This window comes from Urtica dioica, chromosome 7, assembly GCF_054948205.1.
Source record: "Urtica dioica subsp. dioica isolate 48M chromosome 7, U.dioica_male_clone48M_v1_H2, whole genome shotgun sequence".
Lineage (NCBI taxonomy): Eukaryota > Viridiplantae > Streptophyta > Magnoliopsida > Rosales > Urticaceae > Urtica > Urtica dioica.
In genome coordinates, this window is record NC_142762.1 from 31000401 (window position 1) to 31143240 (window position 142840).

At 37.0% G+C, this 142840-nt stretch overlaps 11 protein-coding genes and 1 pseudogene across 15 annotated transcripts; 5 read left to right on the forward strand and 7 right to left on the reverse strand.

Annotated features, from left to right (window-relative positions):
- Window positions 1–22775: 22775 nt before the first annotated feature.
- Window positions 22776–28160, reverse strand: LOC149390783 (uncharacterized). Of its 2 annotated transcripts, none has more exons than XM_089618814.1 (13): window positions 27683–28160; window positions 27540–27605; window positions 27370–27438; window positions 27209–27284; window positions 26995–27072; window positions 26641–26738; window positions 26329–26402; window positions 25690–25777; window positions 25393–25550; window positions 24867–24909; window positions 23971–24036; window positions 23450–23527; window positions 22776–23022 (listed from the first exon to the last, which is right to left on the reverse strand). In XM_089618814.1, the coding sequence occupies exons 1-13, from the start codon at window positions 27779–27781 to the stop codon at window positions 22918–22920; spliced, it is 1098 nt and encodes a 365-aa protein (XP_089474940.1). In that variant the 5' UTR covers window positions 27782–28160; the 3' UTR covers window positions 22776–22917. The 2 variants fall into 2 exon arrangements, with proteins under 2 accessions (XP_089474940.1, XP_089474941.1); XM_089618815.1 differs by having other exon boundaries at window positions 27001–27072; window positions 27683–28159.
- Window positions 28161–28278: 118 nt separating this feature from the next.
- LOC149390784 (Peptidyl-tRNA hydrolase II (PTH2) family protein) lies at window positions 28279–30273 on the reverse strand. 2 transcript variants are annotated; one of them, XM_089618816.1, is made up of 8 exons: window positions 30156–30273; window positions 29799–29984; window positions 29608–29668; window positions 29453–29489; window positions 29166–29243; window positions 28979–29051; window positions 28745–28784; window positions 28279–28611 (listed from the first exon to the last, which is right to left on the reverse strand). In XM_089618816.1, exons 1-8 carry the CDS (start codon window positions 30189–30191, stop codon window positions 28562–28564), a joined length of 561 nt encoding a protein of 186 aa, XP_089474942.1. In that variant the 5' UTR covers window positions 30192–30273; the 3' UTR covers window positions 28279–28561. The 2 variants fall into 2 exon arrangements, with proteins under 2 accessions (XP_089474942.1, XP_089474943.1); XM_089618817.1 differs by lacking the exon at window positions 28979–29051.
- A 1232-nt stretch (window positions 30274–31505) lies between these two features.
- On the reverse strand, window positions 31506–40505 carry LOC149390785 (uncharacterized). 2 transcript variants are annotated; one of them, XM_089618812.1, is made up of 15 exons: window positions 40368–40505; window positions 40131–40252; window positions 39983–40036; window positions 39763–39882; window positions 39531–39650; window positions 39006–39147; window positions 38403–38573; window positions 37005–37160; window positions 36797–36903; window positions 36162–36252; window positions 35920–36061; window positions 33156–33312; window positions 32931–33047; window positions 32544–32670; window positions 31506–31835 (listed from the first exon to the last, which is right to left on the reverse strand). In XM_089618812.1, the coding sequence occupies exons 1-15, from the start codon at window positions 40407–40409 to the stop codon at window positions 31584–31586; spliced, it is 1920 nt and encodes a 639-aa protein (XP_089474938.1). In that variant the 5' UTR covers window positions 40410–40505; the 3' UTR covers window positions 31506–31583. The 2 variants fall into 2 exon arrangements, with proteins under 2 accessions (XP_089474938.1, XP_089474939.1); XM_089618813.1 differs by lacking the exons at window positions 31506–31835; window positions 32544–32670 and having other exon boundaries at window positions 32927–33047.
- A 577-nt stretch (window positions 40506–41082) lies between these two features.
- On the forward strand, window positions 41083–41932 carry LOC149390786 (SWIM zinc finger family protein / mitogen-activated protein kinase kinase kinase (MAPKKK)-like protein). The gene has a single exon (XM_089620951.1). It carries the CDS (start codon window positions 41083–41085, stop codon window positions 41794–41796), a length of 714 nt encoding a protein of 237 aa, XP_089477077.1. The 3' UTR covers window positions 41797–41932.
- A 16041-nt stretch (window positions 41933–57973) lies between these two features.
- Window positions 57974–60417, forward strand: LOC149390787 (Regulator of chromosome condensation (RCC1) family protein). 2 transcript variants are annotated; one of them, XM_089621177.1, is made up of 6 exons: window positions 57974–57992; window positions 58038–58143; window positions 58245–58403; window positions 58664–58699; window positions 58798–58898; window positions 58991–60417. In XM_089621177.1, exons 2-6 carry the CDS (start codon window positions 58059–58061, stop codon window positions 60221–60223), a joined length of 1614 nt encoding a protein of 537 aa, XP_089477303.1. In that variant the 5' UTR covers window positions 57974–57992; window positions 58038–58058; the 3' UTR covers window positions 60224–60417. The 2 variants fall into 2 exon arrangements, with proteins under 2 accessions (XP_089477303.1, XP_089477302.1); XM_089621176.1 differs by lacking the exon at window positions 57974–57992 and having other exon boundaries at window positions 57999–58143.
- Window positions 60418–64131: 3714 nt separating this feature from the next.
- On the reverse strand, window positions 64132–70105 carry LOC149390788 (nuclear pore complex Nup85-like protein). Its single transcript, XM_089620943.1, has 18 exons — window positions 69669–70105; window positions 69303–69405; window positions 69106–69216; window positions 68905–68988; window positions 68419–68490; window positions 68230–68286; window positions 67884–68003; window positions 67597–67797; window positions 67386–67496; window positions 67254–67291; window positions 66943–67099; window positions 66201–66302; window positions 66020–66076; window positions 65438–65584; window positions 65227–65297; window positions 65063–65150; window positions 64890–64946; window positions 64132–64645 (listed from the first exon to the last, which is right to left on the reverse strand). The coding sequence occupies exons 1-18, from the start codon at window positions 70031–70033 to the stop codon at window positions 64451–64453; spliced, it is 2136 nt and encodes a 711-aa protein (XP_089477069.1). The 5' UTR covers window positions 70034–70105; the 3' UTR covers window positions 64132–64450.
- Window positions 70106–77547: 7442 nt separating this feature from the next.
- Window positions 77548–82153, reverse strand: LOC149390789 (elongation factor Ts (DUF810)). The gene is made up of 5 exons (XM_089619155.1): window positions 81563–82153; window positions 80275–81144; window positions 79669–80115; window positions 79067–79256; window positions 77548–78953 (listed from the first exon to the last, which is right to left on the reverse strand). Exons 1-5 carry the CDS (start codon window positions 82049–82051, stop codon window positions 78019–78021), a joined length of 2931 nt encoding a protein of 976 aa, XP_089475281.1. The 5' UTR covers window positions 82052–82153; the 3' UTR covers window positions 77548–78018.
- A 3068-nt stretch (window positions 82154–85221) lies between these two features.
- LOC149390790 (two-pore potassium channel 3 pseudogene) lies at window positions 85222–86028 on the forward strand (annotated as a pseudogene).
- A 5402-nt stretch (window positions 86029–91430) lies between these two features.
- On the forward strand, window positions 91431–94147 carry LOC149390791 (YebC-like protein). Its single transcript, XM_089620640.1, has 7 exons — window positions 91431–91614; window positions 91714–91877; window positions 92256–92317; window positions 92510–92666; window positions 93308–93585; window positions 93662–93782; window positions 93886–94147. Exons 1-7 carry the CDS (start codon window positions 91530–91532, stop codon window positions 93976–93978), a joined length of 960 nt encoding a protein of 319 aa, XP_089476766.1. The 5' UTR covers window positions 91431–91529; the 3' UTR covers window positions 93979–94147.
- A 2525-nt stretch (window positions 94148–96672) lies between these two features.
- LOC149390792 (Ribosomal protein S5 domain 2-like superfamily protein) lies at window positions 96673–99609 on the forward strand. Its single transcript, XM_089619370.1, has 10 exons — window positions 96673–96700; window positions 96767–96841; window positions 97341–97465; window positions 97715–97828; window positions 98108–98208; window positions 98544–98564; window positions 98756–98828; window positions 98918–98985; window positions 99066–99198; window positions 99303–99609. Exons 3-10 carry the CDS (start codon window positions 97360–97362, stop codon window positions 99401–99403), a joined length of 717 nt encoding a protein of 238 aa, XP_089475496.1. The 5' UTR covers window positions 96673–96700; window positions 96767–96841; window positions 97341–97359; the 3' UTR covers window positions 99404–99609.
- A 368-nt stretch (window positions 99610–99977) lies between these two features.
- LOC149390793 (AAA-ATPase At3g28510-like) lies at window positions 99978–101864 on the reverse strand. Its single transcript, XM_089619369.1, has 2 exons — window positions 101202–101864; window positions 99978–101131 (listed from the first exon to the last, which is right to left on the reverse strand). Exons 1-2 carry the CDS (start codon window positions 101697–101699, stop codon window positions 100124–100126), a joined length of 1506 nt encoding a protein of 501 aa, XP_089475495.1. The 5' UTR covers window positions 101700–101864; the 3' UTR covers window positions 99978–100123.
- A 12497-nt stretch (window positions 101865–114361) lies between these two features.
- Window positions 114362–117558, reverse strand: LOC149390794 (carotenoid cleavage dioxygenase 8 homolog B, chloroplastic-like). The gene is made up of 6 exons (XM_089620393.1): window positions 117169–117558; window positions 115811–116560; window positions 115328–115521; window positions 114961–115150; window positions 114780–114882; window positions 114362–114633 (listed from the first exon to the last, which is right to left on the reverse strand). Exons 1-6 carry the CDS (start codon window positions 117475–117477, stop codon window positions 114488–114490), a joined length of 1692 nt encoding a protein of 563 aa, XP_089476519.1. The 5' UTR covers window positions 117478–117558; the 3' UTR covers window positions 114362–114487.
- Between the last annotated feature and the right edge of the window lie 25282 nt (window positions 117559–142840).

The following is a 142840-nucleotide window of genomic DNA, read 5'->3' on the forward strand; positions in this document are numbered from 1 at the left end:
TGATCGGTGATGGTATGAATTGTGTAGGCTGATCGTATGGGTGTGCAACAAAATTAGAAAAAAAAAATGGACTCATGCTCGTAAAATATAAAGGGGAAAAGTTTATGCAATCAACTAAATAAACAATAACCCACAATTTCCGTCTTCAATTCAATTGAATTGCATCATCAATCAATCAAAACCGTATCAGATACGAACTCCCCAAATGCCATTTTAAAATTTGGACAAAATCGCGAAATTAGGGAGGGAAATCAACCAAATTATGAAATTCAACAACAAATAACAAGAACCAACACAAGCAAGCTATGGTTTCTAACTACAAATAAATAAACAAAAATTAGATAAACTAGGCTAATTGAAATTTAAGAATTGCAATAAAGTCAATGTTTGGAGAATTTAACTATATAGTCAATTTAGCAATTTAACCAAAATATCAATCATCATTATAACCTTGAATGTGTATTTAATTTAATTTAATTTAAATATAGATGTTAACCAATTTTCTAGAACGGGTTGGTTAATGGGTATACATAGTATGTAGCGGGTGAGAAAAAAAAAATGCTTTACCCGTTAATCCATTCCCATAATTATATTGTAGTCCACCATTATTTAGTTCAATAAGGTAAGATTAACGATACAGTCATTGGTTAGCATTGATATCTTTATACCAACCTAAAGACTCGTAACGATCACCAAAAGGTGGAACGGTGACAAACATATAAGTAAAGACTTGTCTATTTCTTTGTTATTCCTCAGCTTTCCTGGATGCAGAGAATGAATGCGTTGTTCCAAAATCTATTACCACAAAAGCTAAGAAAGAGTCCACAATAGCGAAGTGCCCGCTCGAACCTCATCTTCATAGATTGCAAATTCTCGTGCATTCGCCTTGGGTTGCTCTCTTGGAGCAGATCATTGTCTTGTTATCTCCTTATCTTCCTCATCCTAAGCATTGGTACCATAATTGAGTTATGTTCGCAAAATTTTGGTGGAACCGATTAGTAATCCTTGTTGGAACTTTTCTCCACTATTTTCTGAGAATCTATTTCTATAGCTAGATTGAATTCGGTTTCCAAAACCGATTTGCATACTCTCACTGAAACTATCTTTCCTTAATTGGCTAAAGTGCAAAATAGCAAGGTCTCTGTGTCATCCTTCAATTCAGAAGGTTCGTTACACGATATTTACGTAAATATGTAATTATGAATCACCACTAGAAATACTTGAAGGCAATTAAAATAATTAACATATGGTCATCTTCCTCGACATCCTCCATAACTCCAAGCTTCATGGTCTTCCGTAATAATTAGAACAGAAAAATTAAAAATATGAAAAATAAGTAGAAACTATACCTAAGGTGAGATAGAAAGAATTATATACCATCACACTGCAATGGCATGCAGTGGCAAAGTCTGTTCATTTATCGATAGCAATATATTTGTATGATCTCTATCCAAATAACACAAACTAAAAGTCGGGTCAAAACTCAAAAGCCGGTTTCTGTACATATTGCTACTTTTTAAGGGAAATGGTCGGATCTAGTAGCCATTTTATTTTTTTGACCAAAATATAGAGTTCCTTATTTTGGACACTTTTAATAGTTGCTCATATGAGCAAGTACAATATTGTCCTTGACTTTAATTTTTTATGTTGAAAATACCCATTTTAAAAAAATGTTGCCGGTTCAAATTTCAAAAAACAAAGGGAAACCCATTTTCATCTTCTTCTACATTCGCTTTCTCTCCCCTTCGACGGTTTCTCTCTAAGACCACACCCACGTAGCCGAAATCGCCAGGAAATCAACAACAAAAAAGTCGCAGAAATCTCTCAGGTTCGTTGCTAATCTCCATTATTTTTTTCCTAACGAAGCCCATTTTTTTCAAATCAACAAAAAGGAAAACCTAAATCGCAAAAAATGACGACGGCCAAAAAACGTGCTCCGATTCGGAAGAGTCCAAGGACGAAGAAAGCACCGACGCCGGCGAAAAAAAGTGTTGCTCCCGCCAAGAAGCCAACACCGACTCGGCGATTGAAGAAGCTAGTGATTGAATCGCCGGTGTCAGATGAAGAAGAGACATCGACATTCGTGTTGAAGGTTCGAAAGAAAAAAGCAAGTATAAATAAGGTGCATTTATTCACTTTGAGCGTTCGAGTAACTTTTTGATTGCATGCCGAGTGAGTTTGTGTTATTATTTATGTAAACAATATTGGATGATTATGTATGTGATTGTAGAACTCTTTGATTTATATTTTTTGTGTTTGGAAGACTTCATAGGCCATAAGGATGTAATTGTAGACATATAAAGCTATAGTCACTAGAATTGTAGATGTTTATGTCTACAATTTCATACCACTTGTGCAATTGTAGACTTTTATTTTCGACATCTACAATTTCTGAAATTGTAGCCTTTTTGTCTAAATTTGTTGTGAATGTAGTCATTTATATCTACAGTTCCTATAATTGTAACTCAACAATTATAGGAATTGTAGATATAAATGACTACCGTCACACGAATTGTAGACTTTTAGGAATCGTATACTTTTTTTATACACTACATAAAATCTTATATTAATTCTGGTGAATGTAGCCATTTATATGAACTGTAGCCATATATATGAACTGTAGATATAAATGGCTAAAGTCACGAGAATTCAAAAATTGTAGACTTTAGACTAGTGGTTATTGTAGATATATAGCAAGGTAATGTACTGATCCATGAATCATCATTGCTAGACCTCGAGTGGAGGTGGACGCGAGGATAATGACCTGCTTCTGCTTCAACTTCTGCTTCTTCTTCTGAGGGAGTATATCCTCAACCTCAGGGCCAAGTGGTCTGAAATCTATATCCTAGAAAGTAATTTCCTTCAGTCTTGAATCCAAGACATGAACATTTGTTTTCCACCGCCGCATAAGTGGTATGGCGTTTTCTGACACTTGTTGGCAAAGCTTCAGAGTAGTCAGCACAGGCAGGCACTCGTACACCCATACTTGAATCGGGTAGACAAAACTCGGGAAGTTGATTTTTTGCTTCGATTTTTTTAATCGGCCTTGGAGGTCATCTTCATAACATACTTCCGCGCATGTCCGTGGAAGAACTTCCACGCCACGCTCTCCCATGGATGTTTGTTGAATTCATCTAAGTCCTCGACAAGCATTGTCTTGTATCGAGGTGTGAGCCAGAGCTGCGAGGAGAATGTTCGTCAGGAAGTGAAGCAGTAACAACTTCACTCGCTTTTGAGTGTTCTCCCAAGCTTGCTTTTACTGAGCATCGACGGCAACACTCCCCGATTCTTCACGACGCCTCCAAGGAAGATTTCCTTGTACAAGCTACCTTCCACATCGGTTATCTCCATGTCACAGGGGTTATAGTCATCCACGTAGCGAAGACCAGTTATCTCCGCGAACTGATTTGTTGTAAAAGCTATCGGTTCCCCGTCAATATCTATGTAGAGCGCGTCATCTGACTCGACCCCGTCAAAATCACCAACCCTCATCAACATGTGATTAACAATCTTAGATGATTTCGCGATTTTTGGATGATCCAGGAATTGACCGAAACATGACGCGCTAAAAGCACATTCTCCTCAGGATACATGGTTATGGTCTCCTCAAACTTGTCCAATGCGCCGAAGAAGCTCAAGTTATGGTCGACAATCTCTTCTTCGGGTACAAATCTCACAAATCCTTGCATATGTAAAAAAAAACATGAAAATCTGCACAAACAGTCTTCATATCACCAGAATTATAATAGTTCTCATACAAAAAACAGTCTACAATTTCTGAAATTGTAGACTTTTATGTCTATAATTCTCGTGACTGTAGCCATTTATATCTACAGTTCATATAAATGGCTACATTCACCAAAATTAGTCTAAGATTTTATGTAGTGCATAAAAAAAAGTATACGATTTCTAAAATTGTAAACTTTTATGTCTACAATTCGTGTGACTGTAGCCATTTATATCTACAGTTCCTATAATTGTTGAGTTACAATTATATGAGCTGTAAATATAAATGACTACATTCACAAAAAATTTAGACAAAAAAGACTACAATTTCAAAAATTGTAGATGTCGAAAATAAAAATAAAAATAAAAATAAAAATAACAATAAAAATAAAAATAAAAATAAAAATAAAAATAAAAATTTACAACTGCACAAGTTGTATGAAATTGTAGACATAAACATCTACAATTCTAGTAACTATAGTTTTATGTCTACAATTACATCCTTATGGCCTATGAAGTCTTCTAAACAAAGAAAATATAAATCAAAGAATTCTACAATCACATTCATAATCACTCAATATTGTTTACATAAATAATAACTCACTCACTCGGCATGCAATCAAAAAGTTACTCGAACGCTCAAAGTGAAGAAATGTACCTCATTTATACTTTTTTTTTTCTTTCGAACCTTCAACTCTAATGGCGATGTCTCTTCTTCAATCGCCGAACCGGTGTTGGCTTCTTGGCGGGAGACTTCTTCGCGGAAGCAACACTTTTCTTCGCCGGCGTCGGTGCTTTCTTCGTCCTCGGACTCTTCCGAACCGGCGCACGTTTTTTGGCCGTCGTCATTTTCTGCGATTTAGGTTTTCCTTTTTGTTGATTTGAAAAAAATGGGCTTCGTTAGGAAAAAAATAATGGAGATTAGCAACGAACCTGAGAGATTTCTGCGACTTTTTTGTTGTTGATTTCCTGACGATTTCGGCGACGTGGGTGTGGTCTTAGAGAGAAACCATCGAAGAAGAGAGAACGCGAATGTAGAAGAAGATGAAAATGGGTTTCCCTTTGTTTTTTGAAATATGAACCGGCAACATTTTTTTTAAATATGTATTTTCAACATAAAAAACTAAAGTCAATGACAACATTATACTGGCTCACATGAGCAACTACTAATAGTGTGCAAAACAAAGAACTCTATATTTTGATCCAAAACAAAAAAAATGACTACTAGATCCGACTATTCCCCACTTTTTAAATCGCATACAATTGGTTTTACAAAAGCCTTCAGATCTCATGGCTGAAACACATCATAAACTATATACCAAAGAGACACTCCAACGGCCATATACACCTTTAACCAGCATATATATATATATATATATATATATATATATATATATATATATATATATATAGAGAGAGAGAGAGAGAGAGAGCAAATAAAGAAAACGAAAAAGAAAAGAGTGATGCCACGGATGGGTCAAAAGATGTTTTATACAGCCTTGAGGAGAAGAACCAAGGAAAATGTTTCATTCGGTAGTATTTACATCATAGGGCACAAGAGAAAATAATATGTATTCCATTTAAACAATAATTCACGAACAGCAAGGCTAACTGAACATTTAATCGACAAATACAGAGCTTTCATCGAAACTGGAAGTACTCGGCCAATATCGAAAGTGAGAAAGAAGCAAAATCAGAGCTACCAACTAAGAAAACCATACCTGAAACCCTCTTCTCTGAGTAGCTAACGTGAAAAGAATGTATATATTTGATGCATTAACACCTGTACAACGACTTCCATGCTTGAAAAATTGTTTTGGAAAGATAGAAACAATAGTATTTGAACTAAACTTAAATCATATAGGTCGTCAAACTGCATTGGTAACACAAAATATTACACAAGGTTGAGTGCATGCACATACAAACTTACATAAGGGAGCCAAAAGACACAATTTGATATGGCAAGTAACTCGAAAGAAGAACTAATCATCGAGCTACCATTATGATCTCATAGCTATAATATAATTTCTACCTCCATATAAAAAAGAAACAGATGCATAATATATGGTCACATGATGTGTCATTTAGAAAGCCCTCAGATCTCATAGCTATATCTGGTCATTAGCAGATAGGAGAATTATCAATTAAAGCCTTCTTCAGAGAGAGAGAGAGAGAGTAATGGTGATAATGGTGATGATCAAGAAGAAGAAGAAGATGAAGAAAGGGAGTGAACTCCTGTGTGGAGGTCGTGGGTTCAATCCCCACTAAAACAAGGCTCGTCATGAAAAATCCCAAACTGCTTCCAACAGAAATATTTTCCATCACAGGGCAAAAAAGAAAACAAACTCCGAATCAAGATATTTAAATACTCCACTAAAAACAAAACCAATTAAAACTCAAATACTTGAACGTTATAAGTTACCAACAAAAGAGAACAAATTAAGCAATGTTCCATCAGACATGCTTTTAGCAAACTTTCATGTACACTGAAGAGCTTCATGGAGATCCAGTCACACTCTTTGAAGGTCCATTAAGACCGCCTCTACAACCACCTCCACATGCCTCACCATTACCAACACAACAAGAACATAAGCATCATCATCGCCATCATCATCATCATCATAATAATAATAATAATATAATAAGGGTGTGTATATCATGATCATAATAATAATAAGGGTGTGTATGGTAAGTAGGAAGAGCCAGTGTTGGTGAGAGAGGCCAAAGATGGAGGCTCGGCCATGAAACTCTGTGTACTGATCAATGCTTTACATATTTTCATCATCAGCACGCACACAAACAAAGCATTTATTAATGAAATTGAATTTGTAAACTACAGGCTCAATTGGTTGATAATTTCAGCTGAACACTAGTTAAAGACCTAAAGTTGAGCCCAAAAACAACACAACATTTTATTGTAAATAATATTTATAGAACTGCAGACTAAAAGATCCCAATACCCAACAAAAAGAACTACGAGAACAAAGGCAGTCTATCAGACTTACTAAATTAAATGAAGTAAATACATTTTGTCAAGGTCATCTGCTAATAGCATAATTACAGACAAGGCAGCATCAAAAAGCAACACCGACAAGTATTTTAGCACAAAACTAAAGATCTTAATTGTACATTTATCGGAAACAGTTAGCAAACAGAACTCAACTATGACTTTTTCAAGTATGGGTGAATGAAACCTGGGAAACGAACTCTGAATACACATCATGACAGATCAATATAAATCAGGGCACTCAGATCTCATAGCTAAAATTAGGTCATTTGCAGTCAAACCAATGCATTCAGACAGAGCCACGTTACCTTCAATACAGCCTTGAAAATATCTATATATACATATATATGTGTGTGTGCGTGTGTGCATTAGAGAGAGAGAGAGAGAGAGAGAGAGAGAGACTCTGGGCATTCAGATATCTTGGCTAGTATTTCATGTCATTGAAGCTTCCTTGAAAACCAATCACACCCTTGCAAGGTCCGAGTAAAGCAGCAACAACAACAACAACAGGGACTGAAAGATGGAGGCTCGACAATGAAGCTCACTGACAAGTCATTATTTGCCAGAACATTTCATCACTATGCACGACACAAGTAAACCGTGTTGGATCGATTAACTAAAACGTGTTCAAACGCAAGAATAAGATTTCAATGGATGTGAAACCTTAAATAAGTCCCATCACAAACTGCTCATGTGGTATTGCAATCTTGAGTTTCATAAGATGCAATGCAATACACACACATTTGTCACCGATAGATCTCAAGAGCAACAAACATAACAGAGAGATGGTGTAATTTAGAGAGCCCTCAGATCTCATTGTTAAAGAACCTCGACCAATCTGAGCCTCACACCCTCAACTAACGACTCATTTACCGAAAGACTCTTCTCATCAAGACATACATACATACATGCATATATATCAATGCATTTTTTGTTTATAAAAACTACAAAAACAAGACCTCACGTAAACATGATTAGTGAAGCTAGTTACAAACTACAGCCCGATATTGAAGAATAACAGCACTGCTACAAATAATGTTAGAAAAGAACTGCTTGCAAACGAAGATTTTATAGTTCCGGTCAGCCTATACTAACTAACAACTTCAACCAATTTCTCCAAGAAATAAAATAAATAAAAAAAGATAAAAAGAAATAGAGCACCGATGTAGCCAAAATACTCAACAGTGTTATAATCAGAAAAAGTAAACAGATACAAAATTAAGCCCTCAGATCTCTACGATATGTGGCGGACAATCACAGTATACACCCATGGGGGGTTTGCCTATTTCACACCTTCAAAACCTTGTCACAGAGAGAGAGAGAGAGATACATATATATATACACACACACAGAGCCTGACGTGGTCGTGGCTGATGATGACAAGGAGCGAAAGGTGTAAAACAAGACTTGACCTAACAACCACATGGACGTAACTCATTTCCCCAGACTTTTTTCTCATCACAGGGCAACAACTAAAAAGGAAACCCACGATAACTCGAACAAACTCTATTTTGAAACTCATTTTCTCATGGAAGTAACTCATTTTCCCCGAAGACTCTCTCATTACAGGGCAACACAACAACCTCACAATACCGGCAATTATAATTTTATAATAAATTATTCCTAACAGACTTTCTAATCTGAGCCTACTTCTCTTACATAGATTAAAACTTTATTATTTTTTAGAGAAACTAAAAGGGAGCAGGCTTTGGATACGCCAAAGCAGCATTAAAACTATATAATACTCGACCAATCTAGAAAGTGAGAAGGAAGCGAAAACCATAAAGCTGAAAATAATACCTGCGCTTCAAAACAGAAAATTTCACTTCCAAAGCCCTGTGCTCTCACAATCTAAGTGAAAAGAATGGACGGACATAATCAACAATACAAGAATATAGCAAAATTTCCATCATCATGATGTAACTGCATTAACACAAGTATATGCCCTACCATACTTGAAAAATCTTGTGATGAAATCTTACATTGTTAACAGTTTAGAACTTTTAAGTAAATTATAGAGGTCGTAAAATTGCATCAATTGGAAATACAACAAATAACACAAGGTTGATTGGCTGCACATACAAATTTCCATAAGGGTGTCAAAAGACTAATGACCCATAAGAACTAATCATGATAAACTATAATTTTGATCTCATAGCTATAATATAACTTCTATCACCAAAAAAAAAAAAGTAAAAGAGGCATAACATCATGTAGAAAGCCCTCAGATCTCATTGCTATATTTGGTCATTGGCAGTTAACAGAAATATCAATCGAAGCCTTGTTCAGGAGATATATATATATATATATATATATATATATAGAGAGAGAGAGAGAGAGAGAGACGATGGCGATGAAGAAGAAGACGAAGATGACAGAGGAAAGGAGTGAACAAGGCTCACCATGAAAAATTCCACACTGCTTCCAACAAAGGTGTTTTCCATCTCAGGGCATAAATGAAAACCGGCTCAGAATCAAGATATTGGAATGAAAGGGAATCCCGTTATAACTCAAAACTCAAAATGTTTAACAGGTTAGGTACTCAATTAGATAATAACTCATAAGAACAAATGAAAAAATCTGTTATCCACAAACTTTCATGTACACTAAAGAGCTTTATAGACCGCCTCTTCAACCATCGTTCTCATGTACTCAAGTCTCAGCCCTTTTAAGGTCCAAAAAGATCGCCTCTTCAACCACCTCCAGATCGCCATTATCACATGGTAAGTAGGAAGAGCCAATGTCTGAGAGAAAGGCCAAAGACGGAGGCTCAGTTATGAAAGATACTAACCAATGTTTTACATATTTCCATCATCAGGCACAGAAACAAACAAACAAACAAGCAACCCAATTTTTATACTAATTGAAGACCAAAAGTTAAGCACAATATTATACTAGTATCAATTAGATATTTTCGTCAAGCAAATTACTACTAGACATCGTTGCAAGCTTTTTAAGTCACAAACAAATGGTTTTACAAAAGCCCTCAGATCCCATGGCTGAAACTAATCATGAGCTAAATACCAAAACAATACTCCACCGGCCATATACATCTTTAACCAGCATACCAGAGAGAGAGAGAGAGAGAGAGAGAGAGAGAGAGAAGTAATAAATAAATAAATAAAAGGAAAAGAAAAGAGTGATTCCAATGGTGGGTCAAAGATGTTTTAAACGACCTCGAGGAGAAGAATCATGGCAAGTGTGTCATTCAGTAGTATTTGCATCATAGGGCATATATATCTAAACTAAAATTTCATGAATAGCAATGCATTCTTTTGATCCCAAAACATAGCAAAAAGAATAACATAACCAATAGGCAATGCTCACAACGAAGCTAGTGGCTATAATTTCTTTTGCAACAGAAACATAAAACGAATCACCAAATAAAACTGACACAACTAAAGATCTTATGCAGGACGACAAAGGGTAATATGGGTCCAATAAATGGAATTGGATCTTAATGAAAACAATAAGATAAATAGAGATCTATGACATTTTCAAGTGATAAAAGAATCATGGGAAATGAAATCTGAATCATGTACACAAAACATACCAATAGAAATCCGAGCCCTCAGATCTCATAGCTATACCAGGTCATTTGCAGTAAAACCAGCGTATTCAGTCAGAGCCACATTACATTCAACACGACCCTGAGAGAGTGAGTGAGTGTTTGTGTGTGTGTGTGTATATATATATGAGAGAGAGAGAGAGTGAGTTGTAGACAAGGCATAGGGAATGCAAGCTAGGCTCATCCTAAATTACCACGGAACTGCTTCTAAAGGTATTTTTTCCATCATAGGGCATAGTTGGAGAAAATTAACAATACTTGCACAAAATCATCATGTAGAAAATCTCACTCAAACAAACCGACACCCTTTCTGACACACTAGTTTATAAAACCACTGGAAACCGCCACTCCATAGTAGCACATAAATTTTAATACCGTACAACATCTCACTAAAAACACTTCGAATAAAATCAATCGCAATAATCTATAACCATGAATATGAAAGAATACAAATTACAATATATACATTATCATGTATGTATCCATAATTAAAGACAGTAATATGATTCAGGACGTGAACGCTAAATTGAGCGCTCTTCATGTAGCACATTCTATATATGAATTGACATGCGACTAAAATTAGGCTGCAAGAAGTGCCTTGAAGTTGCTATTAAGTATAAACAAAAAACGCATAGAAAAGCCCTCAGCTATCATAGCTAAATAAGATCATTCACAGCAAACCCATTATGTTTCATTCACTAGCCAATTTACACTTCCGATCAACCTTACACAAGAAAGAAAGAAAGAAAGAGAAATATACAGAGAGAGAGAGAGAGAGTTGCTATTGTGATTGTTGTTATTGATGTTGATAAGGGGTCAGAAATGTAAAGGCCTGTAACGAAAAACCATGGAGCTGATTTCACGAGGAATTCTTTCAATCACAGGGCAAAAGCCGAGCAACAAACATAACCAGAAAAATTCAAAAAACAGATCCATTTGCATTTTGAACATTGCTACTGTCTAACTAAAAAAATAAATAAAATCACATGAACTCATATACCAACTTTTGTTGGCAAAACAAACATTGAATCTATAATAAGTGTGTGTCACGAAAGGTTGGAATATCATCAGCGAGAGAATATATGATGAATCTATGCATATATAATAAATACCTGTTCACTAATGTAGGTATGCAGGCAAAAGTATTTTCTAAATGAAGAGTCCGGATGAAATTATAATGATTTGTACATACATCCTGCACACCGACACCATAGATTTATATGTGGAATCGCCCTCAGATCTCATAGCTATATCCGTTCATTAGCAGCTAACAGAATTATCAATCAAAGCCTAATTCAGGAGAGAGAGAGAGAGAGAGAGAGAGAGAGAGAGAGAGAGAGAGAGAGGTCATGGTTACTCCTCTCATAGCCAATTGGTTTTGAGATGGAACCCCACAATACTTCACAGAGAGAGAGAGAGAGAGATAAAGACGACGACGGCGACGAAGAGAACGAATGGAATGAACAAGGCTTGTCATGAAAAATTCCAAACTGCTTCCAACAAAAGTATTTTCCATCATAGGGCAAAACAAAAAACCAACTTTGAGTCGAGACATTTGAATACTTAACAAGGTTATAACAGGATAGGGACTCAAATTATATGACAACTCAAATGAAGAAATAAATACAACAAGAATATGGTAACAAGGGAGAGCCAATGTCGGTGAGAGAGGCCAAAGATAGAGGCTCAGCCATGAAACTCAGCGCACTGTTGAATGCTTAACATATTTTCATCACGTGACCATAAAAAAATAAAGCATGTTTTAATAAAAATGAATTTTCAAACTACTGGCTGACTGACTCATAATCTCAGCTACACACTAATTGAAAACCTAACAATGATCCCAATCAACACTACTGCAGATGTAGGTCAATACAAATATCTGAGAAGTCCTTGAAGTTGAGCTAACCCATTTTGCCAGGCTGCTTTTATTTCACGACAGGGCAATCACAGCACAATGTCACAGTATCAATGTCTTACACATCCAAGTTCAAAAGAAAGCACTGGCCTCGGATATGACGTGATAGACCTTTACGAGATGACATCAGTAATTCAGATCCCAAAAAAGACACGTCAAAATCTTGGACCGGTATTTCATGACATTGAGCTGAAGGTCCAAGACTCCAAGTATAGCTTAAAGCACAAAAACAGCAAGACTATGAAAGAAGATGGAGGCTCAACAATGAAGCTGCTAACCAAATATTTCCACACCAGGCACGAGTAAACCAAGTTAAATACTAAAACAGTTATCTGATACCAAATTAAAACCGTATTAAGCTATTATTCAATACCAAATTAATACCGTATTAAGCTATTATTCAAACCGTATTAAGCTACCAAATTTCCTCGTCAGTAACATGAGATGAGCAAAACAGGAAATTCAATACATGTTAAACCTAAAGTAAGAGAATCACAAACTGATCACGAGATAGAGCTTAACAGCAACAAACACAGCAGATAGAACTCACAGACCTCCATAAGGGAGCCAAAAGACAAGACCATTCAAATATTGACCCATTAGATATATTAACCAACGAGCTATCGTTTTGATCTTATTTTGGCACCACACAAAAAAAATGTCACACACATAATATCTTTAACAAAGCCCTCAGATCTCATAGCTATATAACTAGTCATTAGCAGCTAACAGAATGATCAATCAAAGCCTTGTTGAGAGAGAATGGTGGCGGTGGTGGTGGCGAAGAAGAAGAAGAAGAAGAAAAAAAAAACTAATTAGTCAACAAAGCTCGTCATGATAAATTCCAAACTGCTTCCAAACAAAAGTATTTTCCATCACAGGGCTAAAAGAGAAAACCAAGAGTAGTTTTCTTAATCAAGATGATTGGAAACTACAACTAAAAAGGAAACCCGAAATAACTCAAATGAACTCTATTTTGATTCAAAGTAACATGGGGTCGGAGACTCAATTACAAACAGCAAACAAATAATGATAGTTATAAGGGAAAGAAAACAATTTGCCATCAGACATGTATACTGAAGAGTTTCATGGAGAACCAGTCCCACCATTCAAAGGGGATATAAAGACCACCTCTTTAATCACCTCCGCATGGCTTTCACCATTACCATAACAACAATAACATCCAACTCTCACTGTACCAAGCCATGCATTGGTGAGAGAGGCCAAAGACGGAGACTCGGCCATGAAACTCAGTGTTTAAGCAGCATATTTCCATTTTCAGGTGCAAAAAATAGAAACATGAGCTACTGAGAGCCTATTTTATATATTACGCAATAGCAATGACATCAATAAATAAGACTACAAGCATCTTCTTGATCATATAAACGAAAAACAAGAGCTCGTGTAAACATGAATAGTAAAGCTAATTTCAGAACTGAAAACCCAATATTGAAGAATAACACTTCAACCTACTTACCCAAGAAATAAAATAAATTAATATAGAATAAGAGAAAGAGAGTGAATGCAGGACAAAACTCTCCTCCGAAACACTCACACCAGTGTAGAAACCAGGAAAATTGAACAGAGCACAATATTTTAGCCCTCAAATCTCTAACATGTCTGGTGGTCATTCACAGTATACGGCCATGGGGGGTCCGCCTATTTCACACCTTCGAAACCTTGTACAAGAGAGAGAGAGAGAGAGAGAGAGAGAGAGAGAGATATACATATATATATATATATACACATACACACACACACACACAAACACAGCATATTCTGTGGTTGTGGCCGATGACGACAAGGAGTGAAAGATGTAAAAAGGTATAACCTAAAAACCCCATGGACGTAACTCATTTCCCCCAAAGACCCTTTTGTTCTCATCACAGGGCAACGCATCACAATGTTATAGTTCATGATTTCATCATAAATTATTCCTAAATTAACTATGTACTCAATAAATTTCATTTCCATGGAAGAATTATTATTCCGAGCCTGCTTCAAAGCATCAAGTTTTGAATATTTGCAAACTGCTTATAACAAATTGATAGACAAAGTAACTAATAAAGGCACATTAAGTTATAACAAAATAACCAAGGCAACAAACATTACAAAGGCAAATTCTCGAGTATATTTAAGCCATCATATCTCACGAGCAATAAACATTACAGAAAAATCATAACATTTAAACCACCCTCAGTTCTCAATATAGCTGAATCATGGTCAATAGCAGTCATGGAATTCTTAACTACAGCCTTATTATATTTGGAACCTGGAAAGAGGTTAAAAGCGTTAAATGAGGTCATCCATGAGCCTACCATGGGGAGACCGACTCCATTAGAAATTTTCCATCAACCTTGAACCCCCCGAGTAATTTTAGCAGTTTCGTTTTGTTTCAAGACTTTTGGATCAAATTCATTCCGAAGTCAAAATCTAAAATCAGCTGATCAGGGTCAGTCTAAATGCCTTACTGACGTTAAACAATTCCCTTTTAAGAGAAACTAATATTATAAAGCAAAGAAAATTTGGATAAATCAAAGCAACATACAAGCTGAAAACTATACATCCCTTTGAAACAGAAAAATCACTTATAAAGCCCTCTGCTCTCAGAAGCTAAGTGAAAGAATGTTACAACATGTTCAACGATAAAAGAATATAGCCAAATTTCCATGAACATGAAGTAAACACATTAACACTGAGTGTATACATTTTTAACTGTTTAGACAAGAATAATATTATCATGTTTTTAGATGGTACTAAAAGGAAATTATAGATGTCGTAAATTAGTAACAGTTGGAAATACAACAAATAACAGAAGGTTGTTTGTGATCACATACAAACTTCCCATCAGGGTGCTAAAATACACAGCTTAATATGATTAGTGACCTGTAAGAGCAACTAGTTATAGAGCTATCGTAATGATCACATAGCAAAATAGCCAAGAAAATAATACTTTTACCACCAAAAATTAAAAGGTAAGAGAGGTGTAATGTCATTAAGAAAGCCCTCAGATCTCATAGCTATATCTGGTCATTAGCAGTTAACAGAATCATCAATCAAAGCCTTATTCCGGAGAGGGAGAGAGAGAGAGAGAGAGAGAGAGAGAGAGAGAGAGAGAGGATGGTGATGATGATGATGAGGATGAAGAGGAAGAAGAAGAATGAAAGGAGGGAACAAGGCTCATCGTGAAAAATTCCAAACTGCTTCCAAACAAAATTATTTTCCATCACAGGGCAAAACACAACCTACTCCGAATCAAGATATTTGAATGCTAAATTATCAAAAAGATAATCCCATTAGAACTAAAATACTATAGAACTTTATAACAGGATAGGGTCTCAATTATTTAACAGCTCACAAGAGCAAATATACCCATATGCCATCAGACATGTTTTCAGCAAAATTTCATGTACACGAAAAGAGCTTCATGGAGAACCTGTCACACCCTTTATAAGTCCATAAAGACCGCCTCTTCAACCACCTACACATCTCACCATTACCAACACAACAAGAACATCATCGTCGTCATCATCACCACCACCACCACCATCATAACAATAACAATAATAATAATAATAATAATAATAAGAGTGTGTTTGGTAAGTAGGAATAGTGTCGGTGAGAGAGGCCAAAGATGGAGGCTCAGCCATGAAACTCAGTGTACTGATCAATGCTCTACATATTTACATCATCAGCGGCACAAACAAACAAAGCATTTATCAAGGTAAATTGAATTTGTAAACTACTGGCTGATGATTTCAGCTGCACATTAATTGAAGACTTAAGGTTGAGCATTAATCAATCAACACTACATTTGGTCGTGAATAATATATATAGAACTGCAGATGTAGGACTAAGAGATCCCAATACCCAACAGAAAGAACAAAGTACATAAACAACTATGACAACAAAGGCAGTCTTTCAGACTTATTAACTGGTGTAAATGCATTTAGTCAAGGTATTCTTATTATAGCAAAATTAAAGAGAAGGCAACATCAAAAACCAACGCCGATGAATAATTTTCCACCATGTAGCACAAAACAAAAGATTTTATGCATGGGTAAAAAAAATTACATCTTAATGGAAACAAATAGCAAAACAGAAATCAAATTACTTTTTCAAGTATGGGTACATGAGACCTGGGAAACGAACTCTGAATACACAACAGATCAGTACAAATGAGGGCCCTCAGATCTCATAGCTAAATTAGGTCATTTGCAGTCAAACCAATGTGTTCAGTCAGAGCCACCTTACATACAATACAGCCTCGCCAATATGTATATATATATATGTATGTATGTGTGTGTGCGTGTGTGTGCGCGCGGGTGGAGAGAGAGAGAGAGAGAGAGAGAGAGAGAGAGAGAGAGAGAGAGAGAGAAGGCGTATTGTATGCAAGTTAGGCTCATCCTAAATTACCATGGAACTGCTTCTATAGGTGATTTTTTCCATCATAGGGCAAGGAGTTGAAGACGATCAACAATTATCTATAACCATGAATATGAAAGAGTACAAATTGCAATTGAATTGATAGAAAAAAGAGCTCAGAAATTAGCCCAACGATACATTGACATGCGTTTATAATTTATGGGAAAAAGGTTATTTTAATGGGTTTCACATTCAAAACCTCAACACCGTAAACCTATCATATAAAAAATTCGTAAAATAGTTTTCCAGGGCTCTTTTTCAAGCTTAATACTACTTGATAAACTGCTAAAAAGAACATGAAAACCCTAATAAGTTCATAACAATACAAATGATGCAAAAAAAATACCCATTTTAACACATAGATTAAAAAGAACATAACATTTAAGATATCTCTCGAAACTCATCAACACATTACAGACAGAAAAAGAAAATGATAACTACGCAAAAACCGAAAGGTTAAATTCATGAGAAATAAGAGCGCTAAGATCAGAATACATTTTTCTCGCTCGTCGCCACCAAGCCACAGTGGATTGGAAAGTATATATGTATGCGTATATGTAAGAACAACATGAAGACATGATGATGAAGAAGAAGAGTGTAGTTGCGATGGAGAGCAGAGAAACGGAGTGAAAGAAGGCATTTCATAGAGCAGTGTCACCACATCGTATGTGAACGAAAAGAAATTAGGGCAAAAGCAAGTATTCCCTCTCGTATCGTATTGGGCTGCAGATTTATTGGGCCCGGCCAATGTCCTGAACATCATTCTATATACACTAAAGTAGCGTTTGCAAACTTGAATTACTATTTTGCCTTTATTATTTCCATTTATTCCCATTTTGTATTGTTAAACAATAAAGAAAACAAGTATGTATTTTTTAAAACATGGTTTCTATATTCATTTCCCTATTAATTGGGCGTTTGTAAACTTGAATTACTATTTTGCCTATATTATTTTCATTTATTCCCATTTTGTATTGTTAAACAATAAAGAAAACAAGTATGTATTTTTTAAAACATGGTTTCTATAGTCATTTCCCTATTAATTGGGCGTTTGCAAACTTGAATTACTATTTTGCCTATATTATTTCCATTTATTCCCATTTTGTATTGTTAAACAATAAAGAAAATAAGTATGTATTTTTTAAAACATGGTTTCTTTTGTCATTTCCCTATTAATTGGGATGATGGTTTGATGCTTCCAATATTTATCTTTTATCATTCTGATTTTTCGTTCCTTATCTATTATATATCTTTGTCTTTATAGTCAAAGTAAGTCGGCTAAAAATACTGATTTTGATGTTATACAACAGCAAAAACGCAAGTCTTTAAAGAAAAAAAAAATATAAAGGTAGTCGGTTAACTTAAAGAGCAAGTAATTTTAAGTGTTTCTTGATGTCCAAATACTCTTCCGGTTTCTAAGACCTGGAAATTGATATTATCAGGTCATGAATGCCACGTTCTTTTTAGTAATCTTATTCTTTATTTGGCTGATTGTGATCACCGTCTTAGTATTTATTTTTTATGAAGCCATACAATTTCTACTGTATATCGAGAGTGTGGAGGAGAAAGTTGCCACGTGGCCTAAATATACACTTAAAAGCCATTTAGATATTAATGAACATATAAATCATGCATGACTAAGAGTTGTCATTATTTATGCTATCACATATGAATTGTTTGACAAAACACATCAAGTTTGAACAAAGAAAAAATAAGATACAATATCACTGTAGAAACTTTATGAACCAATTAAATTATATCAATAAAATAAATAAAGTTTTTTTTAATCTGAATAAAAATGGATAAGTTTTTCCCGCAAGCTGAATACACAACAACAAAAAGAGTTTTTCTCTTTGACAATTCACGTAATTAACTCTTATAAAATATGACAATAAAAATAAAATAAAAAAGGATAAAGATCATCCATGAGGTCCAATAAAAAAATATTTTGACATCCAAACTTATCACTTTAGCATGATAATTTTATTTGAATTGTAACCCACAATAAATAACCCATCAAACACCACTATATGAACTTCTGTTAAATTTATTTTTCACAACATGTCTTTACTTCTTAAATTTCTTATTTGCGACACGTGTGGGTCACATGCAAAAACACAACATTGTTGTCATTGAAATTTAGAATACATTGCTACATTAATTGTGTTATAAAATCTCATGCATGGTTGAAGTTAATGGGTATTTGTGTATCACTAATCTCCTCAGACCCACATATTTTTTTTTGTTTAATTTTCATGGTTGAAGTTAATGGGTATTTGTGTATCACTAATCTCCTCAGACCCACATATTTTTTTTTGTTTAATTTTCATGAATCATCGATCTTCTTTTTCTAAGTGTTTATTTATTTGACACATCTATCATGCATGCAAAAATAATTTATTTGTGCATAAGAAGAACTTGAAGAAGAGCCAAGCCCATGTCACCGAGAGCCCAAGAAACCAAGCTCGATGGATGATTATATTTGCTAATGTGTTATCAGAGAATTCTTTATCCATTGCTATCTTAAAATGCTTCATCTATTTTTCATGTATTTATTGATTCCACAAGATTTGTTCGATTAAAATTTATGTAATCACACACAGTTTTAAGTTTTCCTCTGTATAGAAAAATGAGTTATAATTATGTAGGATTACAAGTTACAATTATATGCAACAATCTAAATAAAATTAATTGTTTTCTGACTGGTAGCATATATACATTCCAGCAAACAATATTTAATCAGCTTTTACAGAATTCAGATTTCAAAATCATTTCTATAGAGTACTTTGGTGTGAAAGCATTGTCTGTATTCTTTTACCCTATATAAGGGAATTTTTTTTTCTTACCCCAAAGCACTACATTTTTGTTAGCTTTCAGTTTTTTTGTTTAAAGTATGAACACAGTTTCTTTAACTACTATTTTGATACGTAATTACACAATGAAGCTCATGACAACGTTATACTATGTACTAGATATTAAGAGCTCTATATAAATAATGAAATATATAATTTTGTTTGTACATTTGTCATTTATCTTGAAGAAAAGCAATTTGTTGTCTGATAATTTAAATGCACATTAAAAAAATTGAGTAATTACACTGAAGTAATGTTTCATGCATGGACATAGCACACGCGAGTGTGTAGCTGTGTATGTGTATATATACTTGATATTTTTGGTGTAGCAAAATCAAGTAATTACATGGGCAATGTTTTATATACCAACGTTTTATTTTTTAGAGACTCGACGAATGTAACCATCTGATTTTTTAATTTAATAATTTATTGAATATCTGCCTTAAATTATTAGACAGAAAAGGAACGAACGAAATGCTTCTCCAATGAAACAAGTCTAAAAGAATATATGCTCCATATCGTTTGAATAAGATATCTATTTGTAATTCACGAGGAAATATATCAACCTCAAGATCTCAACTACAATCAACTTATTAAATCTATTATACTTGGACTTCAAGGATTGTAAATACCAATTTTATTTTTGGTTTAAAAACTAATATAACTGCTGAGATGCCCCATCAAATTTAATTTTTACATAGGAAGAATTCATTTTCATGTGTTAACAGAAAGACCAGTAAAATATAAGCACTATAACATCACGTTGGTTGTTAGTCGATACATTGTTCGATTTTCATAGGATTTTCGTTTGATGAAATGTATTAAAACTACGGAACTTAGCAAATGTATTAAAAATATGAAGATATATATAAATATATTTTGCTTATCCAAATTTAACATATGAAATTATTAACACATTTATTAGATAATCGTAATATTATGATTTAATATAATGTTGAAGGAATTAAAGTCCCGCAGCGAAGCGCGGGCATCACAACTCGTTCCTTCGAAAAAAATAAAAAATGAATAGTGTTTCAAAATTGTAGTATTTTTAAAATAGTGCGTGTCGTAAATTTTTGTAAGAAAAGTGTTTTTATTTTTAGTTCAAACTTTTAACAATTATTTTCTTAGTAAATAAAATTTTAAATAATAATGAAAGTTTAATCAATTTCAAAATAATAACCCCATTTTAAAAAATATATATAAATAAAAAATGATTATTTTACAATAAGAAAAAATTATTTTTGTGATATAAAAACAATATTTTTGCAATTAGAAAAAAAAAAGGTGCAATTTCTACTCATTTGGTGCAATTTTTATTTGATTTTGCTCTTATTTTAATACTAGGAATTGCTCAAAAGTGATACCCAAAACGTGATGAGATAATTTACATTTTTTTTTATCTGAAAGTAACCACCTCTTGAAGACCCGGGTATCGAGAGCTCGTCAGCCAGATCAATCCGCAATTGCCTCTCGCACGAATAGGTCTTTTACGACAAGTGTCCCGATATGCAGTAGTAAGTTGCAACTGACACATGACGTGTCCCGAACGATTCGGAGCTCACAATCTCGTCTTCTCATACTATAAATATATGACAATTAGGTCCATTTTGGGCACGTTACTTTCCAGCTATTATCATTGTTATCAAAATCTCATCTTTATACTACTTATAACAAGTGATCTTAATACAAAAGCCCTGAGCTATTTTTACATTATGTTTTTTTTCTTTATTTTAATTATGCATTTAATTTATAGTTCTTCAAGAAATTGAATTTATTCTGGTTACGGAGAATTGAGGCTCATCTATAAATCTAAATCGATCCATTTTAACCACAAATTTATCGTGACTGTTTTGGTGTGATTTATCGTATCAACAATTTTCATTAAGCATAAACGAAGGAGAGTTCATGTGTTCAATTTATTTATGTTATATTCGTTTTGTGTCTAGCATAAATACGAACATCTTCATTTGAGCGTCTCTTTTGCCATGTGCTGGTTTTTCAAACACGAGACAAAATTCCTATACTATGTGGTGATAAAAAATAAAATAAAAAAATAAAAAAATCTCACACTAGCCTTGTTTAGTACGACGGGTCATAGGAGGCGTGGAGAATAATATAGGTATTATGGTTTGTGGATTTTTAATATCATTGTTTGGTAAAGACGAGGTCAATAAGAAAAGAGAGAAAAAGATGAATTCGTAAGTAGAACTCTCTCTCAATATAGACGGATTGTCGAAATGACAAAGTCACCTTTTTTAGAAATGATAATAACGACCCCTTAATTGGTGACAATTTCGTAACATAATTGGTGGCAAACTAATTTGGTATGAACTAAAAAAACATTAGTTTAGTCTCGAGATACTTAAGTAATCCCACTATAACTGTATTATTGTTCCACTAAAGAAATGCCCTTTCATTGATAGTATGCTCATGGTCATGACTCCCATTTATTTAAAGATATCAACTCCAATCTTTGACTTGATTACATGAATGATTTTTCCTATCGGATGTATCTACATCCATCCCACACTTCCCCCAATAAATAAGGTTTTTTTTATACCAAACAACAAATGGTTAGATTATTTCCTTCTAGTATACCAATCAAATTTTTAAAAAAATTGTAATCCATTATTTTCATTTCTTTTCTTTTCCATCACACTTATACTCATATTTCCATACTACCAAATGAAGCCTAGAATAAAGACAACTATTAAGGACTTCCAATTGCTCTTGACAAGAACTTTGATAATAGTATGACTACCAACGAAAATGATGTTTATCAGTGGCCGCTGACGTTGATGCGTAAGAGAGGGAGTGAGACTCGCATGTTAGATGAGACCCATTTTTGTTAGACAATCAGCGATCAACTGCCGTTGTTGTCTATCACTCCTCTAACTACCAATGACAATAATCCCAACGTCCTTATCCTCAGGATTCAAGAATTTATGCTTTCACACAACATGTTCATTCTAATTTAACTATTTCCCCTCGTTCAATATAATCTCATCTCCAACTAAAAAAACACGACCGATTTCATCCACTTGAAAATGAGTATGATATGCTCAACGAGTACAACATGCATGACTGAAGCGGTGTGTAGCAGGTCGAAGGCGAAACATAATAAATGTCTCATTCTTAGAGTATTTGCATTTTTCCAATGTTTTTAGAAACATGATAAATGTCTCAACCTTAGAGTATTTGTATTCTTCCAATGTTTTTGCCTTTTCTATATTTGTAGACAAGCTCTCTCTCTTAGAATAGACCACAATAGACAAGTTCTCTACCCATGAATTATAGGAATTTGATCAATAGGATTACGTGAATAAAGTTGAGAAGGAAGAAAAAAAAAATCCCACAAAAAAATGGTCTCTGATAATTCAATCAAGAAAACTTCAACAGAATGTTAAACATCAAGAAATCAATTGGGAAGACCGGACTTTAATTCACTCGGATTAGCTGACACATCAGCCACAAAGACGCTGCCCGAATCGCACCATCCGCCCAAAACATCTCTGTTGTAGCACTGAAAAGATGATCATAAGCTGTGAGATAACTGTGTACCACCTTTGATCTAACCCTTATAAATTCATCACAGTCTAGCTAGTGTATAATGACGCACTGAATTTTTGTATTAATTGGAATATAAACGGAACGAAATACAATAAGTGGTATCGGACTTTGGAGAGGTCCGTTCTCTCCAATTTCTTCCTCACTCAGATTCTTCATAACTTTTCCATCCTATCCTGCACTAATCATTGTTATTTATAGACTAACTTAAGTTCTCGTTATTTTATATATAACCCACTATATAATATGATAACTTCGATAGCAATCTACATGCTTATCCTGGTGCATAATGAAATGTGTTTAGTCCTCCAATATGTAATTAGTCATGCTTAAGCAGATGATAGTTTTCCTTTGTCCTGTAAATTGACCAATGTATTATTTACCTTGCTAAACCCAAGCCAGTTTGAGTCTCCCCTAAATGAGAATATCTTATTTCTGGCTTTCCAATCCCCACAAAATGCCTGCAAGATTATACCCGAGTCACAATCTTATCAACCAACAGAAACAAAGAGTTATGACATGAATTTCAATATCGGACTTCCAAATCAATGCGTAAATGAAGCACACATTTCAAGGAAAAGACTTTTTGATGCAAAATAAGATGGCCAAGTACTCAATGTTACTGCACATTATGAATTGTTACATTTATAGAAGAAAATAATAAAAATATCCATTACACGGAAGAGCTCTACTCATTGGTGTTATTTAAATTTTCTACGAGATTCTTGTATCATTTTGACTGATAACATTCAAATTGTAGTAAACAACTGTTCTGTAGTGAAGCAAGGTGTCATAGTAGAGAGCAAATCATAGGATTCTCAAAATAATCCGATTACAAGTTAACTTCACGGAAAATACAAGAAGTTGCGTGAAAAAGGATCTCATGTAACGATCTAAAAATTACCTCGTAATCAACTCCTTGTATATATATGTAGTCAGGATCAATTGAAGAGAAAGCAAGTCCCGTTATCTACAACAATGGAAGAATTATGTCTAGTCATAATATACCCAAGAAAATACAAGATTACAAACTTTGTTATTTATAAAATCAGGAAAGCTTATGTGCGGAAATGATACGCTTAGTCTTACACCTGAACTGAACTATGAATGTGAACTAAGTAATAATTACTAAACCCGAGACAACCATCTCTCGTGTGACAAAAGTCTGCATTTTACCAAGTTTACCCCATTACCAAAGAATGAACCAAAGGCGCTTTTCAAATCAACAATAATTTATATATCACTTATTTTACCGGATGATCCTTGATTCCAACTGATGCAGGAAAGGAATCAAAGTATCCTAATCAATTGATGATATGTGATGCTATTTTGAAAATTTTGTTTTGAACATAAATAAGTCATCTGCCCGGGTGAGTTTGTATTTTAAAGGCAGCAAATAATTATTCTATTGATCATTTCCGATTGAGATGCAAGGATTCATGGGTCTGCATGGATTGAAAAACTATGACTATCTTCCTTTATTCCTATGGCATTGCCTTTCCCATTTGTAAAGAATCGAAAACTATAATTCAACCAGGACATTTACTGAATGCTCCTAAGAAATAAATAAAACGCTTTTAAGTATCTACCTTTGAATGATGGTTCGTGAGCAAACCTCAGGTAAGATCAAATAAAAGTACTAGAAGATGAATTCAGAAATCTTTGTTCTTTCAGTTATCAAAGCAGTTAAATTCCTTTTGCAGAAGTCATCTACTAATACTTGATATACGAATAACAGAACTTGTGCATTGACAAAGAAAAACAAAATAACATGGGATAGCTGCCCGGAGAAGCACATACCTCATATTTTGAGCAGTGGGTCCATCTTGAGAGCGCCGACCATCTAAACAAGGGAAAAAGAGGCAAAAATGCACATGATCACGGGGCTCATGCGGGCAATGAATCTAAGAAATCAATCCTCAATTAGATTTGGAGGTTTTAGAGTTTGTATCTATACCCAACTTCTGTCTGAAATACAAACCCTAAAATTGCAATATAACAATACAAACAGCTTGAAGCAAAAATTCTCAGCCTTGCTAGTCCATAATCATAGATGCTACAGTTAAAAGAAGATACAGAATGCAGAAATAAAATTCTCTGTGGCAATTAGTTTTGGGTTATAGAGCCTAAAGCAAAGGCACTCTCTTATCTCACGGTTCAGTGAATACAAGTCTTAAGCATGGTTTTTGTGTTTTAGAGCTTCAACATGCAAAGCTTGACAACGAGTCTTGAAGATATTCCGAGAAGCTACGATTCAATACAAGAAATTATCACTGTTCACTTCCAGGGAAAGCGACCAAATTTAGTATGGGTTAATGGTATTAACCTGCGTGGATCATAGACGGTGACTGTACGATCGGTTCCACCGACGGCAATATTACCGGTTGTAGAGCTACAGACAGAATAGTAAATATCACCAACAGAACCACAGATCCGTTGTAGACAACCGCCATTTTCTTTTATTCTCAAGTCCCAAATGGTCAGCTAAACATACGCAAAAGCATGATGCAGAGAAACAGAAATACAGTTATTAGACATAGAATACAGCTGCGGCTGATTTCTACAATTAAAAAAAAAAAAACACAAAAAAAACACAAAAAAACATTCGAGGACAAGTTGTTACCTGGCAACCTTCAGTGACAGCTAAAATATTACTTCCGTTCTCAGTAGGAAAATTTTGTATAAAACTCAACGATGATGGATACAAGAGTCTGCAAAAGCCGCATACACGCAACTCAAATTAGAAATAGAAAAAATGATAGACAGCCGATAAGTCTATTTTTTTTATAAAAAAAAAAAACACAACTGATGTGTAAACTTATGTTCTTAGTCATTGCATGAAGTCTCCTGTTAAGTGTACCATATGATAGAACTCCCTACTTAAGCATCACCTTCAAATAAAAAAAATAAAAAATAAAAAAGTAATTGTACTTGATAGAATTAGAGAGAATCTGAAAGAGGCAAAGAGATTTGAATTTGAGGAATTATTTTCAATGATTCTCAATGTTGACATTACACAGTAGCGAGTATTTATACTCAGCCAATCAAGTGCTAGATTACTCAGCCTACTTTACTAATCCTAACAACCAATCAAAGGCAGCGTAAAATGCCATGCACGCACTTAACAGTACTAACAAATGAACATTTAGCTGTAAAATAAAGAAACCAGAAGTAATATAGTACTGTTCAGTTTTCGCTAGCAAACAGGAGTAATATTATAGCGCAAAATATATTGAAGTGAAAATATAAAGCAAGCACTTACGTACGTAATGTTTGGACATGGATATCTTGATCGTAAACATCAATGGTTTTATGAAAGCCATGGGCCACAGCTGCCTGGGATAAAAACATGATTAGTTGCCTTATGTTTTGGTTCTGTCGATTCAATACTATAGTTAAGTAATATTCTTACTAAATGAATTAAAATCATGGAAAAAAAGAAACTTGAAATGGATCTTTTATATCACTCAAGGTGAATATTCACTTCCGATGGATCACATTCATCATGTGTCTTATAAAGCTAGAATGCAACAACAACAACAACAAAATAAAAAATAAAAAATAAAAACCGTACCATTGACAATTGGGACGGACTGAAGCAGAGCCCAGCCCAACTACTTTCCCCCGTTCTGCGATCACGAGGCGACACAGTGTATGTGAGCCTGTCAACATCTGAGAAGTCGAGTCCATACAGATTTACAAGGTTAGATTTTCAGCTCTATGATTCATTCTCCGATGCAAATCTAAGCTAGAAATGAAGCTCACAATGATAGAAAATCTACAAAAACTTCGCTTGGAAACCAATCTTTATGATGAAATACAGCAAAAAAAAAAAAAAAAAAAAAAGGGCAGGCTGTATCAGTTATAAACAATGTTCCCCAAGAATAGTAAAAACACGTATAAATTCATGTGGAAAATGAGGGATTACCATTACCATTGGTGTCTATTTTAGATACGATAACATCACCGTAAGAATCAACACTGCCCAACATCAAATACTCGGAACCTGCAAAAAATAGCAACATCATTTATTTTATGTATAATTTTTCAAAGTTTTTTTTTTTTTTTTTCTTTTTAACCCGTGGATGATCAGCGTAACAACAGTGAATTAGTTTGTATGAAGTGGATGCAATGTGGCTTACTCTGGCTTTGAGCGAGAACGATGTTCTGAACCTCGGAGCGATGAGGGCAGCGATCGAGCAAGGACGAGCTCAAAACCTTGAACAGTTGATATACATGAATGATAAACAACAATGAAAAAAACAAAATTTGGATGACAGTGTTGTAACATAAACATACCAACCTGGGTTTGCGTGGGGATTATGAGGCCGTGTTTTCCTTGCCTCGCCACCACACTCTCTCCCAGCGGTATCTTGCAAAACAGAAAAATCAATTTCAACCTAAAATCACGAAGAGAGAGAGAGAGAGAGAGAGAGAGAGAGAGAGAGAGAGAGAGAGAGAGAGAGAGAATACCTGAAGCTTGTAGAGATGGCGACCAGACGCGACGTAGACCCAAGAGGAGGAACCGTCATCGGCGACCTGAGAAGCAGACACACAGTTATCATAGATGATTATATATATAGATATATGGGATAAGAATCGCGAAATATACATACGTGAAGAGCGAGACGAGAGGAGTGAAGATTGGCGGGAGAGGGAGTGGGTATGAGACTCCATGGAACCTCTGTTTTAACCACACTCCTAGCCTCCAACATTTCCCTCTTCCCCAGAGAGAGAGAGAGAGAGAGCAGAGCTTCTCGTGGCTCGCAGTGCCTTTGCACGGTGGAACGATTCGCGCAGCTACGACGAGAAAGTGATAGCGCGAAAAGTGGAAAAAATATAATTCCCAAGTTTATTTTTATTACGAATACACTATATTGTGCCAACTTTATGCTGCAATATAATTTAATCAGGTTCTTTTACAAAATCAATAAGTTATTATAACTTGTTTTTGACACAATTAATAAGTTATTAAGTTTGTAATTGTTTACACCCCATTTCGGCTCCTACTGAACCTGGTCGCGCTGGAACTCAACCAAGTCCACAACGGCTCTTGCCTAGTTTTGCTTCTGGACGAATAAAGTTCAGTCCTTTTGTTTCAAAAAAAAAAAAAAAATATATATATATATATATATATATATATGTTTGTAATGATTTAGGTGTTGAATTTCATATTTCTCAAAACAATTGTTACTAAAAGACAAGACTAACATTTAGTATCAGGTTCACTCATATTCTTGCAAATTTTGATTTCATCAAGAGTAAGAATAAAAGGTCGAGATACAATATATAAAATACATGCGAATCTAAAGCTACGAAACAAAACTTCCTCGTCTTCCAAGTTCCAACAAGCTAGCCTATGTGATATGGCCTATCTTACAAATGAAAGCAAGAGTTAGAATGAATCAGAAAGCCCAACACGCAGATTTCTTCTGGCTTTGATTTCCCCATAAAGCAGAAGCAGGGTTACATTATAGGGAATATACTACAGTCCTTCAAAGCAGGCATTGTTTCCCAGTCACAGAGTCTATAATCACTTTAGGTCCTGCTCAATCAAAGCCCAGGAATAAAGGTCACATTTGGAATAGAAACTCATAACCATAATATTTATCTTTGGCTCTTCTTATAAGAAATAGTATTTGTATCTGCTCAGGGAAAGAAAAGAAAAAAAAGTGTACCGGGTCCGATAGCCAAAACAGTCCTTGATCCAGCCGAAACCTGGGAAATATTTAGCATTGCATTGTCAAAACACCAGAAATAATAATTTACTAGAGACATAGAATCACCACGGACCAGGTCATCAACAAACCCATGACACACATTAAATGTTAAAACCCAGATTTTTTTTCCTTTCTTTCTTTCTTTCTTGTAATTTCAGATGCCATGTCCTCAAAAGGAACAGATATAAACACCTGAGTTCGACCAGCATCGGCCACAACAAAAGTGGGAAGGCCAATGCTATCTGCCTCGTCCTTCAGTTTATTCCTTCGACCAAATCAAAATAAATTTTTTATCAACTTCTTGACACTGAGTAACAGATGGGTCAAAAAGTAAGAAGCGCAATTTATTTCCCCGGTATATATGAGATGTTGAACTAACATTTCTTGTTGATTCTTGCAAGTGACGACTATTTTTGCCTGCCCACATTGCTCCCATTGTTTCAACAGCGATCTGTGGCTGCAAAAGATCAAAAGACGATGAAGAGATTTTTTTTATGCATAACAAATAAATAATCTGACATTGGTCTTTATTCTGATAAATTTTTTTACCAACTTAGCTTTCAAGTCTAGAAATGCACTTGATTAAAAATAAAAATTAGCGAGTTGATTATATTCCTAAAAAGCAAATTTTGAAGCTGAAAGAAGGAAAAATCAGTATCAATTTACCTATTCATAAGTTCTGCATACAGTCCAGTTGCAGCATCTAAAAGTTCATTCCAGCCAAGATTATTGACAAAAAAAATGAATATCAGAAACACAAAGTAAACAAACCCAAAAAGGCCAAATTTAGAAATGAAATATCAATTCAAGAAATCGCTTACGAGCACATTGAGAAGCAATCTTCCCCGGTTTCATCTTCAGGTCTAGCCTTACAACCAAAACCTGGAAATGAGGAAATTAATAAACCAGCAAAACGAGGGTTCAAATCCCAAATACAAGTAAGGTATAATATATTTCAAAGCTTCAATTTTGTCCAATTAAACCTTGATCAATGACATAAAGTAAGACCAACCATTTTGAGCTCTTGATCACCACTCTTCAACACCAAGCCTGGGGTCTGTAGCTTCTTTGAGTTCACTCGACTCTCGTTGGGCTTCGACAGGTCGAAGAACATTCCCAGAATGAAACCAATGACAACCCCGGGAATGAAGTTCTCTACCCTGAAACCTGAGGCTAGCCATTCCTTGTCTTGATTTTGCTGCACACAGTGAAATTCACATCGAAATTAGTTGTGTTATGGGCTTCAATGTTCTCGGCACCAAAGCGAAATTCTAATCCAGTATGGTCACTGTTTAAAAAAAATTGATTATAACAAAATGAGAAGATGACATTGATAGAAAAGAGTGAAAGTGTGACTGATTTCGAATACCTTTTTGGGAAGCAGAGAAGAGTTTCCAAATGACATTTTCGGTTGAACTATCGGTTGGGGAGCAGATAATCAGCAGGTTCTTCTCCTTTTTTTTGTTTTTAAATTTTTTTATTTACTAATAAATAATGCGGTTATATAAGATATTCGCAATGATTTATTAAACTTGGTTTGATAAGCAGATTATATGGGTGTATACAATATGGTACCGAATGTTATAAAAAATAAAAAATAAAAAATACTTGAAATAGCTAGAAAACATGTCCATTAGATATTTGAATTCAAATTTCCTAAAAACAGAATTATATAAATTAAATGTTTTTGGAACAATATTTCTAAACATTCCAAGTCCCGATTACAAGTTCATAATTTTGTAGTCTATTAGGATAATATGTCGTCCTCTTTCCTGGCTTAAGTTTTCTGTTTCATTTTGGTCTATACGGACAAAAAAAATTATCTTTTTCATGATCATCGAACTTTGGTTGAGTGAATCTTTCCACCAATTATTATGAGCATTTTGAAAGAGTCTTAAAATTGACTAAATTAAGCTTGAAAGAATGGAAGTTTGATGTGCTATGTTCTATTGTACCCAACACATAAACAACCAAATCAGCCCCCCACAGGACCTATATCAGAGTCATCCTGGGCGCGCTAAATATGGAGCACGCTCGAGAGTGGCAATAGTAGTAGACTGGATGGCACCTCAAGCTCTGTCGTCGTGACTCGTAAACTATGAGGAACACATAGAAGGAGAAATCATATCCCAACCAAACTCTCTAGATCCGAGCATCAAAAGACAAGCCCGCAAGTAGCGATGGTGGATAGGCTCTCCTACCCCCAACAAATTTCATCTTCATATAAAATGAAGTAGAGTAGAACCGGTGAACCGCGATGAAGACCTATGGAGACGAGGAGGAAGAGAGATAGTAGAGACCATGAGGGAATTGTTCAAAACTCCCTTGCCCGGGGCTTGATCTGACCAGCGCTGACGTCCGTACCCCACTAAAAAATCCAGCTCATTATCTTACTTTTCTAATCTTATTAACCTATGATTCATAACTTATTTGCATTACGATCTCAAACTCGAACTTTTCGTGCTATGGCATATTTGGCCATGTCATATGCTTTTTATTTCTATCTAGAAGCCACAAAACTCTTAGTTTTTTTGGTTTTTTTTTTTTTTACGGAATTCCTCTTTCATTGAATCTGAATGCTTGTTAAATCTAATTAGATCCAAAATAATTAGCGGAAAATAAGATTGACCAATATTATTGATTCAAGAGGGAAAGAAATCAAAGTGTATATAAGAATATAAAAAGAGGTCATCAAAGAGGGTGACTACTTATCCATCAAATTATCATGCTTACGAAAACAAGAGATCGTATATTATTATAGCGATCATTCACATAAATACGGGATTTTCTCTAAAATTTAGTTGAAATGAATAACATCTATTGGAGGACCTTCTAAGCGAACATAGTCATACATAATTCCTTGAAAAGGCCCACTATTTCTTGGTTGAGTAAGAAATATTGTATTATCTCCTTCAACGAGATGATTTCCCGTGATATTCACATTGTATAGCCAGTAAAGTCCATGGCTTCCATGTCTTGCTATTGAATTGTCTCTCCCTATCAACCCAGTAGTGAATATAGGGTTTGCCTTTGAGTTGTTGGCTCTAACCTGTGATAACATACATACAAATAAATAAAGATTGGTTAGAGAACTTTATTACAGAATAAGGTTATATAAGCATGCAAATACATCTCAATGTTTGGGAATTTTTTTTTTCATATTCAGTTTCATGCATATGCATATGGAGTATGAAATAGAGAGTTGAGTTGATGTTGTATTCCTCAATCAGTTAACATTTTGATTTTTTTTCCCTATATGCTCTATTTTAATTAATCTATATCATAGAAAATTGAGTTTAAAAAAAAAAAAAATTATGTTGAATTAAGATGGCGTCAATGTGCTATATATTAAGGTTATTGAGCGGCGAAATATATGATAAAGTAATAAACTATATATCAATATGTTTTAAGATAAGGAAGCAATTAACAAATTAATCATGGAAATTCGATGCTCAAGAAAATCTTATAAAGAATGATATAAAGACTGACGTCGGAGACATTTTTAGCGCTTAATTATATACGATTTGTAATTGTATGGCAGCAGATTATAGCAAATATCCATGTTTCATACACGAAAAATAATAACTATATTTTTTTATTTAAATATTACAAATAACTAATGTTGTAAATATATATCTAGCTTATTTATAAGCATTTAAGACATAAAACTATAATCTATATTGTTAATCAACAATAAACAAATTAAATGGCTATTTACATTTTATTTTACTACATAAAAAAGTAATTAATATTTTACCTGCAGTTCAGCAAGAGTGGCAGAGGCCAGTGCTAGTCTGAGCTTATAAATACCATTTTTGTCAACTTTTTCAAGCTTAAACTGGATTTTCCAAGTACTTCCTTGATATGAATTATTATCTTTCTTCCTGTAATTAGACATCAAAATGATTTGAAATTTTAATAAATTTGTATTGCTAGTCATCCTTCCAGTCTGAGCCTATACAATGTTAAGAAATTGATTTATATACAAGTGATACTTTAACTTTTTTCATGATTATATCCCCAAAACTGTAACTAGCTAGTTTTAGTGTTTTTTTTTTTTTAGGTTTGAAGTTTGTAGAGAGTGTACAATAAAGTACACAATGATCCAATACGTTTATTGGTAGTTTATAACATCACTGCTTACCTTGTAACCTGAGCAAAAAACCAATCTTTGGTGTAGTCACTAACACCAACAGTGTAAACCAAGTCGTTATCAGGATATAAATCTGTATATCGCTCCCAAAGTCCATACTGTCTAAATCTGGCTCCAACATTATAATTATTAACAAAGAAATCCTTTTTTTTTTAATCAAGGCTATAAAAAACAATAAGTTAACATTGTATTTTATAGACATATAAACATGCTTACTTATCTGGATGATTGGTATATAACTTGTTTACGTATCTAGGATTCGGATCAGGAATAAAGAATTCAGCTGAAGACCGATTAGGAATGCCAATTTCCCATAGTGTTGGCCCATTTCTCGGAGGCTCATAAACAATATCTCCAATACTAATGTCACACCCTGCAACATTTCAACGACCAAATTTTATATAAAATATAGATGATCATATAATCTTACACTACACATAAAAACCACATTTATAATGTGGCGTCGATTGTGTTTAAATAATTTACCACATAATATTACACGTCAATATAGTAAAGACGATTTAGTTAACACTCTTGAAATATAAAACTTATTTAGATTATTGTGTTTGGGCCTAGTTATTTTTATTTCTAGTTTGGAATTTTAGTATATTAGGCCTTCTCATAAGTAGTCATATTATCTAATATTCTTGATGTATGTAGAATCTTTAGCGTGTAAAAAAAAATTAAAATAATTTTGTGCTTAGAGATTTTCTTAGAGTACTATAAATAGACATTTTATCAAGCCAAATAAAAAGTTCTCATTTTTACAAAGAAATTCTCCGACCTCTCTTGTTTAAATCAAGCCTCTAATATTTCTCAAACATTTTTTTCTAAACACCAAAACTATTTTTCAAACAAATTGGTAGAAGAGCTTGACGATCCTCCTAAGGCGAATAGCGGTGTTCTCATTCAAGTCCCTATGCTCACAAAGAGAAACTATTACAATTGGAGTCTTAGAATGGTAGCTCTCTTTGGAGCACATGACACGTGGGAAATAATCGAGAAAGGCCACGACGACCCATAAAATGTAAGTAGTCTATCTCAACTTCAAAATGATAGTTTGAGAGACTCAATGAAAAGAGACAAAAAGGCTCTCCGCCTAATTTATCAAGGGTTAGGTGAAGACAGTTTTGAGAAGGTCTCAAGAACAAAGTCAACCAAAGAAGCTTGAGACAAGCTTCAACCTCTTACAAGAGAGCGCATCAAGTCAAGCGAATACGTCTTCAAACTTTAAGAGGAGAGTTTGAATCCTTGCACATGAGACAATATGTGAACTCGTCTCTGATTACTTCTCAAGAGTTTTCAAAGGTTACTAATAATCTAAAAAAAAAACAGCGAGAAGTTAAATGATGTGAGAATCGTGCACAAGGTCCTTAGATCTGTGGATTCAAAATTGTAGCATATTGTCATGGTCATCAAAGAAATGAAGGATTCGGAGATCATGACAATGGACAAACTTCTCGGGTCGCTCCAAGCTTATGAAGAAAATAAAAATAAGAAGGAAGACATCGTGGAGCACACACTAAAGACGCGAGTCAACTAAATAGAAGATCACGATCGAAGCCAGCAAAGGAGACGTGGTGGATGTGGACATAGACGAGGAGGAGAATGAAGAGGCCACAAAAACAACTACTCTAACAACTATTCCACCAAGTTCAACAATGGAAAAAAAAAAGTAAAATACTACAAGAAACAAGAGATCATGGAAGAAGAAATTCATGGGCAAGGTCGAAAAATCTCATATCAAGTGTTACAACTACAATAAGATTGGTCATTTCGCATTCAAGTGTAGATTCCCAAAGAGGCGAAGAACAAAATTTTTATTTACAGTGGTGAAAACGACCATACATATGGACATCAAAGCATGTTCATGGAGTTCATTCATGCAAATGCAAAGTTGATGAGGTAGAAAATAAATGGTACCTTGACACTTGTGAAAACGACTATACATGTGGACATCAAGAATGTCATGGAGTTCAATGAAGCGTCAACTAACTGTATCGGATTTGGAGATGACACAAAGTTACCATTGAAATACAAAGAGAAATACTACGAAATCTACATACAAAATTTCTAGAATTGGAACATTCTAGAAGAAAAGTACGATTTTCTTCCTCACTTTGTAGAAGAAGATAAAATGGAACAACCAAATATAGAAGAGCTTCAAGAGCATACTACTCTACCTACATCGTCGACATCAAAGTTGGACAAAGAAAGTTCGAGTGAGAGGAGGCCACGACTAAGGAGCATTAAAGAGTTTCATGAGATTAACGAAAAACAAAATAACTAATCTTTTTGGGGACTCTAAACCTCTAAGCTATCAAAAAGTGTCGAAAAATATGAAGTGGAGAGATACCATTGACGAAGAAATCAAGCCCATCATGAAGATTGACATGTAGAAACTTACTACACTTCTACGAGGACAGAAGAGAATTGGAGTGAAATGGGAGTACAAAGCTAAGAAGAATGTCATATGGGACTTTGAGAGATACAAAGATGAACTAGTGACGAAAGGATATAGTCATAGACAAAACATTTACTAAAATGAGGTATTTGTTCCCGTTGCTCGATATGATATTATTAGATTAATTCTTTTTATGGAAGAACAAAATAGATGGAGTATCTACAATATGGATGAAAAGTCAACGATTCTTAATGACTTTCTCAACAAAAAAAAAAGAGTCAAGATGAAGTATAAAGACCGAGGCACATATATATTCACAAAACGACTCAAATTAGAGATTTTCGTGAAACTATAAGTCTCTAGAATAATTGTATTTAGAGTTTTCCTTGGACTAGTATAAATAGAGATGTATTCCTACATTTTTGTATTAAGCCAAATAAAACTTTCTCATTTATATATATATATAAAAAAAAATCTCATATCTCATTAGTTTATAACCAAGCCTCTGATATTTCTCAAACACTTTTCCTAAACACCAAAATAATTTTTCCAGAAGAACAGTTGAAGAGTTATTACCGGAGGTTAGGGCAAAGACAACGTCATAACGATAATCACCAATAAAACCCGGAACCCATGCGTAAAGCTGGTAATTGCCGCTACGTACATAGTCAATTGAGAAAAACCCATTCTCATCAGCTCTGCTCCAGAATTGATAATCCTATTTGTTATAGCACGTGTGCAATTATAATAATTATTATTACGCGCACAAAAAAGAATTTATTAATAGCTGTTTAATAAAGAATTTAACAATTTATCACCTTACACTCTCGTTGCCATGACCCAACATCGCCCGGCGGGGCCAAGCCGACGTATGCACCGTCCCCAAATATGTAGTCACTGCTTATATACCTGATCGTATTAAAAATAACAATATTATATTTCAACAAATTAATAATCACCACAGATTAAACGTGTAATATATGTGACATCTACATTTTTTTTTAATAATAATTGTAATTCTTTGGCGTAATCTAAGGAAGAAACAAATTGAATAATCAGAAAATTAGGAAAATAGTCAACTTAAACGTTTGATATTGCTAAATAGTCAACGTTTGGTAAATCTTAGGTATTTAACCGTAAATAATGACGTTGCTTAATATATGAAGGTGGTTATTTATCTAAGATTTACGTCTGTAAATACATAAAAATGACTATCTATCTAAGATTTAACAAACGTTGACTATTTAATAATGTCAAATATTTAAGCCGATTATTTTCCTAATGACCCTTGAATAATATCTTAAATATTCAGCATATGAATTCAGTAACCTGAAACTAATGTGCAAATAGGATGTTGTTATTAGAAAACATGCATGCTTTGGTTATAATAATAAAAAAAAATAGAAAATAACGTGATTTAGTTTGTTTGGATAATTTTGCTTATGCATAGTACATGTCTTTAACAAGAAGTCTTCCACTAAGACAACCACGTTCTTCGGGCTTTTGAAAATCTTCTGAAGCTGGGAAGCTATATGGCCAGCTTTGCACTTCGGTTTTCATCTGTGTAAATATAACTTAAGAAGCTTTATTAGACAAATATTAGTGCAACTTTGTAGCCATTACAAGTGTCTAAAATATGGCCAGCAACTAAATTAACAAACCTGCGTTTTAGCATCATCCCATAATTGAAGAGGGTCATTCCCGTCAAATAAAGAGTTGAGGTAGATAAACACTGGACCAAAAACTTTCTTCCATTGCTCGCCCGCACCAAATTTTGGAACCAAATCATCTCCAGAATAGTGAGCGCTTAGAAACACCTAACACTCATAGAGTAAAAAAAAAAAAAAAAAAAAAAACAAATACACCCATTCTATCTTTTACGTGTAAAACATAATTCTTTTAAAATTAATTTGATTCAATCATATTTATATGTTCTTCAAATTAAATTTTTTTTTTTTAACAAAATAAGTAATAAAGGTTAAATTTTAAATATATGATAAATAAAATTTGGCACGGGGTAAATCAAGGTTGGGTTATTTTAAACTAATTCGGTTGGCGGTAATTAATCTCCGATATCTTTTCTTTTTTTTAAATTTACATATCGTTTGCTAAATAACTAATGTTTAGCTAATTAAATACTAATTTAACTAATATTAATTAATCAACAATTTTGGCCTAGTAACTAGGAATGACAGTTTAATCCGAAACTCGTTAACCCATCGGGTGTCTGAGCTAAACGGTTCGGGTGATACCCGCTCAAATGGGTTAGCGGGTTAACGGGTAATACCCGTTATCATTTTTAGCGGATACGGGTCGGGTGGCGGAAATAACATACCCGACCCGTCAACCCGTTAACCCGACCCGTAAACATTAAAAAAAATCCTAGAATTTTGATATAACTTATGCGTACTCTCACACATATAATTTCAGCTTTTATACTACTATATAACCTATGTAGTAGTGACAATTTTTTTTCATAATATGAGTCGATTTTTTTTATTAAAAAAAGCGGGTTAACGGGTGCATATTTTTGGCACCCGTCACCCGACGGGTATACCCGTTACCCGCCCCGTTTAAATAGACGGGTTAACGGGTATTTTTTTGGCGGGTACATGTATAATAATGGTGTACCCGCTAAAACCCGTACCTGTTGCCATTCCTACTAGTAACTCCCGCCTATCAAAATGTCAATAGGCAGAAATGATTTGGAAAACTGTCAACTCATAATTGTTATAATCTAACATTGGCTATTATGCAAACTTAAAATTTGTATATGACTATATAACTATAGAACACTATTTTTTTTTTTTTTGCTCGTTTCAAGAATACCAATTATAAAAATTTTCCTAAATTTCAGTTATAAAATTGAAACTATAAACAACATATATTCTAAATAAAATTGTAAATAACAATAAATAAGCTAATAAACTATCAAATAATTTAAATGAGTATTTACTGCAAGACAAACTAAAGACACTGCTTAGTTATTTTACAAAAAAAAAAAAAAAAAGTTTTTTTGATCGAATTATGTCAGGTAATTATGGGTAATTATTGCATACCGAAAGAGAAGTTGGGCCAACATGGGAAGTGAGATTCTGTTTATGGGGCCCACCGGATCGGAACTCAAATGAGGGAGTGATTTGCCAAAAGCCCACAAGAGGGTCCATGGAAATCCAACCATGCACCCTTATGTCTTTGTTCTCGCATGAATATTGGTATTTGTCGTCCACCTACAAAAATGATGAGTTTGTCCAAAACATGTCACGAGTTGAAAAATAAATCGGTAATATACTTGAGAAGTAGTTTACACTTTACACCCCAAAACGAAAATGATTAAAAATTAAATAAATAAATTAAGGTAACAAAAAAATGTCCCTTTTTTTTGGAGTGAAGTAACTTGGTTTAATTGTTTCTTTTAATTTAATCGACTTTCTACGTCGGTCACTTGGTTAGCAGGATAACCAAAAATATTACACTCTAACCCTTTGTGCAAGCTTGACAATATTTAGAGATATACACAACTATAATAACCTCGTGTTTCATATTAACTAGTTAAGTACAAATATTTCTTATTGTTTTTTTTTTCATTATTATTCACTAGACAACTATTGCTACTTGTTATATCTCAAATTTAAAATTTACAAAGTAGTGTCTGTGTATACCTCGCCTTTGAGATCTGGCTCGACGGGGTTGACGAGCAAGACAGCCTCGGGATAGGCCAAGGCTTGGCCTCTTGGTGGCACCCGATCCTCCGGAAGTGGCATAGCTCTTTGTCTGTTGTCTCCCACGGCCATGTAGTGAAACCTGTTTGTACACATTTATTGTCAAGAATTATGGCATGGAAAAAGCAAACTTCATATTTCACTTTTGTCAAAAAAAAAATATATACTTTTTTTTTTTTTTTTTTTTTTCATTTTCGAAATAGTGAACTTTATCAATTCTGTCCTTTTTTATGTCTCTTCCTTAATACCCCTCCAATCAAATTAGACCATATCATCAATTTATTTATTTTTAATCTGTTTAAAACTGAGTATAAAATAATGACATGCATGATATATTTTAATCGGAGGGGCATAGAGGTACACCAAAAAGTACAAACATTTTGATTGGATGTGATCATCAAAATTGGAGCTATCCCACTTAACCCATATAGTTATTCATATAGTTTTGTTGAATATAGATAGTACTTGTCTTTTCTGAGTTTGAAAGCAATTCTGGTTTCCCCAAGGTTGAAAGCAGGATAGTTCTCCAAGTGTTCATAAATGGCATATGAGTAGAAACCTGATGAGCCCCTCAGCAATATGAACCTATCTCTCCCGCGCAAGAACAAAAGTGAGTAAAAATCACAAGCTATATTTCTCATCAAACTCAGCATTATTATTAGTCCTTATTTTGTGATATGTTGAAGAAATAAAGGACCTTTTATCAATGTTTAAAGGCACAAGCTTATTCTCCATTGAGGAGTCCCACAGTCTTGTGAAGGAGATCTCAACTTGTTCCTCATTTTCCACTATCACTTGGAAACTGCTTCCCTTTATCCTGCAAGTATATATATGCATAAGTGAGATCAATTAAAAACAAATTATGGCCACCAGAAAAAAAAGAAAAGAAAAGAGGGAACAATTGAATTTGAGCATACACATCGAATATTCCAGCGCTCATGGTTGGAGAGTTCCAAACTAGGTCCCAATACCTACACACATGTCACAAATTATGCTATTTCAATTTTTTTTTTTTTTCATGTTATAAGTTTGTTAAGATAGATATAGTTATTTTTGCACATATACCCTCTATTGGATTCGTCGTTAAGTACTTCAAGCAAATTGTCAATGCCATTGTATCGGATCCCGGTGACGATCCCCTCTGGGTTTGATAGTGTTACTTGAACTATGCCGTTGTCCATTACCACCTGTATGTACCCAAACAAACAAATGTCAGTGTAAAAGCAATTTTGGTTCTCATTATATATACATTTATTTTTTCTTCCTAGAGTTCGAAAATGTAAGTATGGTTTCTAAGTTTACATGCTGGTCTTGAACTTGCAGTTTCACTCCTATCGGTGGCATTGCAGCTAGGTCGTCGATTGATTAAGATCAATACTTTGACGTACAGTGGAATAATTGATCTATCTAGTACTTGTTTGTTACCATTGGTTCTTTCTTATGAGCATCGGTTAAATGTATAGAAAATAATGTATAAGGGCATATGATACCAAGTGTGGATATTACTTGTGGTCACTTTTCAGCTTTATTATCTCTTCGCTTAGTCGCCACCATCATTGTTTCTTGTGTATCTTGAAAGACTCGCCAAGTAAATTACCATAACCAAAACCCGCACTCTATATATTATGTTCCCATGAAATTAGTTAGTTTGTACATTGTTTTGAAAAGCAATGATATATATGATTAATTAAATGTAACATATCTTTGAAACGCAAGCCATGCATAGCTCATAACAAATTTATAACATAACATATATACTCGTCAAAAGCATAGACAAAACCCACTGAGCCGCCCCAATTTTCACATATAGCGTGCCTTGAGGTAAACTACAAAATATAAACCTCTCTCGTACTCAACAACAACAACAACAACAAAATCATGTATATACAAGAAAAGAACCTTTGCCAAGTCTCCAACAATCCATGCATGCTTATATACCTCGCGTACACCTCAATCTAACTCTAACCGCGACCATTATATCTCCACACAACCCAACCCAACCCACAATCATTAGCATATGGAGTCCGTCGGTTCAAACTCTCCCACCTCGACGGCGCCGCCGACCCGCCGGCGTCCCCGCCGGAATAACGCCGGAGGCCAGCAAGGGTTCGCGGACCGCGTGGCACGGGCCCTCGAGCACCGCCTCCTCCTCCTCCACCGCGCGGGCCCCGCCACGTTCTTCGTCCTGGGCGCCACGGCCAACGTGTACGCCGTCAGCCTCGCGGGGGCCACGCGGGGGCCCACGTGCACGTGCCCCGACAGGGCCCCGGCGTGCAAGCACATCCTATTCGTCCTCATCCGCGTCCTCGGCCTGGGCCCCGCCGACCCCTGCCACCTGTCCCGCCTCCTCGCCGCCCCGACCCTCCCGGACTCCCTGGCCCCGCCCGCCCTCCGCCGCCGCTTCCGCCGCTTCCTCATCTTCGGCCCCGAGGCTCCGCCGCCGGCGGTGGGCGGCGGCGGCGGCGGGGGATGCTGCCCGGTGTGCCTGGAGGAGATGGGGGAGGGGAAGGCGGTGGTGGCGTGCGGGACGTGCAGGAATGTGGTTCACGAGGAGTGCCATCTAAGGTGGAAGCGCAGCCGGGGGCGGCGGCCTGCGACGTGCGTGCTCTGCCGTGCGCGGTGGCGGAGTAGCCCTGACGCCGGCAAGTACTTGAACTTGGCTGCATATATGGACGAGGATGGGGATGTTGTTGATAATAATAGTAATATTGACGACCTCTGTGGTGTTTAATGTAATTATGTATATATAGCTAGTTTTATGCGTGTGTAATTGATTGACGTTAAATGTGTGTGTGTAATGCGTAAATATTAATTAAGTGACTGTGCATGTGGATTAAGGAATTAATGCTTAATTAGATTGAAATATTTGTCCGTTTATCGTTATCCGCTGCTTTTTTGACGACACGATGACAACTTTTTTCGTTTCTTTAACCTTTAACTAGGACATCATGAAAAATTTTATAAGCCAAAAAATTGTTTGTGCTAATTGGGGCAAAATATTGTAATCTGGTCAACACATACAATGGGTCTAAAGGTGGGCTTATGAAATGAAGTGAAAATCAACTTTCATAGGACGCGGCGTTCCATGTTTGAGTGGAAATAATTATTTTTTGGAAAAATGGTATGAACTAGCCGATCCCAAACTATTGCTTTTGCAAAATAGCCATAGTTTCATTTGTTTGGTAAAATAGCCATCTCTCAAAAATTTAATCAGATCGTTTAAAAAAAAAAACTTTAATCAGATTGAATCATTGACAATTTGTACTCCTGAGGTCCCTCGGCGCTCACGAGTTTCGCTCCGTAGTCGACGATCAGGTCGTCCGACGCCGAGAAAACCTTGACGGCCTTCACGAACGCGAAGCCTGAATCGCCGATCGGCCTGAAGGTTATCTCGATCGAGTCCTTCTCGAGCTTCAAGATGAACTCTTTCACCTCTGTAGTCGCACTCTTCGTCGAGATTAGGGTTTCGTCTACAGAGACGGTGAACTCGGCGAAGCTGAGATCGTAGCTCGGGGAAGCGAAATGGGAGAAGTGGAGACGTACTATGTGAGTCCCGTTTCGTTTGATTCGAAACGCGTAGCTCGAAATGGCGGTAAAGACCCTGGCGGTGCCGTAGAGAGCGTTGGATCTGATGAATTTCCAGATTGTCATTAAATTTAATCCTGCATTCATTAATTTTAATCTTGTCTTCATTAGATATAGCAAAATAGCCAATTGAGAGTATTACGATTTTTAATCCTGCCTCGATTAATTTTAATCCAGCCGTCATAAACCTTACATTCTGTCTTTATAGTTCGTTGAGATTAAATTTAATCCAACCTAGATTAATTTGGCTAGTTTGCTTATAGTTGACAAACTATGGCTATTTTGCAAAAGCTTAAGTTTTATTTGGCTATATAGCCGCTTGACCCTTATTTAATCGGAATTTCACTCACTATGAAAGGAAAATTTCCATTCTATTGGTGGAAATTTTCATTTCTACACATAAAAATAATAATTAAAATAAATAGATTTTTAAAAGATTAAATGTAGTGTTTTTTAAAATAAAGACTAAAATGTAAAGTGAAAAACTTGAGAGGAATTTAGTTTTTTACCCTTATAAAATCTTACCACTATATACTAACTTTATATATGAAAATTACATATTAAAACTATATTACAAACTATACATGAAGAAGAACAAAAAAAAAAAAGTGGAGAAAATGATAATTTTTACTAAATTTATATATTAAAACTATATACTAAAATTATATATGAAAATTAAATTAGAAAGTTTATAATAAAAAAAATATATATATGGATAAATTACAAGAATACCCCCTGAATTCAAGGGTCGGTAACGAACTGCCCCTTAAACTCGAAAAAGTCACAAAAAATCACCTGAACTCTCGTTCTATTAAAGTATTGCCCCTTCTGTAAAAAATATTCCGTTAAAATTTATATTTTGAGCACATGACTCTCACGTGATTATTATCTGTTGGGAAAATTAATAATATTGCTTAAATAATTAAATAAACCATTTATTTATACAAATCACAACCCTTTTTTTTTCCCATTCTTCTTCCTTCTTCGATTTCTTCTTCTCCATTTCTCCTTCTTGCGCGCGCCAACCTACAACGTAAAAGAAGAAAAAAAAAATCAACAACAATCAATAAGAACACTCTCCGGCCGGCCGACCGACCACCATCACCAACCTTCTTCTTCGCTCTTCATCTTCTCCTTCCTCGTTCACCTTTCTCGCGTGCCACCAACCCGATTGAACCCCGAGCTCCACTGCACGCGCTACCGGCCGACAGAGGGAGTCTCTGCGAGCTCGCTGAGGCTGCCGATCGAGAAAGGACACCGAAAAAAGGGAGAGAACGTGCCGAGGAGACTAGTTTCATAGCAATCAAGGTGAGAAATCCTTTCCTCTGAATTGGATTTTAAAGTTAGGGTTTGGAGTTGATTTTGGGGATTTTGGATATCCATGAAGATTTTTATGAAATTGATGAGTTATTAGGGTTGATTGAACTCGGTTTGTATTGGATATTACTTGAATTTGTTGATTGGAAGTTGTTTTCTTTTAAATTTCTTGAATTTGGCGGAAAATCCGAAATTATGGTTCATAAATTGGGGCTTTTGATTTCTGGACTTGATTCGTGGAATTGAAGTGAGATTAGACTCGTTTTGATGCTCATTTATGTTGTGAATTGCTTATTTAATTATTTAAGCAATATTGTTAATTTTTTCTTCAAATAATTATCAAGTGAGAGTCATGTGCTCAAAATATAAATTTTAACGGAATATTTTTGACAGAATGGGCAATACTTTAAAAGAACGAGAGTTCAGGTGATTTTTTGTGACTCTTTCGAGTTTAGGGGGCAGTTCGTTACCGACCCCTGAATTCAGGGGTATTCTTGTAATTTATCCTATATATATATATATATATATATATATATTAATATAGTATGAGAGTTAGAGTAGTTGAAGAGAGTAAGAGAAGAAATTATATGAGAAAATTGTAAAGAAATAATGGTGATATTTATAGGAGAAGAAAAATGAGGAGTGAAAAAAAAAAAAAAAAATAAAACAAAGGTTGAAATCACCGGAACCAAATGAACATTTCCATACCATTTTCACTGGTCAATGGAAGAAATGATTCCTTCCATGCATTGTCAGTGGAAGGAAATTTCCGTTTCTTTAAATTGGTCGAAAATAATGGAATTCTACCCCACTTTCATTCCAAATGCGCAGATATGAATGGGTCCGATGGATTGATTTGTGATTATGATTAATTAGTCATTTTAAAAGTCTAATAAAAATATCAGCTCTAAGCAAAAGAGATAGAAAAATTACACGGACTAAACCATTTGAAATGTTGGTATTGCAATCTAGCCAATGTTCATTCAAGTTTCAATGTAGTCACAAATGATGATGCGACTTTATTAATTTTATTAAAATCGGCTGAACATAAATATGTAGCCAATTTTTTTATTGAAGCTAAATAATGCAGCTTTAATACACATTAACTTGATTTATTCTATAATATTTTCTTTCATTTTTTGTAGTCCAATTAGTTGTGATATCAAGTTTTTTTTGGGTTAGTTTCAGTTAATATCCATTTATCCTACACGCAATATCAGATATTAGAAGATAAACTTTCGGTAACTAAGAAGAAAGAGAAAATAGGGTAGTTATTTTTGCATGGTTACTCATTATATTTTTGCATTGGTTACCTATTATATTTTGTATTATTTTTATTTATGAATTTCTTTTTAAATTTTTGTTTTGATCGCAACCAAATAATGCAGTTTTAATACACGTTAACTTGATTCCTTTTATTCCATATTTTTTTTTGGTAGTCCTGTTAGTTGCAATATCAAGTTTTTTTGGGTTAATTTCAGTTAGTATCCGTTTATTTTACACACGATAAGTTTTGGCTGGCTGAAACATTGGCTAGTAGTTGGTTTCTATGATTTATGCTACATAAGGGTATTTTCGATATTTTCTAACTATTTATTTATGTAAATAGCTAGATTACAAAATTTACCAAACGTTGTCTACATCTTTAAAATTATGTTTGAAATTGGATACGTTGCTAGATTATCCAAAAAGATAATAGTACCGTTGTTATCTATTTAAAAATCCAACCAAATGAAAAATCTCATTATTATATCTGCTTATGTTGTTACGTTGTTTTGTTGGCTTTATTTTTTAGTGCAAGTGGTATGGAAAGATGTCGGGTGTTATGTTTCATCTTCTGGATTGACATCTTTCCTCATGTGTGCAGACAATATTTCAGGCAAGTTTCCAGTTTCGTCTGTTTGCTTCGCTGGCGACTTACTGCTGAGTTATTGCCTCGCTGCTGTCTTCATTACAAGATATCTGCCTCGCTGGAGCCTTCATTGCAAGATATCCTCCGCTGCTATCTTCATTGCACGAATATTCACTTTGATGGAGTCTTTACTTTGTGATATTCGCATGAGGCCGGGTAAGGAAACCCGAGATATCTTCCAGGATTGTCCAGCTGCTATAAAAGCCGTTTGCTCTCCCTTAGCAGCCTTGACACTTTTGATAAAACACTCAGAGCTCTTAGACGTGCAAGACCGGCGGACTGGGAGGCTGTGTGTTTTGGTTTTAAGTGGTGTATTCTCTCTAACACTATTCTACAGATTGAGTGTATGTGAGATTTGGGTTCTTGTGCTTTTCGTGATTGAAGGTTCACGTACTACTGAAGACTGAAGGTCATCCGAGCCAGGAGGTTGCTCGAAGGGTGGAATTGAGACGGAGCTCAAATTCAGGGGGAGTCCCTGTCTAGGTGATCACTGGTAGTAATAGTCTCTAGGTTTTATTGATTTGTTGATTGTAATCAGATATAACCTTGTGTGTACTATTGACTACAAGATAGTGAAAATCCTTTCCACTGGCAGCGTGCCCCCAGATGTAGGTGTGTTTCACCGAACTGGGTAACCATATCCTGTGTACTTTGTTTACTGCACTTTTTGTTGTTTATCCATATCTGTGTTCAAGCAAGTTGTCGGACACATTGTCAACACATTGTGTGCGAAATCTTGCCATTGCAACTAATCAGAATTTCATTTGGTATCAGAGCAGGCACCTTGATCTCTTAGGTGGTTTCCTGTATTTTCTTTCTGATTGCCTATTATGGATAGTTCCCGAGAAGGAGGTTCTGTCAATCGCCCTCCAGTACTCGACGGAACCAACTATGGATATTGGAAGGCACGCATGACCGCCTTCTTGAGGTCCCTGGATAGTCGAACATGGAAAGCTGTGATACATGGGTGGGAAGCTCCTGTGACTACTGATGACAAAGGAGCCCGTACTGGAACCAAGCCGGAAAAAGACTGGACCCCCACTGAGGATGAGGCGGCCCTTGGTAACTCCCGTGCTCTCAATGCTATATTTAATGGTGTTGATAAAGATGTTTTCAGGTTGATAAATACTTGCACTACTGCCAAAGAGGCCTGGGAAATTCTCGCTGTTGCCTATGAGGGAACTACAAAGGTCCGGGAACAAAAACTTCAGTACCTCACAACCAATTTTGAAGCTCTCACGATGCTCGAGGACGAAACTGTCGCTGAGTTCAACGTTCGCATTCGTGATCTCGCCAATGAATCATATTCTCTCGGAAAACCCATGACAGATGAAGATCTTGTTCGAAAAACCCTGAGAGCTTTGAGCTCCAGATTCAAGATGAAAATCACGGCCATTGAGGAAGTTCATGACCTAAAGACGTTGAAATTCGACGAACTAATGGGATCTCTCATGACATTTGAACTCTCTCTTCCTAAGGTGGAAAAGAAACAAAGAGGGATGGCCCTCAAAAGTTCTGTTCATGAACCAATGGATCAGGTATATTCAGACTCTGACAATGATATTGATGATACTATTGCTATGCTTGCAAAAAACTATGGCAGGGTCATGAAAAGACTCAATCAGATGAATGGGAAAAATGTCTCACAAGATGTCAATGACAACTTCCAACAACGTTTCCAGAAAAATACTTATCCTCACAGGAATAGTAAAAGTGGTGAACGATCTGGGAAAGGCAAAGGCATTCAGTGCCACGAGTGTGAAGGATTTGGACATATTCAGAATGAGTGTCCCAACTTCCTCAAGAAACAGAAAAAGGGATACAACGCTACTCTTTCGGATGAAGAAAAAGGAGAGAGCATAGGAAAAGTGATCAGAATTCGGAGTGATCATGGGAGGGAATTTGAGAACATGAGCTTTGCTAAGTTTTGTACTGAAGAAAGGGATAGCACATGAGTTCTCAGCTCCTATCACACCTCAACAAAATGGAATTGTTGAAAGGAAAAATCGAACCCTTCAGGAGATGGCTAGAGTAATGATGTTGGCCAAGAATATTCCACCACATTTCTGGGCTAAGCTCTCAATACTGCCTGCCATATTCACAATAGAGTTACTATTCGTCCAGGTACTTCCAGCACTCATTATGAAATATGGAGGGGGAGAAAGCCAAATGTGAAATACTTCCATGTCTTTGGTTCGGTGTGTTATATTCTTGCTGACAGGGATCCACGACGTAAATTTGACCCAAAAAGTGATGAAGGTATATTCCTTGGATACTCTAGAAATAGTCGTGCATACCGTGTTTTTAACAAACGCACTAAGACTATAATGGAATCAATAAATGTGGTGATAAATGATGATGATCATGATGCTACTAACAGTCCTAATGATGAGGATGAAGTTTTTCCCAGTAACCCAGATGTCAGGACAGATGCTGATAACCCCTTGGACGACATCTCCACTGGAAATCCAAATGTCAGGACTGATGCTGATGACAAAGTTAGCGACATTCTTCCAGATGAAGGCTCCCCTCCTGAGACTGAACAGAGAGTCCCCTCTCGAAGAATTCAGAAAAATCATCCTGCTCATGAGGTGATTGGCGAAATCAATGAAGGAATAAAGACTCGTCCAAAACCTCCTGTTAACTACCGGGAAATGATTGGTAATCTCTGCTTCGTCTCTAAGATTGAACCAAAAAATGTTAACGAGGCTATTGATGATGAATACTGGGTTAATGCTATGAAAGAAGAACTGGTTCAGTTTGAAAGAAACCAAGTCTGGGAGCTGGTCCCCAAGCCTGACAATGTAAATGTCATTGAGACTAAATGGATTTTTAAGAATAAATCTGATGAACATGGTAATATAACTCGGAACAAAGCTAGACTTGTGGCGCAGGGCTATTCACAGGTGGAAGGCGTTGATTTTGATGAAACCTTTTCCCCTGTTGCGAGACTAGAAGCTATCAGACTCTTGTTTGGCATCTCGTGTCACCTGCAATTCAAGCTCTATCAGATGGATGTTAAGAGTGCTTTCCTCAATGGGTACCTGAATGAGGAAGTTTATGTAGCTCAACCAAAAGGGTTTACAGATCCCAGCTCTCCACAACATGTCTACAAACTCAGAAAAGCTCTCTACGGCCTTAAGCAGGCCCCTCGTGCATGGTATGAAAGACTGACCCAATTTCTTGTGCAGAATGGGTATACTCGAGGTGGCGTTGACAAGACGTTGTTCGTGAAAAAGGAGAATGGCAATCTCATGATAGCTCAGATTTATGTTGACGACATCGTCTTTGGAGGAATGTCAAGCAAGATGGTGGATCTTTTTGTTCGACAAATGCAGTCAGAATTTGAGATGAGTATGGTCGGCGAATTAAACTACTTTCTGGGCTTTCAGATCAAACAAATGAATGATGGTATCTTCATTTCCCAAAGTAAGTATGCCAAAAACTTGGTGAAAAAGTTTGGCCTGGAGAAATCCTCTCACAAGCGGACCCCGGCCGCTACTCACATCAAACTCACTAAGGATGAGCATGGAGAATCTGTTGATCAAAGTCTCTACAGGAGCATCATCGGCAGTCTTCTTTATCTCACTGCCAGCCGACCAGACATAGCCTACTCAGTAGGTGTTTGTGCGCGCTATCAAGCCAATCCCAAAGCTAGCCATCTGGCTCAAGCCAAGCGAATCATAAGGTACATCTCAGGTACTGCTGATTTCGGTTTACTATATACCTATGATACTTCTTCTACGCTTGTGGGATACTGTGATGCTGACTGGGCAGGTAGCACGGTTGATAGAAAGAGTACTTCTGGTGGATGTTTCTACCTTGGAAACAATCTCATCTCTTGGTTCAGCAAGAAGCAAAACTGTGTTTCCTTGTCCACAGCTGAGGCTGAATACATCGCTGCTGGGAGTAGTTGCACTCAGCTTCTCTGGATGAAGCAGATGCTCGCCGAGTATGATGTTGGACAAGATGTCATGACATTATTCTGCGACAACATTAGCGCCATCAACATCTCAAAGAATCCTGTTCAACACAGTAAGACCAAGCATATTGAGATCAGACATCATTTTATTCGAGATCTTGTGGAAGAAAAGAAGATCAAACTCGAATACATTCACACCGAGAAACAGCTTGCAGACATTTTCACCAAGGCTTTGGATGCTAACCGGTTTGAAAATCTCAGATCTTCTCTTGGGTTATGTGTTATTGATCAATAGCAATTATTGTTTATCGAAGGATTGTTTGGTCTTAACTTTTGCGCTAATCCTTCGCTGACTCTTGTTCGTGTTACTGGTGTGTTATTTCTCTCATGGGCCCATGTTTCTGGTTGGCCCATTCAACTGATTTGCCGGGCTATATTGCCAAGTGTTGTCTCTCAGGGCCTAGGAACGTTCAAGGCCCACTTGAAGTTGCGACGTCGTTTTTCTTGCCATGCTATCACTCATGCAGACGGTTACTCTTCCGAAAAAGAAGGGGAAGTTATTTCCTGTTTGAATTTCGAAATTTCTTATACTTCTTCGCTCTTAAGATTTGTTTCCCAAATCTGCTTTCTTACCCATTTTGACAGTTTTCCTTGTGGCAGTTTCCTTATTTCTTTTTCCAAAATGGTGGGTACAAGAAGCGGGATCAGTACCTCTACTCCCTCTGGAAAAGTCAAAGCCACAATGAGGAAGAAAAATGTCGGGACAAGAAAGCCCAGTGCTGAGAGCAACATGCATGGAGTTAGGGTTCGTGGTCTGAAACCCAGCATACGCGCCGATGGTCAGGCCGGAGGTGCGATCGCTGGGTCATCAGTCCCACCTGAGAATCCATCTCTATCTGCCGCCAGACGCACAATTCTGAAGAAAGCTGATCTCTCCATCACAGACATCACAGGAGAAGCTAGTTCCAGCAGCTCTTCTGAGGAAGAAAGAAGAAGTGTTGATGATCCTGAAGAAGAAACCCCATCCGGTGTTTCCCCCGTCGAAAGCCCTCACAAGGTTGTGATAGGTAATCCTACTGTCTCTGCCTCTTCTATTGATAGGGTTTCGCTGCCTCAAGAGCCTACTCCTGAAGATGCCATTGGGGGCATGTTAGGCTTAAGTAAAGATGTTTCGCAAGATGTGCCTACATCTTCTCGGAGGCAAGAAAGAACGTCCAACCTTATCCAGGATGTTGGAGAAGATATCCTTGCTTCTCTGAAAAAGAAAATTCAGAAAAATGATGATGTGTGTCTAGCCACTCTTCTCTCAGAGAAGAAAAAGAAGAAAAGAAAGCTGGTGGAAGAAGCTGCTCCCACTACCATCCCGGCTAAAAAGAAGATGAAGAAACCGGTGAAGATGGGTTTGAACAAGAAAAGGCTGAAGGGAAAGTCTGTTGAAGAGACAATTCCAGATGTCCTGAAAGACTTGGAAGAGGAAGAAGATGTTGCCCGTCCTGAAGGGGTGTCTCTCATCTCCAGGAAAACTGTCGGAGGCCAAAAGCTTCCCAAGGATGTCCCCGCCGCTCCTCTAGACAATGTCTCCTTCCATGAGGAAGATCGTGTCAGAAAATGGAGGTATGTCTATCACAGATCCATTTTTCCGGAAAAAGAATTGTCTAAAGAGGCCCTGAAGATTGATGTGATCAAGGAACTCTTGTCCGACGCTCAACTTGGGAAAACTGTCACTGGGATCGGTCCTTATTATCCCAGACTGGTGAAAGAGTGCATTGTGAATCTGTCCTCTGAGATTGATCAGCCCCATCACCCTGAGTTTGGGAAAGTCTATGTTCGTGGCCATTGCTTTGATATATCATCCACTGCCATCAACGAGTTTCTGGGAAGAGGAAAAATTGTCACTGCTGATCGGCTTCCTTCCTTGGATGAGGTTGCCAAAGAGCTCACTAACGATGATAAGAAGACTTGGCCCACCAAGGGTTCCCTGCCTTCATCAGATCTCTCGGCGAAGTATTATGTTCTGTACAGAATTGGGATTGCAAATTGGGCCCCTTCCTCTCACGGCTCCAGTATCAACTCCGACCTGGCATGCCTCATTTTCCAGATTGGTACTCGGGCGTCCTTCGACTTTGGGGAGTTTGTTTTCAGTCACCTGGCGAAGCATGCTAAGTCCTATGCAGTAAAGCTTCCTATTGGCTTCCCTTCGCTCTTGTCTGGCTTGCTGGTTGCTCAGAAGAAGGATCTGCTCAGGGCTGATGATGTTGCAGGTAAACCTCCCAGTGAACTCTCTTTCAATCCTAAGTTGTTTGAAGGGAAACATGCCAGGGACCTTGTCATGCCTTCTGTCGCAACATCTGTCCCGGCTGGTGGTACCATCAAAGTGGCTCCCCTGTCAGAAAATGCCAAGAGCGATATCCTCAAGGGTTTGTTGGAAGAAGTTGCTGCTCTTAAGGAAGTCATTGCAATCTCTTCTCGTAGAAAGACTGCGTGTGAGCGTCTTATCTCTGTCATGACTCTTCCTTCTGCCATGGATGGTGCTTCCACTTCTCAACCAAGTCCCTCTACGTGTCCTGATGAACAAGACTCAGAAGATGCTGTCAGCAGCGACTCTCAAAGTTCTCTTGCCAACGATGTCTCTAATCCCTCTGGTTAATGTTTTTTTTGATCTGTAACATCTAACCTCTTTTTAGACACCTTTATGTTGGTTTCTTGGCATGCTTCTGTGCTTCAGACTGATTTGGTTTGTTTTTGGATGGTTTGTAAGACAGCTCTATCGTACTTTTTCTGCTGAATGATATGCTGTTTTCCTAGTTCTCATTCCCTTTTCAGGCTTTTGTTCCTCCCTCTGTGTTGGTCGATCCTTGCCTTTGGTATCTTTTTTGAGGCAATCAGGGGGAGAGGCGTCATGAGGTCATTTATTTTGACTCTCTTTCTGGTTTTGACGCTTGTATGAGAACTGGTCCTGGAAATGCTTGCCTAAAAAATAGCCAAAGGGGGAGATTGTTGTTACGTTGTTTTGTTGGCTTTATTTTTTAGTGCAAGTGGTATGGAAAGATGTCGGGTGTTATGTTTCATCTTCTGGATTGACATCTTTCCTCATGTGTGCAGACAGTATTTCAGGCAAGTTTCCAGTTTCGTCTGTTTGCTTCGCTGGCGACTTACTGCTGAGTTATTGCCTCGCTGCTGTCTTCATTACAAGATATCTGCCTCGCTGGAGCCTTCATTGCAAGATATCCTCCGCTGCTATCTTCATTGCACGAATATTCACTTTGATGGAGTCTTTACTTTGTGATATTCGCATGAGGCCGGGTAAGGAAACCCGAGATATCTTCCAGGATTGTCCAGCTGCTATAAAAGCCGTTTGCTCTCCCTTAGCAGCCTTGACACTTTTGATAAAACACTCAGAGCTCTTAGACGTGCAAGACCGGCGGACTGGGAGGCTGTGTGTTTTGGTTTTAAGTGGTGTATTCTCTCAAACACTATTCTACAGATTGAGTGTATGTGAGATTTGGGTTCTTGTGCTTTTCGTGATTGAAGGTTCACGTACTACTGAAGACTGAAGGTCATCCGAGCCAGGAGGTTGCTCGAAGGGTGGAATTGAGACGGAGCTCAAATTCAGGGGGAGTCCCTGTCTAGGTGATCACTGGTAGTAATAGTCTCTAGGTTTTATTGATTTGTTGATTGTAATCAGATATAACCTTGTGTGTACTATTGACTACAAGATAGTGAAAATCCTTTCCACTGGCAGCGTGCCCCCAGATGTAGGTGTGTTTCACCGAACTGGGTAACCATATCCTGTGTACTTTGTTTACTGCACTTTTTGTTGTTTATCCATATCTGTGTTCAAGCAAGTTGTCGGACACATTGTCAACACATTGTGTGCGACATCTTGCCATTGCAACTAATCAGAATTTCAGCTTAATTATCCTTGCACCATCTCCTATACTTCTATGATCGATTCCAAGCCGTATATTTATCCATGTTTTGCAAACGAGACACTAGCTAAACTCCATAATAGCGAGCCAAACCACAAACCGTTAGAATTCGGACAAAGAACAAGATCATGAATCAGAATGGGCCAAGTGCTTGACACCACGCCTCTGCTCATCGTCAAGATGCCAAGTATCCTAGCATCAAGACCTCAAGGCCTCGCACCAAGACTCCCGACATACCGAGTGATCGCTGTTGTCAATGGTTCCCACAAGAAGAGTTGTAGTCTTTATTTTGTACATTTGATTTAATAAAGTCTCACGAAGACTCTTGCTTGTAATTGCTTATTCATTAATAAAAAGTTGAAACGTTCATTCATTCTTCCTTGCATGTTTGAAGCTTTATGATAAAACCTTAGTCTCTATTCCATAAACAAACTTAAAAACTTACGAAGAGACAAATATAGATTTGCATGCTTCGTAGTTTGCTTAAAACGATATATTCGCAATCTAAGGGTCAAAGGACTATTGACCTCAGTACGATTGTTAGAAGAATCTATGATGTCTGGTTATGGAGCATTGAAAGTTGGAGACTCTATAGTTCTTCTAGATATCTTTCGAAGCTACTGAACTGACCAGTGCACTTCTAGAGACAAAATAAGAACAAATCATTTAAACTCTTATGTCTCGAAGTCACACGTATGAATTGCATCGTGCTTACATTAATCCTGAAATGAGACATGTCATTTCACAGCTCATGTATTCTCATTTGAGAAAGTCAGAGTTCGGACTCACTATGTGATTCTGAACAGGGCCTATTGGTGAAGTACTAAGTTGTGAGAATATCATGAGTAACTTTGTGAAGTTCTCATAGATATGGAATTCATGTACAAGATTGCTGAAATGCAATGTATATCACCTCATGCTTTGTTCTTTGGAATGTGAATAAATGAACTGGCCAGTGTCCAAATTGAGTCTTGACTCTTTTGGATGAAATTATGTGACTTGTTAGCTCCTCGTCAATACGTTGTTTCTAACTTATTCACAAGCGACAAAGGAGTTGAGGAAATAACAGCTAGAAGGGTAAAATGGTAATTTTGTAAATCCCGACTAGCTAATGATATTCATGAAGGGTAAACATCGATAATATTCTGTGGATTCACTCATTACAATTAGGTTGAATTCTTGAGTAGAAAATAAATTCATTTGAACCGAGAGATTATCAGTGTCAACTCTTTAGTGGAGTCAGTTGACATTAAGCTAAACTTGGAAAAGGTTTGTGAACTTTTGAGTCCAAGTATTTAGCTCAAGCTTTGTTCATTTGGATCCATGAGGTCACTGTCACAAATCACATCGAGTAGGAATAGTTAAAATAGAAGCTAAGTCAAAACAAGAACGAGACAAATTTTACGAAAATTGTCTAAAGGGTATTTTTGTCTTTTTGTAAATATGATGAAATGAATGTCAATAAATTTTTTTGACAAGGTCATTTGATGACTTAAGACCACTCGGCCAAAATTGATTTAATTGGGCCTTGTGGATTATTTCATAAGAATTTTATTGAAAATTCTTAATAGGTTTTTCTTATGTTGTCATGAACAAGAGAAGAAAATCTAGAAACACCTTCTAGAAGGCCTTCTTGGCCGCCCAACCCAATGAGAAAAGGGAGAGATTTTTGTGCATGAATGTATCAAGATACTTGCCAAAATAAAAAGATGAAACAAATTTCCTCAAAGAGGAAAGTGCAATTTCGGCCAAGACAAGTCAAGGGAGAAGAAAAATAAAAGTGGAAACAAATCCAGGTGTCATGAAGGCATAGTTTGGCCGTGTGACTTGGATAGAGAAAAGGGAAATATTTGCTCATGAATATGTGATATTCTATAGAAGAGGAAACTAATTTATTGAAGGTAAAACCTCTCCTATAAATAGAGCCTTCATTCCTCTCATTTTATTCATTCCACATAAGTTAGAGATTGAGAGCTTCTCTCTCTAGACCTTGTGGCCGTTTTCTCCTTTCTCTCTCTCGAGTTATTTTTCGTTTTTGTTTTGGCACCTAGGTCCTCATTTGACCTAGTGTTTTTAGCTCTTCGACTTTGAGACTTGTTCTCGAGTCGTCGTGTTTAAAAGTGCCCACACACTAATTCTTTTCTTTCTCGAGTTCCCGAGGAAAGAAGAGAGATGTGCTGCGAGGGGAGACGAACGTTTTCAACCTTCCGAAGGCTCATCAACGTTCAAGCTTCTAAAAAGGTTAGTAAATTTTTAATGCTCATAATAGTTTTTATTTACGTGTACTTGCTCTTTGTCTAGGTTAGTAAAATCGTTTTACTCGTCAAAAGAAAATTTTTAAAATTCCGCCGCTTACCCGAAGCGTTAAACTTTTTCTTAACCTCTAGATCAATTTCAACAATCGCTGCGCCACGCGCCCAAGCCCTCATGTCGCGCATCATGGGACGCCATAGAGTCACTCCCATGGGCCAAGGCCTAGTGTGAAGTTCACACTGCCGCTGCCCACGCTATGCTTGCACCACGCTCTCATGCCAAGGAACACTCGCGATGTCTTTGCTTGCACCTAGGGACGGAGCCATAAGTGAATTTTAAGGGTAAATAAATGTAAATTTTTAAAAATATGGTTCAAAAGTGTTAAAAAAAATTTGAAGAGGAGCTTGAACCCCTCATGGACCTACATTGACTTTGTCGTTTTGCACCATGCTCTCAGGCCAAGAATGATCACACACCTTGATGCGTGCCAAGTTTGTGCCAAATACTAGACACCGCACCTCCTGTCGCTTAGCGAGGGAGCCGCATGACTCACTCCTCGCATGCTTGCTAAGGCGCCATTCCGTGGGGTATTCTCCTCCCCCAGGCATCAGAGCGGCCCGCCGCGTGGATATCTCTTCGCCCGCGCACCAAGGCGTCCCACAGTGGGACTTTCTCCTCGCTCGAGCGAGCCTTTCTCTCTGCATGGCCAAGATGCCCTGCGACTATGATGCTATGGGCTAGGTCCTCTCCCACTCAACGAAGATATTCCTTGGCCATGATTCTCCGCCCGACCTCCTTGCTCTGTGCTTAGGGCGATCTCCGTGCCAAGGATATGATGCTCTATTTGGGAGGTCCTCTCCCCATTCGATCAAGATTCCCTATGGGACCTCTTCGTCCCTGCCTCGCGCCCGATGAGATCCCTACCGCTTTCGACGCTCTTCTCGTGCCTGGGCGAGATCTCAAATTTGTCTGCCTCACCTTGAGCGAGGCCTGGCCTCCAAGCTCACCTTAAGGCTTCAAAGGCCATATAAATACCACATCAAACATCACTTTTGAGGTAACTATTTTCTCACTAAGTCAAAACTTTGTCAAAATATAATCCCACTTTATCTCTAATTCTAGAGACGAAGTTTAGAACCGCATTTTCGCTTAATTCCTCATACTAATATTAAGCGTCGAACAAAATCCCTTCACGCTCTAGTAGTACATTTTCTTGTCTATTTCTGGTGACGGAGACCAAAACATCATTTTTCTTTAGTGAAAAGTGATCGAGAGCGACGACCTCCACCGCCACCCCCAACCGTCCCTCCTAAGAACCCTTGATTACAGCATTTTGGGCATCACCTTTCGTAGTCACGGTCTTTTCGGAGTCACAAAAACGCTATGATGTTTTTGTCGTGGTTTTGAGGATCTTCTAAAAGAAATTAGATTGGTTGCTTCATGATCACGATCCTTCAAGACCACCGAAAAACGATATTAACAATCTTAACTTTACATTTAGCACATCGAGTCCATCTCTTGAATCACCACATGCCCGAGTTCTCCGCGGCCACTAATTGTTAATTTACAGCGTGTTTTTTTTTTTTTTTAAATATATATAAATTTAACAAGTACAATATTGGTGTTGTATTTGGTTTGTGTACAAGTCTTATAACTAAAAAAAATTTGGGTCAAGAGGCTATATAGCCAAATAGAACTTAAACTTTTGCAAAATAGCCATAGTTTGCCAACTATAAGCAAATTAACCCAAGTAAGATTAATCTAAGCTGGATTAAATTTAATCCTAACGAACTATAAAGACATAATATAAGTTTTATGAAGGCTGGATTAAAATTAATCGAGACAGGATTAAAAGTCATAGTACTCTCAATTGGCTATTTTTCTATACCTAATGAAATTATGGCTATTTTACAATATTCATAGTTTGAATTGGCTATTTCATATCATTTTTCCAAAATTATATATAAAATCCGGGATCTTTATCATAAAATAATCGGGATATTAAGTGAAGTGACTTTGTATACAAATAAAAAAAAAAAAAAAAAAAAAAGGGGAGTGACTGGTCGCCATAAACAATGGAAGCAACCGCAGAAAATCTTTCCTACGCCGGCAAGGTCGTCTCAGTCGCCGCCGGAGAAGCACACACTCTAGTTCTCACGGGTCACTTCACGCGCGCAAACTTAAATCCTCAATGGGGCTTCTATTTCCAGTCTCTTTAACTCAAACGATCTTATTAATTTTTTTGCTGTTGCTGGTTTCAGAAAACAAACGAGTGTATTCATGGGGAAGAGGGATGTTTGGACGACTTGGGACAGGCTCGGAGGCTGACCAGCTCTCTCCGGTCGAGGTTAATTTCGGGAATTCCCAGATTAACCTTGTTGGGATCGCTGCTGGTGCTTATCACAGTCTTGCTCTACAAGGTCTGGCTTTTATGTTTCTCTCGACAGAATTGATTTTACGCTCACAATTCAATCAAAGAGTTCATGTGAAATCTCGATGCTTTGATTAATTGACCTTACTTATATGTCAATCTTATCTAAATTAAGAAATAACCTCATTCCTCTGGTCCCTCGTGTATGCTTTTCACTGTAATTTATACTCATATGATGAAGAACCGAGCTCTTGATAAATCAGGGTCTTTAGTGTATTTTAATACTTCATATCTCGTGTGTAATGGCAGATGATGGATCGGTGTGGTCGTGGGGCTACAATGTCTGTATCCTTTTTTTTTTTTTTTCAGGAAATGTGAAAGATTTCATCTTTGAATTTATCCTTAGAGGCCTAGTGCTTTGAATCTCCTTTACATGGATTCAGTCGGCCAACTCGGCAACGACGGAGACAACTCTGCGACGCCCTGCTTGGTCAAGGAGTTTGTCGATGAGTCATCCACAACAGAGATCGAATCACCTCTCAAGGTCTGGAAAAAGAGAGAGAGAGAGAGAGAGAGAGAGAGAGAGAGTACTCATTATCTTATTTATTGATTGAGAGATTTTTTTTTTGGTTTCAGATATCTCGTGTGGAAGCGGGCGGAATGATGTCAGCGGCGATCGATGACCGTGGCTCGCTCTGGGTGTGGGGATATTGCCCGCAGCAGAGCGGCGGTGAGTTCGGTTTCACGAGCACATTTGCTCCGGCGATCTTCCGGCCACTCAGCGGCCGCACGGTCGCCAGGGTGGCGTGCGGGAACGAGCACGCCGTGGCGCTGGTCCAGAGCGTCCCCAACGGAGGCGCTCTGGCCGTTTTCTCTTGGGGTGGCAACAAGCACGGGCAATTAGGGCTCGGCGACACCGAGAGCCGAGCTTCCCCGGAGACCGTGGGCCTCGAGTCCCCGTGGGAGGCTCACGAGGTGGCGTGCGGGGGATTTCACACGGCCGTTCTCGCTCGGGAAAACGGGGAGAGCGGGATTTCTAGTTGTTGGACGTTCGGGCTCGGTGAGAACGGGCAGTTGGGGCTCGGGACGACCCAGAGCTCGGCGGCTCCGAGGCGGGTTTTGAGTCTCCCGAGCTCGGCCGGGCTGGTCTCGGTCGGGTGCGGGCTTTTCCACACGAGCGTGGCCTCGGCCTCGGGCGAGGTGTGGTCGTGGGGGATGGAGAGAGGGCTCGGGCTCTGCCCCGACGCCCGGGTCGGGTCCGAATCCGGGGACGCGATTTCTCCGCTCCCGATCGTCCCTTCTGATGCAGCGAAGTTCGATCGGGCGGTTCAGGTCGCTTGCGGGGCCGCCCACACCGTCCTCGTTGCTTGCGGCGGAAGAAAGCTCTGGTCTTGGGGGCGGGGGCGGAGCGGGGTCCTCGGGACGGGCAAGCTCAACGACTTTCTGACGCCGGCGCGGGTCCAATGGCCCGAAGAAGCGGCCGAGGAAGTCGAGGGAAAGATCGATGACGATGATGTTGTCGTCGTCGCGGAAAAGGGTTTGGAAGCGTCCGATGATGGAGGTGAAACCGGGTCGGAAGATCTTCGGGCGAAGCTGGAAGCGATGGAGCGGTACGCGGGCGTGCTTCACCGGGCGATTTTCGGGCGGGCTTTGGAGGAGAGAGATTTTTCGGGATCGGGAGATTTCGACGTGGCAAAGGAGTGGGATAAGATGTTGGAGAGGGCGGGTCGGGCCGAGCTCGTGGGGTTGGAGATGTTCTACAGAAGCATGCTCTCAGGGGTTAAAGACCAGCTCATGAAGAGAAGGATCAGAGAGACCATAAAGGAGTGTCTCGGTTCCTTGGCCAAAGGAACTTTGAGGGACGACTAGTGTTAGCTTAAAGTGACCTGTAATTTTGTATGCGAGTCCAGAATAAAGTTTTAGGGTGGCTTTAGCGTTTTTCCGAAGCCAAGACTTCACTTCCTGTGTAATTGGTCCTCACGCATAGGGCTTGTTTTCTGTATTTGTGTTCGATTATGTCTTGTAAGAAGTGGAACGTATCATATCAGCTATTATTTTCTATACCTGCCGTGTTAAAATAACTCAAATGGCTCTTCAGCGCCTCCAATTCCGACGACGATGATAAACTCACCAACACATCTTTCTTGGTGCATAGAATCCTAGTCACGGATGGTGCAAGTGAATCCGAAAACCTCGAGAGTTCGTCAATATAAAATCAGCCCATGGCTCTAAATAATCCATAAGTTGAATTGTTGAAAGCGAAAGTAAAGTATACCTGGTAATATCATAGACAAGCAAAGCCCCAACAACGCCTCTGTAATAGGACCTGGTCACGGATCAAAATGACTCTTGACCAGCTTAGGATTGCGCATACATGTATCCATAGGAGTCGGTTTAAATTTAAACTCATTAACCTTTTTCTTTTTTTACTATACTATTTTTTATTCAAGCAATTGAAAACTACACAGCAAGCAACAGACTATAGAGTAAACCTGAGCGTGTGTGTGGAAGGAAGTGGAAATCTACTTTAATTGGACACGGAATTCCGAGTTTGACTCAAAGAAATTATTCTTTCCAGTGTTGATCGGAATTCTACTCATTATGGAAGAGAAATTTCTATTCCGTTGGTGAAAATTTTCACTTCCATACATTTAGAAAAATAATTAAAATAAATACTTTTTAAATGATTAAAATGTAGTATTTTTTTAAATGACTAAAATATAAAAGTGAAAAAATGAAGAATAATTTATTGAAAATGGCCTCGGTTGAGGAAAGACTACCTTTATTCATATATTCCAAAGTTGCAAATACAAATCTATTTCATATATATTGACGAGAAGAGCTTCGATGAGTAGAATATGTATATTTTTTTAAATTAAAACTATATATTAAAAATTATATTTGATAAAACTACATATGAAAACTTTATAATAAAAATTATACATGAAGATTTTATAATAAAAATATATTTAGCCAACAAAGCTACATTCATCCAGGTTTATTTATGGCTGTTGGATTTACAAAAGTCACAAATCCAACGGCCGAGTTTTTCTTTTAATAAAAAAATATTAAAATGATGAAAAGTCAAATAATCAGTGGAACACATAGAAGGAAGGACTTCCACGTGCTTCTGTGTTCTACCATGTGTCCAGCGAAAGGGAATCCTTCCATTCACGCGTCCCCATGAAAAGAATCATTCCACTCGATTTTCAAGGCCGGAAGGATGAGATTTCCAACTCTCTTCCATACCATAATCCCAGGTTTACTGGTGAGCTTGAATGGTAATATTGATATGATAGAAGCGAACAAACACCGTACCAAATTTGGAGATTTTACTTTTTTTTTTACTATGAAATCTGAATTATTATTTATAAAATTATAACATTATTAATGTTTAGTTTTATTTGAAGAAAAATAATTAAATATTTGTTAAACCTGAGGTCGACACACGTATACTTCCGTCCAAAGATACCATATTAATAGTTACGGTGCACCTAAACAAGAAATTAGATATTTATGTCGTAAAAAAAATTAAGTATTTAAGTGTATCGAAATGAAAACATTAGGTATTTATGTCGCTATTATATCATATATAAAATATAAGATGTATAATGTGTTTTAATCATCACCGCACAATAATAACATCACTACTCAATGTACCACTGGTGAGTAAGTTGCTTATAAAAAAACTTATGAAAAACTCTATGCTATTGTGAATTTTCAATACTTGGTTGGTTTATTTTGAATTTTGTATGGCATTAGAAATTATGTTGTATTTTAGATATTGTATGACGTTATAATTTATGCTATAGTTTGAATGCCGAATGATTTGGCTTGAAGTTTGGAATCTCTTGAACATATATATAAACTAGTTTTAGCATCGCGCTACGCGCGAATGTTTTAGCATATTATAAATGATAATAGCAAGTAAAACTTGTAGATGTTAATTTGTGTTATCAAGATTCGTAAACAATGGGCACCAAAGAATCGACAATTAAGAAAAAAACCCTTAAAAATCATGAACGAATAATAAAATGTAAAAAATTTATTGTGTACATTGATTAGACTTTCATGGGTAAATAAGACTTACGTTCCCTTTCCAATGAAATATGGAGACATATATAAGGTGAATGGAAATAAATATCAAAGAGAATTTGATAAAGGAAATATAAAACTAACATACACTCAAAATAATGTATGTTATTGATATAGTATAATATAGTATCAGTAATCATGATTATAAAATACATAAAAAAAAAATTATAAAAAAATATATTGATGAGAGAGAGAGAAAAAAAACAATATACATAAAAAAAAATTTACAAAATAGATTGAAAAAAACCTAAAAAAAAAACGATATAGTATAATTAAGAAAAAACCCTTAAAAATCATGAACAAATAATAAAATGTAAAAAATTTATTTTGTACATTGATTAGACTTTCATGGGTAAATAAGACTTGTGTTCGCTTTTCAATGAAATATGGAGACACATATAAGGTGAAGGGAAATAAATATCAAAGAGAAAAATAAATATAATTTAATAAAGAAAATATAAAACTAACATATAGTCAAAATAATGTATGTTATTGATATAGTATAATATAGTATCAGTAATTATGATTATAAAATACATAAAAAAATTATACAAAATATATTGATGAGAGAGGGAGAAAAAAAACAATATAAATAAAAAAAATTACAAAATAGAAAAAAAACTTAAAAAAAAAAAAAACGAAAGGGCAAAGAAAAAAAAAACAAACCGGAAAGGCAATGGCAAAGGAAAAAAAAACGTAAAGGCAAAGGCAAAAAAAAAAAGAAAAAAAAAAAAAAGGCCGCCACGTGTCGCCGTCTGGCGACGTCACGTGGCGGCCCCAGGATGAAAGGGGGAGTGAAGTTCCTCTTTATTATCTATGTTATAGATAAGGCCGCCACGTGTCGCCGTCTGGCGACGTCACGTGGCGGCTCCAGGATGAAAGAGAGAGTGAAGTTCCTCTTTATTATTTATGTTATAGATATATTGATTTACTATTTTATATAAAATTTGCTAGTATAATTGTTGTTATACGGTATACTAATAAATGTGAATCCGGAGCGATATTAAAATCATTATGGGATTTTGATCATTGGTGATGTTACAATTGATCTATGCTGTATTGCATAACAAATTTGGAACCAATATTTCTGAAAAATGGAACGCGGGTACAAGAACATTATTTTTTTTATATCTTACTCCTTGTCCATCCAATTATCTCTGGGGTGAAGAAAAACTACATGTTGATTAAGTAGATAGTAATAGTATAACAATCTCAAAGATCTTCAGTGTATATAATATATTTGTTTGTGTTCGTTAGTCTCTAGTTTAGATAGAGTCATATTTTTTAACAGGAGTTAGATAAACAAAAATAAACATCACTATTGTTCGTCATTACACTAGTCACCACCATTACGCTAGTCATTAGGTATTGAACACGCGCTTTGCTGGCGTAAGCTAATTGTATGCTATATTTTTAAGCCAACATGTACCAAGCATGTATGAAATGGAGAAATAAAAGTATTCGTGATTCTTCGGTTTAGACTTGGTCATATTTTTTTACAAGAGTTAGATAAAAAAAACATAAAAAAAAAAAAACAAAACGCAACTGTTGCTCGTCATTACACCGGGTATTCAACACGTGCTTTGCTCGTGTTAGCTAATTCCATGCTATTTTGGAAGCCAACATGTATGCAACAGAGAAATAAAAGTTGTGTAAAAACTATAAAGATAAATAACTTGTAATAAGATAAAACTAAAATATAAATATATGAAACTTCTTAAATCAAAACAAAAAGTGGTGTATCGTACTTTGTATTCGTCTACACTAGAGATTACATAAAACCAAATATACAGAAATGGTACATCAACGAAAAATTGTCACTTATGGAAATGCTGAATTATTAGCTTCCCCAAACTCTGGTTGCCAGAAAATCTGCAGGTCCGGCCCACATCTTTCATATCAGCCGTTACTCTTTAAGTATTAATTAAAATACCATAATCACAGCCGGGATTTATCTTGGGTATCCAAACACGTTTTAGTTAGTCAGGAATTGGAAACTGGTTATTCTTCCAAGATAGCACGTCCCAGGTTTGTGGCCAGAGCTAGCCTGACTGAACCCAATGCTTGCTGTGGCAAATCCACTTCAGTGAAGCCTGGCCTTAACCTTGCCATAGACAACTCTTGCAGTTTATTCAACAAGAGATTTGTCTCCGAGACGCTCAGTAATGAATGTCCTTGCCAGTTAAGCAGCTTCAACTGCACAAAGGCATAGTCAGCCAAGAAAAAAATTGGCAGCACTGAAAAATACAGGCTCGCTTTTTATTGCATGAACAAACTTCAAAAACGAAATTAGCTATTGATAAAACAGATTACAAGAATGACATGGCAATACCTCAAAATTGCTAATCCGTTAATAAATAAATAAAAACGGTAAGATTTTACTTGCATCATTTGACTATGTGCAAATTGGATTTGAAAAGAAAAATAGTGAAGAGCTAACCGAGTCATGAAGGAGAGGCAGCCAAAACTGCTGGGGAGTAGAAGGGTTTTTCATAAGCTGCAGAGTTGGAACACGAGAAATTATTAGAGTCTAGCCTGGAAGCCATCGGACAAAGGTTTGCCACAATAAATCTACAACACCAAGATTTACAGCATTTGAGCATAAAAGCATACCGATATGAGATATTCTACAGCTTGCCTAGCAGTATCCTTGTTTTTTCCAACATGAACTTGCTTGAGGGACTTCTTGAAATCTCTATACCTGTGATAATATTATGGTCATAACCAAGGAAAGAGTAGAAGAAAATTGAAAATAAAATTGTTGTTTGACCTCATACTTGTGTAAAAAGTCAAGGCCACCAGTGGTTTTAGACTCGGAACCCAACAATTCGATTAGACCCTCCCATTGCTGTTAAACAAAAACGAGAGAAGATGTGAGAAACCCATTATAATACAGTTCCAGCCCTTGCAGCTTTGCTAATATCAACACAAGAGTGAAGATGTATCTGGAAACCTATAGGATTATGGTGAGAAATAGTGGTTAATTACCTTAAAACTTTCATCGGATATTGACTTCCCAACAGAATCAAACAAATGCATAGCAATCCTGTTTAGACGCACTTCATCCCGTGCTTGCTGAAGCCAGAAAACTCCGGCACCTTTTCTACCATGCTTCCAGTGGTATACTCCAGCAATCTAGACGAGAAAATATATTTGTAAAGAAGAGCCAAATACAGAGTAAAAATTAAAGTAACATTCCGAATTTGACTTCCATTTCTAGTAGACTTGGTTCAAGTTCAAATGTCAAACTGTTGTTAGTCAAACTTTTTTTATAACATTTCCAAGAGGAGGCACTAGTCACCCAAACTTTTTCCCTGATGTGATGAATGATTCATTACATAGATAATTAATTTATCAGAACTATCTTAAGGAAGCACCTTGTCGGATTAGTGTTGAGCTTTACACCTTCAAATTTGTAGTCAGATATACATTTTGGTAGCTCCAAGTATCAAATTGCATTTAATACTAGCTCAAATCATTCAAGTTTCAATTATTTTTCTGATATCCATATTTATACAAGACATATGCATTGTAGTTGAGTTTGAGATGTAAGGAACCGACATAAAATACCTTCATAATGTTTGAACTAACGTTATCAAGGTCATAGAGACGACAAATCTCTATATTCTGCAGGAAAGCCAGAAATTATTGGAGATTAGAAACAGTAAAACATACAATAATGAGAATCTAGGATATAATTTTGCATTATAGCAAGGAAACAAAACCCAGCTCCAAAGTTGAGATTAAGCACCTTGAGAAGTATTTCTTTATGTTGAACAGGTTGCTTGTATAATAAGAGCTCTAACAAGCCCATTCCTTGCTTCATACATGATATCAGATATATGGGAGCAATCTGTCAACACAAAACCATCGAACTTTGTAAGCACCACAAATTCAAAAGCAGATTTCACATAAACATGTGCTAGAAGTTTCAAATATCAGCTGAACACAAGGCTACCACTTATTTGCATTTTATTTTTGTTCAGAAAAACTGATCTACTGTGATAAAGCAGGCTAGAAAATATTTGCAAGTCATGAACTGCAGTGCACAAGGAAAAGCCTACTTGTCAAGATATTCCTTAGCAAGTGTTATAAATAAATTAGTACATCAAAGAGAGAAAATGTTTCATTTTTACAATAAAGGTTGCAATTTTTCGAGAAACGACATATCACAGTTAAAAAAAAAAATTAAAAAAAATAAAGGGACTTTATTCATTCAACATAACTGGAAAAAGCCAAGAATATGGCATATCTTTGTTTTTGTTTTTAGATCAAACTCAAACGAAGAAAAATGAGAGAGAAAGCTTTTGATAAGCCAAAGAAAGATACCAGCTTTGGATAGGAAAACATCCTCAATTGATAATCACAGGTTAGATGAGACGAGGTTTGGAGAAGAATAAGGCTCAGAAATACCACTCTTTACTAACTAGTTTCTCCTAAAACTACAGCCAAATCGACCAGGCAACGAAATCATGTAACCTACTCATACTTACCTGCCAAGTAAATGCGTGTGAAGCCAAAACTTGAGCATAGACAAGCCGGTGCAGTTCAGCTATACTAATGCCCCCCAAGCTATAACGTTCTTCATGTAAAAGAATTTCGGCTTGATCACTCCCAGCAGTCAACAATTCGATAGCGTGGGCAACCATCCTATTGACACTCAATCAAGATTAATTACAAGTACTATAAGGATATTATATGAGCTATGACAGAAGACATGCCTTCACATTCATCAAATGCTATAAAAGAAGAAACTAACATAAGTTAAAGGGGGAAAGAAGAAGACATAAATTAGGCGGCTCACCAAGGACCAAAAGCTCTCAAGCATTCTGCTAAAACAACCTATATCATTTACAAATACACGAATAAGTCCCGAGTAAAGAGAAGCTGCAGAAGTAGGACACAATAAATAGTTATAGTCTCTGAATATGCATACCTCAATATTTTCTCCGAGAATTTCGATCATAAGTTGCATTAACGTATGGGCACTGGACACAGGTTTCAGCTGAATGCATTTCTGGGCTAAGTTATGCATGCTCTCTAAACCCTGAATCAAGAGAACAAGAGAGTTGCCTACATTAAATCTAATACCAGACACAAACAGTTCCGTAAACCTACACTAATATTAATTATTAAAGCACAATTACCATGGTGAACGGTCTGATATAGAGGAGGTGGGAAATAAACAGTTCTACCCAGTTGAATGTTGCCACAGAGAGAGGGTTAGGATTTCCAACCATAATTTGTAGCATAGTTTTCAACCCTTCCCGAGTCGGAAGGTGATCACATTGAACCCAGAATGCACTAGAGTCCAGCTTAGTGATTTGCCCCCGCCACTTTTCTAATGCCTGAGGAAAATCAAGAGGTTACATAACTTTGAAAGAAGTAAAGTTCGATCTAAGTAGACTAAACCCTAAACAAGGAAAATATTTACCTTCATAAAATCAGGCTTTCCTTTATAGCATTCCCCCAATTTTCCTTCTGCTATTTCAGGGCGCATGCGTGGCGTTTTCATAATAAGAACAACAACCGTCTCCACCAAACCGTTCTCAGTCTGTTCGATTTGACAAAAATAGGTATCACACAAAACATATTTCCAGAATTTTAGTTATTAGTATCATCTATGATTATAGAATTCTAACACGTGACAGTTGGAAGCAACATAATAACGGATAATAACTTCCATGAAACCACAAAGCCGTCGCTTTTTAAAAAAAAAAAAAAAAAAAAAAAAAAATCATTGCTTTCAGTTCAACTAAAAAAGAAAAATACAAGCGTACCTCGCGTTTTCCAAGCTGATCTAGTTGATAAGATCCATGTAACCGCAACATTTTCACCTGCAAGCCGGAAACCAGCAGTTATGCAATAGTTCTTCTGTCACAATAACAAATCTTCTAAAAGGAATAAAGGTTGATTGAGACCCAAGAAAAAAATGAGATGTGCATGCAAGAAATCTGAAAAACACTGACCACAAGTTCCAGCCAGCCAATTGCTAGTGCTGATGAAATCACCTCCCAGTATTTTGGATTATCTTCAATCACCTGAATTAATTCTCATAAGATATTCTCCATTCTTGATAACAAACAGCCGAACTAAACAATCTTCACTGAGGTGCATAAAAAAAAGTTTGCTAACAAGAAACATGATCCAGATAATTACTGAGACTACTACAACAGCATAATTGCAAAATGGGATGTAATATGGACTCACTTCCATTGCACAGATATCATACTTGAAATAATAGAAAAGAAAACCCCAGAATGCTTAATGGCAAAAAGAACTTGACATTCTACCTGGCTTATATATACAAATATAGCCAAAGTACCAGGTTGCACCAAATCCAGCTAATATAAACCCACTAAACTAACAGTAAAATAACTGATGCCCAGAATCTCATCACTTTAGAAAGAAAGAAAGAAAAAAGTTGACAGATATGAGCATAGAAATAGCCTAACCTGCAAGCTGACAAGTTCTCTCTGAAAGCTTAAAAGTTTTGAATGAACCGTTGTCTGTGCACTAGAAAGGAGGCAGTCATAATCCTAACAACAGATATGTGTACTTGTTTAGAAAAGATATCACACACAAAAACAATGAAAATCGACAAAATTCAAGATATGTATCTTTAAAAATATTAACAGGACTGAGAGACAGCATACAGATAACCAGTCAACAAGTCGCTCGGGCAACCATGGCTGAGATAACTTGTCCGCATAAAATATCTCCATCAGTTCCCACGCTGCTTTCAAGCTGTTAGGTTCTTCAGCTGTCTACACAAACATCACAACATCAGAAACAATTGCAATAATCCCCTTCTACATACTCACATCACAAATCAAGAAGTTCATAGAGTCACCTTTAAAACCGTCCCCAGCTCTTCAATCAGAGTATCAGCTGGTGACTTCGTACTCCCAAGAAGTGAACCAATTTCCTTGCTATACTCCATTACATACTCCCACCTACATTGTATCAGCAATGATCACAACTCCATTGCATGAAAATTAAAAATTAATAATAATAAAATTGATCGACATCATTGCATGATCAAATCATCTAATTATATCTAATTTCATTTGACTCACTTCGCAAAACGCATTTCAAATTAATACAACAGTTGAATTTCCACATGTAAAGAAACAGTTGGCATGTCAGTGATTGTTCAAATGTGGCACTAGATGAATGGAAAGCCAATATTAATTGAGAAATGCAGTGAAGTGCTTACCAATCAACGGAATAGGACGACGGACTCATCTCCATCTTCGACAAATTCGATACTGCGCTCCTCCGGCTCTGGAGGAGCGCAAAAGGAGACACAGAACCGTAAGCGATCCTCCGCCACTGCGCGTCGCTGATCTCTCCGGCACCGCCGAGGCTGACCTCCAAGACTCTCCCGCCAGGCTCTCTCTCGTCGGAGTCGCGACGGAGAACAGCGACGCGAAGCGTGTTACCCCGCGACCAGGAGATAGCGATGCGAGCAATCGGCGACCTGAGGCCGTGGCGGAGAGGGATCTTCGCCGGCTCCCGTGAGTATGGGACAAGTGAATCGTCGGCGAAGGATTCACCGGAGAGAGAAGCAATGCCAGGCATTTCTGGGGGCAAGAGTGTGGTTTTAGGGTTCTAGGAGGGTTTCTGATGTGAAAATAGAGCAAAGATTAATTCAGAGGGAAATATAAGATGAGTGGAATGAGCGGGTTATCATTTATTTTGTTTTTAAATTTTTTAATTTATGTGCTATGCTAACCAAAATTAAGCCAATTTTATAATCAAAGAGGAAGTCTTAAAATGTTACTTCTCGTATTAAAGGATAAATTATGTAGTTTGTATACAGTTTTTTAGAGCATTATCTATTTTATTAAAACTAAAAAATCTCTTTATTAATAAATACTTCTATAAATAATTATAATGTTTATATTTTTTAATTAAGTGATTAAAATTATGCTTCAATAAAAATTAATATTATGTACTTCTTATTCGTTATATATATATATATACATATATATATATATATATTTCCTCTACAGATTTTGCATGGATTATATATATATATATATACATTAATCCACGAAGTATGCACAAAATTACGCGATTATCTGAACTTAGTGTTAGATTCACTCCGACTTAGGTTTGTTGTGTTCCTTGTACTAAGATGTAATTCTCATGTATTTCTGGGTATTTTACCCATTTCTTAATGGAAATCCATTTCTATTCAAAAAAAAAAAATGAGCACATCCTTCAAAGAGAATTGACATGGATTATTGAGTAAATTCTTGTCAAAGTTGATAGTTATATGCTTGAATTGATAAACGCCTCTAGTCTAAACCCCAATTTTTGCAGGTTACCTTCGACCTTCCCTTTTAAGATATGCCAACTGATCATGCTAAATCTAAAGAAAAAGAAACTATGTAAATATAGGTAACAAAATATAAATACATAAATTATTCTAATATGAAATATACAAATATAATGAATAATCAATAATGAGGATAAATTATTCGTAAATGAGAGTTGCTCTAAGGTAAATACATTCAGTACCGGAAGAACCTAGAGTGACGGGATGACATAATCTAAGTACTCATCGCGAAGATATACGCATCACAATATGACTTGAGAATACTTAAATACACTAGAGGTACATTTGTAAATTATAGTTACTTTAAGTTAATAGCATGTATAATGTTGTATAGTAAGCTGTATCTTTTGTCATATTACACATTAAAATGTATCGCAACCAGATGATATACTAATTATTTCAGCTTACAAAGCTATCAAGATAGAGAAAAGGAATACCATGTATTTCAAATGCATGATTGAAATCAGAGACTACCACTTTTCTAAGCATTTAAATGGTTGAAATAATATCATTTGACCTAAATTACATCATCACTTTTGACTATTCTTGGACCAATGGCTAAATCCACAGAAACCTGCCAACCAACATATGTGTTTCTTAGGCCCAAAATAAATTAAAAATAAATAAAATTGGTATTAATTTCAAATGACATTCACTAGCAGAAAAGCATTAATAATAATACTAATAACAATAAACCAAATTATACATTTATGTAACACTCTTTTTTACTCACCTTAGAAAAAGACCAAATAAGTGAAATAGAACATCTTTATTTTTTAATTTTTAATTTAAAATGGCTAGCATTCGTTCGTGGGTTTGTAAGTGAGAGATCTTTTTTCATTCTCGTCCTACTTTTATGGGGAAGCTGTTTTTATTTTTATTTTATGGTGAAATCATCACACAAAAATGCATTTATGGTACAAATATGATGGGAAAGAAAACATTTCTCTTTGGTGTCCCGGGAAAATCTCAGGCCAACTTCAATCAAGCGATATATCACCAAATATAGTGCCGATTTCTCTCCAACGCAACTGCAAAAGAAACACTATATTTAGCGTGTGATACAGTGTCACGGTATATTTGTTGTCACACTGTATCTCACGGTATCTTTTTTTTTTAACTTTCTTTTATTAACATTATTTTTTTATGAATCTTATATTAACATATTAAACACAAACTCTTTATACATATATATGTATATTTTAACCCTATAAATATTTATAAAACACTAAAACTCATAAACTATCCACAAAAACACATTAAAACAAAATTTAAATATAAATTTTACTCATTATTATAATTATCTTGGCAGAACTGAAAATAGTTTTCCCGGTTATATTTTAAGTTTTTACTATGTTTTTTAAAATGACGTTCTTGTTTTTAGTTTTTATGTTTATTTTGTGTGTTTAATTTGAACTTTGTAATTTATGTTTTAATTTTTAATTTTTAATTGAATTTTGTTTTAATGTGTTTTTGTATATAATTTATGAATTTTGGTTCTTTATAAATATTCATACGGTTAAAATATACATATATAAAATCAAATTTGACCATTGTTTGAAATATAAAATACTTACTTAGTTACTTTGGTTAACATTTAAAAATAATTACATGAGCGGAGATAGTGAAAATTAAAAGAAGAATGAAATGGTGGATATGCAAATTCTGGGTGAATAGTGAAAATATCGAGAAAAAAAAGTAGTAAATCGTGCATTATTTGAACATTATAATAATATAAATTGGGGCCCACATATATATCGAATTATTCCAAAAACTATTTGAAATTACTTAAATCTCTAGGAGTAATAATTTATTCCAAAAATTGCGTTTGTGAGGATTCGAATATTAAATTGTGCGTTTTGACATATATGTGGTAAATTGTGCATTTTTTAACACTAAAATAATATAAGTTGTGAACTAATGAGGCTGAAGCCCACATATATTTCAAATTATTTCAAAAACTATTCGAAATTACTTAAATATGTAGAAGTAATACTGTCGTTTGCCAATTAATCTATCTCAGTTTCGATGTGAAATATGGTAACATATTAGTATTATACATGTAAATGTTTTCTAATACTTATTAACACATTAAATCTACATAATGTTTTTTAATCGTCGAGTCAGTGAGAACCCGTGCACCCGTTGGTCCTCATGTGGCTCAACCCCTGTCTACAAGATCCTTCAATTAGTAAACAATATTAACTAGTATTTGTTGTTGAATTTTGTAAGGAGCTTTTCAAGATGATTATATTGCTCCGTGTCAACCAAATAAATCCAAACATCTAAGATTTAAGTTTTCTTTATTTTTTATTTTTGGATTCATTAACATCTAACTTTCTCAATTTTATCAAATATTAAAAAGTGCTAAAGAAAAAACAAACCAAGAACATTACGAATGTAGCATCACCGTAAAAAAACTTAGCTGTTTCTGAAAACTTTAGGGACTTTTGCCTCCATTTTCTCTAATATAATTGACTTAATGAGTTTTGAGGTAGGTAAATAATATATAGGTCCAACTCTCATCATAAATTAAATAGCAAGTACTGGATGTTATTGTCACACACGTAATAGATTATGCATAATATTAATATTAGTACTTGATTTTTTAGTGTGTATGTAAAAAGTCCATGTGGATTGGCATGCAACATCACATCTGTCGTAACTCAATTTGAGGTGTCATTTTTATGATCAATTGATTAAAAGTTTGTTAAATAAATAGCTAAAAAAGATATATACACAACAAATCAATGTGTTGTAATATGCGTAAACCAAAATACGTGTAATACGCACATGGATAAAGAGCAAGCGTGTCGAACTCCCTCCAAGTGAAAATATTTTCACCTACATGACTTACCTGATAGCTAAATATGAGTCGTAAGGCGGTTTGTCTTCTTTTTTAAACCCAAAATTGGCTTCCAGACAAAAAAATATCCATGACCTACTTGGTTCATTCACACATATATGTAGAGGTATATATATAATATATATATATATATATATATATATATATATATATAATTATCATTCTTATTTGACTAGAACAAGGGTGTCAAAAAGAGTCAGGCCGGACCTAATCACATCCGTTATTTTACACCTATATATAATTATCATTCTCATTTGATTACAGTAAAGGTGTCAAAAAGGGTCGGGCCGGACCGGCCAGATTCTTTTTTCCTAGCCCAAAGGAGGTGCGGGCTGGATTCTAGGCCCGTCCCAAACTCTTTTACTGGAAGGTCGGATCGGGCCTAAAGACTAGAAATTTAGGCCCGACCCAAGACCAAGCCCTCGACCATCGTGGCCGAAGGTCAAGCCCGAGCACGGACTTGAAACATATCTCTCAAAAAGCCCAAACTATAATCATAAATAGAAGCAATAAATTGCACATATCCCCAAAATGATTTTGTAGCCTATGAAAGGTAATTAGACGTCACCACATCACATCATAATATATCTTGATTATGAATACCAATTTTTAAATCATAAATAATTAGCGAGACACTAAAATTAATATCTTGATTATGAATATAAATCTTTAACACATACATAATTAAGAAACCAGAGATAAAAAAAAGTAATCTTTTTAAGTAAAGAAAAAAAGGTATGCAAGTGCTATTTGGAAAGCGGACAGTTGTATTTCTATTGATGGTTCTTAATATATTGAAACAGACAGGTAACGTGGTACAAAAGACTAGAAATTTAGGCCCGACCCAAGACCAAGCCCTCGACCATCGTGGCCGAAGGTCAAGCCCGAGCACGGACTTGAAACATATCTCTCAAAAAGCCCAAACTATAATCATAAATAGAAGCAATAAATTGCACATATCCCCAAAATGATTTTGTAGCCTATGAAAGGTAATTAGACGTCACCACATCACATCATAATATATCTTGATTATGAATACCAATTTTTAAATCATAAATAATTAGCGAGACACTAAAATTAATATCTTGATTATGAATATAAATCTTTAACACATACATAATTAAGAAACCAGAGATAAAAAAAAGTAATCTTTTTAAGTAAAGAAAAAAAGGTATGCAAGTGCTATTTGGAAAGCGGACAGTTGTATTTCTATTGATGGTTCTTAATATATTGAAACAGACAGGTAACGTGGTACAAAAGATATGATCTGATTCCTATATTAGTTTTTTTTTCAACCTCGGTCAATAGGGTGGAGAAGAAATAATGCCCGAAGAAGAGGAAAATAGAGAAGAGTCGGCGGTGCAAAGTGTGGCGTTCCACAAGCTATTTGCGTTCGCCGATTGGGTCAACGTGGCTCTGATGGTAGTCGGGACGATTGCCGCCATTGCAAACAACGTCTTCAATTCGCTCTCAACTCTTGTCTTCGGACAGCTCGTCAGTACTTTGGGCTCCTCTGATCCATTCGATATCCGTCACCAAGTTTCCAAGGTATATTTTCTCATTTCTTATATATACAATACTTAATCACATGTAAATGCATGCATCGATAAAGCAATGTGGCCCTAAAAAGTTGGATGAGCTTTGCAAATTGAAGTGGCATGCCGGTCCTGGCCTTCGGAAGACCAAGACTTCAACACGACTCTTTCAGCTCATGAAATTTCACCTGAAACTATGGAGTGTGTTATTTTTGTTTGAGTATGCTTGGCAATAGATTTTATTTCCAAGCAATAAAAAATTAAAAAAAAATTTACATATAAATATAATGGAAACAAAAGAGGACTAATAGTATTTGCTCTCTCTAATAACCAGGTAGCGCTGTTGTATTTGTATGTTGCCCTGGCCACTGGCGTCGCTTCATTTCTACGTGAGTATCTCAAACTAAAACCATCTATATGCATATATACGTAGATGTTTCATTTCTACGTGAGTATCTCAAATCAAAATTATATGTATGTATAGATAAGTAGAAGTTTCTTTTCTACGTGAGTATCTCAAACTGAAACCATATATATGCATAGATATGTAGATGTTTCATTTCTACGTGAGTATATCAAACCAAAACTGGTTAGCCCAAAGGACGGTCCCTCCCAATTGTTCATTGACACGTTCGTGTTCTGATCCCCCGATCGGACCTCCAGCGAGAAGATCTCATTCAACACCAACCTTCCAAGTGGGTCCCATGACCATGCAAAACTCGCCATGTATATGCAGTTGAACATCACCAACAATATTGTGTAACAATTCAGAAGTTTTTCCAGAAATCTATCCACACCAAACTTCACTCAGATAAACGCTGCAACCGCAATCTGCAAATGTTATGTTAACCAATTCTGTATTATTAATGAGAGCAGGGACCATCGCGCCGCCGAGATTTTAATGTGTCAATTGGGCCGATACAGACAGGCCTAGCCTTTTTTTCAAGCCCAAAGGAGACTTGGGCCCGATCCAATCCCTTTTATCAGAGGGCCGGGTCTAAAGAATAATACTTTAGGCCCAACCCATGACCAAACCCTCTACCCTCGGAGTCCAGGGTCGGGCCTACGCCTAAAAATGTCCTTAATTGGACCTCAAAAATCCCAAACTAAATCACTAAAAAAATGAATAAATAAATAATTTTAATTCAAAAAGTACTCTTTTGATCAAAAATACAAAAAAATTTAGTAACAAAAATTATATCATGAACAAAAAAATTTAATATATGCGTCGAAAACAATTCTTATACGTAAACATGAGTTTTTACATTAAAAAATATATTTTTTTACTATTAAAAGCTTTGGACCCGAACCGGAGTTATTTAGGGCCCAGGCCGGGCCAAGCTTGAGGGCCTATGCCCTGGGCCCAGCCTAGACCCTCCAGCGGGTCGGTTTAGCCTGGTCCTTTTCCAAAAAAGGTTGGGACGACCCAAAACTTCTAAAAAAGAGGGTCGGACCGGTTAACTCCAAGCAGCCCGACCCAATTGGCATAACTAGAGTATAGCATCGTAAAATCTATATTATGTTGTATTTAAGTAATGTTTAAAAAAAAGCACAGGGTAGGGATATTATGTGCGGTGTCCCAATATTCGATAAGCGGTTTGAATATTTTATCCGGTATGCTTCAAAAACATACATATATTGCAAATTTATCCAAAAAAAAATGTTAAATTACAAATTTACCATAAATTCTGCAATTAATTATTGTATCTAATTTACTCATAAATCCTTTATATTCATCGTAATTCTAATGTTTTATTAGTAATAAATTATATATCATTAATCGATTGTATTGTAAATATAATATATTAGTATTATTCGTATTGAATTATTGGTTGTTTAAGAATCTTGTGGGGACCGTACCTAGAAATGTTAATTGGGGGGAGGGGTGTTAATTGAAACAAAATCCTTTGGGGGGCTAATATGTAAAATATACATACAAAATAAAATTTAATGTAAAATTTTAAAATAAAATTAAAAACTGTAAAAAAAATTAAAAATTATTTTTAGTTCACTTAGTCCATAGCTGTTACGTCCTTGCCTATGAGATAATTTTTTTCTTTTGGGTACGATTATAGTATACCGTGCAAAACGAGATTGCAATTATGTCAATCAATTACGATTATAATCTCACGAGTATAGTATCAAGTTTTACATTACAGAATAGTAAATAAAACTCAGGAGCTGTGAGTTTTCCATCAAAATAGTGAGCTATCTAAGCTGCATCAAGTTTATCAACTTCTTCTTCTTTGTTTTCTTTCTTTTTTTGGCTTCAAAGCTATATCAACCTTTTTTTTTCTTCTGCAAATGAGTTAGAGTGTCTTCATTTTACGAATATGACAAAACAAAAGAATAACTGTACTTCACTCCAATAAATCCAATAAATTTTTCAATCAACTGAACGCCATCAGCCCCGTGTAAACGTTATATATTACAAACTTCATTAGTACCAAAAATCAACAAATTTACCCTATACTTTATAATATCTAGCTAGAAGGCAAGATATAGTCAGACCCAAACACACAAAATAAAGAACCTTTTACAAATATATATTAAAAAAATGAAAATGACATTCGACCTCATAACAAACCAGAAAAAAAGACATCACAACGAATGATTAAAGAATATCCAACCACCCAATCTTGTATCCCAAGAAAGCCTTTGAATTCCACGGCATAGCTCGATATTTCCGAGATACTTCCAAAGGTCAGATCAACCTCTTTCCGTACAAACCCACGTATATATAGTGTATAATATTGAGAACCGAATTCACTAAATGTACAAGCAAAGCTGCGAGAAGGACACGTGCCTCAAAGCCGACCATCTACAGTTTCTTCGGCAAGTTGTACGTCTTCTTCAGAAACTTGGACGCCACGTCATCATTCCGGTGGCACAGAACGCGGAGGAGCGTGTTTGGCTCGTTCGGGCCCCACTCTCCAGTGGACGGAGGGAGTGGGAGTCTAGACTTTGCAGAGGACCCGTAGGCCTCCAAAGTCACACGCTTGAACCGTTCGATGATGCTCTCCGTGTCGTTCCTGAAAAGTGGCAACACGGCTCTCGCGGTGGTCGTGTATTTCTCTATGAGCTCCGAGGGCAAGCCCTCACCGTTGGCCCAAAACAGGTCTTTGAGGGCTTTGAAGTCGTCCTCGATGATCTGACAGTCCTGCTTCGAGAACACCCGAGACGGACCTCCGGCGAGAAGAACGAACAAGAACCCGTCGAAGGAAGCCCTCATTATGTCGGAGATGATCCTCGTTCGGACCCTTTCGTGCACCGTGTCCGAGATCATCAGAAGATTCTTCTCCAGCTCTTCGATCAAGGGGTCGATCCTGGCAGAGGACACGTCGCCGGCGTACAGCCCGTCCCACAAAGCGGGCCCGAGCTCGTGGAAGACGATTCTGTAAGCCGCTGCCTCCGAGAGTTGCTGGATCGCCTCGATGCAAGCCGCCGGGGAGAGTTCGAATGTCTTTTCCAAGCCTTTCGAGAAGTCCTCGACCTTGGCGGATTCCGAGTTCCTTAAATGGGTGATTACCCTTTTCTCCAGAACTTCCAGCTCGGTCCGGATTCTCTGCAGAGTGTTGATACGGACGCACAGCTGTTTTACTCCGAACGAGCTGTCTCCGTTCACCGTCGCGACCTGAGAGTTCCTCTTTGGAGGGTTCGGCGATTTCTCTTTCTTCTTGCCGAAGCCTTGGAACTTTGACCCGATAGCGCATCGGGTCAGTCCCGGCATTGCGGGGACAAATGTACTACGCGACCCTGCATACCAGAACAACAAATGATCACGGTTTCAATTCACAAATCATAACCCGTCAACCATGTCGAGACCATGTATATATATATCATATATATATTGTAAGAGAAGTTTGTACCGCAGCCTGATTTCGCTTTTGTGATGTAATACTGAAGGCATCGGTCAAGGCCGGAAATCAAGTCAGGAAGCACAGCAGGATGCATCGGAATCGGCAGCCGGAAATAGGCTTCCAAAGTTTCATCGAATATCCGAAGAACCTCCACCGCAGACGGAGCATATCCTTCTTCACTTTCGAGTGGATTCCATGCCTATATAATTGCTATTATCAAGCTCAGCTCAAAGGTATGGAGCATTGCAGTGTTGACCAGCCAATTTTCAAGTTTAATAGAAGTCAATTAGGGAGTGTTTTTATTCGTACATGTTACACTTTGACGCTGGGCCAATCAGAAGAAAAACTCTAAGCAACTACGATCGGGTAGTAAAGTAACTCTATATTTTAAATATTTTTACTTCAGCATTTCACTAATGCTTATTTTAGTTCTTTTTCAGGAATACATGATTGATAGCTCATGCACAGAAAGCAAGGACCGACATATAACTAGCAAGAGTCATCTAAAGTGCACTTTGCAAAGATTTTCCTTCAGATTTAGAGTTGAAACACAAATATCAAACAATGACAAGTCCAGCAAAACAATATGATTTAAAATAGTTGGCTTGTACCTCTTGTTGCAGATTCCTGTCAACCCATTCTTTCATCCTATCCACCCTTGTCTTGATCCACATTTTAACCAAATTTGCGATCGCAGATTCGGCTTCGAAAGGAGGCATCTCCCGAATGATTGCCTTCCCTCCGTCGTCGCTGTCAACTGAGTCTTCCACGGCGATTTGGACGAGATCTTTCTCGAGCTTATCTGCGGCTCTAAGTACTTGCACAGCATCGGGGGTCAGCTCCGTGATGCCTGATATGAATTGCTTGATCTCGTTTGCGTAGCAGACGTGGAGTGTTGCAACTGCCACGCCCGCTGAAAATGGATGCCATCTCTTCAGAATCGGGCTAAACATTCGCTTCTCCTTCAACGCTAACTCTCCCACATCCTTTGCGAGGATTGCTAGGACGGGAAGAGGATTTTTGGATGCTCTCCTGCTAGAATCTGCCTTCTCCATTCTCTATATGATCCAAACAGATTGGCAAAAAACAAATTAAGCACTGATCTTGTTTGACTATGGTCTTACATTAAAAAAAATTTATCTTGCTTGAAACGAATTGATGACAGTATAACTAATGAAATTTTCCTCTTAGACATATATGGAAAAGTAATAACTTGCCTGAGCGAAAGCAGTTCGGAGTGATGACCTAATATAAGTATCAATCCTGTCTCGAGCAACATTGACTTCGTTCTTCCTCCTCCTTCGATACTCATTCGATATATCTTCTACCAAAATCTTGGCTGCAGCGACCCCCAAAGAAACAATGCCTTGCATCGATTCAATGTTGCTTTTGTCGAAAGTCTCGTGGTAAGCCAAAAGCCTTTTCTCTGCCCAACCCATTATATCGGTCAACGTAGAACTCAAGACCTTGGAGTACTCCGGGTCCTTTGTCGCCTTCGCATCCTTAGCAACCTCTTCGAGCTGACCATCGGCTGCGTAAAGCAGGTCCATTTCAGTTTGGCCTGTTGCGACGAAACGGTGGAACAAAACCCACGTGAAGCAGAGATTGTGAAACTGCTGGTTCATTCCGAGGATTCCCCAAGTCTTCTTTATGTGTTCCATAAGCTCGTCGATCTCTTCGAGTATGGAAGACTCGTCGTGGACGTCAAAGCAGGCTTCTAGAAGCATCTGGTAGAGGCGGAGGTTGAGGGGAAACCCGTCCGCCCAGTGGCAAACCTCGGTGAGAGAGCCATCAATTGTTCTGGAAGCGAGAGCCATGACAGCTGTCCGGAGAACCTGCAAAGACTCGTTGTTCCGTCCGGTTTCGATGGGCCGGTCCAAAGCCCCATGGATGAGTTGCTTCAATCGCTGAGCGGCGCTCTGAGCCCTGTCTACAGGAATTCGGGAATGCAAAATAAGACCGGCCTCGAGAACTTTGAGCATTCGCTTCTGCCACGAATCGTATTCTTGCGAGTCCGTGAAATCCGAACTCTTTAGCTGCTGCAACAGCTCTAGTGGCACTACTACCGACTCGATTCTCCTTCCAACCTACACAAAATTCAGACACAGCTCAAAGAGAGAGCACATACATTTGCCAACAATTTCATAATTTCGATGGATCTTTTTGGTTACTGACGAATTCGAGCTAAATCTGGACTATAAAGCCAGACAAATTAACAAATACTTTTAATCCAGAGCTATAACATAGGCTAGGGTTTGAAATTATCAGAATTAGATCATATTTGAATAATACTTGTAAAAAAAAAATCAGTCAAATGAACAAACAATCCAAGTCAAATATCCTAAAATAGCTTCTTATTTTTCCTTCATCCTCAGAAGCATCAGATCGTGCTCAGAACAAAAACCTAAATCGATAAAAATTCACAAACAACATTTCAGATCAAACCAACACGCATTTCACATTCTCACACGACTCGGGAGAGGGAGAGAAAAAAAAAAAGCAAACCTGTCCAGCTGCGATTCTGAGGAGAGCTCTCCTGACTCTGGAGTCCATGGCTTCCGAGACCTTCATCTGGATCCTCATGAGCTCGCCGACGGTCAATGCCCTCTTGGCCTTCCCGTTCACCTGGCTCGACCCGGAACCGGGGCTCTTCTTCGACCCGGACGAGCTCGGAGACCTCAGCCCCAACGCCTTCTTCATCTTGCTCGCCGCCGCCGAAGTCAGGGATCTCTGGAGCGCCGGCGATCCCGGCGAGCCCTGCCCCGGGGACTCGGCCGACACGAAGGTCAGGTTCTTGCCGGAAGAGGTACGGCAAGCGGCGACAAAGATCTCGAATGCGGTGAGTCGGATGTCCGAGTCGGTGAGTCCTGCGGCGAGTTGGCCGAGCGGAGACGGCAGATCCTCGGCGACGATTGCGGGTATGGAAACGGAGGGCATTGTGGCTGAGTCTCTCTTGGAGTGGCCGAGAGAGAGCTCTCGGAAGAGATGAGCCATCGTTGTCGCTTTTCTAGAGAGAGAGAGAAAAAGACAGAGTTATAGAGAGAAGAAGAAGAAGAAGAGACTAAGCTGATATTATTTACAATATTATTCACTGAAAAATGCAATCACTGTCGATAAACAGATTTCCGGAGTTTTTTTTTTTTTTTTGCTCGGAATTAATTTTTCTTTTCCCTTTAAAATTTAAATAGAACAACACGTAATTGAAAAGTGGGAAAAATATTTAAGCTATCTGAGTTTTGATAAAATTCAACTTTAACCCTTAAGTTTCTCAATATTAAATGATCGATCATCAGGCTTATTAGATACCCCATATTGTTAACAATGTCTTTGAAAGCTTACATGACTCGTAATTTTAAAAAATAATGACAATAATAACAAATTTGGATACATATTTAATTATCAATATCTACTAATAAAAATACATACTTTACTTTAAGAGATTTGTAAGTAACTAGGCCACTTTAAACCTGTGATTTTGGATCTAGCCTATGTTTGACAATTTTTAAGGATATAGCCAAATGGCTTATGTGGCAATAATTAAGGTCTGATTTGCCCTTATTTATTAACAAATTCGTCACTTTCTCGCTCCTATTTTTTTTGCATCAAAACTTCAAAAAATCGTATATTTCTCATACGAACTCGAAATTGAGTGATTTCAGATCCTAAAAATTCGTGGCGTCGAGATCTTCAAAAATAGACCCATTGTGTTTGATGAAAAATTATGCATCATAGTTACGTTTCCATTTATTTTTTTGATCATTTCAAAAATTTTCAGTTATTTCCATATTTAAGGTAGTAACGTGATTTCTCTACATCTATGGTATTAAACATGATTTTTCATCAAACACAATGGATCTATTTTTGAAGATCTCGGCGTCACGAATCCGTAGGATTTGGAATCACTCAATTTCGAGTTCATATGAGATAGATATGATTTTTTGAAATTTTTATGTAAAAAAAAAAGTGTAGGAAAAAGTAGGAGAGATAAAGTGACGAATATGTTAATAAATAAGGGTAAATCAAACCTTAATTATTGTCACATAAGTCTGTTGGCTATTTCCCTAAAAGTTGTGAAACATAGACTAAAAACAAATTTCATAGTTTCATTTTGGCTATTTCCCTACACTGCCCTTACTTTAATGATAAGTGAAAGGTATCTCTTACTATATTTTGAAAAAAATTACATAACTCATAACTTAAGTTATCATTTTTTTTTTATAAACTTTAATGAAGACCTAGTTCTTGTATGCTTCACACTTTTAATTAATTTTGATTAATTAAAAATACACTATAGTAGTTCAAAAGAAATTAGTAATATATTTTCAAAACTTAAATATATTTTCTTTTAGATTAGAAATATCATTAAATGGACTTTAATCGAGTTAGCCATTTTTGTAACTTGTCCTTTTTTATCATTCGAGTTAGTCAAGTTTTTAAATAGCGAGAAGATTGTAAAGCTCATTTTGATGGATTCATCTTTGATTCGAAAAACAACTTAGGTTGTGTTTGGTATTCATTTCAAAAAGAGTTTTTGACTTTTTGAGATAAAAAAATTGGAAACAAAAAAGGAAAGTTGCATTTGGTTTAATTTTCGGAAAAAAAATTTTAAAAATTTTGAAGTTGTTTTGTAAAAGAATAAAGAAAACTGAAAACAAATAAAAAGTGTTTTTGGAAAAAAAAAAAAAAAAAAAAAAAAAAAAAAAAAAAATTCTTCTATTCTCTCCTCCTTCTCCTCACCCGCGAGCAAGACTTGAAAAAATAAAAATAAAAAAATCCGGCTTTTTGAAACAAAAATGAAAACTGTACCAAACAACTTTTTTAAAACAACTGCAATTTAATTTTTCAGTACAACTACAAAAATTAGAAAATAGAAAACAAAAACTTTTTGAGTTAACTACCAAACAAAACTTTAACTATCGGTGATTGTGTTTATGGAGTCTGAAAATCTTGAGAGTGCGGCTTTGAATTTTGTTTAAGGGTTGAGGATTTCCACAACAAGGTTAGGTTGCAAAGCTAGAGATCGGCGCTCAAACTTAGTTTTGACGTGTTTGGTTTGGTAATTCTAATCATATTCCTTTTAATACTAAATGCTTAATGGCAAGTATGTATATAATAATATCCAAAATAATATCAAGATGTGCGTATTTAGATATTGCTCGACGGATATGCATTAGATTTAGATAAAACCTAAGATAAATTAAAAATAAAGAAATAACATTGAACGGTAAATTTAAGGGCCGACTAAACAACTAGCCAAAACAACACCCCTACTTTAAAATTATAGCCCAACTATTAACATATTTAAGAAAATAGCCAATTTCTCATAGCAACATTCTAATATTCCAATAATACCCTTAGGTTAATATTATTAACTATCATAGTAAATAATATCATCCATAACAAAAAAAAATAGTAAAATCTAATTAACAATAACAAAAACTACAGTAAATCTTATTTGTCGTAACAAGAATAACAGTAAATCTTATTTATCGTAACAAGAACAATAGTAAATATTATTTACCGTAACATGAAAACAACAAATCTTATTTACCGTAACAAGAATAACAGTAATTCTTATTTACCATAACAAGAACAATAGTAAATATTATTTACCGTAATAAGAAAACAACAAATCTTATTTACCGTAACAAGAATAACATTATATCTTATTTACCGTAACAAGAACAATCGTAAATCTTATTTACCGTAACAAAAACAATAGTAAATCTTATTTACCGTAACAAGAACAATAGTAAATCTTATTTACCATAGCAAGAACAAAAGTAAATCTTATTTACCGTAACAAGAACAATAGTAAATCTTATTTACCGTAACAAGAACAATAGTAAATCTTATTTACCATAGCAAGAACAAAAGTAAATCTTATTTACCGTAATAAGAATAACAGTAAATCTTATTTACCGTAGCAAGAACAAAAGTAAATCTTATTTGCCGTAACAAGAATAACAGTAAATCTTATTTACCGTAACAAGAACAATAGTAAATTTTATTTACCGTAACACGAATAATAGTAAATACAATTAACCATAACATTTTCTAGTTAATCTAAAAGGAAAAATATAATATGAGGACTGGGTAATCTAACATTGTCTCATTATGTATTCGATCGCTCTCTGCCACTGAAACACCATCGTTTTGGATTATTTGTTCACAGAGAGAGACAATGGAGAGTGAGCCTCTTCTTCCGTACCTGAGCCCGAGAATACGGACGTCATCGTCGTTACCGTCACAGCTTGTTACTCTGCCCGAGAACGACGAGGTCGTTCTTCCGTTAACGCCGTCAGAGCTCAAACACCGTCTGATATTCGGTCCCTCTTCTTCGTCGAATGACTCGTCGCCGATCGTCGAAGCCCTAGCAGCAACCCTAAACTCGCCGAAACCCTCGTCCTCGTCGCCATCTTCGTCCTCCTTCGACGCCCCGGCGATTTCCATGGACCCGAACCTGTCGTGGCTGAACGACCCGAACTACCCGATCTTCGCCAAGACGAATCTCCACCGCTCCAAGACCGCCCCGGCCATGGCCGTCATCAATGAGCTCGTTTCCGAACAAGCCACCGAGCCGAAGCCCCAATTCACATCGCAGTCGATCGTCAGGCAAGGGTTTCTTCTCTTGATGGTATACCTAGCTTTCGGGAGTCTTGATATACTGGCTCAATAGGCACGATTTCGTGACCAAAGAGACCCACCCTGTCGTCGACGCTCTGTACTTTTGTATCGTCACGATGTGCACGATCGGCTACGGAGACATAACTCCGAACAGCGCGACGACGAAGCTTTTCTCGATTCTCTTCGTCCTGGTTGGGTTCGGCTTCATCGATATACTCCGGGCGGCGAGATCGAGGGCGAGCTCGGGCGGCTCGGGGCGGAGATGGAGAGGCGGGGGTACAGGGCCGATACGACGGGGTGCGCCCTACACGATGAGGACGAGGGGTCGAGGGCGGAGTCTCTGAGGTACCACAGCGAACGGCTGGCGATCGCGTTCGCGATCGTTTCGACGCCGCCGGGGACGCCGATCGTGGTGATGAAGAATCTGAGGGCTTGTTCTTGAAGAATCGTTGTCACTGTGAATGTTAATTTGGAGCTAAAGATATTTTGGGGAATTCTAATTAATTTGGGCTATTTCTCTAATAAAATAATAGTCTGGCTACTATTTTAAACTCCCATTTATAAATCGGCTATATGCTAACAAATCTCAAGTTTCAAGTTCAACTACTGTAACAATATATAGTATAACAATCTATTGTTCAAATATATATTTTAATTACATCTCTAAATATTAACTCCAATCTCTAAATATTAAATACCTCTTACATTAGTCTAACAAGATTGCTTGATTTTGACACTATAACACACAGTGGACCGGTGGTGTTTAACACAAATTAATACTAATGACAGGTACTAGACCAATGATATTCAGCGAAGAAAATGTAAATTTTAATATAATTCATTTCGGAAAGTAGTACGTATAACCCTAAAACTTTCAATTAATTTATGTTTGATTAATTTTATGTGTTGTCGTAGCATGTGCGCTCTAGAATAATGTTAATTTGGTCAGCAAAAATAATTGGCTCCTATTGTACTGGTCCCCAACGCAATTCTCCAATTAGTACTATAATATAACACCGAAAATAGTTTGTTGTTTTCGTATGAAAGCATATCATGTAAGTTAATTTAAATAATAAAACGCGTACGTATTTTCAGAAAACATCATATACCTTTGTCTATAGGCTGTAGCCAATTGGATATTGATGAGGGAAAATGCCTAACTAGCAGATCTTATATTTGATTATTTATTGGGCATAGCCTTATGTTTGTTTCATTTTCACACAAGGCGAATGAAGTCAATGCCACCGTATTTTTTTTTTTTTAAAAAGTCAATGCCACCGTATTTAAACATGTTTTTTTCTTCTTCTAGGCAGACTTTAACATAAGGAAAATAAACAAATAGCGACATGATATTCTCAGCATTATCCGCTGGAAACATCTCATGTGCTTTCTAATTTAATAAAAAGCAAAAAGAGTCTAATATAGTAGGTCTTAAATTAACGGAAGCCGTTTAATGGTTTTAAGTTCAAAATTTATATGATGTTTTATAATTTTACAAGTATCATCATGCTATATACGTAAAATTAAGTCAAATAATAATATTCAACAAAAAAAGTATACGATAGGCATAGACCTTGTATTTTTCTTTGTATTAGACATCTTTGTTAAGTAAATACGATATTGGCTTAAAATTAATATGCAGATATTGCAGCAATAGTCTTGTATGTCCACACCTCTTTATTTAAGTCCCTTACTTCGAGAGATATATGCATCACTGTAATCACCGCATTTGTTCGAAGCGTAAATTACAAAATAGAAGTATTATAGAATCCCTTTAGAAATGAAAAGTTGTTGCTTTAATGGGAATGCGGCTAAAATACAAAAATTAACCGAACCGTGAAACAGATCCACAGTTGAAATCAGGTGTCACATTATCAAAAAAACGAAAATTTTGGTTTGTTTAAAGTGTTTCGGTTTATAAAATTAGATCGATTATCAATTTTGAATATCCAAAAATTCATTCTTTTCAATTCTTTAATCAATTTTAATTATTTTTATTATCGTAATAAATTAGATAATCAGTTTTGAAACCTGATAATCAGTTATGAATTAGATAATCGATTTCAATCGGATTAATTTTTTCTTCTTCTAAATTAGTGAAAATTTTAAGAAAATAAATTGATTTAAACTGGATAATCGATTCTTAAATCAGATAACCGATTTTTTGGATAACTTTTTTTCAAAATTGGATTCCTATTTTAAACCGATTCTCATAATGGATATCAGATTTTAAGATTCAACTTACAAAAATCTTTATAACCAAATTTCAGTTTCAGACCGATTTGGTTCGATTAAAAAACTTTAAAAATAATTTTTTTAGTTTCAAATATTTAAATGAGCTAAAACCGGCTTGAACCGAATTTTTTAAACCCTATCATTAACAAGAATCTACATAACATTGTGAACATGACGAAAGTCAACAATATAAGACGAGGTTGGTTGTGTAAGTCTTCCAATGAAAAAAATGGGTTAACACGCAATCAAATTGGTGACGATCATAACCCTCTTCGGCTAAGGGAAATCTTCATCTCTTACAGATGGATGTGAAGACTAACTTCTTTCACGGTGATCTCGATGAAGAGATCTACATGAAACAACTTTAGGGCTTTGAGGTGAAAAGGAAAGAGGAGCTCGCGTGCAAACTTCAGAAGAATCTGTACAGGCTGAATCAATCGCCAAGATATTGGTACAAAAAATTCAACAATTTTATAACAAATGAAGCAATTACGATGATGATTTGCGGATTGACCTTCGTTCAGGTCGACGTAGTGGTATTATGGGGGCAGGGGCCAGAGCTTCCTAGGCAAAAATTATATTGTAAAAGTTACTAGTTGAGGGTATTTTGGGAATTTCAAATCTGTCTGTTTGTCCCAACGTTTTAAAAATTATATAGTTTGTTAACATTTTTTCTCCCAATTTTAATCATTAGTGAGAATATACACCGACAAGAGTGAACGTAGTTTTTACATTGAAAGTGAACCACTATAAATTTTGTATGATTCGTTTTTTATTTTTATTTTAAGTTAGATTTGGGACTTAAATCTAACATTTTACTATCTTCAATCCAAACGCCGTTTAGACTCACAACCTCCTTCTTTCCAGAGATTTGAATTCATTTAACTGATCGATCATATCATTCATGGAAACCAAGAAAAAACCACTACCATGAAAAATACACTCTTACGCTAGCTAGAGAGGAAAAAAGGACTATTGTGCAAAATTATATTTAACATATGTTGGAATAAAGTGAGAAAATTAGATAATAAAAAGTATTTATTATCTTATGAGCTATTTATTTTAGGCAAAATTTTTAGTTAAATCTTTTCAACGGAATTGAGTAATTACATCGTATTATTATTCTTTGTGAAAGTGGTATAATATCGATTATTAGTTTGTCAAAATCAAAGCAATAATGAATGATAAATTAATACTCTATATATGTCTAAAGAAACACATTTAATTGTATAAACACATTAGTTGTGTATAGGAAGTAAAATGCAAGAGTCCCACATTAGTTGGGCAGTTGAATGTTTATGAAAAATTCGAGCACCTTGCTTGAGCCAAAGACGTTTTCTCGTTCTTCATTCCGTCGAGTCTACATCAATTCCCAAAGGTGGCCCATATTTGTAGATGGTCAATGTCTTAGACAAGTCCAAATCCATCACACACGTTGCGCGTAACTCCGCCATTTGGCTGATTGTTCCGTGCCGGTCTAGGCTTGTTTGTGTTATTTATTTATTTATTTTTATTGCAAAATTCACCTCATAAAATTTTAATTTTGCAAATAACTCTTTAGTTATTTGGAGAATTAAAACAAAATGTATTGTAATTGTGGAAGTTAATGCTACAGTTTTGATTCTATGAAAGAATTCAAACATATATGTATTGCTGAGCATCACGAGGATAAAAATGTTTGTCATTATTGGGCTCTAATGCTATAATTGCCATAATGGCTGAACGATTTTTGTTTTGTAACCACTACCAGGCCCGGCCCAAGGGTGGGACGAGTGGGGCAAAGGCTCAAGGCCCCCACCCAAGGACAGCCCATTTCTGATTTATTTTTTTTTTAAAAAGAGTCCTAACGTAAAAGAGGTTTTATGGAATTGTGGGCTGTGATTTTTAGGGAATAAGCCAATTGGCCATTTATTATATATGGTTGTCACCGGTAAACAATTAAATGCCCAAAGTTGTTGCGATTTTCTTGGTCTTGGATGCTACAACTTTTGCGATTTGAATGGTCTAGAAGTTATAAAATCGATTTTATAGCTAAAAATAGATTTTGACGTTATTTTTTTTATATTTTTTTTACAGTTAAATAGATATTTTATCCTCCTATTTATACTTGTCTAATTCAATTGCTTTTACAATACTCAAAAGTTACAAAAAAAAAAAAAAAAAAAAACGTTCAAGTGGCAAAAAAAAAAAAAAGATCAAGAGAGATTTTTATATTAAAAAAAAGCTCAACTTCTTATTATTACATTTTCAGGTTTACAAGTAGAAGAGATCAAGATATCAAGCTATTTCAATATTTCCGGGTTTTATCTTTCTCTCTTATTATTTTTTATTACTATTTGTTTTCTATTAGTTTTTATATTATAAGTTTTGCTTTTGTGTGTGTTGCGTTTTTTTTAATATCAGCATTTTAGTAATTAGTGTTAGATATGTTGAATATGAAATACTCATCGGGATATGAAAAAATTCAAAAAAAGAAAAGAAAATTAGAAAGCTTTGTTAAATCACAAAAATGAGCAATTGAAAAATCTGTTTTAAGCAATAAAAAAGATCAAGCAAATTCAAGCAAAGAATTGAATGAAGAAATAAATGAAGAAGTATTAGGCGATAGCACTAACCCAAATGTAGAGAATATCCATGAAATTGAGAATACACTAGATGATAATGAAAATCAAGAAACTAATGATGACTTGAGTCGTATTTATGATCCGGAAAGATGGAAAAATTTAGATAACAAGTCAAAAAATTTAGTAATAGAGAAATGTCCAATACGTGAAAGTGATATAATTTTTTCCAAAGATGAAAATTTTAGACACTTTGCAATTTCTCATTATGTAAGAAATTTATCAAATGGAGAGAAACATGATAGGAGATGGTTGGTTTATTCTAAAGATTTCGACAAAGTATATTGTTTTTGTTGCAAACTATTTGGTGTTAAACAATGTATGAGTCAACTAGGAAATGAAGGAACTAGAGATTAGAAACATCTTAGTTACAAGTTGAGGAGTCACGAGACAAGCAATGAACATTTGATTAATATGAGTGCTTGGTTTGATTTTCAAGTGGGGTTGTCTAAGAATAAAACAATTGACAATAAAATGAGGCTTTTAGCTCTCATTCAAACACACTTTCATAAACAAATTCTTTCTACTTTCCTCTTCGAAATTGTTTTGTGTTTTTTTTTGTCATTGGTGTTGGTGTTCTGCCATAAGCTGAGTTCGCCGGAGAAATTTTGTTGGTACAAAACTCTTCTCATTCCGCCGTTGTATCATGTGAGGTAAATTGTTCGTCGATTTTCAACACCCGGAAGAGAACAATATTACTATAAAAAAACCATTGAAGAGACCTCGATGTTTCTCTTCTTTTGTTTATCTGTTTTATCATACTTTTCTTGTTTTTATTTATTTTTCGTCATAGTATTATTTTTTTTATAAATCTCTTTTTAACAAGCTTGTCTACGTATTCTCGCAAAATAAACATTTTTTACCATAGTATTTCTAACAACATAAAACACTTTTCAATTTATTTATTTTTTTTTATAGAAAAAGCCACACAATAAGAAAAGCTAACCAGTCACGTCCGTGCCTTGAAGAAGAAGAAAAAGAAAAAAACAATGAGCGCTTCGTATAGCTCAGTCAGAGGTTTTGGCGGTATTTTCTTTTACAATGTCTGCAACGGCGTTTCCTTCAGGACTCCAAGTAAATTTATATTTCCTTCTTTCGATCGAATAGGGTTTTTATCTTAGTCGTCTATACGTCTCCAATTAAGCTGACTCTGTAGAGGTATATGCGATTCAGAGATTGGCTTACGACACTTACGTACATCTAAGGCTATACCTTCGTCCTCGTATTTATGGGATTCGATTTGCCAAACAAAGTTTAGCGGTGACATTGTTAGACCTATCTGGACTCTCTCTCCTCTCTGCATGGGAAGACGTTCTGAGAAAATCGCTGCGAGAAAGGTTTGAAATATTTTTCTTTCTACAATCTTTTTATTTTATTTTTCATATATATTTTAATTTGACTACGTTGTTACCACCGGAAAATTTTTGGGTTGGTTCACGATGGGAGTGTTAATATGTCTTTTCGTATCACATACTTTGATCGAGTGCTAAGGTCGTATTTGCGCACCACACGTTCGACAAAAGTCCGAACTGATTAAAAAAATTACTTTAAGCAATAAATGGGCTTTTAGGTTCAACTCTTTTGTGTTCCAAATCTACAAACTTGTTGTGGTGATTTTAAAATTCGTTGATGAGGTTCTGGAAATTTCATTGATTGTCTCGAGAATGATTGAGGTATGCATTGATTTCCATTTCTGATTTAAGGGTTTAATGTAGGGAATGAAAAATGCAAAGAGGATGAAGATGTGCTGCAAAATCGGAAAGGAAGTTGTATCTGCGTAAGTTATTGTCCTAATAAGCTTCAATGCCTTCATTATCAAATACCTGAAATGATCTATCAGGTTGATTCAGGTGCTTTCACGAAATATGTTTTTAGTTAAGTTAGAGGATCATGCTATTTTTCTTTTCTTTTCTTTTCTTTTTAGGTGCTTCCTCGCTGTTACTGATCTTCGTTCTTCCAAATAATGCAGTCTGAGGAAAGGCGGTCCCAACCCTGTAACAAACTTAGCCCTCGCCTCAGTACTCGAAAAGGCAAAGCAGCTCGATATACCAAAAGATATCTTGGATAGGAATATCAAGAAAGCATCTGACAAGGACCAAGAAGCTTATATTGAGAAGGTCTACGAGGTAAACGACTATTTATTCTGTGTGATGAGTAGCTGATGCAAACCCTAATTTTGGGTAATTAAACCTCTAATCCAGTCTAAACTACAGTTCCAATATTTTTTTAGGGTAATTAAACTTGTTAATTCAAGTTGAACTATCGATATGACTTGAGATAATTGATCGCCTGAGCTATTTCCTCGTGCTAGATTTGTAAAGTAAATTAAAAACACTTTAAACTAGACTGTCTAAATTAGTTTGCAGGTTTGGTTTGGTTTGGTTTTTTATGCTTATCAGGTCCAACTAGTCCTAGTTTTTCCCAACCATTCCGGACCCGGTCTCAAATATTGAAACTACGGTTTCCCTTTCTATTTTTTATGTTCAGGTTATTGCAGATTTCTGGTACGAGTTATAATAGTTGATTTTTTTGAGATATTTTATCTAGTTAGATTTGTAATATACATCAAACCGGGCCATCTAAAATAGTTTTGATTGGTCTGGTTTTTATTTTTTATTTTTATTTTTGCCATTTTGTGTCAGGTCCAGTTTAGCAGGCCGTTTTCTGGGGGATTTCTAGTTAGATTTGTAAAATACATTAAACTGGACCATCTAAAATAGTCAGGATTGATCTAGTTTTGATCAAATCACCGCTTCTTTTGGCTCAGGTTTACGGCTTTGAGGGAGTTAGTATGGTGGTCGAAGTCCTAACGGATAAAATAACTCGATCTGTGGCAGCCGTGAGACAGGTGGTGAAGGAATGCGGTGGCAAGATGGCGGACTCGGGCTCTGTCACTTTCAAGTTCAGACGCGCTCGAGTCGTCAACGTCAAAGTTTCTGACGTCGATAAGGACGCTCTCCTTTCGGTTGCCCTAGACGCTGGTGCCGAGGATGTTATCGAGCCTAACATGTACGAAGACGATTCCGATGAAGATCTTTCTGAATGGTAAATATACCTCCTCTTTCTCTCTTTGGAAACATAGCTACCGGGATTCATGTAATCACTTTTGATCTTCTTGTAGCTACTACAAAATAGAAACTTCGACTGAGAACTACTCGGAAGTCTTATCGAAACTACGCGAGCAAGGAATAAAATTCGAGCCCGATAACGGTTCTGAGCTTCTGCCAATAAACCCTATTGAGGTATATTTTTTATTCTTTCTTTTCACCTTTTTACTCTAGTAAGGTGTTAGGGTCGTGCGCACGGTTTTGAGTGAACTGAACGAAACTTGGTAACGTGTATCAGGTAAATGATGAAGCTGTGGAGCTGAACAGAGAACTCGTGGAAAGATTACTGGAGCTAGATGATGTTGATGCTGTTTATACCGATCAGAAATGATCTTAGTCTTCTATATCGGTCTATCAAAGCTTGAACTGCGTAAAAATAAGTGGGTTTGAATTTCTGCCTTGTACACATGTGTTGATGTTTTATTTTGATATTATTTTTAACTCAAAATTTAACTGCTACTAGAGAATAATGCAACTGCATTGTGTTTCTTTGAACGTTTTTTTTAACTCGCGTTTCTTTGATAGAGATTAAAAAATATAATCCCCGGAAGGGTAAGCTTTCCTTCAACTTCTAATGCAAGTTTACCATCTGCAAAATTCCAGTTTCTAGAGAAGTTATGATTCATGTAAAACAAGTTTGTGCCAATAAATAAGCTTTTGCTAGCACTGGTATGATTTCTATTATTAAAGGCCTGTGATAAGGTGGAAAAAAAACAGAACCGTTCACGTGTAATTTTAAAATGGGCATTTCTAAAACTTATGACAAGTAAACATTGTCAAAATTTCCTTAAATGGTAATTGTGACTAAATTATGTCACCAAAGATTTATTTTATTTTTTAACACATTACTAAAATCATGTGTTCCTGCTATTCGATCTTGTTATGGGAACTTTGCTTTATCTTTCACGGAACATAATCTCTCTGTTTTGAAAGAGATTACTTTAGTGATTAATTATTGGCTGATTCTTAAAAATTTATGGGATTTGGGCGGGTATATTAGTAGTTTAGAAGAATTTTATCAAAATCAACAAAAAATAAATAAGGACAGAACAATTAGTAAAATTTAGAGTGAAAAAAGTTTGTGTACAATTTTATTCTTGCATTAATTTATTTTTTTACTCGTTCCTTTGCATTTTCCCTCCCACTTCTCATGTTCTCTTTCTCTTAGGGTTTTAAAACTTTATCGGTCGTCTATTTGAATGAAGTTTGAAGTATGTACGTTGTATCATATTATGTGAATGTTTTGATCAAATCTAGAGTTTGTTTGAAGATTTAACGACATATATATCAACAAATAGTATGATTTATATACGTCATCAAATGTGGCTTCGCCAAAGTGTGTGGTGGTGGAGAGTCGTCGGAGTTCGGCTGTGGTGGCTTGCAGGAGGAAGGACCGAAGGAGTTGTGGGATCATTGGAGGAGCTAGTGTGATGGTGGGTTTGAGCTTTCGTCGGTGAATTCACTCATGTGGAGGCAGGGCCGGCCCTGACCTAAGGCGGGCAAGGCTTGTGTCTTTGGGCTCCTAATTGGGTTGGGCAAAAAAAAAAAATATATTTTACACTTTTTGCCTATTTTTAAGAAAATTTACATTTTTTTACCTTAAAAATTTACACTTTTGGCCAATTTTCTAAAAAATTTACATTTTTTAACCTGAAAATTTAAATTTTTATTAATATTATAGGGCCTCAAAATATTGAATCGCCTAGAGCCCCCGGTGAGTTTGAGCCGGCCCTGTGTGGAGGAGCTGAAGTCGCTAATCGAGAAGCATGACATGATGCCTATATGTATCGGAGTGAGAAATTGGCAAGAGACCTCAACGACTGTCGCTCCTACGACGAAGACTCCAAATACGTCCTGGATCTAGCCCGCATTAGGCCGAGCTCATCTCCGCCGACGTTGTACAACTACATTATCAAATGCAATTTTTTGTTTGTCGTTTAAAAAAAAAATTGTTTGAAGGTCTTTACTTAGAAGGGCTTCATACATATTTTCTTTTCACGGAAAAAGACCCTATAAGTATTTACTTTTTCTTTTTCGAAAGAAATTATTTACTTAGAAAATGAAATTTCACTTACTAGACCTTATAATTAGCTAAATTACCTAGTTTGGTTTGATAGTTGCAAATTAAGTTTTTGAAACGTTTTGGCAAAATTATCATTATCTTCATTTTTAAAATATTATTATGCGAAATAGTTAATTGAAATGGATAGATTTGCAAAATAGCCCAGTGCTAGGTATCAATAAATAGTATCAATTTTTTTACAACGTAATTTTAGCTATTTTGTTGACAATTTGAAATTTGTCTTTTTTTATTCATTTTTTCTTAAAAAATTAATTTTTTAAATTTTAGTAGTCAATAAAGTTATGATTATGCCGTAATTCATAAATTTAAACTTTAAAAATATCTATAAAATAGGCAACATGGACCAGTATCATAAAATGAAAGAAAAAATTGTACAAAATAGCTATTTAAAACCTATTGATTAACAAAATAGCCAATGTTTCAACTTTTCAACAAAGTAGCCAAATTTACCCTTTAAAAAAAAATTGACAGCAAAGATTAAATTTTTTTACGATTATTATAAACAATTTATCACTTTCAAAAAAATTAATCTTGGGTTCAATTTTTTTTTTTGAAACCAACTTATTGCACATTTTGGCTATTTCACTAAACTAAGACAAATCTTAGATATTTTGCAAATTCATAACTTTACATTGACTATTTAGCTATTTCACCAAATTCGATAAAACTTAATAAATTTTTCGATAATAATTACGAATAATAAATCAATTAACAATAAAAGAGATGGATTTTGTCCGAAATAAATTTGTTAAAATAAAAAATATCAGATTTTAATTTTTTGTCTGTAAGTGGATTTTGGAGGTGATTATTAATTTTTTTTTAAGTGGAAATGAATATAGTAAGAGAGAAAATATAAAAGAGATGGATGGTAAAAATATAGTCGAAAATGTAAAAATTAAAGTTTTGGAAGAAAATGATAAAATCCAGTAATGTTGTACTACTATGCAACAAGGCTAACCGAATAATTAAGGTAAGCTTGAGGTTTAGAAAGTGAAATTTCCACTCAGAAAACCTCTCAAACTCTCTCATCTCGCAGAGTTATCGCCGCTCTCACCAACGTCGGGCCTCATTCACGAGCACTTCAACCAAACGCCATCAGCAACGAGCTAAGGTGAGCGAGTATGAATTTTTATTCAGGGTTATATATATATATACATATATATATATATATATATATATATATATATATATATATATAATATGTATATATGCAACGTCGCTGCCACAGACTCCCCGTAGTCAATCGTTCTGTTGTTATCTGATACAGGTTTCTAAGGAATTACTCTATTTCCCTTTCCGGTTCATTTTTATTTTACCATCATGTAGACTTTCTTTAGAAGAAAATGCGATTATGTGTTATTTTATGAAATGTTTTCCAGAAATTCATTTTTAAGTCAGAAATTACGGCTTGCATAAACTCGTAAATTTCAGATTTTAGGGCCCTTGACTTGTGAAATTGATTCAGAAAAAACTACTGAACCTGTTAAAAACCACCGAATTTCGATAGTGGAAAAATCCCCGGAACGTGGCTGTGTACACCCATACTTTCCTCTCTATCTCTGCCTCCATCTGGAACAAATTAAAAACCCTAGTTCTTGAACTTCCTGCAGTTTTGGAAGACTAAATACCATGGAGATCGACAGAATCGACGGTCGAACGCCAAACCAGCTCAGACCACTGGCTTGCTCTCGCAATGTCCTCAACCGAGCCCATGGCTCTGCCAACTGGTCCCAAGGTTTCTTCTTTATCTTTATTACGCATATAGGTTTGATTTTTATTATACTTTCCATTTTACGCTCTTTTTTTTTTTTTTTTTTTTTTTTTTTTTTTTTTTCTGGTTGTGTTATTCGACAAATACTTTGAACTTGTATTCCGTTTCTCCTAATGCTTGATGGGTCCTGTTTGTATATATTGGAAAGCTTGCTAGCCGTTCATGTTATCTTTTTTTTTTTGTTATTTAACTTTATACTTTACTATTGTGTAGGAGATACCAAAGTTCTTGCAGCGGTTTATGGACCAAAAGCAGGGGTGAAGAAGAATGAGAACCCCGAGAAGGCTTGCATTGAAGTTATTTGGAAACCCAAAACTGGGCAGAGTGGTTAGTTATTTTCCATGTCCAAAACTCTTTACCGGATGACGTTGATAAAAGCTGAACTTTTTTATTCTCTAGTTCAGTATATTTCTGCTTTTAAGTGTTGAATAGAAGCACAAACGGGATTTTATTTTTCGTATAGAAACTTTATGAGATAATTAAGTTCAGCAGATTTTAGTCAAAACTTTTCAATTTTCTGTCATCTTAGTAGTTTTTTTTTTCCCCACTATGGATGACCATTTCGGCCGGATTGTATATGAATTTGCCTCTTCATATCCTTATCAGGTAAAACCGAAAAAGAATACGAGATGATTTTGAAGAGGACATTGCAAAGCATCTGCATTTTGACTGTCAATCCAAATACAACGACATCAGTTATTGTACAAGTAAGTGTGTTACAGGGGACTCAAAATTACATAGTTTGTTTGATGTAACATGTGGATATGTTTATATCAGTTCTTTATGTTCTAGATTTTGAGCAGTCAAGCAATAACTAAATTGATATCCGATGAGTTAAGTGAAAAGTTTCTGCTGGTGAAGTCAGATCAGTGGTCCCATGGGCATTTTCTAAATCCCGACCATGTGTTACAAATAGAATTATCAATCTAATGTCTCAACGTATATACCTGAAAATGGATTTGTATATAAGCTTTTCGCTGCAGTGATTTATGTAGCTATTTAAAAAATGCGGAGAACTTAATAGTCTCCATTTCTACTGCAGGTTGTTAACGATGATGGTGCTGTATCCTTAAACATTAATCTTCTCGATCAGCATTGTGGCTTTCGTACTCTGGATATAAAGGCACGATCGATATAATATTTTTCCATATAGCCGAGCAATATAGTCCAATGGTTTTTATGTGGAAGTTGTTCCCTTTATTTATTTATATTTTTAAATTATTATGAGACTACCTTGACCTAATCCTCGTATAGCTTTTACCTTGTGCCATAAATGCTGCATGCGCAGCTCTTGTAGATGCTGGGATTCCTCTCAAACATCTTGCCGGTAAATTTACCTAATGTTCATTAGTTATTTAACATCATTAATTTTCCGATTGTTCCTTGAATTTCTCTCTGATCATGATTTTTGAACAGTTTCAATTTGCTGCGGTCTGGTGGAAAGTGGGTATGTAATCTTGGACCCCACCAAACAAGAAGAGCAGGTAAATCTGTTTATAATTTTCGGTTTTCCGTATATGTAGCTTCTTCTTCTGATACCGTCTCTATTTTGAAATGGAAACAGAGAATGAAGGCCTTTGCGTATCTCGTGTTCCCAAACTCGGCTCTCTCGATCGTCCCAAAAGAATCTTCACGAGTCGAAGGCGAGTCAACGGAACAAGGGGTCATCACGTCTGTCACCCAGGGTGCTATGGCAGGTAGAGCTCTTATAAACTCTCGCACGCCATTTTTCTGTTCTCTTTACTACTTTTTAAAATCTGAAACCCGGTACTTATATTATTTTTGCCTTTCCTTGTTCAAGTGAGCGATTACTTTCACTGCCTAGAACGAGGACGCGCTGCAAGTGAAAAGATGTCTGATTTCCTCAGAAGAAGCCTGCAACCCCACCTCCCCGGCCGCTGATCGTGAATAAATATCACCTTTGACAAACTTGACAAAATCGAGGTGCCGTATCTTCCGCGCCCAAGAATCTGGCAAAGAAACAGTTTTGTAGTGTAGTAACATTTAGGATTTTGGCTGGTTGTTTCCGTACACGATTGTGGGTATATTAAAAAAAACTTTGCGTTATTGACATACAATTTTTTCTATTAAGTTATAATTGGTCCCTCCTTAAGCATTTGGAGCTTTGTTTGTCGTTTTGATTGAGCTGTCAGTCCCATGAAAAACGAAATTGGGATTTTCAGACGCGTTTATAAATGTAGATGAGAATCCCAGTTCCGTTTTAAGCCAGGAATCGGTATCTCGATTTCCTTATTTAAAAAAAGTAAAACAAATTATTCTCTTGTATTGGCATGTTGCAAAACACCATCATCCACTGGTTTGAGGTTCACTGCATGGCAGCGGCCAGTGGAGAATATTATGCGCACTATTTTCTGCTTTGATTTGATGAGGTTTTCATTCATTTTACATTTTTGTATGTCACCAAGGCCCAAGATTTGTTGAGCAAGCTCTGCCTTCTGGTATGATCGGCTTTTTCCATAATATTTTCTCGGCTTTTTCCATAATATTTTCTCGGCTTTCCTTGTGCCTGATCTTAATTCGAGTACCAGCACTATATTAATACCATACACAAACATTTTACATAATAACATAATAGCCTCTAAAGCAGGAAACAGGAACTAGTCAACCGTGTATCTCGCCGTTCTTCATTTCTTCTTCCGCTTCTTCATTAGCTATCATCTTAGTCCGAGCCAATTCCTTTGCCTTCTCAAGAGCCCGAACCAAGTTCGAAAGACACCTCTCCGGCGGGTCCCGAGGCGACCGTGGCAGGAGACTCTCCCCGACGTCGGCCGGCGTGATCTCGACTTCTCGAATCAGCCCCTCGATCTCGCCGAATGTATCGTGAGACTCGACTCCGAGATAGTTTTTGGCGAGAACCTTGAAGCCCTCGAAAGTGCAGTAGGAGAGCTCGATGTGCTTGTCCATTCGACCGCTCCGTATCAAAGCCGGGTCGAGCTTCTCGACGTGGTTTGTCGTGAACACGATCAACCTCTCTCCCCCGCAAGCCGACCAAATCCCATCGATCACGTTGAGAAGCCCCGAGAGAGTCACTCCGCTCGCTTTTTTCTCTTCACCCTCGCTCTTGCTCTCCGGTTTCTTCGCGCGCTGAGCAGTGAGGTCGAGAGAGCAGTCGATGTCCTCGACGACGACGACGGACTTGCTGGCCGTGTCGATGAGTAGCTGGCGGAGCTCGGTGTTGTCCCTAACAGCGGTGAGCTCGAGATCGTACACGTCATAGTTCAGGAGGTTCGCCATGGCGGCGACCATGGTGGATTTCCCGGTCCCGGGCGGCCCGTAGAGGAGGTAACCCCTCTTCCAAGCCTTCCCGGCCCTCTCGTAGAACTCCCTGTTCCCGGCGAAACCCAGAAGATCCTCCGCGATATCGTCACGGACCGCCGGCTCTAACGCCATGTTCTCGAGCCTCGCCGGGTGCTCGAACGCCACGTGGCTCCACCTCGAGCTCACCGCCCCCATCGCCTTGCTGGCGCCTCCGGCGACGTTGGTGTAGAGCTTCCTCCCCCGCTTCTCCGCCCGGGCCTCCTTCCCTCCCCGCACCACGTGCTTCAGGTACTCCCCGGTCGCCATCCCGCGGTGCCTCCGGTGGAACCTCACCACGTAGAACCTCTGCCCCTGCACCGAAAAACACGAAATTAAGAATAGAAAAAGAAAAAGAAAGGGTTATTTAGAATTAGGCGCTTGCCCGCTCGTGATACGGAGTGTTACGGGACTCGTGGGTCCGGTTGAGAGTCCAGACGAATTTGACGCCGAGGAAGACGTCGGTGATCTCCTGGCGGTCGGCCATGCTGAGGAGGAGGTCGGAGTCGGGGGACTCCATCTCGGCTCGGAGGCGCTTGGAGTCGTGGGTGGCTATGGAGGCGAGGTAGGCCTCGACGAGGGCGTAGGCCTCGCCGCGCTTGAACCGCTCGGCGCACGCCTCGTGGAAGGAGACGGTGACTTCTCGGTCCAGGTAGTCCCTGATTGAGCGCTTGAGCTTGCTCACGAGGCCTCGCACCTCGTGCGGGCTGTACTGGCACACTATCGCCCACGCAAACATCACGCTCGCCACCGTCGTGCTCATCGTTGCCCACGCGTCCGGAGAAACTAGGCTTCGTTGACTTGCCTTTTTGTCTTTGACGCGGCTTAGCATTGCCTGGAAAAGAGACAGCGCTGAGAAGTTCATCGTCAGACCACGATCCATGAAGCTTGGTCGCTCTGGTTGCTAGTCTCACGGTTTATGGGTTGGTCTGTTGACTTAAAAGTCTTCAAAATTCATTCTGGAGTAGTTGAGTAATGCTTTGGCTTTTGATGGGCGAGGAAAAAGCTACGATGTTTGTAAAGCGATGACATATGTCTTTTGTCTTTGCTTATAATGTTTGTCGTGGTTATTAAATTTCCATGGAAATTTCTGTACGTATTCAGTCGACGAATTAGGTCAATCCTTTTAGCCTTTTCTGCGCGTGCATTATGATAATAACCATGCCTTTATTTATTTATATTTTTGCAGTAGGAGTCATTTTATTTTATCAAACAGTTGGAGTCATTGAATCACAAGCATTAGGCTTTTAATTAAAAAAAATTGAAATTGGGATACTCACAATCCAATAACATTAGTGGTGGCGTCGATGCAATTGAAGAAGGTGGTGTAGAACATTGTTAAGGGGGTGGTTCTCGACGCAATTTTTGTGTCACCAGTGTCGATATTGGTTGTGATATCGGAGTCGAGATTGGTGGAAAAAAAATTGTGTCACCGCTCTTCTAGAATGACTGCATTGAAATTTTTGTTTTGTCAACAACTTATGTTTCTTAGGCATCTGCTTTTTTTGAGGTAGATCTTGCATAGTTGTGTTCGTGTCTTCAATTTTGGGGGTCTTTAAATAAAAGAGCATTGATGTCAAAACTATCGATACAATAGCCCTTATGTGCTCGAGTTTTGGAAACGAAAAGGTAAGACAACTTGTTTATTACGTATATATCAGGTTGTTGAAATTCATATGTCGAATAGAGAGTATTGGTTCCTTTGTGGCATGGTCTTAGTTTGGTAAAACTCTGTGTTCTAAGTTGTTCAAGACGATGACGCAACTACTTGTTCAAGACCTGCGCTGTACAAAATAAGTGGCAGTCTGCGCGAACTGAACTAAAAATAAAATATTTTTAGTTTCAATTTTTATGGAGATACGATCGGATTTGGTTTCCTGATCGATTTAATGGTTAGGATGACTCTTTTACCTGGATTATATTGTTTTGGGACCGCTATATCACGTAGCAAGTGGTATGAGTGTGAACATGCAAAGAACAAATCAGTCTTTATAACCAGTTTTATTGCTTATGGTGTATTTCAATATTTTTTTGAACCTTCCAAACCATGATCTTGTCCTTCGTAGAGGGGAGACACGTGTTATGGAACTAACTATGTGGTTGTTGATCAGGAAGTCTCAGATCTGATGAGAGTTCATATTGCAGTTCACTGGAGATCGGAGGAGACGGTTGTTTGAGAGGGAGTCTGCAAACTTGAGTGCTTGTACTGATTATTATAGTGAATTACTTTTCACTACCGGACGTATTAGTCCTCCTGAGTAAGTGCTTTATCACCAAACATGGTTACAATTTCGTGTGTCCTTTTATTGCATTCTGTTTATCTGCTTGTTTGATTACTTGCTTAATTATTATCGCACTAGTAGATAGTTGTTCAACAAGTTGTTCAAACCGATATAGTTGAACAACCTTCTCAATACACGTTTAGTAATTTCAGAGAGGAAGAAAAAAATAAGTATAATGAAAGGACAATATTGAGTGAATCTTTAGGTCTATTTGGGGCAGCGTTCAAACTTGTCATTTCATTCAAATTGTCTCTATTCAAAATGACAGCGGAAGTGGCCATTCAAACTGAAATTTCAAATGAGTGTTCAAGAATTTTATGAAAAAAGGCAATTCAAACAGGAAATAAAATAATCCACGTTCGGAAACAACCATTTAAACAGTATAAAATGTATTCATATTCACAATTCTTAAGAATTTTATCAATATCACTATTTTCAAGAAAAATATAAACATACCTAGTTTTCTTGTTTTCTTATAAGACAGAAATATAAAAAAATAAATGATCATACATAAAACTTAATTAATATATCATAAAAATCGTAAAACCTTTAAATGTTTAGAGATCTAATATATATATATATATATATATATATATATATATATATATATATATATATATATATATATGGATTAATGACATTTTTGGTCCCTCGTCTTTGACCACTTTAACATGTTGAACATTCGTTAAAAAAAACTACCATTTTGATCCTACCATTTTGATCCTTTATGATAATCAAATTTTCAATTATAATCCTTCTGTTATTTTTAGTGTCAAAATAGACAGAAAATGCTTACGTGTCGAATAAAAAGAGTAAAGTTATTAAAATGCCCTTCTCATACGCAGAGTTATTATAATCCTTCTATTTTTTTTTTATTTAAAATAGAGAATTTCCATTTGCTAATCAAGAGCAAGTCAAGAGACGAGCGAGCGAGAGAGTTCTCATTCTCAAACCGAGCGATCTGTTTGGTTGCCCAGAATCTCCGATCGACCGATATCGGAGAAGATGGCGATTCTGTACGGGCTGGTGGCGAGTGGCTTCATGGCGATATCGGAGAACGAGAAGACCGATCGACCGATATCGGAGAAGATGGTGATATCGGAGAAATTCTCTATTTGGTCACGCAATCTCTCTTCTCCTCCATAATCTTCATCGGCTTCGAATGACGGCCATCCATAGACGACTTGCTCGGATCCAACGGCTGAGAATGCATCGAGTGAGGGACGTGTCTTTGCTCGAACCCCCAAGAGTGGACTGTGCACGAAGAAGAAGAAGAAGAAATTGAAGAGTTCACACCAGCGAAACCCATTAAAGCCTCGTGGTTTGACCAGAGCTTGGACAGGTCAACCGGGTACCAGAACAGAGGGTTGACCGGCTTTGACCCACTGGATTGACTCAGCCTGAGTTCTAACCTCTTCGAGCTCGCTTCGTAGTCGATCCAAGCGAAGGTCTTGTTGTTCCCTCTTCTCAAGGTCAAATCCACGGTCGAAGCGTTTCTAGCTTTGTTTGACTTTGACTCCAAACCAACGGCTTCGATCCCAGCGTGGATTCTCATTAACCCATCGTCATTAGAACCGTGTAAAGTCCCGAACTTTACTGTCAAAATCTTATCTTTCCCATGGCTGCGAAACTCGGTGAGATTGAAATCGCTTGGAAGCAAAAGAAAGGCCAAACCTTGCGAAACTCGGTGATGATTATCGCTACTGGTTGAGAGCGAAGAAAGGCCAAAAGAAATCACAATTGATGGTCAAGGTTGAGAGCGAAGCCCTAGAAATCCCCAAAAGCTGGTCCTTCTTCTTCTTCTCACTGGTGGCGTAGAGCTCCACGACCAGCTCGGCGATGGTGAAAGAGTTTAGAGTGTGCTCGTCGACGATGAACACGAACTTGTCGTTCCACTTCGGGTTGGTGGATTTGGAGTGCGCTAGACCTGAACTTCTGGTTAGTGTTTATCGAAACGACGGAGTAGATGTTGACATCCCCGGCGGCGATTCCCTTTGGCGGGTTGAGATCGAAGGCCGAGATCAGGTCGATCTCGAGGCGAGGGAGGTCTGTGTCGAGGCATGGGTCCGAAGCCGGCGGCGAGAACTGCTCTGATCGGAAGGCAGTGCTCTGTTTTCCAATTCACGATTGTCTACATTATCTATTTGCAGAAGCTGAGAAAAGCAGTATAGATGGAGTACTTGACAGGAAGAGATTTTCTGTTCTGTAATTTGTGTGTCCCTTGATGCTCTCTCTCTTTCCCGGTGTCTTTTTCTCGGCGGTGGTCCTTGGTGGCTCGCGGCGGCCGTTTTCCCTCAGCCACGGCGCGCGCTCGAGATGGGTTTCGGGTCTCGGTGACGCGCGTTCTGATACCGAAGACGCTGAGGATCGACGACCCGGCCGAGGCGGCGAAGAGCTCGATTTGGGCCACGCTCGGGATCAGGAACGCAAATCCCGCGGCCATGTCGACGGAGAACGCGAGAGAGAGAAGAAGAAAGTAGAAGATATTTTTCTTTTTCTTAACTATTATTTTGTATTTATTTATTTTAATTGTAATATGATTTGTTTTTTTAATTTGTTTTTTTAATTTATTATTAAATTACGATTTTTTCCTCATTTAAAAAGCTCATGATAAGCCACGTCAGCAAATTTCGTCAAAATAGACGATTAATTAGACAGAAAGACCAAACGTGATTTTCTCACATTCATCATGTATCGTTTCTATAGCTTTTTTCGCCGAAGGACCAACTTGTTACACACGACATAGTTCAGGGACTAAAAATGTCATTAATTCTATATATATACATACATATTTATAATAATTAATATATTTTATTGGTAAAAGTTATAAAATCAAGGGCAGTGTAGCAAAATAGTCAAAATGAAACAATGAAATTTGTTTTTAACCTACGTTTCACAACTTTTAGGGAAATAGCCAACAGGTTTATGTGGCAATAATTAAGGTTTGATTTGCCCTTATTTAATAACAAATTCGTCATTTTCTCTCTCCTACTTTTTTTTTTTTTTTTTTTTTTTTTTTTTTTTTTTACATAAAAACTTCGAAAAACCATATCTATCTCATATGAACTCGAAATTGAGTGATTCCAAATCCTACGGATTTGTGACGCCCAGATCTTCAAAAATAGATCCATTGTGTTTGATGAAAAATCATGTTTAATACCATAGATGTAGAAAAATAACATTACTACCTTAAATATGGAAATAACTGAAATTTTTTGAAATTATCAAAAAAATAAATGGAAACGTAAATATGATGCATTAAACATAATTTTTTATCAAACAAAATGAGTCTATTTTTGAAGATCTCGACACCACAAATTTGTAGGATATGAAATCACTCAATTTCGAGTTCGTATGGGAAAGATACGAATTTTTTATGTTTTGATGCAAAAAAATTATATGAAAAATTAGGAGAGAGAAAGTGACCTAATCCCTAAAACTTGTCAAACACAGGCTAGATTCAAAATCACATATTTAAAGTGACCTAGTTAGTTACAAATCTTTAAAATCAACATGTATTGATGATATTTAATTAAACTAGAAATCCTAACTTTTTTACTTATTGATAAAAGAAGATGATTTTTTTTTTTCATTAACTACTACGATTAATAATAAATTTATAAAAATCTATAGTTCTTCAGCTTAAATTAAAATTGAATATTTACATGTAATTCATTTATATTCATATGAACAAATATATAATAAACTAATATATTTGAAATGTTGGACATTATAAATGAGTTTAATTCACCAATCTACTAGAATTAAAAATAACTATCAAAATTTCATTTAAGTCCACTTTTATTGACTTGAATGATTTTTAATTTTTTTTTGCTTAAAAACACATAAAATCACTTAACAAATTTATTTTATTGATAGTGACACATTAATGTTATGCCAAACACCTTATTTGTATTGATAAGTGAGTGGGTGTGTACTAGTGTGTGTATTGTCAAAAAAATGACCGTTGAATCCATTTTATTTCTAATGGCCAAACTGTGGCTTTTTTTGCTGTCTTAAAAATGTAGTTAATAAGATACTTGGATCCGTCTACTGGTTTGGGCTCAGGGTTTGGTGGGGTCATTAGGGATTGTTCAGGCCAAGTTCACAGCGCCTTCAGCAGCTCGGTCGAGAATATTTATGATCTTTTTGTGGCTGAATGCATGGCGATACGTGTTGGATTAATTTTTGCACAATACTACAGATTCTCTGTCAATCGTCTCCGTCATCGACACTGATGGCCTCTAGTCCGTCAATGCCATCAATAGAAGCTCTCCCCCGATCTCAGTCAGCCCGCTCGTCCACAGACGCTCCTCCTCGAAGTAGGCGGTGGTACTTGCAACTACACTGCCAGTGAGGGGAACACAGCTGCCCACACGCTTGCCTGAGAATCGTTTAATTATCATACCAATATAACTTGGTTTTCTGAAATCCCTTCTTGTAATCATCATATTGTAATCACCGATTGTGCTAATCTATCTTAATGAAAGGGTTCTTCAGTATCCGACCGGGAGAGTTGCTGGGTCGCCTTTCATTATTTGTAATTCAAATGCCTCTCTCTCTCTCTCTCTCTCTCTCTCTCTCTGGATAAACGCACAAGCAACACATTTTTCCACTAGTCAGGGGCCTAAGAGACCACCTCAATACATAGCAGTCTTGGTTTGTAACCTGAAAAAAAGACAAGGGAAGCGAAATTCAAAGAGCAGCAGAAGCGGGAGCAGAAAGCTCCTCGATTTTCTGGACGAGCGCCATACAGGCACCGACCATGGTCTCCTTCCTTGGAGAAGACGAAAGTGGGCAGCATCCACTTTCAGAAACACCACTTCCGGTTTCCTCTTTGCTATTGCATCGAGAATTGGCAACAATAGAAACTCCTCTTTCAAGATCCGCTTGGTATATTACACAAATATGCCATTGTGGTAAATTTTTGAATACTATAACCTTTCAAAAATAATATAAATAGGGTTTTATAGATATGTAGCCACCTAAAGTCCTAGAGATTTTTATCCAATCTTTCGTAAATTTTTGATAAATAGCCACCAACAAATATTTACACTGCTGAAAATACATAAAACTCCCACAAATCTTCCCGCCTCAATTTCAATTATTAAAAAAAAAATCGTGCATTAAATGGAATCTCGATAATCGAGGCTGATTTGTTAAACACGCTAAATCATTCGAAACAGGAAAAAAAACGAAGAACGAAAGAAAAAAAAGAAAAATGCTAAAGTTTGAATATTAGAATCCAAAATCGTCGCCGAACAAGGTTTGTATTTTGATTTTGCAACTGATTTGTGTTGTTAATGCGTTAATTTTTCACATTTTCATATTTTTCAGAGACTTTTTTGGGTTAATTTGGGTGATTTGAAATTTTGGATTTCTGAATTTTTTTTTTTTTTTTTTTGCACTCTTTAATCGGCAAAATATTTGTAATCTAACATTGCACAAGACTCGTACGACTAATATTGACTAGTAATTTTATCGACAAAATTGTGTAAGTTATAATTTTTTAATTCTCTTGTCCAAGTTGGGCTTTTAGCGTAAAAACAATTATGTAGGCCAACTCTTTAGTATCAACGGTTATTAACAAAGAAATATGTGGAATTATGGAGTCCAAAGCATTAGGCGCTTCTACTTTAACAAATTGAAATTGGGATCATTATATGGGATACTCACAATGCAAACTGCATATAGGTGTTTCATTGTAATTTCGCCAACAGAAAATTGGACACCAAAAACGTGGCTCGTGGTTGGAAAATTGGGCAGAGAAGGATATGCTGTGGTCTCATGCCACAGGGCATTTCATGTCAATTTTGAGTTGGGATGTGCTGCTCATTTCATTTCCTATTTCGGGTTGCAGTACTGGATAGGAGTCTTATCAAATGCTAGATACAAGGAGATCATCACCTCTTTGCTTTAACACCAAATTACGCTGAAGCATGAATTTTTGAACATAAGAATGAGCAGCAAATATGTAGCTTAGGGTGATTGGACGGAAAGTAAATAATGCCATGGCTTATCATAGTGGAACAAATATAAAAAAAATTAGGTAAATAGTCAATTAAAACGTTTGAAATTGTTATATAGCCAACGTTTCGTAAATCTTAGGTAAATAGCCATAAACATGACGTGGCCTAATAAATAGAAATGATTATTTACCTAAGATTTACGTTTGTAAATATATGAAAGTGACTATTTACCTAAGATTTATGAAACGTTGACTATTTAACAATGTCAAACTGTAAATGTGGCTATTTACTATTAATGTAATGTTCGTGAATATCAACTAGATGAGATTTTCTAAATACCACAAACTACTTTTTGATTTTACACCACTAAAAAAAAATGAGCTTTTAGAAGTGACAATTATCGCTTCGAAAAGTCAAGATGTTGCTCCTAAAAGTCCTTTAGATCGACATGACCAAAATTACTTCTAAAAGTCCGCTTCTAATTGTCCTAGAAGAGACGAGTAGCTTCCAAAATATATAAGTGATAAAATTAGAATTGACTTCTCACTTCCGGTGTCACCTCTAAGACGTTGTCCAATGACCAGGAAAATGGACATTTACGAAATCGAAACAAATATAGTTAAAAATACAAACATATATACATGCGTGAATACAAAATAACTATCGACATGCTGAGATTGACCGAGAAGAAATGAATGGCCCTTAGATTCTAGGCCCGTGCCCTCTGATTCCTTGCCAGCTGCTACTGTTTGGATGATCCCTTTGGTGTGCTACTACTCGCTCAAATTTAGGACGAATTTTAGAAGTCACTAGTACAAAAAACAGCATTGGGTGCGACTTTTTTCGCACCCAAAGGTCGAAAGTCGCACCCATTGATACCTTTAGGTGCGACTTTAGGTGCGACAAAGTCGCACTTTGCGACTAGTCTTTGGGTGCGACTAGTCGCACCCGTTGGCCTACCCGCCAAATTTATGGGTGCGACTAGTCGCACCCGATAGCTATTTTTAAGTTTTTTTTTATTTGCTATTTAATATTTATTAATTAGAAATTAATTCATTATGAATTCTATATCACAAACCTAAGCATTTTACTATAAAATTTAAACATGTTATCAAATTAATTCTAATTAACAATACTAAAATTAACATAACATTTACAATATAACATTACTAACTAAACTAAAATGTCTAATTAACATTTCAAATTAAGTATACTAATGATATCATTTACAATTTACTAATGTTATATATTAAGTAATAATTTCAAATTACAATTAACATATAAAACTAACCTAACTAAACTAAACTTGCTATCTAATTAACTTTCTAATTAATAAATGAACTAAACTTTAGTAAATTATTACTAAACTAAATGAACTAATCTAAACTTTCTAATTAATTAGAGTACATATAAGAATATAAATAAATGAACTAACCTCTTGAAGAGCCGACGAGCAAGGACGGTGGCTTGAGGTTGCGGTGAGGCGAGCTCGGACGAAGCGAAAAAGGCTGTCGGAGTGGGACTGTCTCGCAGCGAGAGGCACCGAGAGCCTGTTTTGGGCAGCGAGGCTCGGCAGCGGGACTAGGCTGAGACAACAAGAGACGGGACAAAGAGTTAAATTGAGAGGAAGAGAGAGAGAGAAAGATTGAGAGGTACACTAAGAGAGAGAGATTACCGGCTGGAACTGAGAGCAGCGTCGACGGAGAGAAGCGCGGAGCTGGGGTTCGAAGCTGTTACGATGAGGTGGCGGAGCCGTGATTGGCCGCCGACAGCACGCGGGGCTGCTTCGGCGCGTCTCCGGCGGCGCGCCAAGGAACCGCGACCGAGCAGTTATGGGAGAAGAAGCGCTCGCAAGACCAGTGGCTCTTTGGCTGAGCCGCGTCGTTGTCGTTCCTGTAGTTCCAGACGTACACGTTCGAGTCCTCGCTGGCGGACACAATGTGGGCCCCGTCGCTCGTGAACTTCGCGGATATTTGACTCCCCGTGTTTCGCAGCCCTGGATATAACAAGACAAGGACACCTCACTATCTTGCTAAAAATTACTAAAGAAAATGAAAATCTAAAAAAAAAAAAATGTGTTTGGAAGTCAATGAAAGCAGAAAAAGCTTGGATTTCTTATTATATTCTCACATTGCTGCGGTGCTTAGAAAATTTAAAGATAACAATACTATGCAAAATGAAATCTTATGCTTATGCGAATTTCTTTGGGAAATGGAATACAAGTTTACCCTGAAATTTCACGGTGGAGGCACGGCGGTGTGTAGCGGCTGAGAGAGAGAAAGAACGTGAGACCGGAGCTGGTGGCTGCGACGGGGTGGCCGGAGAGAGAGAGGGCAGTGGCGGCGGTCCTCGTGACGGAGGCTGAGAGAGAGAGGGTCGTGCCGGTCGGAGGAGCGTAGTGGTGGCGGCGGCGATGGGGTGGCCGGAGAGAGAGAGGGCAGTGGCGGCGAGAGGTTGGAGGTTGAGAGAGAGAGGGTCGTGGCGGCGGTAGGAGCGTCGTGGTGGCGGCGGCGACGGGGTGGTGGCGGCGGCGACGGGGTGGTGGCGGCGACGGTGTGGGAGAGAAGGAGAGAGTCGGGAGATAGAGGCGTTTGTTTTTTTGGGCGAATTTGAGTTTTCAAATGAAAACCCTTCGAGCATGTGCTTTATATAAAGACTTTTAAATTTGGGTGCGACAAAGTCGCACCCAATGAAACTTTTGGGTGCGACATAGTCGCACCCAATGACATGTGTCAGTGGTTTCGGGTGCGACTTTGTCGCACCCAATGACATTTTGTAAAAAAAGGGGGAAGTTTTGGCCGCCGAAATTTTTTGGACATTTAGGTGCGACTTAGTCGCACCTATACCTTTGGGGACAGTATTGGGTGCGACTTAGTCGCACCCAATAGTAGTACCACACTATTGGGTGCGACTACTCGCACCCAAATTCAAAAATTTCCCGAAAAATTTTCAGCGCTTAATTGATTTTTGGGTCCGACTATTCGCACCTGAAAGTCTTTTTGGTGCGACTTTTAGGTGCGAATAGTCGCACCCAAAAGTCAACCGCACCGGAAAACTGTATTTGTAGTAGTGAGTTACATGTCGCCTTTAAAAGTGCGACAAATTTTTAAAAACGTCATTTATCGCTTCTAAAGTTAAAATAAGCAACATTTAAAGACCACATTTTTAATATCTCGGTGGTGTCTATTTAGAAGCGACATGTCGCGTTTTAAAGCTAAAATAAAGCAACATTTAACGACCGCCAATGTCTTTTTAGAAGCGACATATCACTTCTAATAGTTAATTTTTTATTCTAATTAGATCCAACATGTCACATATAATCCGTTCTTTGCTTCTAAAGGTCATATTTGAAGTAGTGCACTTTGTGAATACCTATAATTAGACAAGATTTGTAAATGGAAATTTTACATAATTAGTTATTTTTTTTTTCATCTCCTTTGTTTGTTGTTTGTGAATAAGAAAAACATACTTTGTGAGATGTAGTTAGCATGTCACTATGATATAACTAATGAATCATTATTGATTACCAACACCGATTTATTTATTTATTTACATTCTCAAGAACAAAGTATGAGGTGATACATATTGCATTTCATACACAAATTTCCATATCTGTGAGTCTCACAAGTTGAACAAGATGAAGTCATATCATCAACCAGTGAGTGATGTCCACCAATAAGAACTTAACCCATTGAAAAATAAAAATGAATACGAAGTGTCACAATATCATTTCATGATTGAGGTAATTACAAATGTAACCTTATACTAGTGAATTAAAGCAGTGAGCATTTAAACGGTTTTTGCTTCTAACGTTGAAACGTCATTGATCTCATTCAATATTTTCATTTTTGATATATAAGAAAAAGCTATAGAGTCACATCTCTCTACGTCTCCAGATCCTCCTAGTAATCAGTATATGTATTCGATCTTAAGGTTGTAAAAGTAAGCTATAAAGTTACTTAGAAGAGATATCTTGCAAGTTTGTACACTGCTACAAATATAACTTATAGAAGCGGCGTCGAGATTAAAAGCGAGTGTCTTCTACAAACATCACCGATACATCAAAATCGCAATCTTTAAAGTTGAAAATTTTGAGATTAATTAGAATCGACAATTGTCACTTCTAAAAGTCTGCACAAACTATACAATATGAAATTAAACACATCTTATTATTTTAGATTAATAAACCATTGATCAATACTTCAAATTTTCTCCTTTTATACGTTCATTTTTACTCTCAATTACCTCATTTGGATCCTCTCCCACTTCTAGTAGTCACATTTAAAATCTGTTTTTAAACTTAAAACAAGTTTTAATACTTTGAAAATCATATTTAGATTCTCTTTCACCTCTAGTAGTCACATTTAAAATCCATTTTTTATTTATTTTAAAACAAAGTTTAAATATGTAGAAAATCATACTTCGCGTTTAGGAATGCAGAAAGTCATCGACTTGTTTTTATTAATTATGATAGATTTAATTAATATCCAGTCCATTTAATATAATTAAATAAATCGCTGACTCGAAAATTACATTTAAAAATATTAAAAAAAATATTTTCCTTCTAGTAGTCACATTAAAAATCTGTTTTTAAACTTAAAACAAAGTTTTAATACGTTGAAAATCATATTTAGATTTCTCTTTCACCTCTAGTAGTAGTCACATTTAAAATCCATTTTTTTTTAAAACAAAGTGTAAATATGTAGAAAATCATACTTCGCGTTTAGGAATGCAGAAAGTTATCGACTTGTTTTTATTAATTATGATAGATTTAATTAATATCCAGTTCATTTAATGTAATTAAAGAAATCACTGACTCGAAAATTAAATTTAAAAATATTAAAAAATTGTTTTCCTTCAAATTTTATTTTCATTAAAAATTCTAGGATTTTATCATAAATATATATTTATTATAAATTTCTTAACGTTTTCCTTAAAAATTGAAATGGTTTTGACGCATATCATTACCCTCTAAATAATGATATCATCCGAAAATATACAAAACACGATATATAGTTTTAAACACATTTAAACCTCATTTTTAGATCGAAAATAGATGTTATACGTGATTATTGGACTTTCAAAAGTCAAAGCGACACAAATAGAGAAATAAAATTATTAGGTATATAATATAGATGGAGGTGAAAAAAAAAAAAAGATGATCCAAAGGTGATAGGTAAAAAATCAGAATTACACATCATATTTTTTATATACACATTGATGACTTAAGAAACCTTCATATATGCTCCTTATATAATCATAGCAAACGCTTCTATGATCACTAGTTAACTGCTCATCATATTTGATGCAGTTGAGAAAGAAACCGAGTGCGAAATAGTTATCACCATATAATTATAACTTAATTAAACAATATAATGTTCTTAATTAAACAATATAATAATACGAAATAATTAAAGTTTCTACTTTCTTGGGACCCAACACCCATGGAGGCCATAAGGAAGGCCGTAAGGGAACTTTGCGCGCGCAATCTCCTTGAAGCTTGACCCGTCCAGAATCAGTGCATACCCATCTCCGTTCTTTTGACTAATCATCGATATCACCACACCTTCAACCATTTTATCAAATAAAACCTTTTAATATATCAATAATCACAATATAAAAATGTTATACAGTATTTTAGTACTAACGACCAACGAAGAATAAGTTATTGTGTAACGGTTTTTATATATAGTTATTGATGTGGGGACTGACCATCGTCTTCCTTTGTAGCCCCTGGACGACCAACGAAGAATGGTTCCGAGGGAATTGAGCCAGGCTCATGCCAATTCTTTGCCTTCTTGTCCTCCAAATCAATCTGCAAAATGTAAACCGATCATGTCACATTAAGCCTATGTTAAATATGATAAGATGAGTCGTAAACGGTAATAGTAACCTTGGTGATTGAGTTGGGGAAATTGCATGGACGTTGAGCTCCACAAGCGTAGGCGTATCTGTATTTCTTGCCCAAGAAGTCAGGGTTGATGCTGCACATGTCCATCCCTCTCCCATGCTCGTTCGGGTCCAACGCCGACTCTAATTCTCCCTTCGCCCTCCCGTCCATCGCTATTCTAAACCTCCCAACCCTAACCAAAAAATAAAAAATCACAAGAAGTGAAAATAAATAACCATAAATTATTAAGCTATAATTATAGGTGAGGATAGCTAGTAAGCTATTTGACATAGTCTCTTCTTTCTAGCGCTACTATATTAAGAATATTTTAGAATTGATATTATGATTGATGAGATATATAGATACATACCTGGCGTGGGGCAAGACGTCTTGACCTTGGGAAGAGCGTAGGTTGTTGAGGCGGAGGTTGTCGAGGATGGTGGTGTCGGCGTTGTGTTCGCAGCAGTCGGCCACGATCCCCGTCACCCTCCCTTCCTCGTCCCTCTCCTCGTACGCGTTTATGAAGTGGAACGTTATAAACAACGGAACCTCCACGCTCGCAACCTTTTTATTTTGTACCAAAAACGAAATCAATAACTTTTGTTTATATTGACAATCTTGATCATACTTAATATCTTACCTTCAGTGATTTTTATTTTTATTTTGATATGATATGTTAGGTTCTTATTAGTTCAATTCATCATGCTTGACTTTAATTTCTCGTTAATTTTTATAAATATCATTACCGTTCTTAGTTGATATCTTACCTTATTCTTTTGGTAAATTTGATTTAAATTGATATTCCATTTCCGATTTTTGCAAAAAAAGAAGAAGAAGAAGAAGAAGAACTTACGACTTTCCCGGTAGTTTTGCACATGACGTGAAGAAAGGCCTTGGACTCCGGGAGCCACTCGAACTTGTAGAGCGGAGTGGGCTCGGCCCGGAGGAGATTCCTCGCGCAGTAGCGCAGCGCCATCTCTGGCACGATCACGTAATTCTCCGTGACCGGGAACGAGTGGACCCACCCGGGAGCGGGCCCGCCCCGGCACGCCACGCGTCCCACGACCTTCCTCTCGTTGGACCCGGGAAGCATCCTCACCACGAGGTAGCCCGGGCTGACCAGGTCCGGCAGAAGCGTCAGAAACTCGGACTCGGTCACGACCGGGTGGGCCGAGTGGATGAGGCCGCCGAGCGAGTCCGAGTACTCGAACCGCCCGAGAGTGGCCAGCGTGTCGGGATCCACCACGATGGACCCCTTCTGGGTCTCGGTGAGGCACACCACGCGCCCGTCGCCGAGCCGGACCACGCCCGTGTTGGCGTTGTCGGTCAGGGACTTGCCCGAGAAGAAGAGGCTCGCGAGCTCGCCGAAGTAAGACAGCAAGCCCCCCTCGGGTTTCGGGACCTCCGAGAACTCGCGGAAGCAGAGCTTGTTGTGGGCCACGGCGGCTTTGTAGGCCTCCGACTCGATCTGGCGGTGGCCGAAGACGAGGCGGCCGCCGCGGAAGTCGAGGCGGGCGAGAGTGGCGTAGCCGTCGAAGAGGTGCCGGAAAGCGTGGTCTCCGATGTTCCACTTTCCCGGGCCGTTCCTCAGGTACGTCCCGTTCTGCATGGCAATTCATTTACGTGTGGATTGAATACATATTTGATTTCTTGTTTGACCTACTCGTATCTATGCTTATTAGGTAAATGAAAAGAAAAGGGTCGAAACTTTGATGTATATATTTGGTGATATTATATATATTATTGTAGGAGAATTTCGGTCTAGGAATATGCGTCGTTAATATCTCTGGTCGACATATCATCATGTAAAACATAATCAATTAGGTGTCTTCAATTAACATGACATCAGTTGTTGTCACACCTCACAGAAACACTCCTGTACGTAGGGACATAATCTCCATACAATTTTTATTTATTTATTAATAAAAATTGTGATATGATAAAACGTATCTTCGAGAAAACAGAATAAAATAAACGGAAAGGCCAAATAACCAAAGGGCAATATGTCTATAGTAATTATACGAAAAATTAGCAGTAGCTAAGCCATTTCCTTTTGATTTTATAACAGTGTTTTGATCTTGTTTTCTAAAATGATCATCAAGTAGTATAAGGACTCTTATCACATATAGTTAATTATTTAAAGGACCAAACTCCAACCAATTACGAAAGTAGTGATAATAATATATATAATAATAATATTGATTCACATACCAGCCAGTGTGGTATTTTTCCTTCAACAACGAGCTCTCCTTCCCATCTATCTTGCCTTACGCTTGTCCATGCAACATGATCACCGTTCTTTTTCTTATCTAACGGCTCACGACGGAGATCAGGAACCGGCGGTGCCGGTTTTAGAGGAGTCGCTACATTCACGGCCGTCCTTGGCCGACTACACAGACCGGATTTGTTCGACGAGAATAAGCTCGTGAAATGCTTATAGTTGGGATTAGTAACATGTTGCTTCGGAGGCAAAATTGAGTGTTTTTCAATAGCTGAACAAGAATAAGTTAGAGAGGCCATAGTTGAGAGTTTTGTGTTGTGAACTTGTGATTATGGAGTTTAACGATATTTAGGGTTTTGTTGAAGTGATGAGAGGCGTTTGAGTGTGTTTGAGGGGTTTTGTCATGGCATATTTATAGGGGACCGTTTATATTGGAGCTTGTATATTGGTTAATACGAGTGAATATAACATATTAATATCGAGAAAAGTATATATGATAGATCCTATGCTTGTCACATACGAAGAGAATCTTCGTTGGTGGAATTCCTTTCCACTACAAGACACGGCCCTTAGTTTTGCGTTACACGAATTTGCTACGATTAATTGGTTTGTTTTTTGTTTTTCTGAAGCTCTGAAATTTTACTCTCTCAAATGTTGGTGGACATTCAGGTTTAAACGGCACATGACAAGAGAGGTTCGCACAATGATACAAAAAATCTACTATGAACAAAAATACGAGTTTGCTCGCAAAACTATAAATAACGGTAAGTAATCACAAAATTATTTTTAGTCTTAATTAATTGTCTCACAATTTTAATTGAATAAATAATCGGTGAAAAGACTAATAAACACAACACGAACACGTGCGTTCTTCCGTAATTTTTATATCATATTCATACCTGTAATAAATTGCGAGTGTTCAAGTTATTTGATGATTATAATAAATTAAAATAATGATAAATATCGTGGTGGAAATTCAGGTTAAATCGGCATGTGACAAGAGAGGCGCGTGACAAGAGAGGTTAGCATAATGATAAAAAAATCTACTCTGAACAAAAAGACAAGTTCGATCTCAAAAGTATATTAAACGGTACATAATCACAAAATTATTTTTAGTCTTAATTAATTGTCTCACAATTTTAATTGAATAAATAATCGGTGAAAAGACTAATAAACACAACACGAACACGCGTTAATTTTATATCACATTCATACCTCTAATAAATTGGCGAGTGTTCAAGTTATTTGATGATTGCAATAAATCGAAATAATAATAATGAATAAATAAAAGATGGAAATACATTATATCAATAGTACTCCCTTTCTTATATCATGACTCATTCCATGTCCATGTATACATTGTTAGAATTTTTAACCCCAAACCTGACCTTAAGCTAGAAAATGAATCAAAGAATAAGAAGAACAAAGACACACACACATATATATATAGCGATTCACTCTCAATGCGAGAGCTAAATCTATTTTTACCGCTACACAAATTCAGGAGAATGTATTTACAATATCACTTGCACTCTACCAATAAGAACGGCAAACACAGTAGTTGAAGAGGAAATCTAAAGATCGATCCGCATCATCGAAGGTCTTTAGTCGTGGCCAGAGAGAATTTGGGAGTATCAGAGAATATTCTGATCTCAGAGAATGTCTTGATTCAATGAATGAGTTGTTTGTTACATCGTTGAGTATAAATACTTTACAGAGTAATGATTAGTCAGTTGAGTATAAATACTTTACAGAGTAATGATTAGTCAGTTGCCTAATGCTAACTGATTTTCATAACTACTTCAACAGACTTGTCCACGCTGGCAGTCCTCTTGAGCTGGTTTGACGGAAGCTGCTGACGTGCCAGTCTTCACTTCAATACTCTCCCACAAGGGAAATGGTGAGGCCATTACACCAAGCTTGTTCTTCAGTCTTTGAAATCTGTTTACTGACAAACCCTTTGTTAGAAGATCAACAGTCTGATCAGCTGTTGGAACATAGCGTAGTTCACTTGCTTGCTAACCACCAGATCTCAAATGAAGTGCATGTCTATCTCTATGTCCTTTGTCCTTGCGTGGTACACTGAATTTGTGGCAAGAGCTGCTGCGCTGAGATTGTCTCCCCATATAACAGGAACGTGTAGTAGTTCAATCCCGAGTTCCTTCAACAATGACTTGATCTACATGATTTCAGCTGCAACATGAGCCAGAGCTCTGTACTCTGCTTCTGCACTTGACCTGGCTGTTAATGTCTGTTTCCTTGAGCTCCATGAAATGAGGCACCATCCAAAGTTTGTACAATAGGCACTTGTTGGCCTTCTGCCATCAGGGCGGCTTGCCCAGTCGGCATCGGCGAAGCTGATGAGTGATAGGCTCTTACCCCCCTGAAGTTGAGTCCGTGCGTGATAGTGCCTTTAAGATAGCGAAACACTCGTTTGCAAGCAAGCCAATGTGTCTCAGTGGGGTTGCTCAAAAACTGACTCAGTTTATTCATAATGTACCCAATGTCAGGGCTCGTGATTGTGAGATATTGCAGTGAGTCTACACTCCTTCGAAACAGCGACAGATTGTCCATGATAGCACCATCAAGCTTGGAGAGCGTGTGATGTGGAGCAACTGATGTGGACCATGGCTTGGCGCCAAGCATCTTTGTCTTGGAAAACAAGTCAGCTATATACTTGGACTGAGAGAGATACATGCCAGTTTTGTCCCTGAACACTTCAACTCCAAGAAAGTGATGAAGTATACTAAGGTCTTTGAGTGCAAATTGGGTGTTGAGGTCGACTATCAACCGTTGAATAACCTGCTGATCGTTGCCTGTCACTAGTATGTCATCAACATACACAAGAAGCAGAATGTACACATTTCCTTTGATGAACATGAAAAGTGACACATCAGACTTCGAGTTGGTGAACCCCCAGCCAAGTAAGGCAGCTCGGAGCCGCTCGAACCAGGCCCTTAGAGCCTGCTTGAGGCCATACAGTGCCTTCTTCAATTTGCAAACATGGTGAGGCATAGCATGGTTAATGAACCCATCAGGCTGGCTCATGTAGACATCCTTATCAAGCACACCATTCAGAAATGCATTGTTAACATTCAGTTGTCTCACATCCCAACCTCGATGAACTGCCAAAGCTAGCACCAGCCTCACTGTACAGGTCTTAACCACCGGACTATATATTTCTGAGAAGTCAATCCCAGGTGTTTGAGAATAACCCTTAGCTACTAGGCGAGCTTTGTAGCGCTGTAATGATCCATCTGCATTAAACTTCACTTTGAACACCCACTTGTTGCCAACTAGATGATCAGCCCTGGACCGAGGGACCAGATCCCATGTGTCATTGACCTTGAGAGCATTAAGTTCAAGCTGCATTGCTTTGACCCACTCAGGATCTGTAAGTGCTTGATCCACACTTGGTGGTTCAACATGAGTTAGTGCAAGACTTAGCGGGTATTTAGTGGCTAGGTAAAGTTTGGGTTTGGTTATTCCTAGTTTCAACCTTGTTGTCATTGGTTACACAGAACTGGATGATGGGTAAAAGGCTGTCACAGGGTGATGTGGTGGTGTAGGTAGGGGTTCTGGTTGTGTGGTTTGTATTTTGGGTAGGATAATCTGAATAGAGGCTGCTTTTTGAGCTGACGTTATAGGCCTAGGAGATGGGCTTATGGGGTGTGAGCTACTCTGTGAGGTGGACAAAGATGGAATGAGAGAGATGGCTTGTGCAGTTGATAAAGGTGTGTTAGGAAATGTACCTTCATGTTGTTGTGGAGATGCTGAGCCTGGTGTATCGTCATCAAGAGCTGTTGTAGGTGGCATGCCAGGAGTGAAGTGAACACTTTGTAGCTCAGTGGGATAAACATCAACCTTTTTGGATTTTGTTTGGATTCAAACAGTTCATTAAATGGAAATTCTGTCTCATGGAAGATGACATTTCTGGTTATATAGACTCATCCTGACTGACTTAGGTATTTATAACCCTTAGGATACGTACTATAACCTATGAACAAACACTTAGCTGACATGTACTGAAGTTTGTGTCTATTGTATAGTAATAAGCCTAGAAATACTCGTTTGCAAGCAAGCCAATGTGTCTCAGTGGGGTTGCTCAAAAACTGACTCAGTTTATTCATAATGTACCCAATCAAATCTGAAAACCCCAAGTTATAAAGCACTTCTTGCCAATCACACAATTCCAACAAGAAATCCTAAATCGGAAAACCCTAATTTTCAAATTAAATTTGAGCAAAAACCATATCAAATCTGAAAACCCCAAGTTATAAAGCACTTCTTGCCAATCACACAATTCCAACAAGAAATCCTAAATCAAACAAGATAGAAGAAGACGAGGAGACATAAACGACGTCGAGATGATGAACTCACCGAGAAGAGGAGCGGAGACGATGTCCGACGATGATGCGCGAGCCAATAATGGCGAGTGTTTCACTGGCGGCGAAGAGCAATGAAGAAGAAAGAAATATAGAACAAAGAGACGCGAAGAGGAGCGGAGACGATGTCCGACGATGATGCGCGAGCCAATAATGGCGAGTGTTTCACTGGCGGTGAAGAGCAACGAAGAAGAAAGAAATTTAGAACAAAGAGACGTGAAAGAAAGAGACGAGAGAAAATGGTGAAGCCTACAATGAAACCGTACAAACCCAAACGTACGATTACAAAGTAAAAAAAAAAAAACGGTTTGTATTCAAAGTGAGGTGTGAACAGTCATTTCGGAATTGGCTTACATGTCGTAATTTAATTGGTAGATCCTTATGAGCAGTGATTTCGGATTTGCACTTATTATATTTTAACACACACACACACACACACACACACACACACACACACACACACACACACACACACACACACACACACACACACATTTCTTTAAAATTAATTGTATTGCAGTATAATGTTTGGTGATGTATTATATATAATTTTTTAAATTTTGTATCTTTTTTTTAATGCTGTATATATTAAAAATTATTGTTTATTCATTTGTTCATTGGATACCTCTCAGTAAATCTGGTATATAACGGTATACTACAACGATAACGATAATTTCAACAGTACAATTTATCATTTCCTGTATTAGTGTACCACGGGAAACCAATCTCCTAGTTTACCATAGTATACTAGGTACGGAAATCATAATGATATTTCAATCATTGCTTCAAACAGGTTTGCCATTTCTGAATTTCTGATTTCATCGGCTTAAGTGTCTTTATAAAGGGGAAGTGTCTTCTTTAGCTCAACATTTTCTTTCTTTGGCCTACCCCAGGCGTTTCAAACATTATTTATGACTTGTTCATGATCATCATCGTTATCATACACATGAGAAACAAGAGCCAACAAAATTACTTACTAATTCATCATCTTCTTTATATGTTTTATATATTTTTATAAAAAAAAAACATTAGAAAGCATTCAAGTCACTAAAATATGTGTTTAAATGGTTTTTTTTTGCAATTTTTTTTATATTTATAAGTATACTAGATAACGATAGAATTCAACCATTTAAATAATGAAGAGTTTGTTGCAACTAACCATTCTTTTAGCTCTTTTTAAGATTATAGTCAAAATTACATCTTTAATAAAAAAAATAGCCCTCTAAATCCGCAGGAAATTAATTAACTAAAAGTAAATTCAATTTACTCTTTAGTTAATTAATTTAATGCAGACATGGTGAGTTATTTTTTTTAATAAAATGAAACTTGCACTAATTTTTAAAAATGGGTGAATCATTGGATTACTGGCCTAATTGTTATATTTGAATCACGTGAATGTATTTATTAAAATTTATTGTATTAGAATGAACTTATATTCGAGCAAAATTGATTCAGGGTAAAAACTATTTCTATAATTCTTTTGAAATTATGTTGATTTTATCATATTTAAAATATGAGACATTATAAATAAGTAAAATAAATAGAGTTAAAATTGATATTTTTCATTTTATTAGATATTTAATAATCATATATTTTAAATTACATTTAGAGATATTATCATTTTCCCTTTTTTATTATTTTAATTTCAGGTTCTTACTGAGTTTTATTATATTCTATTTAAAAAACAATAAGATATATTTTTGTTTATGTCCACTAAAGAGAAATAATGAAATTAGTATTCATAAAATAATTTAATAATGAATATTTTGCAATTAAATTATTAGTATTCATTTTACATACATTTCAAAAGATTATTATTGAACATGAATTCTTTAATTTCCGTTTGAAGTGTCGAAGTTTCCGAACGTTCATTTCATCGTGTTAGAATAATGATCATTTTCTTGTCCATTTTATATATGAACAATTTATATGAAATGGCGGGACCAAATATTGCACCAAACCGAACTTTTATAGTCTTTGATTGATTTATTGAACAATTCTCTATGGAAGACATATGACATTCATTTGGTTTGACTTGTTTTCAATTTCTTTTCTTAGTGTATATATATATATATATATATATATATATATATATATATATATATATATATATATATATTATTTTTCCGTCTTGTAAACGTTTGCATCTTAGAGTCACATACATACATGAGATGATACATCTTAGAGTGACATGGACTACACATATGTATATGTTTGTGAGCTAGTTAGTATACTATCCTAACCTCCTACGTAACGATGGGGAAAGATTATCATTATTAGGGTATTTTTGCGGCATTAATAGGGTATTAATTAGTGCTTCAGATATTGGGTATTTATTATGGTTTATATTTGCGTAATATATCTAAAGTTGAATTTTTCTATTATTAGCATTATGTGGAGAAGGTAGACACGTGGATAATGAGATGCACAACAGCGTAATGATATCCAAAATTTAGTCAGTTTTCAAAAAGTAAAATCAGTAAATGAGCATTTACTAATGAATAAATTTATAATTAGTTATTCCACAAACGGATGAAAAAAGAAAGGAATATGAAATAACCAAATACCCATTAAATCTAAATATTATTCAACATCATGTTTAGGCAAGGTTTCAATCTCTTATTTGAGCTATACATGGGTTCATTGTGTGCAGCGCTATTTTTTTTTATACCAGTATTTATGAAAGCCACGAATTTCAATGGGATTCGGATACGATTTTCAGTTTGATTTTATAATTTTTTTTGGAAGTGACACTATCGATCGAATAACTTGATACATATTCGCAATATAAGTGCTTTTTAGTTTGTTTTAAATCATTATAATTTTTATTATAAAATGTAAATATGAGATATTATTAGGAGAAAAATATATGGAAGAGATATAAAAAAGGGCTATATACGATTCTATAATTAGAAACAATTAATGCTAGTTTTATTATATATCCAATCATGATAATCAAGTACAAGCCATGGCATCTAGAGTGATTTGAGTATTTTTTAAGGACAGTTTTTCTAACAATGAAGATTGAACCAGTGATTTGGTTATTGGATTCAATAAGATTTTGGTTTGATTTGGGTTTTAACCCTTTGTGAAACAACTGATTGTAAATTATAATTTTCAATTGATAAGTGAATTTGTTTATGAATTAATAAATGAGTTTTGGGTATAATTAAAGGGGAATTTGCTTTGTCAAGTCAAAGAACTGAAATCGGAGCTCTACCGCTGCATCTTATGCACTTGATAGAACTGATAGCTATGGAAAGTAGACATAAAGAGATAAGACGGGCTAGCTCAGTTGGTAAAACATTCACCCAATGGGAAAAGAAAAGGGTTCGAGTGAAGCGAAAAAAATTTGCTAAAGTTTTAGCCTATTTTAACGGACAACGTTAAATCTTAGGTATATATGCGTATAGTATTGAAAATATTAAGTATTGGTGCGTGAAATAACCCTTATATTGCGTTGTTACAAGAAAGTTGGTTTTTTGGTTCATGCTTATGTATTGTCACTCATGTTGTTTCAAGCATCTCGAAGAACATATTTCTGTTCAAGCTGTATCAGCTCTTGTTGTGGCGTCGCTGACTGCTTTTTACTGTTTTCAATGGATGCGTGCCATCTGGCATTGTTTTACATCAGAGGACATTCTCTTGGTCTGTCTCATATAAAAGAGATTGTAAAAACCCTTGGTAAGGTTACTGACTTTCACGCCGTAAAAACGCCTTTGAAGAAGAGGGTTTTGTGTCTTTGGTTTTTAGGAGTGTGGTCTCCGGTAAGAAAATCAGACCTCCTGCTTGTTTGCGTTAAGTGAGGTTCTTTGACACATCGAGTGATTACAAAAGTGAAAAGTGAGGGGAACTCAAATCTAGGGGGAGCCTAGATTAGTAATAAACTAAGTTAGTATTGGAGGTATGAATAGTGGAAGGTTATCATCCATTGTATTTCGTTTTATATTCATACTTTCGTTTAGTGAAGTTACTCTTTTCACCGGGATTCACATCCCCCCAGACTAGGCATTTGAGGCCGAACTGGATTATCATTCGTGGTGTCTTTTATTTCTTGCTGTGTTGTGTTTACATGTGTTCTTAATCTCTTTACGACATCTCACAGTTTGATAAAACAGTGGATCTGGACTTTCAAGTGGTATCAGAGCAGACACTCTAAGTTACTGGGTGAGGTTCTTGCAGATCCAGCTGGTGTTGCTCGAGATGGACACTTTTAGAGAATGGGGGTCTATCTCTCGGGCGCCTCTTCTTGATGGGCAGAATTACGCATATTCGAAAGCCAAGATGGGAGCCATTAGGTCTATTGATCAGAAGACATGGAAATCTGTCATTACAGGTTGGGAAGCGCCAAAGACACTCTTGGCCGATGGTGTTACCACAGTGAAAAAGGCCGAGATTGATTGGAGCCCAACTGAAGATGAAGCAGCTTTGTTCAACTCTAAAGCTCTCAATGCCATCTACAATGGTGTTGACATGAATGTGTTCAGGTTGATCAATACTTGTGAAAGTGCCAAAGAGGCTTGGGATATTCTAGAATGTACGTATGAGGGCACATACAAGGTCAAGAACTATCGACTCCAACTTGTCACCACCAAGTTCGAGAACATGAAGATGCTCGAGGAAGAGACTATCAGTGAGTTCTATGTTAGAGTCAGAGACTTATCAAATGAGTCTCACTCTCTTGGAGAACCTATGTCAGATGCTAAACTGGTAAAGAAAATCTTGAGGTCATTGCCTGAAAGATTCAAGATTAAAGTGACCACCATTGATGAAGTTCACGACACCTCGGTGATGAAGGTGGATGAGCTAATTAGGTCTCTTCTCACTTATGAGATGTCCTTCACTGACTCCTCTGAGAAGAAAACCAGGAGTCTTGCTCTCAAGTCTGCTTCTACTGAGCCCATATCCACTAAGCTGGATGGGTCCACAAAATCTTACGATGAATCTCTAGCCTTGATGGTCAAGAACTATGGGAAGCTAATGAAGAAGTTTGAGAAGAGATCTCAAAATTTCCCAGATCAATCTACTTCCGGACCTAACCGTGAAGGCTACAAACCTGGGAATTTTAACAAGAAAGGAAGAAAGGACAGAGGAGCATCCTATGGGTCTAAGGGAAAATGAATTCAATGTCGAGAGTACGAAGGTTTCGGTCACATCCAAGCTGAGTGCCCACTTATCAAAGATGTCAACAAAAGAACTACACCACCACTCTCAACGATGATGAAAGTGAATCAGGGAGTGATACATGAGAGGGAAGAGGAAACAATTTCCTTGCCATCACAGTGCAGAGTTCAGTTTCTATCGGAGGGTCATCATAGAAGAATAAAGGGACTGCCCTGGCTCTTTCTGAAGGATCTAATGAGTACAAGTCAGCTAGCAGTGGGGAACTGAGTGATGAGTTTTTGCTCCACGCCTACAAAGTTATCATGTCTCAAACTGAAACATCTAACAGTGTTGAGCCTCACTCAAGAGTAGAAGAAGAAGATGAACTAAGTGATGAGATTCTTTTGGAGGCCTACAAGACTCTGTTTGTTAAGTGGGCGGATGAGTCCAATGCTTTCCTCAAACAAAAATCCGAAGAAAGAAATCTCAAGGCTAAATGGTGAGCTGTCTAACATGACCAAATCGGTTTAGATGTTAAATTCAGGGACATCTAGTTTAAATGAGATTCTCATAATTGGTCAACTGTCCTCTAGTCACAGAGGTCTTGGCTATCGCTCAAGGCATACACCTTCATCGAAGACAGTGTGTGTTCCATCATCTCAACAGCAAATCTCGACGGTACAGAGGGTATCTCACTCACCTCTAGCAAAATCTGAGCAAGTTGAGCAAATGAAGTCACTCAAACTTGCTTGGAGATGCCATTTCTATGGGAAGTGGGGCCACATTCGTCCTTTTGCTTCAGGTTATATGGTAGATTTCTTGAAAGGAAGAACACTGGTCAAAATGTGTTGTTTGCTCAAAGCAAATTTCCTAGGATGAAAGTCGATTTGAGAGAGAGATCTCATCATGAGTGGAGGATTAAGCATGACCATCGAGCACATGTTGCCTATACCTCTCTGAAAGCCACATCGAGAGAGGATTGGTATTTCGACAGTGGATGCTCTAGACACATGACTAGGGAGGAATATTTCCTCAACAATGTAAAGAGTTGCTCTAAGGGTCATGTCACTTTCGGTGGAGGATATACATGCAACGTTGTGGGAAAAAAGGAAGCTGAATGTCTCAGGTCTACCTGTCCTTGACAACATCCTTCTTGTTGACGGACTCAAGGAAAATCTCATCAGCATCAGTCAGTTGTGTGATCAAGATCTCACTGTCACATTCACCAAGAATCACTGCTCGCTCACGCGTGAAGACAACTCCATTTATATGAAGAGATTATGATCTCCAGATAACTGCTACCTTTGGTCTGGACCCTCAGTGCTATCTCATACGTGCCTCCTGAGCAAAGTTGATACAGCTGATCTCTGGCACAAGAGACTTGGTCACCTGAATCTGAGAAGCTCAAGATCAAGGAAGGAAGAATCTGTGGGCAATGTCAAGTTGGAAAACAAGTCCGTGCTTCCCACAAGAAGGTAGACTTCCTCACCACCTCGCGAGTACTAGAACTTCTTCATATGGATCTCATGGGTCCTATGCAAGTAGAAAGTCTTAGGGGTAGAAGATATATTCTTGTGGTTGTTGATGATTACTCTAGGTACACCTGGGTGGAGTTTCTGAAAGAAAAATCTGATACCTTTGAGGCTTTTCGAATCTTATGTTTGAGACTTCAACGTGAGAAATAAAACTCTACAGGGAAGCTTATGAAGATTCGCAGCGATCATCGCAAAGAATTTGAAAATGGAAAGTTCTTGGAATTCTGTAGCTCTCATGGAATTAAGCACGAATTTTCTGCAACTATCATTCCACAGCAAAATGGCATTGTGGAAAGGAAGAACAGGACAATTCAAGAGATGGCAAGAGTCATGCTTCATGCAAAGTCAATGTCCTATTGATTTTGGGCAGAGGCTGTCAACACAGCGTGCCACATTCATAATCGTGTTTCTATTCGCCCTGGCATATCCTGCACCAGCTGTGAAATTTGGCAGGGGAGGAAGCCTAATGTCAAATATTTCCATATCTTTGGCAGTCCATGTTTTGTCCTTGCTGACAGGGAACCATGAAAGAAGCTTGATCCTAAGAGTGATGAAGCTATTTTTCTAGGAAAGCACCTCTAGCGGTGCAGCCTATAGGGTCTTCAACAAGAGAACTAAGTGCATTATGGAGTCCAGAAATGTTGTTGTTGATGATGAAGACAAAGTCACTGAAGAAGTTGAAGCAAATGAGAAATCTACCTCTGAAGTTGTATCCGGTGTTCCTGAAGATGTCTCAGACACTGGAGATGCTTCCGTTGTTACTATAGACAACTATACATAGGGTTCTTTAGTAAAAAAGGTGTCCAGCAGGGTCAAGAAAAATCATCCTTCAGACACCATTATTGGAGAAAGAAATGATGGAGTCATTACCTGAAGAAAGGATCATGTGAACTATCGCAAAATGATTAGCAATGTGTGCTTCACTTCCATGATTGAGCCCAAAAATGTCACAGAAGCTGTTAGTGATGAATTTTGGATGATTTCCATGCAAGAAGAACTGGTTCAATTTGAGAGAAAGGAGGTCTGGAAACTTGTTCCCCGGCCTGATGATGTCAATGTCATTGGTAACAAGTGGATCTCCAAGAACAAGTCAGATGCCCTTGGAAATGTCACTCGGAACAAGGCCAATTTAGTTGCTCAGGGATACTCTCAGATCGAGGGCCTGGATTTTGAGGAGACTTTTGCCCCAGTGGCAAGACATAAAGCCATTCGTCTGCTCCTTGGTATCTCCTGTCTCAAGAAGTTCAAACTGTTTCAGATGGACGTCAAGGGTGCCTTTCTTAATGGCTTCCTGAATGAGGAAGTCTATGTGGAGTAGCCTCATGGATTTGTCGATCCTAAATCCCTTAACCATATGTTTAAACTTCATAAGGCTCTGTATGGGCTAAAGCAGACACCCCATGCTTGGTATGATCGTCTTGCGGAGTATCTTACCCAGAAGGGTTATATCAGGGGTGTGAAGGATGAAACTCTTTTCATCAAGAAATCCGGTTCAGAAATGATGTTTGCTCAGATTTATGTCGACGATATCGTGTTTGGAGGGATGTCTCAGACTATGGTAGACCACTTTTGGAACAAATGCAGTCCGAGTTTGAGATGAGCATGGTTGGTGAATTATCTTACTTTATGGGTTTTCAAATCAAGCAATTTGAAGGCGCTATCTTCTTGTCCCAGAGTAAGTACGCTAAGGAGTTAGTCAAGAAGTTTGGTCTTGAATCTAGTAAACCCAAGAGAACTCCAGCTTCGACAACAATCAAGGTTTGCAAGGATGATGAAGGTGAACCAGTCGACACCAAACTATACAGGAATATGATAGGGAGCCTTCTTTACCTGACAGCCAGTCGGCCTGATATCTCTTTTTCAGTAGGTGTATGCGCAAGATTCCAGGCTTAACCTAGCACCACACATCTGAGCTATGTCAAGAGGATCATCAAGTATATTCATGGCACATCAGACTATGGTATTCTATACTCTTTCGATATAAACTCCTGTCTTGCTCGTTATTCAGATGCAGATTGGGGAGGCAATTCTGATGATCAGAAGAACACCTCAGGTGGTTGTTTCTTTCTTGGGAACAATTTGATCTCGTGGTTCAGCAAGAAACATAATTGTGTGTCTTTGTCTACTGCTGAGGCAGAATACATTGCTGCGGGTGCTGCTAGCACTGAAATGGTTTATCTCAAGTCCATGCTGGGAGAATATGATATTCCCCAGGATGTTGTGACAGTTTTTTGTGACAACACCAACACAATCAATATGGCCAAAAATCCAGTCCAGCATAGCAAGACTTCTCATCGAGGTTATTTCACAAAGACTTGCCATGGTAAGGAAGAAGGGAGGAACAAGCACACTTGGAGAGCGCAGTACAACAGAGAGTTGTATGCTGCGTTCGGGAAGGATGAATCGCTCCCGAAAAGGAATCTATTGATTCTCTCCGAATTGGTTGGACCGTAGGTGCAAACACATCGAGATTCGTCACCATTATATCAGAGATCTTGTAAACTACAAGATTCTCTCCCTGGAGCATGTGAATACCGAAGATCAGCTGGCTGATATTTTTACCAAGCCCCTGGATGTACTGAAATTTGAAAAACTTCGCTCAGCCTTTAGAGTATGCATCCCTAATTTATAGCAATAATTGGGCTGGCCAAGATTTATTTGGGCTTATTTCTTGGCTGTTAAAAGGCCCATTTTGGGAAGTTATTTACGCAGGTCAGGGCTAAATGGTGCGTTTTGGGGCTACTTCACAACCTGTGTGACGGTTTATTTCCCAAGAAGAAGCATAACTTATTCCACTGCCATCAGTCATTTCTCTGAACATCACTTCACTGTCAATTGCCTCTCGAGCTACTTCAAATCTACCCATTTTCGCTCTCATCTGTTCTTTTCTCTTGTCTTTGGGTGTGAAAAAATGGTGGCTACAAGGAAAGGGACAGTGACTGCTCCTAGGTTAGGTTCGAAAGGGAAAGAAGAGAGCTCCTCGAGTCTCAAGATGGAATTTGCTCAAGTAAAAAATATGGCATCAGAATCAGGAAGCCTCAGCCTTCCAGAGTCGATGGTGTGGCCGAAGACCCTTCGTCGAGGGATGACACTCTTGATCTTCGTAATCTACTTCCCTCATTTCCTCAGGTAACAGGAACAATTCTCCCTACTTCTATTCCGCCATCTAGTGATGGCCAGAAGAATATGCATGTAGGGGTCTCTGTTGAATCTAGTGTCCCAGAAAGTGCCTCAGTGGCCGCTACTGTAGATTCCATGATGATTCTCGGGAAAACAAGGAAAATGAGTGTCAGGAACACCCCAATTGACACCCTCGTCTCTTCTCATCCTGTTGATGAGGCATGACCTGTTCAGGGGGGATAGAGTTCGACAATCCTACACTTGCCGAGATGACAAGAGAACTGAAGGGGTATGGTTACACTACTGACGAGGTCAATGAGAGTCTCCCTAACATGGATTGGATTTCGCCAGAGGAGTTCGATAAAATCATGTCAGAAGGGGCTGTTGCTAACCCTGTTGAAGGTCCTCCTATTTCTCTCACCAAGAATTCCAAGAGATCCCCTAAGAAGGTTGCCAAGAAGAAGTCTTAGCAAGAGAGGAGCAAAGAAATCAGAAAGGGTGAGCCGCCTAAGAAGAAGAAGAAGACTAAGAAGAAGTCAAGAGGCTCCTGTGGAAGATGGTGTGACTTCAGAAGAGGAAGGTGCTGAAGAAGATGTTGTTGACCATGTCACAAACACTATAGAGGAAGAAGAAGTTGAAGAAGAAGAGAGGAACATGACTACAAAGAAGAAGAATGTCAGGCAAGAGGTTCCTGATGTTCCTATCACAAGAATTTCCTTCCATACCCTGCAGAATGCTAGCAGGTGGAAGTTTGTGATCCTCAGAAAGATTGCCCCGGAATGTGTGCTCTCAAATGAAGCACTCGAGTGCACTGACATCATTGATCTGCTCAAGAATGCCGGTGTCTTCAGCACTGTCACTTCAGTTGGGACCTATCACGCTCAACTTGTTAGGGAGTTCATTGTGAATCTTCCAGATAAAATCGATGATGCCACTCATCCAAGCTTTCAGAAGGTGGTGATTAGGAACAAGACTGTTGAGTTTTCCCCTAAGGTTATTCATGACTACTTGGGAACGGAAGCACCGGTCTCTGGAGATCCTATGCCTTCAAGGATTGAGCTTGTCTCTGAGCTGACAGGAGGCAAAGATCAGAAGGGATGGCCTGAGACATGACTTTACCGGGCCTCTCTCCTCAGCTCCAAATACTCAATTCTTCACAAGATAGGCATCAAGAACTGGATCCCTACAGCGCATTCAACAGGTGTTTCTCTCACTCTTGCCCAGTTTATATTCATGATTGGTACAGGGAGATGGGTTGATTTTGGGAAGCTTGTCTACTCGCATATCCAAACATGCCGGCTCAGAGGCCACCAAGCTCCCCATCCCTTACCCGACAATGATCACGGGGATCATCCTGCATCAACACCCTGACATTATTTCTCCTGACGATTTGAAAGGCTGTAGCTCTGCCCCCGCAAAGATCTCCTTCAACTATAAAATTTTCCAGAAGCATCATGTGGCCGACATCAGGAAGCCCCCTCAATCTAGCTTGCCCCATGCTCGCTTCAATGATCCTGATGCCGCCTCTGTGCCTCCCTTGTCAGCTGATGTCAGGAAGTTAATGGCTCTCGCTATCATGGATGAAGTCAAGCACCTTGAGTCTGTTATCGCCTCTTCGTCAGAAAGGAAAATGTCTCTTGAAGCTACTCTCGCTAGGATGCTGTCTGCTGATCCTACTACTTCCTCTCGCTCTAACACATAAACTGTTTTTCAGCGTTCTTTTTGTATTTTTATTTATTTCCTTTCCTCTTGAACCTCCCCTAATATGTAATATTGTTCTCCGTTTTTTCTTTTCTTGACAAAAAGGGGGAGTAAAACTTTGATGAATATGAAACTGAAACTCCTGCTGCATGCATTTTGAATGCCTTTTATTGCTTAGTTGTCATCTTTCCTCTGCCAGTCACTGTGACATGAGTGATATAGCAGTCGGATGTTCTTGTGTGATGCGCTCCTCTGTCAGTCAAGGTGATATGAGTGACTCTGCAGGATGTTTGGTTGTTTTTTCTGCTCATATTCTAGTGAAGGGTTTTGCCTTCTCAAAGCCAAATGGGAAGAATGTTGTTACAAGGAACTTGACCTTTTGGTTCAGGCTTATGTATTGTCACTCATGTTGTTTCAAGCATCTCGAAGAACATATTTCTGTTCAAGCTGTGTCAGCTCTTGTTGTGGCGTCGCTGATAACTTTTTACTGTTTTCAATGGATGCGTGCCATCTGGCATTGTTTTACATCAGAAGACATTCTCTTGGTCTGTCTCATATAAATGAGATTGTAAAAACCCTTGGTAGGGTTACTGACTTTCACGCCGTAAAAACACCTTTGAAGAAGAGGGTTTTGTGTCTTTGGTTTTTAGGAGTGTGGTCTCCGGCAAGAAAATCAGACCTCCTGCTTGTATGCTTTAAGTGAGGTTCTTTGACACACCGAGTGATTGCAAAAGTGAAAAGTGAGGGGAGCTCAAATCCAGGGGGAGCCTAGATTAGTAATAAGCTAAGTTAGATTGGAGGTAGGAATAAAGGAAGGTTATCATCCATTGTATTCCGTTTTGTACTCATACTTTCGTTTAGTGAAGTTACTCTTTTCACCGGGATTCACATCCCCCAGAGTATGCTGTTGGGGCCGAACTGAGTTATCATTCGTGGTGTCTTTTATTTTTTGCTGTGTTGTGCTTACATGTGTTCTTAGTCTCTTTACAACATCTCACAGTTTGATAAGACAGTGGATCTGGACTTTCATATTGATTGCAAAGTGAAATAAATCTGGCTACTTCAATGCAACAGTAAGTTGTGACAATATTTACTCGTGTTTAAATGATAGTGTATATATGAGTAAAGAAAAAGGTCACAAGAAATAAAGGAATTGGCCGTCCAAAGTGGAGGAAGAACAAAAAGCAATCGTTGTTGCTCCATCTTGTGTCCCCAACAAATAAATAATGATGTTTACCATAAACCATACAACCATTATTCATTTTAAGATCTGTACATGAATGTAGTAATTATTGATTAATTTAGTGATTATAAAAAGTTGCAGTTTGATGATCTCCTAAGGCACACATTGGTTCGTACCCATTTAGGAAAGTGGAAGCTCCATTTCCAGCCTCATAAAGTTTAACTTATAATATTTTTTTTGGACCTTCGAGTTGAATGACATACGCGATCTGGGCCAATATGTTTGCCAGCTTCCACTTATTATAAGGAAATATTTCCGATTCTTCTTGGTCAAAAAGTTTTTTTTTCAAAATTCGAGCTTTGCTTCCAAATGGCGAACAAAAGAGCAATGTGCCATCGAAACTCTTACACCATAATTAGAGTACTCAAAATGTTGAATTTGCTATTCGAGAGGAGCATAGAGGCGATATAATCAACCTTAATTTTCTTTTTCGTTTTACTTTTGCCAATTTTTAAATTTGTTCTTTTTATTTATCTTAAAAATTTATAAATTAACTCCTCCAAAATTATTTTTGCACTTCAACCCTCCTAATTTACATCTTTAATTGCCTCCATTTCCTCGTGCAATACCGCTCATTCGTATAAATTTGCAACAACACATACACACGCACACGCACACACACGAACATTTGTTTATGATTTAATATTAGTAAAATAAAAAGAATATGTTTTTGTGTAAAGCTGAAGAAGAAAAAGAACTGAAAATTGTGACAAACTTTATCCTTTCACGTACTACCTTCTATACTATAAGAAAACTCATGCTATAAAAAAGAAACAACTACAAAAAAAATTGTAAAAATTTATGTAATACGGAGGTAAATATTTTGTGTAGGACTAGTATTACATTTTAACTAATATATTTAAATTATGATAAATGTTAATTAAATTTTTATAAAAAAATTAATGATTTAAAAACCGGGTACTGTAGCTACACATCTATTTTCAGGGCCAGTCCTGACATAAGGCGGGCAAGGTTTGTGCCTTGGGCAAAAAAAAAAAAAAATTATTTTACACTTTTATTTTTAAGAAATTTTACATTTTTTTACCCTAAAAATTTATACTTTTGACCCATTTTCTAAAAAATTTACATTTTTTACCCTGAAAATTTAAATTTTTATTAGTATTATAGGGCCCCAAAATATTGAATCGCCTAGAGTCCCCGGTGAGTTTGGACCGGCCCTGACTATTTTGAAATGTAAAAAACATAAAAGTAAAGAAAGAATGAATTGTAACATAAATGTAACATAATTTGATTTTGCTAAATAAAATAAGAAGTCAAAGTCTTAATAGAATTACACTAGGACAAAAAACGTTATCCGGTGCGACGAATGTTATTTACTTGGATTGACTTGTTATTTACATACTTTCAAAAATGGACTTCTGTAACTTTTTGGACAAAAATAAATTTGAAGACTAATATACTTTATTTAAAATCTTTTTTTTTCTCATTCTCTCACTTCTCTATCTGCATATCTCTCTCAATACGCAATCCTCACTCTTGCGTCCGACCACCTTCGACGTGGAACAGGCGCAAAATCAATAATTTTTTTTTCATTTTGAACTCTATCATTGATAACATATTTAATTTATTCGGAATTCATGGGGTTTAATTGTAATTAATCATAATTAGTTGGATTTAAGAGCAACAAAAATACGTTTTGGAGTCGCACTAGGAGAAAAAACACCTTAAGAAGCGTCAACGTCGCTTCATAAGTCAAAAAGTCGTTTCTAATTGACCTAAACAAATGAAAAATTGGGCAGAATTAAAATAAACCGCTCAATATTTCATGAAAATAAAACGACTTTTAGAGTGACATGTCTACTAAATAGCGGAAAAAGTTTTAGAAGCGACAAATATCGCTTCTAAAATAAGATTTTGACTTGTTTTTCAACAGAGATCTCATTTCTTCGTTGATTGGGGTGAGAACGACATGTCACTTCTAATATAAAAAATTCATTTCTAAAAATAGCATTTGTAGTAGTGTCATTGTTGTCCCAAAAAAAGAGTTGATGTAACCATTAAATCCTATTAATTTCGATTAAATATGATAAAAATTAATATTTTATTTTCAATGATAGAGTTCAAAATGACAAAAAACATGATTTAAAAAAAATTGAATATGCGTGTTTTCATTGCGGTCGTCGAAGATTGTTAAAGGTCCTTGAAAGGAGGAATGTGGACCGATAACTAAGAGATTATAGAGATAGATAGGAGAGAGAAGTGAAGGAATGAGAAGAAAAGTTCAAAATGAGAAATCTTTTTTTTTTCTTCTAAGTTACCTAGGTTTTTTAGGATATATATATATATATATATATATATATATATATATATATATATATATATATATATATATATGACTGAAACCCTAGAGGGGGTAGATTACTCAAAGGTGACTGTATATCCTTCTTAAGTAACAATAACTAATTTGAAATCATCTAGAGGGATTACATGTAGTAGAAAACTATACGCGTATAAATGAATAGGTTTTAGGTTTTAAACCTTTAATTGATATAGTTCGTCGTACGTTATGAGGATGCTAATGACAAATGTTACTCCAAAATATTGGCTCTAGATTTGTCGGTCCTTAAACTATATTTATATTTTTTTTCATTTGATCTCAAGACCATCTTAGAAGAAGAAGAAGAGTTGTAAACAACTCAATAAAAAGGTTTGAAAATATTTTTGGGATTCAAAGAGAAAAAAGACCCTAACATGTACTAAGGCTCATTCGAGAATGATTTGGCGCATTTTCACGTACGATTGAATTTTTGGATGAAGTTATTGTGCATATTGATCATGATATCCAAAATTTAAATGTTGAGTTAAATCTAAGATATCATATAGAAGAAATGAGTTCAAATATGTTAAACGTGTGAAGATATAATTTCCTAATTATTATTTTTCTGTATTTAAAATCCGAACATAATATTTTATCACTGAAATATATTTTATTTAGTTTAATACTTTTTATTTAGATAAATTACTTTAATGGTTAAATATATAACTAATATATTTAGTATTTAAATAAATAATAAATTTGATAATTAAATGATAACAAATACAAATCTGAGTTGTGCACTTGTGAGTTTTTTAGATAAAGTATATCTAGTAAACTCATTAATCTTCGTTTTGAGTGTTCCATAATCAAATAACTAGCATAACTAACAATCTAGATAACACCATTTCATAACCATCAAATCCGCTTAGAATATTGAACAAGTAGTTGTCATAGTATTTCTATTTGGTCACTGCTACAAATACTAGCTTGTTTGCACGGCAAATTTCATAAAATTGTCGTGCAAAACCGCAAGCCCCGTAAATTGAGCTTGACACGGCGCAGTTTCCTTCTCACCTTGCACGACAGTTTTTCTTTGTGACGTGCAAAGTTCAAAATTTATAGCTTGCACAACACTCTTATTAAACTGTCGTAGAAAGTTTTGGATTGCGCGACACTTATTAATTTTTGTAAAAGCTTTTGTGACCCAAGCCGTGGCGAGAATAAACCACGCCACAGCTACTTACATTTTGTACGACAGTACAATTAAGTGTCGTGCAATCAATGTAGTAAAAAATAAGAGTAATTGTACTTTTAAAGGCCGGGCTGCAACGGGAAGGATTTATGCCTTGGCGATAGTCTTTTTTGTACGAAAATAAAGTTAAATATTGTGCAAAGAGACAAATATATAAAACCTCGTTTAGATTTCAGACTTAATTTTCATTTGTCGCGGCTTCGACCTCTTCTTATTCTTCACCTTCGTCTTCCATCGCTCTTCTTCTTCACCTATGATTCCTTTGTCTTCGTCATCTGTATATTTTTTTATCTCTGTTTTTATCTCTCTCTTACTCTCGGCGCGACTTCAACAAGACCTCGCTTCTATTGCCGCCATCTGAGAGAGAGAGAGAGAGAGAGAGAGAGAGAGAGAGAGAGAGAGAGAGAGAGAGAGAGAGACGAATCTTGGTTGGACATTGCGAGCCTTTTTGGGTCAAGGTTTGTTCTAAAATTTGTAATCTCATCCTCCTTCATCTTTATCGAATTTCTTTGTCGGGATTTGGATTTGTGAAATTGGATGTTTTGCTTATTTAGGATTTGAATCTCCCAGTTAAGGTTTGGGTATAGATTATTGAGTATTGAATTGATGGATTTCTTTTTTATTTATTTATTTTATATTTCTTTTTTTGATTGGTAATTGGTCTGAATATGTATTGTGAAATAAGGGTTTTTGGATTTAAAGGCGTTTTCTCGAAATTCATATTCCAATGATCGTGCTGTCGTTGAAATTCATATTTCCGTCCATCGTTTTTTTATGGCAATTGCTATGGTTGAAAAGAAAACTCACGCAATGGTCCATGGCTATGTTGCTTCACATGGCTTCTTTTTCATGAACTTTGATGTTCTTGTTAGTCGCTTAAAAGTCAGTGCTATCGAGCAGCTTGGGTAAGCTTAATAAGTTTTTGGATAAATAGAGGACTTTACTAGGGATTTATCGTGATTATAAGGTTTTTTTTTTGTTTTGTTTTGTTTTTTTTAATGTTCTTATTTTCTAGTTCTTGTTTTATTTTGTTGCCTATGATTAAATATTAAATTTGTTGAATATTTTGCTGCAAGGTTTACATTTCCGTTCTTTATAGAAAAAAAAACAAGCAGCATGTCCCGTGCGTTACTGCGAAATAATTAATATATCTTAGTCTGTAGGAAAAATATGTAGAGACATGTCTAGACATATTTAAGTTTGAAAAAAAATATTTAAAGTTTTTGGAAACATTTTTATCTTTTTGATAAAAAAAACTACTTGTGTTTAGGGTCCAATACACGTGTGTGTGTGTGTGTGTGTGTGTGTGTGAGTGTGCGCGTGCGCTCGTGTATTTAGTGTGATGCAAGATCACACAAAATGTTAGAGAAATATGTGTGCCAATGTGTAGAGAGTATAGGTGATGAACAACGAGACAATGTGTAAAATATAAAAGTCACAAATGAATTTTTGACATAGTTTGGTGCAATGCAGTCTACATTTGAAGGGTTACGGGCTGGATGGAAGGAAATTCTCTACAAAATGGTAGGTACATATCGGTATTATCTAAATGATCACTTGTTTTTAGCCATTTTTCTATTATTACTCGTGAATTTCAACTCAGGCTCCTACGAATATAATATCTCTTCACTTCCACTAAAATACTCCCCACTGTGTTACTTACGATTACATTGATTCATGAAACAAAACTCATGAGTTACATATCGGATTTCGTTCACTTACCAATAAGTAGGAAGAACAAGGGATAGATGAATGCGCACACACTCATAACTATTTTCAACCCAAGGCTCTCAAGCTAAACAGTTTGTAAAGAATAACCGCTAAGGACATATCACTATTTTATAAATGTTGACCAAGTGGATATATCTTAACGGTTTTCACAAAAGCGCGCAAAATTTATTTGACGTAAACTTTGTGCGAAAATAAATCTTCAAATAGATTAGTACTTTACCGAAAATCGGGTGAGATCATATCTCACAAGAAAATATAATAACAGTAAAAATATTTCAACAAGTTCCGATACATATTAATAGATATATATTATCCAATTTTACTGATACAAAAATAAACCAACCATATCCAAATTCCAGTATATTTTGAGGAAAGACAACATATATATATATATATATATATATATATATATATATATATATTGTTAACGTCGTTTTTGGGTCAACACTTGGAACCGTCCGTGGTTCGGTCTAGGGCCGGACCCTATGACCGCACGTAGGTTGGGTGTGGTGAAATCTACTCTTCTCGTCGTCTTTGCCTCGCCGAAAAGAGATTCTCGGTTTCTCGTGACTTCGTCATTAGTTCGCTTTCGTGTTCTTCGCGATCTTCGGGTTCGTCGAGTTCTTCACGTTCTTCGTGTTCGTCGAGTCCTTCTAGTCTGTTGGATTCGTCGAGTCCTTCGAGTTCGTCGAGTCCTTCTAGTCCGTTGAATTCTTCGTGTTCTTTGCGTTCGTCGAGTCCTTCGAGTTCGTCGTGTTCTTCGGGTTCTTCGCGATCTTCGGGAGTGAAGTAGAGGTTTTGTAAGTTTTTCCAAAACTTACCTTGAAAATGAATGAAGATGGGGTATTTATAGCTTTTCATTTTTGAGTTTGGGTGGGGACGGATGGGTGGTAGATGGCCGAGTGGTTGGTCACTTACTTTTGGTGGCCGAGTGGTTGGTCACTTTCTTTGGTGGCCGAGTGGTTGGTCACTTTCTTTGGCGGCCGAGTGGTTGGTCACTTTTCTTGGCGGCCGAGTGGTTGGTCATTTCCCTTGGCGGCCGAGTGGTTGGTCATTTCCCCTGGCGGCCGAGTGGTTGGTCACTTTTCTTGGCGGCCGAGTGGTTGGTCACTTTCTTTGGCGGCCGAGTGGTTGGTCACTTTTCTTGGTGGCCGAGTGGTTGGTCACTTTCCTTGATGGCCGAGTGGTCGGTCACTTTTCTTGGCGGCCGAGTGGTCGGTCACTTTTCTTGGCGGCCGAGTGGTTGGTCACTTTTCTCAGCGGCCGGGTGGTTTTTCCTTGGCGGCCGAGTGGTTGGTCATTTTTCTTGGCGGCCGGGTGGTTGGTCACTTTTCTTGGAGGCCAAGTACTTGGTGTCGAGAAGGTCTTGGCACGGACATGTTTTTTAAGTGTAAATCTTCTAATAGTGGACTCGGGCCCTTGTATTATGGTTTGCCTTGTCGTTTTTTTGTACTCAAGGTGTCGTTTTAACCTTATGAAAATGACGGCATAACATATATATATATATATATATATATATATATATATATATATTTAATAAACCTCAATATTCTCTATTTTGACTTACTCTTTTAACTTTGTGATTCTATGTAATTCCTAAGACAAAATATTATTTGGAATATCATACTCACTAATAAAAAAAAAAAAGAGTCGCTTATTCGAACCATAAAGCTATTATAGAATGAAATACATTGAATAGATAAATATAAAAAGGTAATATCCTTGCAAAACACGATCTTTTCAAACAGCCCCAAATTGCAAAAATAAATTCGCAGTTGTAATAATCACTCGACTAACTAACCTAAAAAATCAAAATCACATCTCCACCATTCTAAACATACATATATGTGAGATTAATAAGTTCAACTTGGTGAGCAAGTCTTTACAAACTTGGGGAGCAAGCAAACTTGATGAGCAAGGATACTTGATGAGCAAGGATTTTAATGTAGTATTTCATTTCCTATAAATAGCCATAGTTGTATGCATTTCATTTTAACTCAAAAACTTGTATTTGACATATTATCTTCCAAACAAAGAGAAAGAACTTTTCTCCCAATATAGTGTTCTCCTTATTCTCCTTTCAACTCTTTATCATTGCTTTGGTAACGATCTTATATTTGGAACCAACATTTGGTATCAGAGCCTATACCGAAGTACATGGAGTCACCTAGCAAATCCACCGGAGGAGACACGACGGCGACGAAGATCGGGAAGGAAGAAAACGTGACGCTCAACTATCCGATGCTCACGAAGAGCAACTACTCAGTGTGGGTGTTGAAGATGTGGGTGTTGAAGATGCAGATGAATCTGTAGGCGTAAGACATTTGAGAGGCCTTAGAAGATGGAGTTGTCGAAGTATGCAAGGATAGGATGGCTCTCGCCGCCATCTATCAGGGAGTTCCAGAAGATGTCCTTCTCATGATCGCCGAGAAGGATACCGCAAAAAAGGCATGGGAGACGTTGCGGACGATGCACATGGGCGCAGACCACGTCAAAGAAGCCAAGGTTCAAACCTTGAAGAGCAAGTTCGAGGTTCTCCGTATGAGAGACGGTGAATTTGTGGACGAGTTTGCCATGAAGCTTACATCCATTGTAACAGGTATCCGCTCACTAGGTGAACATGTGGACGAGACCAGCGTGGTCAAGGAGTTCCTGAGAGTGGCACCTCACAAGTACATGCAGATCGTGACGTCGATCGAGCAGTTCGGTGACCTCAAGACTATGTCAGTCGAGGAGGTTTTCAGTCATCTAAAAGTCCACGAGGAAAGGCTTCGGGGCTATGGCGACAAGGAAGAGGAAAAGCACATCCTGCTCACGCATGAAGAATGGATGGCCAAGCAGAAGAAGAACCATGGAGTCGAGTCTTCTTCCAGCTCGTCGAGGCGTGGCGGGTACGGCGGAGATGGCAGACCACGTGGTAGAGGCCAAGGACGAGGGCGAGGTCGAGACATGCGAGGTCGCGGAAGCAGCACACCTCGTCAAGAAGGCACCACGACCTAAAGAGACAAGAGCACGATGAAGTGCTATAATTGTCAGAAGCTCGGGCACTACCCATCGGAGTGCCGCAATAGGAACCACGGCGAGGAAGCGAATCTGATGAGATTCCATGAAGACGAGCAACCCGCACTCATGTTCACCGAGCATATAGTGAACTTGGAAGTGCGCATGGACGAACAGGAGTCGAGCATCATAGGCGAGAGATACGCCAAGCTCGGGCGAGAACCGGTCAGAGAGAAGACCGACCTGGAGGAGCTAGTCGATGCAGATTCGAGCCCGGAACCCGAGCTGATGATGGCCGAGAAGAGGCCCTGCCC

Bases quoted from the DNA above. Each gene is read 5' to 3' on its own strand.
- LOC149390793 (XM_089619369.1), bottom strand. From the start codon at position 101,699: ATGGATCGTGGTCTGACGATGAACTTCTCAGCGCTGTCTCTTTTCCAG. The intron at 101,132-101,201 runs GCAAGCGCCTAA...TTTTCGGTGCAG, and splicing joins ACACTCCGTATCACGAGCGG to GGGCAGAGGTTCTACGTGGT.
- LOC149390785 (XM_089618812.1), bottom strand. From the start codon at position 40,409: ATGCCACCGATAGGAGTGAAACTGCAAGTTCAAGACCAGCAT. The intron at 40,037-40,130 runs GTATATGTGCAA...ACATGTGTGTAG, and splicing joins AACGACGAATCCAATAGAGG to GTATTGGGACCTAGTTTGGA. The intron at 38,574-39,005 runs GTATACACAGAC...TCATTTTTGTAG, and splicing joins AGCCAGATCTCAAAGGCGAG to GTGGACGACAAATACCAATA.
- LOC149390789 (XM_089619155.1), bottom strand. From the start codon at position 82,051: ATGGCTCATCTCTTCCGAGAGCTCTCTCTCGGCCACTCCAAGAGAGAC. The intron at 81,145-81,562 runs GTTTGCTTTTTT...AATTTTGTGTAG, and splicing joins TCAGAATCGCAGCTGGACAG to GTTGGAAGGAGAATCGAGTC. The intron at 78,954-79,066 runs GTACAAACTTCT...TCTGGTATGCAG, and splicing joins AAAAGCGAAATCAGGCTGCG to GGTCGCGTAGTACATTTGTC.
- LOC149390784 (XM_089618816.1), bottom strand. From the start codon at position 30,191: ATGTCATTTGGAAACTCTTCTCTGCTTCCCAAAAAG. The intron at 29,052-29,165 runs GTTAGTTCAACA...ATTTGGTCGAAG, and splicing joins TGCAAGAATCAACAAGAAAT to GAATAAACTGAAGGACGAGG. The intron at 28,785-28,978 runs GTGTTTATATCT...AATATTTCCCAG, and splicing joins CCGATGCTGGTCGAACTCAG to GTTTCGGCTGGATCAAGGAC.
- LOC149390794 (XM_089620393.1), bottom strand. From the start codon at position 117,477: ATGGCCTCTCTAACTTATTCTTGTTCAGCTATTGAAAAACACTCAATT. The intron at 116,561-117,168 runs GTATGTGAATCA...ATTGCCATGCAG, and splicing joins GAAAAATACCACACTGGCTG to AACGGGACGTACCTGAGGAA. The intron at 115,522-115,810 runs GTAAGTTCTTCT...CAAAATAAAAAG, and splicing joins GCAAAACTACCGGGAAAGTC to GTTGCGAGCGTGGAGGTTCC.
- LOC149390787 (XM_089621177.1), top strand. From the start codon at position 58,059: ATGGAAGCAACCGCAGAAAATCTTTCCTACGCCGGCAAGGTCGTCTCA. The intron at 58,144-58,244 runs GTCACTTCACGC...TGCTGGTTTCAG, and splicing joins ACACACTCTAGTTCTCACGG to AAAACAAACGAGTGTATTCA. The intron at 58,404-58,663 runs GTCTGGCTTTTA...GTGTAATGGCAG, and splicing joins TCACAGTCTTGCTCTACAAG to ATGATGGATCGGTGTGGTCG.
- LOC149390788 (XM_089620943.1), bottom strand. From the start codon at position 70,033: ATGCCTGGCATTGCTTCTCTCTCCGGTGAATCCTTCGCCGACGATTCA. The intron at 65,298-65,437 runs GTAATTAACCAC...TTTGTTTAACAG, and splicing joins TATCCGATGAAAGTTTTAAG to CAATGGGAGGGTCTAATCGA. The intron at 64,646-64,889 runs GTTAGCTCTTCA...GCCTTTGTGCAG, and splicing joins TGCCTCTCCTTCATGACTCG to TTGAAGCTGCTTAACTGGCA.
- LOC149390786 (XM_089620951.1), top strand. From the start codon at position 41,083: ATGGAGTCCGTCGGTTCAAACTCTCCCACCTCGACGGCGCCGCCGACC.
- LOC149390792 (XM_089619370.1), top strand. From the start codon at position 97,360: ATGGAGATCGACAGAATCGACGGTCGAACGCCAAACCAGCTCAGACCA. The intron at 97,829-98,107 runs GTTAGTTATTTT...TATCCTTATCAG, and splicing joins ACCCAAAACTGGGCAGAGTG to GTAAAACCGAAAAAGAATAC. The intron at 98,986-99,065 runs GTAAATCTGTTT...AAATGGAAACAG, and splicing joins CCACCAAACAAGAAGAGCAG to AGAATGAAGGCCTTTGCGTA.
- LOC149390783 (XM_089618814.1), bottom strand. From the start codon at position 27,781: ATGTTGGAGGCTAGGAGTGTGGTTAAAACAGAGGTTCCATGGAGTCTC. The intron at 27,606-27,682 runs GTATGTATATTT...TCTGCTTCTCAG, and splicing joins CCTCTCGTCTCGCTCTTCAC to GTCGCCGATGACGGTTCCTC. The intron at 25,551-25,689 runs GTAACAACTTGT...GCGTATGTTTAG, and splicing joins CTGTCACTGAAGGTTGCCAG to CTGACCATTTGGGACTTGAG.
- LOC149390791 (XM_089620640.1), top strand. From the start codon at position 91,530: ATGAGCGCTTCGTATAGCTCAGTCAGAGGTTTTGGCGGTATTTTCTTT. The intron at 91,615-91,713 runs GTAAATTTATAT...TATGCGATTCAG, and splicing joins CGTTTCCTTCAGGACTCCAA to AGATTGGCTTACGACACTTA. The intron at 92,667-93,307 runs GTAAACGACTAT...CTTTTGGCTCAG, and splicing joins ATATTGAGAAGGTCTACGAG to GTTTACGGCTTTGAGGGAGT.